This window comes from Eubalaena glacialis, chromosome 15 (genome assembly GCF_028564815.1).
Source record: "Eubalaena glacialis isolate mEubGla1 chromosome 15, mEubGla1.1.hap2.+ XY, whole genome shotgun sequence".
Lineage (NCBI taxonomy): Eukaryota > Metazoa > Chordata > Mammalia > Artiodactyla > Balaenidae > Eubalaena > Eubalaena glacialis.
The window spans coordinates 45,507,759-45,651,937 of record NC_083730.1 but is presented as its reverse complement, the minus strand read 5'-3'; the positions used below and the strand labels follow the sequence as shown (position 1 = coordinate 45,651,937).

At 39.3% G+C, this 144,179-nt stretch overlaps 1 protein-coding gene across 1 annotated transcript; it reads right to left on the bottom strand.

Moving 5' to 3' along the window:
- Positions 1-35,384: 35,384 nt before the first annotated feature.
- Positions 35,385-136,162, bottom strand: KLHL14 (kelch like family member 14). The gene is made up of 9 exons (XM_061169806.1): positions 136,015-136,162; positions 133,058-134,031; positions 106,497-106,618; positions 58,850-58,939; positions 50,888-50,966; positions 42,838-43,028; positions 42,598-42,756; positions 39,579-39,736; positions 35,385-37,482 (listed from the first exon to the last, which is right to left on the bottom strand). Exons 2-9 carry the CDS (start codon positions 133,993-133,995, stop codon positions 37,342-37,344), a joined length of 1,878 nt encoding a protein of 625 aa, XP_061025789.1. The 5' UTR covers positions 133,996-134,031; positions 136,015-136,162; the 3' UTR covers positions 35,385-37,341.
- Between the last annotated feature and the right edge of the window lie 8,017 nt (positions 136,163-144,179).

Here is a 144,179-nt window from a genome sequence, read left to right as displayed (position 1 = left end):
TACACCTTGAGATTCAGCTTTCCCTTGTGGGGTTCATCCTGAGTGCACTTGTTTCTCTTTCATTTGGTTTCTCTTTCCTGTTCAGTGTCCTCTGAGAAATCGCTGTCTTCGGGTAGTTTGCTAGCGGAGTCATTGGTGCTCTAAGCAGAAAGTCAAAGTCAAAGGCAGAAATTGGATCGTCAAAGATGGAGAATTGGTGGTCTCCCCAGTTCTCCTCCAGTGTTCATTTCCAGTACACTATGTGGTCTGTAATAGCTACTTGGTGGAGTAGAATCAAAGGTTTTAGGCTTCTCCACAGGTGCGAGTGTGCACGCACACACATGGACAGCAATCTTTTATGTGCAAATGCACGTATTCCATTACTTCAGGGTCTACGCATGTTTACCTTTCTGATTCGTATATATATGAGCACACACACAATATCCTGTTACCAGACTTCTCTGTACGGGTAGAACACCTTGTATGTTTTCTTTTGTTTTCACCTTTGTAGATGAGTTGTTTCATTAGTGAACTGTCTCCATCAGCTTAACATGCACCAGGACAACAGAGCCAAGAATCCTCTCAAACAACTTCTATTAGGGTTTAGAATGTACTATAAAAGTGATGGTGAAAATTCGTTTATATTTCCTGAGCACAATACCAGCTGAAGTTGAAGGAAAGTGGTCCAGGATTGTATTGAGTGCACAGGGAAAACGAGGTGGAGAAAAAACTTGCCTTGGATAAGAATTTCCTTTTTTGTGTGGTGGTAGAAAGGGGATTAAGGAAGACTATGAGCACATTGCTAACTTACTTTTTTTATTACAAAACGTGAATTTATCCACCTGATTTTTTATTATAGGAACATTCACAACTTTTTTTTTTATTAGAAAAGTAGGGACTTCCCTGGTGGTGCAGTGGTTAAGAATCCACCTACCAATGCAGGTGACATGGGTTCCAGCCCTGGTCCGGGAAGATCCCACATGCCATGGAGCAACTAAGCCCGTGCGCCACAACTACTGAGCCTGCACTCTAGAGCCTGCAAGCCACAACTACTGAGCCTGTGTGCCACAACTACTGAAGCCTGCACACCTGGAGCCCGTGCTCCACAACAAGAGAAGCCACCGCGGTGAGAAGCCTGCGCACCGCAATGAAGAGTAACCTCCTCTCGCCGCAACTAGAGAAAGCCTACGCGCAGCAACGAAGACCCAACGCAGCCAAAAATAAATAAAATTAAAAAAAAAAGAATAGTAAAACATACTTTATAGGAAAAAGAAATACAAATCAGCACACCCAAAAATTCACCTCAGTTTAAAAATACATTGGGATTAGATCTGCACCGAAGGATCTGTGTCACCTATTAAGAGTAGTTATCCTTGGGGAGGGATTACTAGTTCAGTAATTTCATTTTTATGGTTCCTTTGGAGAGAACCAGAGAGTTGCTTTAAAAATGCTGTTAAATTAGACCTGTGTGAGAGACAACTGTAAACTACTTGAAAAAGAAGAAAAACAACAAAAAATCTGTGAAAACCTAGAAATGTGAAAACCTAGAAATTAGAGAAAACGCTAATCATGTCCCAAGTTCTATAAGCTTTTTTTTTCCCTTTAAAGAGCCAGACTGGAATGGTAGACAGCACTGCATAGACGTGTGCAGGCACACGCAGCGCTACTGGCATTTGATACTCAAAGACGAGCCTATGGCTTTATAGCAGCAGATTATCAAACAAATGTGCATTTGTATATTTTAAATTGTGATAAAATCTTTAAGGTACTTTGTATCTTTTTTTAAAAACTTTAATTGACTGTTGGACCACTTGTCCTACTCTTTTTTTCCACCTTTCATTCTATAGAATAGTAAAAAACATAATCTAATCAACCCGGGCAAACTTCATCACTTCTGGTTTTCTTAGATTTTCAGATTTTTATTTTAAGACTTTCAAGTTTTTTAAAATTAGATTTTTTAAGGTAAGGTAACTGTAGATTTACATGCAGTCGTAAGAAATAATGCAGGTAGGTCCTGTGTCCTCTTTACCCAGTTTCCTGCCACGGTAACATCTCGGAAAACTAGAGTAAAATATCACACAGGATACTCACGATGATATAGTCAAGAAACAGAACATTTCATCCCCACAAGATCCCTTCCGTTGCTTCTTCTCTCCCACCCCACCTCCTCCTTAATTCCTGACAACCACTAATCTGTTCTCCATTCTTTTATTTTGTCATTTTAAGAATGTTATATAAATGGATTCATATAGTACGTAACCTTTTGGGACTGGCGTTTTTTCACTCAGCCTAATTCTCTGGAGAATCATTCAGGTTGGCGCATGTATAAGAGTTCCTTCTTATTCCTGGGCAGTATTCCATGGTATGGATGTACTGCACTTTGTTTATCATTCACCTAATGAGAGATATTTTGGCTATTTCCAGTACTGAGTTATTATGAATAAAGCTGCTGTAAGCATCAAATACAGATGTTTGTGTGAACATAATTTTTCATTTCTCTGGGATAAATGTCCAGGAGTATACTTGTTGTATTGTATGGCAGTTGATCACTTAGTTTTTCAGAAAGTGCTAAATTGTTTTCTAGGGTGGCTGTGCCTTTTCCCATTCCCACCAGTAAGGTATGAGTAATCCACACCCTTGCTAGCATTTGGTGATGCTGCTATTTTAAAATTTTAGCTATTCTGATAGATGTGTAATGCTATCATTGTGGTTTTAATTTGTGTTTCTTTCATCGTTAATGATGTTGAGCATCTTTTCATGTGCTTATTTGCTATCTGTATGTCTATTTGTGCCTTTTGCCCATTTTCTAATTGGGTTGTTTACATTTTTACTGTTGAGTTTTGAGAGTTCTTTATCCTGGATACTAGTCCTTTGTCAGATATGTGCTTTGTAAATATTTTTTCCCAAACTATATCTTGTCTTATCATTCTCTGAACAGGGTCTTTTGTGAAGAAAAAGTTTTAAATTTTGATGAAGTCCAACTTAGCAATTTTTCTGTTTATATGTCATGCTTTTGGTGTCACATCTATGAACTCTTTACTTAATCCTGGATCCAAATATTTTCTCCTGTTATTTTCCTAAAAGTTTTAGTTTTGTTTTCTATTTAAGACCAGGATTCATTTGGGGTTAATTTTTATAGAAACTGTAAAACTTAGGTTGAGTTTCTTTCTTTCTTTCTTTTTTTCTGTGGATGTCCAATTGCTCCAGCACCATTTGTTGAAAAGGTGGTTTTTCCTCTATTTTTGCTTTTGTCCCTTTGTCAAGAATCGGTTGGGTGTATCTGTGTGAGTTACTTCTGGTTTCTCTGCTCGGTTCCACTCACCTATGTGTCTATACCTCAGCCAATACCACACAGTTTTCATTACTGTAGCTATATAATACATCTTGAAATTGGGTACATTCTTGCCTCCCTAAAATGGAAAAACTCAGTATTTTTTTCCTATGTAGGAAAAAATCCCAATTCTTCCCTGTGAGTCTTCTTTACTACTTACATAAAACCCTTTACTTGTGGTCATCGAATGTGTATTTCCCCACACCAAGCAATTCTCTGCAACACCAGCTGGTATCCTACAACTTAATTCAATTCTGACACTATCTACCTGGAGTTAGCATCAGATCCCACAGGTGAAGGGCTCAGACACCCAAGACCACCCCCCACACCCAGATGTCAGTCGCAAGCCTAGGTTTCTACCTGTGCTTCTGACCAACCCACTATAGATCGGAGGTGCCAATGATCCCCTCCTTGGATTTGATTAATTTGCTAGAGCAGCTCACAGTACTCAGAGAAACACTTACTTATGTTTACCTGTTTATTAAAGGGTATGATAAAGAATACAGATGAATAGCTAGATGAAGAGATACATAGGGTGATGTCTGGGAGTGTCCTGAGTACAGGAGCTTCTGTCCTGTGGAGCTGGGGTGGGTCACCCTCCCAGTGTGGATGTGTTCACCAACCTGGAAGCTCTCAGAACCTTGTATTATTGGGGTTTTATGGAGGTGTCATCATGTAGGCATGATAGATCATTTACCCCATTTTCAGCCCTTCTCCCTTCTCAAGAGAATGGGGGGCCAGGGCTGAAAATTTCAAGCTTCTGGTCATGCTTGGTCTTTCTGGTGACTAGCTGCCAATTCAGGAGCCACCTAGGAGTTCACCCAGCGTCGCCTCATTCAAAAAAAGATGCCCCTAGTACTCTTACCACTTAGGAACTTACAAGGATTTTAGGGGCCCTGTGTCAGGTACAGGGTCAAGGACAAATATTAGAACAAGAGTTGCTCCAAGTGTTCTCATAACTTGGAAATTACAAAGGTTTTATGAGCTCCGTGGCAAGAACCGGGGGCAGAGACCAATATATATATTTTCTATTATCTCACACTCTCACTTTATTTTTCTTTTCAAAATAGTTTTGGCTATTTTAGCTATTTTGTCTTTTAATATAAACTTTAGAATAATCTTGTCTGTATCTATAACTAATCTTGGAATTTTGATGGGACTTGCATTGAACTGGTATGGCAATTTGGGGTAATTGACATCTTTACCATGCTGAATCTTCTGACCCTTGAACACACTATGTCTCGCCATTTATTGAGAACTTTGCTATCTTTCATCAGTGTTTTGTAGTTTTCAGGCCTGTGTATGTTTTGTTAGATTTACACCTAGTATTTTATCTTTTCTGAGTGACTGTATTCTTTTCTGTGTCCGTGTGCTTATTGATGGTATAGTATATAGAAAAAAGTGGGTTTTTGTATGCTTCTGTTGTGTCCTGTGACCTTGCAGAACACATTTATATATTCCAAACAATTTTTCTTGTAGATTTTTGGAATTTTATACGTAGACAATCATGTTTGGTACAAATAAGGACAATTGTATTTCTTCCATTCGGATCTATACGCCTTTTTCCGCCCCTTTTTGTCTTACTGCATTAGTTACAAATTTCAGCACTATGTTGAATAAGAGTGGTGAGAGTTGAAATCCTGCATTGTTCTCAGTCTTAGGAGGGAAGCATTCAGTTTTTCACCATTAGTGGGTTTTTTGTTTTTGGTGTATTTTTTTTTTTTTTTTTTTTTTGGTAGCTGTTCTTTCTTAAGTTGAAGTTCTACTATGTCTATTTCTCTGAGAGTTTTTATTATTAATGATTGTTAAATTTTGTCAAACTCCTTTTCAGTTTCAGTTGATATGATCACATATAGGATTATTGGTTGTTCTTCACCCTCCACTACTGAGAAGGAATTCATTCTTTAGGACCATGACATATATGGCTACTGCTATCTGCCCTGAAGCCAACGGTCCTGCAATAATGTCTGGTTATCAGGTCCTTGCATGTCATTCTACATCTTTCTCAAGACACTTGCTATTCAGTTCTAACAGTGTTCTTTCAACTCCTTTTGCTTTTTAAGCTCTCTTGGGAGTATAGAAAAATCTAGAGGCTCTCCTATACGACTATGGGGCTAGGACTCTTGGGTGTTTATTGGGGTAGCATGGTAAGGGTGGAGAAACCAAAATTCTATTAAGAAGTCTCAGTTCAGGCCTGTCCTTGATATGTGTGGGATATGAAGGCCTCATAAGTCCAACTATACAAAAGCTATTAAAGCAACTATCAAATTCTTAAAGATATGTCCAACCTTCTTACCTTAATAAAATAACTCTATAATGACAAAAAATAAAAATATGGTTTGTATATGACTGAAAGTCAGCAAAATATCTAAGGTGGCTGAATTTAATTATTATTTTGCATATATGTGCATTTTATTGGTGGGCCGGTGAGGTTTACATAAGTAATAAGATAAAGGCACACATAATTCATATATTAGTATATCTTTATTTCATAAAACTTGTTTTTTTATATTCATTTCAGCAAAATCACTAGTTATGTTGTTATTACCAAGGTTTTCACATAATTTGTATTCTATTGATACCAAGGCTAAATTTTACAGTCTTTTCAAATGCATAGTGCTTCTTATGTAGTTTTTCATTAATTTCAATTTGGATAAACTTTCTTCTGCTGAGACAATAGTAAATGAAATTATCAATAAAAAATTTTAAGGATATATCTATATTTATATTTCCACATTTCGGTGAAACCCTACCTTACATGCTGACAAAATAATAATTTGTAATATGCAATATTATTGCCATGTTTAAAGGTGATATATAAAACTTGTGTTTACTGCCTAATTGAATTGTTTTGCCCCTTGAAGTTTTACCCCTTGAAGATACATATATATGCCTTCAAGGGACAAAACTTCAAGAATTGAGTGTCAATCCTCTTTACTCAAAGGGGAAAAAAATATATATATATTTTATACACATAAAATATAAAATCTCGAAGGATTATTTCTGAAATTGTGGGAGTTGCTAGGCTAGTCTGAAATCCATATTGTAGGCTGTCAAGAAGAGCAGGCTGGAACTCTCCTGCACCAGTTGAAGATGAAATCCACAGGTGGAATTTCTTATTTTTCTTCTTCCTCCTTCTTTTCTTATGGCATTTCAGCTGACTGAATCAAGTCCAGTCCAATATCTAGAATAACATTTCTTATTTAAAATAAACTGATTATAGCCTTTAATTACATCTACAAGATACCTTCACAACAGCACGTAGATTAGTGGTGGGATAACTGGGGTCTTCTTGTCCTCCATAATTTCATGAGCCAATTTCTGTAATAAGTCTTCTCATATATATATTTCTCCTCTTGGCTCTGTTTCTCTGGAGGACTCCAACTAGTACAGCACTTTTAAGAAAGTATACATATTACATTTACTCTATAAAGTTTCTATGGAGTTATAGAGTACATTGCATCAAAACCCAACTTTGGGAGTAAATTCTATTAGTCCCATTCATCCATTTTCTCTGCCAATCTCTGAGCTCTACAAGGGAGACCCTGAGTCTTATTCACCTTTGTACTCCAAAGCTCAGCACAGTCTTGCTGATAGAGGATGAATTCAAATTTCAATAAAAGAAAATGACCATAGTTAACATTTACTGAATGCCTAAAATATTCTAGGCAAAGTTCTAGGAACTTCATATATAGCCGACCCAGTGTCTTGGTTTGCTGGGACTGAGGGGTTCCTGAGATATGACACTTTGAGTGGTAAAACTGTAAAGATCCTAGGCAAATTGGGATGGTTCATCATTCTGTCACATGTAATAACTCCAAGCAAACTGTAGAGTAATTTACAGTCTTTAAACAATAAAACATTGTGGACTTATTATTGTCCTCAAATTACAAGAATACTGAGAAAAGCTCATTAGCTGTCCTTAGTCCCACTGAGTCTTCAGGTTTTCAGTAAATTCCTTACAGGCAGCAAGTTCTTTAAAAGTGCTTTTTTAAAAAAAAAACAAAACTTTTTATTTTATATTGGAGTAGAGTTGATTAACAATGTTGTGTGAGTTTCAGTTGTACAACAAAGTGATTCAGTTATACATATACATGTATCTATTCTTCTACAAATTCTTTTCCCAATTAGGTTGTTACATGATATTGAGCAGGGTTCCCTGTGCTACGGTAGAAATATGATATCACTTACGTGCGGAGTCTAAAAAAAATGGTAGAAATGAACTTATTTACAGAACAGTAACAGACTCACAAACTTAGAGAACGAACTTATGGTTACGGGGGGCGGGGGAGAGTGGGGGGGGCAGGCGGGAGGGATAGTTAGGGAGTTTGTGATTGACATGTACACACTGCTATATTTAAAACCAACTCAGTGCTTTGTGATGACCTAGATGGGTGGGACGGAGAGGCTGGGTTGGGAGGGAGGTTCAAGAGGGAGGAGATATATGTATACATACAGCTTATTCACTATGTTGTACAGCAGAAACTAACACAACATTGGAAAGCAACTATACTCCAATTAAAAAAAATTTTTTTAAAAAGATAACCAACAAGGACCTACTGTAAAAGTACTTTTTTTTAAATTACAGTATCTGTGTTTCCTCAAAACGTACAATAGGACAGGATTACAGAGCACTCTATTTCTTTACTTGGGAACATAGTTACTATTGGTAGAGGTTTTTTGGGTTGTTTCATACATTATCTCAGTTAACTCTGACAACAAATTTTGGGGGTAGAAATTACTATTCTCTTTTATAGATGAGGAAATGGAGGCTCAGAAGAGTAAAATAATCTACTTCAAGTCACAGACAAGTGTCAAGGCAATGAACAGTGCAATTGCAGCTCTTGCCCTTTCTAAGAGGCTGCACAAACTGTCTCTCAAATAATAGAGAAATCTGACGTGAAGAGGGAATGTCCAAAATGTATATGCCAGTGGTTCTCTAACCAGAATCCCACCTCCAGGCTTCACCAAGATAAAGAAAGGCACTGCTCTCTGGTCCCTAATTCAGTGGGGGCACATATTAGGTTTTCCAAGGATGCTCTGGCTTTTTGCTCTGGAAGCAGGACAGGGCAGGCTCGGTGTTCTATAGAACGCACATACCTTTGGGTAGAAAGTAGAGATCTCAGCTTCCATTCAATCAAATGGCTCCAATTTCCATGAGTGTTTGGGGAGAAGTAAAATGCCCCAGCGCTCTCTACTACAAATTCCCTTTCAAGGTCTCCCCCTAATTAATTCATAGTCTTTGCTTTCAGAAGTGTTTGAAGGTTATAAGTCGCTGGACCCTTTTGCCTCCTCAGCAAGACCTCTGGGAATATGACCCTCACATAGAGAAGACGTGGTGTAACTGCCATGAAAACGTGCCACTCTGATCTCCTGCTGCAGGGAGCTCACTTGACTGACAGCACCAGAGGCTGTGCTCTGAATCTGTCCCTGTTTGTGCCAAAGCCACGGTCCTCATGGACTACTCCCAGCCAACGACCGTGTGTGTCAAAGGTACTGAGACAGGCCTGTTCTTATCAGGGGGGGAACTTTTCTGAAGAGTGGTGTTGGCTCCAGAACTTTCGACTGGCCTTCTTCAAACCTTAGAGGTTAGCTGGAGGCTGAGAATCTTCCTACCCAGCTTGCCTTTTTCCCTCCCCCCTTTACCACGGTCAGACATGAATTGCATTCTTAAAGTTCCTCCTGTCTCCACTGCTGCCTTTCCCTTTTCCCTAATAAGCCTTTTCCTCAATACATCTCTTTCACGTCTACACCTGTCTTGGTGTTTGCTTCTCAGAGAACCTAAACTAACACATACAGGTACTGAATACCCACTGTCTTCAGTTTTGAGGACTTAGCCAAAATTCTAATCTGAGACAATAGGAAAAAATTGCATTTAATATCCTGCTACACATGCCATGGGTTCAAATTTTAGAGTATTTGATTTAATACCAGATATCTGAAAGCAAAGCATTTTTGGCGGTGGGGGAGGTGGGTGGGATGGAGAGTAGATTTGTATCAATAGAACATCTGAGGAAAAATCATTTAGTCTGGACAATTCCCCAGTTTTCTAGCTCGGTTTACTTGTATAAATGGAAACCATATGGACCTAAAGAAAACTGAACAATAATAGAAGAGGGTTGTTTTGGGACTGTGAAGGCAGTTATGTGGCTTCTGAATTTATCTCTTTCTCTTACTAATGATGGTTTTGAATACAACCCTTCATCTCTCTGCATTATGCTGTCTTCATCTGAAAAGTGTAAAATTTTTTCATTATACCCAAGAGACAAATATTATCACTCCCATTTTGCAGGTAATGAAACTAAGGCTGAGAGAGAAGAATTTAACTTGCCCAAGTTAACCCAGCTAGGAAATAATAGAATCAAGATTTGGATAGAAGGGTTGGTGGCTATAGTCTTTGCTCTTTTCATCCATTTAAAACCCTAATCAGTAATCTTTAATGTGTTTCCAATTATTAATTTTATGGGTTTATACACTTGAAATTAAAAGATAACACTTTGCCTAAAAGCACATTTTAACTGTGCATGGATTTTCTGTCAGTGAAGGGAACTACCTTATTGGACAATTGTAGTTTATTTTTCATTGGCTGCTTTACTGAGCCTCGTCAAATGTATTTGCTTTGCAGAGCTGCAGTGGATTAATCCTGAATAAGTAATTTGGAAATGTTTTTATTCATTTCTATGGAAGCCATCTATTTGGATTTTCATATATCAAGATCATAGAGATTTGTCCCAGTCCAATTGCAATCTTAGTTACAGCAGTGTCGGCTTACATATGAAGGGTATAGTTTTGCTCTGATGGCCCTTCAGAAATCTGTAATTGGTGCGGAACACTGACACTAACAGAATGTGTCTTATGAGGTCCTGTGAGTTAGGCTGCTGCAGATTAGTGGAATCTTTCTTGATGGAACAAGCCCTTTAGAATTTATTAACACTCTCTGCTTCGTCCATTAACTACTCACTTCTCACACACTCCATCTGGTCTTCCTTTGCTAGCGTTTTAAAGAGCAAACCTGAATCTGAGACTTAATTGACATCCATGGTGATATATACCAGACATATTCCTTGGCTTTTTATCCCCAAACGGGACTTTTTTTTTCACTTTGGGATAACAGTACTACTTTTGTATATTTTACTTCTACAGAGTAAGCGTCTATCTCTTTATTCTCAGAATACCTCATCTTGCCTCCAGTGTTACTTTACTCCCTACCCACCCACCCACCCCGCGATGGTTTTAGGGCTTTTGGAGCCACAGTGTCTCTTTTCTTCTGCAGATTGCTGAGAGAGTTGTGTGTTTTTGTGGGGGTGTAGACTGGCGCTGTGCAAGTGCAGACAACCTGGAGATTATGAACCGTGTTTAAAGAAACAATGCTGTGAGGGAGGGCCTATAGGTCTAAGAATTACGTTAGAAATTTAAGCCACAGATATGAATCCTGGGAGAGTGTAAAATGAATATGCAAGAAGGTATGTCTATTATCTATTTATCTATCTATCTGTCTATCTTTTTATCTATCATCTATCATGTCCATTTGCCTATTTATCTATCATCTCCTTTTTCTCTCTTTTTTCCTTTTTTCTTTCATGTGCAATAATTTCTTAAATTTCTTAAAACATTGATTAGCTACAACTGATTTATAATTTGTAAAACAGCATCTAATAGGCCAAAATATTATCAACCCAGAAATACTAGGCTTTTAATGTAGAAAGAACTCATGCCCATCTTCATGAACTTTGTTTATTCTGGTTTTTTTTTTTTTTAATTTTTATTACACCTACTGGTAGTATAGCTACATCAGCTTTCTTCTGGTATATCCTTATATTTAAATTTTGTCTCCTGTTAGGATCATAAAATGAGTTATTTTTAAACCAGTCTGACAATCTTATTCTTTTACTTGGTGTATTTAGTCCATTTATCTTTAATGAAATTACTGATATATTTGGTTTTATAGCTCTCATCTTACTATTTGCTTTTAATTTGGTCTGCTCTATATTTTCTTTTTTCTCCTTTCTTGCTTTTTATAGAATTGATTAAATATTTTCAGTATTCCATTTTCCTCCTATTCATTTGTTAATTTTACATTTATTATTATTATCATTAGTAGTTGTATAATGGTTAACCTAGAGATCACAACATGCCTTGACTTATTAAAATTATATTTTATCTCTTTCCTAATACTGCTGGAAATTTAGAACATTGAACTCTACTTACCACTGCCTCCTGTCTTTTGAATTATTCTTGTTATACATTTTAATTATCTACATATTTTAAATTTCACAATAATTCACAATTATTTTTTGTATGGTCAATAGTCATTTATGGTTACCCACATATGTATCCTTTTCTGGATTCTTAATTCTTGTTTTTTTCCATGTTTCCATCTGTGATCATTGTCTTTTCCTGAAAATCTCTCTTTGATATTTTTTTTAGTGCAGACCCACTGTTAATAAACGTCCTCAGTTTTTATTTGTCTGAAATTATCTACTGTTATTTTCAATTTTGAGGGAATTTTTTTTTTTTTTAAGAGAGAGAGAAATCTGAGTTGGCTTTTATTTTCTTTCAGCACTTTAAAAATGTTATTATAGGGGATTCCCTGGTGGTGCAGGGGTTAAGAATCTGCCTGCCAATGCAGGGGACATGGGTTCAAGCCCTGGTCCAGAAAGATCCCACATGATGCATAGCAACTAAGCCCGTGTGCCACAACTAATGAGCCTGTGCTCTAGGGCCTGTGAGCCAAAACTACTGAGCCCGCATGCCACAACTACTGAAACCTGCGTGCCTAGAGCCTGTGTTCCTCAACAAGAGAAGCCACCACAATGAGAAGCCCGTGCACTGCAACAAAGAGTAGCCCCTGCTCACCACAACAAGAGAAAGCCTGTGTGCAGCAAAGAAGACCCAACGCAGCCAAAAACAAATAAATAAATTTATTTTAAAAAAATGTTATTATAAAATCTTTTGGTTTCCATCATTTTTGTTGAGAACTAAGTTGAAAGTCACATTGTCGATCCTTTGAAAACAATATGACTCTCTTCTCTAGCTGTTTTTAAGATACTTTGTCGTGGAGACCTTCAAGATAGTGGAGGAGTAAGAAGTGGAGATCACCTTCCTCCCTACAAATACATCAGAAATACATCTACATGTGGAAAAACTCCTACAGAACACCTACTAAATGCTGGGAGAAGACCTCAGACTTTCCAAAAGGCAAGAAACTCCCCATGTACCTGGGTAGGGCAAAAGAAAAAAGAAAAAACACAGACAAAAGAATAGGGATGGGACCTGCACCTCTGGGAGGGAGCTGTGAAGGAGGAAAGGTTTCCACACACTACGAAGCCCCTTCACCGGCGGAGACGGCGGGTGGACAGGGGGGAAGCTTCTGAGCCACGGAGGAGAGTGCAGCAACAGGGGAGCAGAGGGCAAAGGGGAGAGATTCCTGCACAGACGACCGGTGCCGACCACCACTCACCAGCCCGAGAGGCTTGTCTGCTCACCTGACGGGGCGGGTAGGGGCTGGGAGCTGAGGCTCGGGCTTTGGAAGTCAGATGCCACAGAGAGGACTGGGGTTGGCTGCATGAAGACAGCCTGAAGGGGGCTAGCGTGCCACAGCTAGCCGGGAGAGAGTCTGGGAAAAAGTCTGGAACTGCCGAAGAGGCAAGAGACCATTGTTTCGGGGTGCATGAGGAGAGGGGATTCAGAGCACTGCCTAAACGAGCTCCAGAGATGGGAGCGAGCCACGGCTATCAGCGTGGACACCAGAGACAGTCATGAGACGCTAAGATTGCTGCTGCAGCCACCATGAAGCCTGTGTGCAAGCACAGGTCACTATCCACACCTCCCCTCCTGGGAGCCTGTGCAACCCACCACTTCCAGGGTCCCGAGATCCACAGTCCCGGGATCCCACTTCCAGGGTTCCCCAGGAGAAGACATGGCATGCCTCAGGCTGGTGAAACATCACACCGGCCTCTGCCGCCCACAGGCTCGCCCCGCATTCCATACCCCGCCCTCCCCCCGGCCTGAGGGAGCCAGAGCCCCCTACCCAGCTGCTACTCTAACCCTGTCCTGTGTGGGCGGGGAACAGACTCCCTCAGGCAAGCTACATGCAAAGGTGGGGCCAAATCCAAAGCTGAACCCCAGGAGCTGTGTGAACAAAGAAGAGAAAGGGAAATCTCTCCCAGCAGCCTCAGGAGCAGCGGATTAAATCTCCACAATCAACTTGATGTACCCTGCATTTGTGGAATACCTGAATACACAATGAATAATCCCAAAATTGAAGCAGTGGACTTTGGAAGCAACTGTAGACTTGGGGATTGCTTTCTGCATCTAATTTGTTTCTGGTATTATGTTTATCTTAGTTTAGTATTTAGAGTTTATTATCATTGGTAGATTTGTTTATTCATTTGGTTGCTCTCTTCCTCCTTTTCTTATATATAGATATATATTTTTTTTTTCTTTTTTCTCTTTTTGTGAGTGTGTATGTGTAGGCTTCTTTGTGTGATTTTGTCTGTATAGCTTTGCTTTTACCATTTGTCCTAGGGTTCTGTCTGTTTTTTGTTTGGTTTTTTTGTTTGTTTGTTTTGTTTTTACTATAGTTTTTAGCGCTTGTTATCATTGGTGGATTTGTTTTTTGGTTTGGTTGCTCTTTTCTTCCTTTTCTTTTTTTATTACTTTTTAAATTTTTAAAAATTTTAATAATTATTTTTATTTTAATAACTTTATTTTATTTTTTTCTTTCTTTCCTTCTTTTTTTCTCCCTTTTCTTCTGAACCATGTGGCTGACAGGCTCTTGGTGTTCTGGCCGGGTGTCAGGCCTGTGCCTCTGTGGTGGGAGATCTGAGTTCAGGACATTGGTCCACCACAGACCTCCTGGCTCCATGTAATATCAAACAGCGAAAGCTCTCCCAGAGATCTCCATCTCAATGCTAAGACCCAGCTCCACTCAACGACCAGCCAGCTACAGTGCTGGACATACTATGCCAAACAACTAGCAAGACAGGAACACAAACCCATCCATTAGCAGAGAGGCTGCCTAAAATCATAATAAGGTCACAGACACCCAAAAACACACCACCGGATGCAGTCCTGCCAACCAGAAAGACAAGATCCAGCCTCATCCACCAGAACACAGGCACCAGTCCCCTCCACCAGGAAGCCTACACAACCCACTGAACCAACCTTAGCCACTGGGGGCAGACACCAAAAACAACAGGAACTACGAACCTGCAGCCTGCGAAAAGGAGACCCCAAACACAGTAAGTTAAGCAAAATGAGAAGACAGAGAAACACAGACCAGATGAAGGAGCAAGGTAAAAACCCACCAAACCAAACAAATGGAGAGGAAATAGGCAGTCTACCCGAAAAAGAATTCAGAGTAACGATAGTAAAGATGATCCAAAATCTTGGAAATAGAACGGAGAAAATACAAGAAACGTTTAACAAGGACCTAGAAAAACTAAAGAACAAACAAACAATGATGAACAACATTATAAATGAAATAAAAAATTGTCTAGAAGAAATCAATAGCAGAATAACTGAGGCAGAAGAACGGATAAGTGACCTGGAAGATAAAATAGTGGGAATAATGACTGCAGAGCAGAATAAAGAAAAAAGAATGAAAAGAATTGAGGACAGTCTTAGAGACCTCTGGGACAACATTAAATGCACCAACATTCGAATTATAGGGGCCCCAGAAGAAGAAGAGAAAAAGAAAGGGACTGAGAAAATATTTGAAGAGATTATAGTTGAAAACTTCCCTAATATGGGATAGAAAATAGTCAGTCAAGTCCAGGAGGTGCAGAGACTCCCATACAGGACAGAAGAAATCCAAGGAGAAACACGCCAAGACACATATAAATCAAACTATCAAAAATTAAATACAAAGAAAAAATATTAAAAGCAGCAAGGGAAAACAACAAATAACACACAAGGGAATCCCCATAAGGTTAACAGCTGATCTTTCAGCAGAAACTCTGCAAGCCAGAAGGGAGTGGCAGGACATATTTAAAGTGATGAAAGGGAAAAATCTACAACGTAGATTACTCTACCCAGCAAGGATCTCATTCAGATTCAGCAGATAAATTAAAACCTTTACAGACAAGCAAAAGCTAAGAGAATTCAGCACCACCAAACCAGCTTTACAACAAATGCTAAAGGAACTTCTCTAGGCAAGAAATACAAGAGAAGGAAAAGACCTACAGTAACAAATGCAAAACAATGAAGAAAATGGTAATAGGAACATACATATCAATAATTACCTTAAATGTAAATGGATTAAATGCTAAAACCAAAAGACATAGACTGGCTGAATGGATACAAAAACAAGACCCATATATATGCTGTCTCCAAGAGACCCACTTCAGACCTAGGGACACATACAGACTGAAAGTGAGGGGATGGAAAAAGATATTCCATGCAAATGGAAATCAAAAGAAAGCTGGAGTAGCAATTCTCATATCAGACAAAATAGACTTTAAAATAAAGACTATTACAAGAGACAAAGAAGGACACTACATAATGATCAAGGGATCAATCCATGAAGAAGATATAACACTTGTAAATATTTATGCACCCAACATAGGAGCACCTCAATATATAAGGTAAATGCTAACAGCCATAAAAGGGTAAATCAACAGTAAAACAATCATAGTAGGGGACTTTAACACCCTACTTGCACCAATGGACAGATCATCCAAAATGAAAATAAATAACGAAACACAAGCTTTAAATGAGACATTAAACAAGATGGACTTAATTGATATTTATAGGACATTCCATCCAAAAACAACAGAATACACTTTCTTCTCAAGTGCTCATGGAGCATTTTCCAGGATAGATCATATCTTGGGTCACAAAATCAAGCCTTGGTAAATTTAAGAAAATTGAAATTGTATCAAGTATCTTTTCCGACCACAACACTATGAGACTAGACATCAATTACAGGAAAAAATCTGTAAAACATACAAACACATGGAGGCTAAACAATACACTACTAAATAACCAAGAGATCACTGAAGAAATCAAAGAGGAAATCAAAAAATACCTACACACAAATGACAATGAAAACACGATGACCCAAAACCTATGGGATGCAGCAAAAGCAGTTCTAAGAGGGAAGTTTATAGCAATACAAGCCTGCCTCAAGAAACAAGAAACATCGCAAATAAACAACCTAACCTTACACCTAAAGCAATTAGAGAAAGAAGAACAAAAACCCCCCAAAGTTAGCATAAGGAAAGAAGTCATAAAGATCAGATCAGAAATAAATGAAAAAGAAATGAAGGAAACAATAGCAAAGATCAATAAAACTAAAAGTTCTTTGAGAAGATAAACAAAATTGATAAACCATTAGCCAGACTCATCAAGAAAAAATGGGAGAAGACTCAAATCCATAGAATTAGAAATGAAAAAGGAGAAGTAACAACTGACACTGCAGAAATACAAAGGATCATGAGAGATTACTACAAGCAACTATATGCCAATAAAATGGACAACCTGGAAGAAATGGACAAATTCTTAGAAAAGCACAGCCTTCCAAGACTGAACCAGGAAGAAATAGAAAATATAAACAGACCAATGAGAAGCACTGAAATTGAGACTGTGATTAAAAATCTTCCAACAAACAAAAGCCCAGGACCAGATGGCTTCACAGGCAAATTCTATCAAACATTTAGAGAAGAGCTAACACCTATCCTTCTCAAACTCTTCCAAAACATAGCAGAGGGAGGAACACTCTCAAACTCATTCTACAAGGCCACCGTCACCCTGATACCAAGACCAGACAAAGATGTCACAAAGAAAGAAAACTACAGACCAATATCACTGATGAACATAGATGCAAAAATCCTCAACAAAATACTAGCAAACAGAATCCAACAGCACATTAAAAGGATCATACACCATGATCAAGTGGGGTTTATCCCAGGAATGCAAGGATTCTTCGATATACACAAATCAGTCAATGTGATAAACCATATTAACAAATTGAAGGAGAAAAACCATATGATCATCTCAATAGATGCAGAAAAAGCTTTCGACACAATTCAACACCCATTTATGATAAAAAGCCTCCAGAAAGTAGGCATAGAGGGAACTTACCTCAACATAATAAAGGTCATATATGACAAACTCACAGCCAACATCGTTCTCAATGGTGAAAAACTGAAACCATTTCCACTAATTTCAGGAACAAGACAAGGTTGTCCACTCTCACCACTATTATTCAACATAGTTTTGGAAGTTTTAGCCACAGCAATCAGAGAAGAAAAAGAAATAAAAGGAATCCAAATCGGAAAAAAAGAAGTAAAGCTGTCACTGTTTGCAGATGACATGATACTATACATAGAGAATCCTAAAGATGCTACCAGAAAACTACTAGAGCTAATCAATGAATTTGGTAAAGTAGCAGGATACAAAATTAATGCACAGAAATCTCTTGCATTCCTATACACTAATGATGAAAAATCTGAAAGTGAAATTAAGGAAACACTCCCATTTACCACTGCAACAAAAAGAATAAAATACCTAGGAATAAACCTACCTAAGGAGACAAAAGACCTGTGTGCAGAAAACTATAAGACACTGATGAAAGAAATTAAAGATGATACAAACAGATGGAGAGATATACCATGTTCGTGGATTGCAAGAATCAACATTGTGAAAATGACTATACTACCCAAAGCAATCTACAGATTCAATGCAGTCCCTCTCAGTGGCATTGCCATTGGCATTGATGACTTCCCTGGTGGCATAGTGGTAAAAATCCGCCTGCCAATGCAGGGAACACGGGTTCGAGCCCTGGTCTGGGAAGATGTCACATGTTGCAGAGCAACTAAGCCTGTGTACCACAACTACTGAGCCTGCTCTCTAGAGCCCGCGAGCCACAGCTACTGAAGCCCGCATGCCTAGAGCCTATGCTCTGCAACAAGAGAAGCCACCACAATGAGAAGCCCGTGCACTGCAACGAAGAGTAACCCCCGCTCTCCACAACTAGAGAAAGCCCGCACACAGCAACGAAGACCCAGCACAGCCAAAAATAAATAAATAAATAAATTTATAAAAAAGAAAAAAAACCTGCCAATTGCATTTTTTCACAGAACTAGAACAAAAAATTTCACAATTTGTATGGAAACACAAAAGACCCCGAATAGCCAAAGCAATCTTGAGAAAGGAAAACGGAGCTGGAGGAATCAGGCTCCTGGACTTCAGACTATACTACAAAGCTACAGTAATCAAGACAGTATGGTACTGGCACAAAAACAGAAATATAGATCAATGGAACAGGATAGAAAGCCCAGAGATAAACCCACGCACATATGGTCACCTTATTTTTGATAAAGGAGGCAAGAATATACAATGGAGAAAAGACAGCCTCTTCAATAAGTGGTGCTGGGAAAACTGGCCAGCTACATGTAAAAGAATGAAATTAGAACACTCCCAAACACCATACACAAAAATAAACTCAAAATCCATCAAAGACCTAAATGTAAGGCCAGACACTATAAAACTCTTAGAGGAGAACATAGGCAGTTCACTGTATGACATAAATCACAGCAAGATCCTTTTTGACCCACCTCCTAGAGAAATGGAAATAAAAACAAAAATAAACAAATGGGACCTAATGAAACTTAAAGGCTTTTGCACAGCAAAGGAAAACCTAAAGAAGACAAAAAGACAACCCTCAGAATGGGAGAAAATATTTGCAAATGAAACAACTGGCGAAGGATTAATCTCCAAAATTTACAAGAAGCTCATGCAGCTCAATATCAAAAAAACAAACAACCCAATCCAAAAATGGGCAGAAGACCTAAACAGACATTTCTGCACAGAAGATATACAGATTGCCAACAAACACATGAAAGGTTGCTCAACATCACTAATCGTTGGAGAAATGCAAATCAAAACTACAATGAGGTATCACCTTACACCAGTCAGAATGGCCATCATGAAAAAAATCTACAAACAATACATGCTGGAGAGGGTGTGGAGAAAAGGGAACCCTCTTGCACTGTTGGTGGGAATGTAAATTGATACAGCCACTATGGAGAACAGTATGGAGGTTCCTTCAAAAACTAAAAATAGAAGTACCATACGACCCAGCAATCCCACTACTGGGCATATACCGTGAGAAAACCATAATTCAAAAAGAATCTTGTACAACAATGTTCATTGCAGCTCTATTTACAATAGCCAGGATAAGGAAGCAACCTAAGTGTCCATCGATAGATGAACGGATAAAGAAGATGTGGCACATATATACAATGGAATATTATTCAGCCATAAAAAGAAACGAAATTGAGTTATTTGTAGTGAGGTGGATGGACCTAGAGTCTGTCATACAGAGTGAAGTAAGTCAGAAAGAGAAAAGCAAATACTGTATGCTAACACATATATATGGAATCTTAAAAAAAAAAAAAAAAAAGGGCTCTGAAGAACCTAGGGGCAGGACAGGAATAAAGATGCAGACATAGAGAATGGACTTGAGGACATGGGGAGGGGGAAGGGTAAGCTGGGATGAAGTGAGAGAGTGGCATGCACTTATGTATACTACCAAGTGTCAAATAGATAGCTAGTGGGAAGCAGCCGCATAGCACAGGGAGATCAGCTTGGTGCTTTGTGACCACCTAGAGGGGTGGGATATGGAGGGTGGGAGGGAGATGCAAGAGGGAGGAGATATGGGGATATATGTATATGTATAGCTCATTCACTTTGTTATAAAGCAGAAACTAACACATCATTGTAAAGCAATTATACTCCAATAAAGATGTTAAAGAAAATGGATACTTTGTATAAAATAGATAACTAACAAGGACCTACTATGTAGCACAGGGAACTAGACGCAATACTTTGTAATAACTTATAAAGGAAAAGAATCTGAAAAAAATAGATATACATGTATGTAAAACTGAATCACTTTGCTTACACTTAAAACTAATGCAACATTGTAAATCAACTATACTTCAATGAAAAAGAAAGTAAAAAAGAAAAGCATACAATGAAAAAAAATGATTTTTTATCTTTGGTTTTCAGGAATTTTAGTATAATGTACTGTGTGATTTTCTTTTTATTTATCCTGCTTGGGGTTGAGCTTCTTGAAACTGTGGGTTTATATTGTTTAACAGTTTTGGAAAATTCTTGGCCCATATACCTTATTATATGGCTTTTCTGTCATCTCTCTTTCTTTCTGGGACTGTGATGATACATATGTTAGACATTGTAAGCATGTAGCAGAAGTCTCTTTCACTTTATTATATGTATGTTCTTCCTATTCTTTGTTCTCTTTGTGCTTCCTTTTGAATATTTTCTATTAATCTCTCTTCAGGTTTTTCAGTCCTGTGTTCTGCTGTGTCTAATTTTCTGTCAACTCCATTCACTGAGTTCCTATTTTAAGATATTAATATTTTTTTAGTTTTAGAATAAACTTTTGATTCTTTTTTTTAAAATATTTACTTTATACTGAAATATAGTTGATTTACAATGTTGTGTTAGTTTCAGGTGTACAGCAAAGTGATTTAGTTATATATATACGTATATCTATTCTTTTTCAGATTCTTTTCCCATGTAGGTTATTACAGAGTATTGAGTAGAGTTCCCTGTGCTATACAGTAAGTTCTTGTTGATTATCTATTTTATGTATAGTAGTATATATATGTTAATCCCAACCTCCTAATTTATCCCTCCCCCCAAACTTTTCCCTTTGGTAACCATAGTTTATTTATTTTTTAAAACATTTTAATTATTTATTTATTTATTTTTTTGGCTGTGCTGTGCAGCATGCAGGATCTTACCCATGCCCCCTGCAGTGGAAGCGCAGAGCCCTAACCACTGGACGGCCAGGGAATTCCTGGTAAGCATAAATTTAAAAAAATAGATTCTAGTACTTTGGTGAAATTCTCCATCCTTTCATTTATTTTGTTCACTTTTCCTATATTTTATTTAACATATTGATCATAGTAATTTGTTTGCTAACTCAAAAATCTGGATCAATAGAAGGTCAATTTCTATTGTCTTTTATTCTATTGGTTATAAAGCATATGGTGCTGTATTCTTCTCAAGTCTAGGAATTTTTGACTGAATGCACTGTTTTGTGTATTAAATAATGTACTGTAGTGACTGGATATACTTTTATCTTCCATTAGAGCAGGTTTCCTCTTTTTCTGTTATGCAGATAGAATGCAGAGGTGACTATTTCAATTCAATATGGACCGAGCTTGGCTGGGTCCGTCTTCCTAGGGCAGGCCTTCCTAGGCTTTTGGCTGAGACTCTGCTCTTTGTCTCCTCGGCCCTGAAGTCCAAAGAAAATTCAGCTCTTCCCTTTAGCAGTTTTCAACTTAACTCTTTATCCTCCCCACTCATACAATTTTAAAATTTGCAAATGTCTTAAGGGGGTGGGAAGTCATGTATTTGAAGCAGTTCTCTTCACCTGGCAAGTCTTGAATTCCTAAGCGCTGTGAGATTGTGGGAACTATTTCCTGTTTTCTAGAAGTTTTGACCTAGTTCCCCATCCTCCTGTACAACACCAGAACTCCAGAAATTTCCCTCCAGGGAAAGTTGGCTGTGTGTTTAGGGCTCCTCAAGTTTTCATTGTATCACCTCAGTTCTGTGTGACAGCTAAAGTTAGCTGGCTTCTCTTTCCCACGGGATTGGTCCTCTGCCTGGGCCAAGGTTGATCAGCACATGGCCAGGACTTGAAAATGTCCCCAGAGAAAAAAAATACTGGCCATCATCAGCTCACCTTAGAACGCTGTTTCCCTCTCTAGATCTTTAGTTCACCTAGTCCTAATTGCTTTTATAGCTCTCTAACGCCTTGAAAAATATGGAAGTCTTGGCCTGCTGTGGATTAAGTCATTCTCTGTAAACATATAAAGTCCTTGCCCTCACACTTTTTCATTTTGTTCATCAATTATACCACCATTCAATACACTAATCTAGAGATGATTATAAAATCTTTTATCTAGTAGTTTTCCATATGAAATTGGCTTAGTTGTTATTTACTGCATTTTCAAGGATTATCTTACAAACATTAATTGAAAAAAAAATCCATTTATTTTCTACTTATTCTTCAGGACTGACTTTATATACTTCCTCTGCCGCAGTTTGACTCCCTGATTCCCCTAGTTGGACATAAATTCTTCCTTTCTGGAGTTCCCACATCACCTTATTTGTATGTCATTATTGTACTTCTACCTTGCATTATAGTTACTTGCATATATTTATATTCTTCACAGGGAACATCATAGAGCTTTGTCCACAGTGGAAGGAATAAATGAACAAAAGACTGATAGTATAAAACGTAATAACGCTCTGGGGATACCAAGAGAGTTCTTACATACTCATCTGTGTTGCTTGTGAAAAGATCACCCAGGAAACAATATTTGTGTATGTTTTCTGAGCTGGGGGCCAGAATTACACCAGTACTATCCCATTTGTGTAATGGGGCAAAGAATTTCATAATAGTGAGGTCTTTATACAAAGAAACAAGGGTTTCTGCATACAAATTCTTGCTTTCACAGTCATTAAATAGGGGAAACATGGTTAACATGACAAAGGCAACTAGCTTGCACACACAGTCAAAGGCTATTTGCAGGGTTTGTCATATTGGCAGCGGTCAGAGTAGTCTTTGAGAAAATCCGTGTACAACTTACATTTTCAAGATTATGAGCATAAAATTCCTGAGTCAGAAATGACTCTGCTACTCCAGGGATTCTAATACTTCTAAAATCAACCTCTACTCATTTACTGAGCTCCACAGTGGGCAAAGCATTGTGGGGAAACATCCCATTTCAGGCATTGTCTATTTTACACCAAGGGGATTATTTAAAACTATCCATAAATATATTATAAAACATCATCAATATAATAAAATATGTGATAGGTGCTATGTGAACAGTATAGAGAGTAAAAATTCCAAGGATTTAGAAAAGATGATGACCACCCTAGGGATGGTCAAGGGAGACTTGGATTACATTTTCTCATCAGACACATAGCCTCAAGGGCCTTTGACTTTAAAGTTCTTTCTTTCCTTTTGTTTCTTTCCTAAGAGTTGGTTTAACATGGCCAATCATGTTGGAAAATAAATGAATAAATTTAATATGGCATCCAACCCCAGCTGGTTTTAATAGTCTGAATTGCTTTTAAGACAAACTTGTAAGAACAAGTAAAGAACTTCCTGCCAAACTATATGAATGCCATCTGGCCGGAAGTGAGATCTTGGTGGTGGTCTAAGTCCTTTCACAAGGAGAGTACACTGTACCACAACTATTCTGGCAGAGCTTGGAGGTCGGTGGGGGGGGAGTTGCAGAAATCTCACTAGAAATGTTAAATGAGGAAAAGGACCAGAGATGACTGAATAAACAATATCTCTGGAGAGCCAGGAGCTTTCATATATTTCAAAGAGTTTGCTATGGTGAAACCATATTAATAGTTGAGTAGAACACGAACTGTGGAGTGAAATTAGTGGGAGGGAATCAGAAAGAAAACAGAAGAATGTTGTCTGAGGATTGTATGTGACACCAGTACATAAATCAAAATTTGCCAATCTTTGAATGTTTGTTTAGCATACTATGAAGTTATTAAAAATTACCATAGAGACTACCTAGTCACATGGCAATATGGTCATGAAATGCTAAAAATTTAAGAGATAAAGATATAAGTTCAGCTGTACAGAATGCAAAAGTGCAAGTGAAAAAGACTGGGAAGAGTTTGGACCCCAAAAGACGAGTTATTGTGTTGCATGATGGAGTAAAGGTAATTTTCTTTCATCCCCTTGTATTTCCTAAAATGTCCATAACTTGATTATATTATTTCTGTAATTTAAAAACATAGTACCTTTATTCAAGAAATATTTCATGACTTCATGGTTTTTTCAAAGACATATTGTTTATTATCTCTACCCTCAAGGAATGCTGAATCTAGTAAGGGGGTAAGACATAAAATCTTACCAGTAGTGTGGAATACATAAAATAGGAGAGCCATAGGAAGTCAGATGAAAAACATCACGTAGGACTGTCGTGATCATGAAGGCTTAATGAAGGCAGTGAAGTTTGAACGTGACCTTGAAGGACAGGATTTTAATAGATTGTGTTGAGCATGAAATGGCATTCTCTGTGGAGAAATTGTGCAAGCAAGAGGGCAAAGATGGAAAAGCATAGCTGTTTTTGTGGAAAAGCAAAGATTCACATTGCTCAATGAACAGAGTAGCAAAGAAAAATGTGACTTGAAAGGCTGAGGCCAGATTTTAATGTATCTTTGCCAGGCTAGATGTTGGATTTACTCATTTCATCATAATAGCTGAATGTGTATTTTACTTCAGGGTTTACAAGGTGCAAACTGTTTTCACATTCTACTTTTTTTTAAAACATCTTTATTGGAGTATAATTGCTTTACAATGGTGTGTTAGTTTCTGCTTTATAACAAAGTGAATGAGCTATACATATACATATATCCCCATATCTCCTCCCTCTTGCATCTCCCTCCCACCCTCCATATCCCACCCCTCTAGGTGGTCACAAAGCACCAAGCTGATCTCCCTGTGCTATGCAGCTGCTTCCCACTAGCTATCTACTTTACACGTGGTAGTATACATAAGTGCATGCCACTCTCTCACTTCATCCCAGCTTACCCTTCCCCCTCCCCATGTCCTCAAGTCCATTCTCTATGTCTGCATCTTTATTCCTGTCCTGCCCCTAGGTTCTTCAGAAACCTTTTTTTTTTTTAGAATCCATATATATGTGTTAGCATACTGTATTTGTTTTTCTCTTTCTGACTTACTTCACTCTGTATGACAGACTCTAGGTCCATCCACCTCACTACAAATAACTCAATTTCATTTCTTTTTATGGCTGAATAATATTCCATTGTATATATGTGCCACATCTTCTTTATCCGTTCATCTATTGATGGACACTTAGGTTGCTTCCATGTCCTGGCTATTGTAAATAGAGCTGCGATGAACATTGTGGTACAAGACTCTTTTTGAATTATGGTTTTCTTAGGGTATATGCCCAGTAGTGGGATTGCTGGGTCATAGGGTAGTTCTATTTTTAGTTTTTTAAGGAACTTCCATAATGTTCGCCATAGTGGCTGTATCAATTTACATTCCCACCAACAGTGCAAGAGGGTTCCCTTTTCTCCACACCCTCTCCAGCATGTATTGTTTTTAGATTTTTTCATGATGGCCATTCTGACTGGTGTAAGGTGATACCTCATTGTAGTTTTGATTTGCATTTCTCCAACGATTAGTGATGTTGAGCAACCTTTCATGTGTTTGTTGGCAATCTGTATATCTTCTGTGGAGAAATGTCTGTTTAGGTCTTCTGCCCATTTTTGGATTGTGTTGTTTGTTTTTTTGATATTGAGCTGCATGAGCTTCTTGTAAATTTTGGAGATTAATCCTTCACCAGTTGTTTCATTTGCAAACATTTTCTCCCATTCTGCGGGTTGTCTTTTTGTCTTCTTTAGGTTTTCCTTTGCTGTGCAAAAGCCTTTAAGTTTCATTAGGTCCCATTTGTTTATTTTTGTTTTTATTTCCATTTCTCTAGGAGGTGGGTCAAAAAGGATCTTGCTGTGATTTATGTCATACAGTGAACTGCCTATATTCTCCTCTAAGAGTTTTATAGTGTCTGGCCTTACATTTAGGTCTTTGATGGATTTTGAGTTTATTTTTGTGTATGGTGTTAGGGAGTGTTCTAATTTCATTCTTTTACATGTAGCTGTCCAGTTTTCCCAGCACCGCTTATTGAAGAGGCTGTCTTTTCTCCATTGTATATTCTTGCCTCCTTTATCAAAAATAAGGTGACCATATGTGCGTGGGTTTATCTCTGGGCTTTCTATCCTGTTCCATTGATCTATATTTCTGTTTTTGTTCCAGTACCATACTGTCTTGATTACTGTAGCTTTGTAGTATAGTCTGAAGTCCGGGAGCCTGATTCCTCCAGCTCCGTTTTCCTTTCTCAAGATTGCTTTGGCTATTCGGGGTCTTTTGTGTTTCCATACAAATTGTGAAATTTTTGTTCTAGTTCTGTGAAAAATGCCATTGGCAGTTTTTTCTTCTTTTTTATAAATTTATTTATTTATTTATTTTTGGCTGTGCTGGATCTTCGTTGCTGTGTGCGGGCTTTCTCTAGTTGTGGAGAGCGGGGGTTACTCTTCGTTGCAGTGCACGGGCTTCTCATTGCAGTGGCTTCTCTTGTTGCAGAGCATGGACTCTAGGCATCCTGGCTTCAGTAGTTGTGGCACATGGACTCAGTAGTTCTGGCTCGCAGGGTCTAGAGAGCAGGCTCAGTAGTTGTGGTCCACAGGCTTAGCTGCTCTGCAGCATGTGGCATCTTCCCAGACCAGGGTTCGAACCCATGTTCCCTGCATTGGCAGGCGGATTTTTACCACTATGGCACCAGGGAAGCCATTGATGCCAACTGCAATGCCACTGATAGGGATTGCATTGAATCTGTAGATTGCTTTGGGTAGTATAGTCATTTTCACAATGTTGATTCTTGCAATCCACGAACATGGTATATCTCTCCATCTGTTTGTATCATCTTTAATTTCTTTCATCAGTGTCTTATAGTTTTCTGCACACAGGTCTTTTGTTTCCTTAGGTAGGTTTATTCCTAGGTATTTTATTCTTTTTGTTGCAGTGGTAAATGGGAGTGTTTCCTTAATTTCTCTTTCAGATTTTTCATCATTAGTGTATAGGAATGCAAGAGATTTCTGTGCATTAATTTTGTATCCTGCTACTTTACCAAATTCGTTGATTAGCTCTGGTAACATCTTTAGGGTTCTCTATGTATAGTATCATGTCATCTGCAAACAGTGACAGCTTTACTTCTTTTCCGATTTGGATTCCTTTTATTTCTTTTTCTTCTCTGATTGCTGTGGCTAAAACTTCCAAAACTATGTTGAATAATAGTGGTGAGAGTGGACAACCTTGTCTTGTTCCTGAAATTAGTGGAAATGGTTTCAGTTTTTCACCATTGAGAACGATGTCGGCTGTGGGTTTGTCATATATGGCCTTTATTATGTTGAGGTAAGTTCCCTCTATGCCTACTTTCTGGAGGCTTTTTATCATAAATGGGTGTTGAATTGTGTCGAAAGCTTTTTCTGCATCTATTGAGATGATCATATGGTTTTTCTCCTTCAATTTGTTAATATGGTTTATCACATTGACTGATTTGTGTATATCGAAGAATCCTTGCATTCCTGGGATAAACCCCACTTGATCATGGTGTATGATCCTTTTAATGTGCTGTTGGATTCTGTTTGCTAGTATTTTGTTGAGGATTTTTGCATCTATGTTCATCAGTGATATTGGTCTGTAGTTTTCTTTCTTTGTGACATCTTTGTCTGGTCTTGGTATCAGGGTGACGGTGGCCTTGTAGAATGAGTTTGAGAGTGTTCCTCCCTCTGCTATGTTTTGGAAGAGTTTGAGAAGGATAGGTGTTAGCTCTTCTCTAAATGTTTGATAGAATTTGCCTGTGAAGCCATCTGGTCCTGGGCTTTTGTTTGTTGGAAGATTTTTAATCACAGTCTCAATTTCAGTGCTTCTCATTGGTCTGTTTATATTTTCTATTTCTTCCTGGTTCAGTCTTGGAAGGCTGTGCTTTTCTAAGAATTTGTCCATTTCTTCCAGGTTGTCCATTTTATTGGCATATAGTTGCTTGTAGTAATCTCTCATGATCCTTTGTATTTCTGCAGTGTCAGTTGTTACTTCTCCTTTTTCATTTCTAATTCTATGGATTTGAGTCTTCTCCCATTTTTTCTTGATGAGTCTGGCTAATGGTTTATCAATTTTGTTTATCTTCTCAAAGAACTTTTAGTTTTATTGATCTTTGCTATTGTTTCCTTCATTTCTTTTTCATTTATTTCTGATCTGATCTTTATGACTTCTTTCCTTATGCTAACTTTGGGGGGTTTTTGTTCTTCTTTCTCTAATTGCTTTAGGTGTAAGGTTAGGTTGTTTATTTGCGATGTTTCTTGTTTCTTGAGGCAGGCTTGTATTGCTATAAACTTCCCTCTTAGAACTGCTTTTGCTGCATCCCATAGGTTTTGGGTCATCGTGTTTTCATTGTCATTTGTGTGTAGGTATTTTTTGATTTCCTCTTTGATTTCTTCAGTGATCTCTTGGTTATTTAGTAGTGTATTGTTTAGCCTCCATGTGTTTGTATGTTTTACAGATTTTTTCCTGTAATTGATGTCTAGTCTCATAGTGTTGTGGTCGGAAAAGATACCTGATACAATTTCAATTTTCTTAAATTTACCAAGGCTTGATTTTGTGACCCAAGATATGATCTATCCTGGAAAATGCTCCATGAGCACTTGAGAAGAAAGTGTATTCTGTTGTTTTTGGATGGAATGTCCTATAAATATCAATTAAGTCCATCTTGTTTAATGTCTCATTTAAAGCTTGTGTTTCGTTATTTATTTTCATTTTGGATGATCTGTCCATTGGTGCAAGTAGGGTGTTAAAGTCCCCTACTATGATTGTTTTACTGTTGATTTACCCTTTTATGGCTGTTAGCATTTACCTTATATATTGAGGTGCTCCTATGTTGGGTGCATAAATATTTACAAGTGTTATATCTTCTTCATGGATTGATCCCTTGATCATTATGTAGTGTCCTTCTTTGTCTCTTGTAATAGTCTTTATTTTAAAGTCTATTTTGTCTGATATGAGAATTGCTACTCCAGCTTTCTTTTGATTTCCATTTGCATGGAATATCTTTTTCCATCCCCTCACTTTCAGTCTGTATGTGTCCCTAGGTCTGAAGTGGGTCTCTTGGAGACAGCATATATATGGGTCTTGTTTTTGTATCCATTCAGCCAGTCTATGTCTTTTGGTTTTAGCATTTAATCCATTTACATTTAAGGTAATTATTGATATGTATGTTCCTATTACCATTTTCTTCATTGTTTTGCATTTGTTACTGTAGGTCTTTTCCTTCTCTTGTATTTCTTGCCTAGAGAAGTTCCTTTAGCATTTGTTGTAAAGCTGGTTTGGTGGTGCTGAATTCTCTTAGCTTTTGCTTGTCTGTAAAGGTTTTAATTTATCTGCTGAATCTGAATGAGATCCTTGCTGGGTAGAGTAATCTACGTTGTAGATTTTTCCCTTTCATCACTTTAAATATGTCCTGCCACTCCCTTCTGGCTTGCAGAGTTTCTGCTGAAAGATCAGCTGTTAACCTTATGGGGATTCCCTTGTGTGTTATTTGTTGTTTTCCCTTGCTGCTTTTAATATTTTTTCTTTGTATTTAATTTTTGATAGTTTGATTTATATGTGTCTTGGCGTGTTTCTCCTTGGATTTCTTCTGTCCTGTATGGGAGTCTCTGCACCTCCTGGACTTGACTGACTATTTTCTATCCCATATTAGGGAAGTTTTCAACTATAATCTCTTCAAATATTTTCTCAGTCCCTTTCTTTTTCTCTTCTTCTTCTGGGGCCCCTATAATTCGAATGTTGGTGCATTTAATGTTGTCCCAGAGGTCTCTAAGACTGTCCTCAATTCTTTTCATTCTTTTTTCTTTATTCTGCTCTGCAGTCATTATTCCCACTATTTTATCTTCCAGGTCACTTATCCGTTCTTCTGCCTCAGTTATTCTGCTATTGATTCCTTCTAGACAATTTTTTATTTCATTTATAGTGTTGTTCATCACTGTTTGTTTGCTCTTTAGTTTTTCTAGGTCCTTGTTAAACGTTTCTTGTATTTTCTCCATTCTATTTCCATGATTGTGGATCATCTTTACTATCGTTACTCTGAATTCTTTTTCAGGTAGACTGCCTATTTCCTCTTCATTTGTTTGGTCTGGTGGGTTTTTACCTTGCTCCTTCATCTGGTCTGTGTTTCTCTGTCTTCGCATTTTGCTTAACTTACTGTGTTTGGGGTCTCCTTTTTGCAGGCTGCAGGTTCATAGTTCCCATTGTTTTCGGTGTCTGCCCCCAGTGGCTAAAGTTGGTTCGGTGGGTTGTGTAGGCTTCCTGGTGGAGGGGACTGGTGCCTGTGTTCTGGTGGATGAGGCTGGATCTTGTCTTTCTGGTTGGCAGGACTGCGTCCAGTGGTGTGTTTTGGGGGTGTCTGTGACCTTATTATGATTTTAGGCAGCCTCTCTGTTAATGGATGGGTTTGTGTTCCTGTCTTGCTAGTTGTTTGGCATAGGGTGTCCAGCACTGTAGCTTGCTAGTCATTGAGTGGAGCTGGGTCTTAGCGTTGAGATGGAGATCTCTGGGAGAGCTTTCACCGTTTGTTATGATGTGGAGCCAGGAGGTCTCTGGTGGACCAATGTCCTGAACTCGGATCTCCCACCACAGAGGCACAGGCCTGACACCCAGCCAGAGCGCGAAGACCCTGTCAGCCACACGGCTCAGAAGAAAAGGGAGAAAAAAAGAAAGAAAGAAGGAAAAAAATAAAATAAAGTTATTGAAATAAAAAATAATTATTAAAAATTTTAAATAATTTAAAAAGTAATTAAAAAAGAAAAGGAAGAAGAGAGCAACCAAACCTAAAAACAAATCCACCAATGATAACAAGCGCTAAAAACTATAGTAAAAACAAAACAAACAAACAAAAACCAGACAGACAGAACCCTAGGACAAATGGTAAAAGCAAAGCTATACAGACAAAATCACACAAAGAAGCATACACATACACACTCACAAAAAGAGAAAAAGGAAAAAAATATATATATCTATATATAAAAAAAAGGAGGAAGAGAGCAACCAAATGAATAAACAAATCTACCAATGATAATAAACTCTAAATACTAAACTACGGTAAACATAACACCAGAAACAAATTAGATGTAGAAAGCAAACCCCAAGTCTACAGTTGCTCTCAAAGTCCACTACCTCAATTTTGGGATGATTCGTTGTGTATTCAGGTATTCCACAGATTCAGGGTACATCAATTTGATTGTGGGGTTTTAATCTGCTGCTCCTGAGGCTGCTGGGAGAGATTTCCCTTTCTCTTCTTTGTTCACACAGCTCCTGGGGTTCAGCTTTGGATTTGACCCTGCCTTTGCGTGTAGCTTGCCTGAGGTTGTCTTTTCCCCACCCAGACAGGACGGGGTTAAATTAGCAGCTGATTAGGGGGCTCTGGCTCACTGAGGCCGGGGGGAGGGAGGAGTACAGAATGCGGGGCGAGCCTGTGGGCGGCAGAGGCCGGCATGATGTTGCACCAGCCTGAGGCATGCTGTGTGTTCTCCCGGGGAACCCTGGAAGTGGGATCTTGGGACCCTGGATCCCGGGCCTCTGGAAGTGGTGGGCTGCACAGGCTCCCAGGAGGGGAGGTGTGGATAGTGACCTGTGTTTGCACACAGGCTTCATGGTGGCTGCAGCAGCAGCCTTAGCATCTCATGACCGTCTCTGGTGTCCACGCTGATAGCCGTGGCTCGCTCCCATCTCTGGAGCTCGTTTAGGCGGTGCTCTGAATCCCCTCTCCTCATGCACCCCGAAACAATGGTCTCTTGACTCTTCAGCAGTTCCAGACTTTTTCCCGGACTCTCTCCCGGCTAGCTGTGGCACGCTAGCCCCCTTCAGGCTGTCTGCACGCAGCCAACCCCAGTCCTCTCTGTGGCATCTGACCTCCAAAGCCCGAGACTCAGCTCCCAGCCCCCGCCCGCCCTGGCGGGTGAGCAGACAAGCCTCTCAGCCTGGTGAGTCCTGGTTGGCACTGATCCTCTGTGTGGGAATCTCTCCCCTTTGACCTCTGCACCCCTGTTGCTGCGCTCTCCTCTGTGGCTCCAAAGCTTCCCCCCTGCCCACCCGCCGTCTCCGCCAGTGAAGGCGCTTCCTAGTGTGTGGGAACTTTTCCTCCTTCACAGCACCCTCCCAGAGGTGCAGGTCCCATCCCTATTCTTTTGTCTCTGAGTTTTCTTTTTTCTTTTGCCCTACCCAGGTACGTGGGGAGTTTCTTGCCTTTTGGAAAGTATGAGGTCTTCTGCCAGCATTCAGTAGGTGTTCTGTAGGAGTTGTTCCACATGTAGATGTATTTCTGATGTATTTGTGGGGAGGAAGGTGATCTCCACGTCTTACTCCTCCGCCATCTTGAAGGTCTCACCTCCACATTCTTTACATGATTTTCCCAGTAATGTTTTGAAGATGAGATTATCACTCCATATACAGATGACAGAACTGAAGTTGGAGAGACTAAATGATTCCCCAAGTTCACAAAGCAAGTCCCTTCCCCTGCTCACTCTTCCCAGTGGTTCATTCAGAACAACAATATAGCATTTGCCATAATGCACCATCATTAATTGTTCACTTTCCCCTCCAACACATCCTATTTGCATTTGGAAAAAGCAGTCAATCCACCAGGAATTCCTATGAGACTTCAAATAATGAAGAAATTTATTTTGTGAGCAGGAGAGTATGGTGGTTTGAGGTGGCCTAAGATTAAAGTCTTAGTTTGAATCCTTGCTCTGCTACCTATGAGCTGTGTAACTTTATCAAATAGTTTACCCTTTCTGAGCATGTGTCCTTACCTTTCACATACAACTCACATTTACTTTATAGAGCTGTTTAGAGGAGTAAATAAGAAAACATGTATAAAATGCCTAGTAGAGTGCCTGGCCCATAACAAACGTGAAGTTAGTGGAAGTGTTATGTTGTTTGTTATAATATTGCTGATATAACTTTGAATTCATAACTAAACCCTATTCCTTTATTCCTTTTCCCTAATTTAGTTCAATCAGTTCCCAAATGGCCCAGATTTGAGGGACTTGATGGGAAGCCAGGAGCCTGCCTTCTCTGTAAATGTAGGATGCCTTGGTCCTGCAGCCAAATGTTCACCTTCCCTCCTGCCTATTCCCATATGTCATTTTTTTGTACGTAGGGGATTTGGAAGGTCACAGAGGAAGAGTCCACTTAATAAGTGAAAAAATGGAAGGAGAGGTCACAATCAAGGATCACTTTGCCTGAAGTGATATAATTCCCCTGAGCCTGAATAGACAGTCTTAAATGTCAACTCACTCCAGCCATCTTGTTTTGTACATCTTCAGTGAGCTGAAAACACTAAGGTAATGCTGCTACTCCTGATAGTGTTAAGAACTGACATTTACTAAGTCCTTAATATATGCTAGGCAACAGCCTGGAATAGAATGGAATAAGCCACTCAAGCTTCAATTTGTAGAAGACTTTTTCCTTAGTCCTATTCCATTGTGCTGCATTCTTGAAGCACATTATCAGGACCTATCTCTAGAACTGAACCCTGTGTTTTTGCACCAAACCTATAGAGCCAGCCAATAACGCCATTAAGAAACCCCACCCAATATGTGGCCCATATTTAATGCTTGATGCAGAGCAGCACTTTACAGCTGTACAAATCAAACAGACTATTTGGATATTTTCTTCTTTTTTTTAATGAATTTATTTATTTATTTTTGGCTGCATTGGGTCTTCGTTGCTGCGTATGGGCTTTTCTCTAGTTGTGGTGAGCGGGGGCTACTCTGTTGCAGTGCACGGGCTTCTCATTGCGGTGGCTTCTCTTGTTGTGGAGCATAGGCTCTAGGCGCATGGGCTTCAGTAGTTGTGGCACGCAGGCTCAGTAGTTGTGGCTTGAAGGCTCTAGAGCGCAGGATCAGTAGCCGTGGCGCACAGGCTTAGTTGCTCCACGGCATGTGGGATCTTCCCTGACCAGGGCTCGAACCCGTGTCCCCTTCATTGGCAGGTGGATTCTTAACCACTGTGCCACCAGGGAAGTCCTATTTTCTTCTTATATTGACCTTTCTGCTGCTTCTTATTGCCATTTTATTTTCCACCAAAGTTCCAACATCCTCTAGGTCTGGCGCTTCTAGAAAGTCAGGCTTGATCAGTCATGGTCTTCCTCCTACCTCATCTACAGGAACTCAGTCTGTTAAGATACCCAGCAGTGTGTATTAATTGGCTTTGGTATGCTTTACCAATCTTATTTTGGCTGGTTTGCTTGTTCATTTAAAAATATTTTAACCTAGAGAACCAGGTTTAATCAGAAGCCTGGCATTTACAGTGATGCCTTTTGGGATATGTTCAATAAATACTTGGTATTACAGTGTTGATAATGATGAGTTTGCTAAGTGATGTAAGTGTCAAGCAGCTGGGAAAATAGAAATTTGGCCCTCACAGGGGAGAACAAACACAGGTACTAATTTTAAGACCACAGACACAGCCTAAGTAATTAAAAAATCTGGTCCTATACTCACTCCTCCAGGTTTAGCCAGTTTTAGTTTAGTTATGGACTTAAAATAGGTGGTCCCTTGGGATTAGGAAAAAGCCAAGTATATTTGCTTAACTGATCATGATAACTGGTCAGCACTTGAGCTTTTGGGGCTTCAGAGTATATGAAAGAAGTTCTGCAACAACTAGCCATTGGCTCAGGATAAGAAGCTACTATAGAGAAGGGCCTTTTCTGCTATGCTACACTAGCATGGAGAACTGAAGATTCACTGGGCAAAAGAAACTCCATTTCTCTTGCTTCTGTAGAATACTACAGAGGGTCAAATGACCCTCTAATTATCAGTTTAATCATTAATAATGGAATATTTGGCTGGGAAGCGTTAAATTCTTTCTAGTTTGCAGGCTCTTCACCTGGAAGCTTGCCCAAACCTGCAGCCACGTGCCTCAGTTACTCCTATTGTCTTCCATAGCCCAGTCCTTTCCTTGCCCTGCACAGCTTCTTTTTCAAATTTCTAAAAAGAAAATAAAATGGAACACTATATATTTATATAATTGCCCTAATTAAATATGTGATTCATTTATCCTAAGTGTGCAAGTATTGTTTAATGCACATGGTGCTTCTAACAATTTCTATAAATACTTGGTTATCAGATCTTGGATAAGTATGCCTTATTGCAACACTCTTACAGCGGAAAAACCAGATTCAATTCATGATTTTTAACTCACAACACTTTTCTCTGAAACATTCCATAATTTTTAACATTGTTCGCACTACATACATACTACATATTGCCAGGAAGCTAAATAAACTTGTAAAGTATATCTGCAGAATAAAAATATTTATGCATTTACCTATTACAAACCTTCAAACAATTTAATGTGTAGATTTATACACATGCTTTATCAGTCAGAATAGGAGAGACAGTTGAATTAGTACATAAAGTTTTTATTTAAAGTTTTCCCCTTCCAAGCAAGCTTCATTTACACATTCTAATACTGTACAAAATTTACATTCTCTGTGACTTATTTATTCGCTTTTCACTTTCTAATAGTTTGTGCCTTTCTGAAATACAGAAAGCTTTACTTATAGTTCTCATAAATGCTTTTATTTATTTTGGCTAGAAATAAAAAATAAATGAACAACAAGTCCAAGGAAAGCAAATACCCTTGTAGAAATGGTGACTTTCAGAAGAAATGGGGACCGTTGACGATAAAAGGTTTTGAAGGAGACCTTGTATTCTTCATGACGTCAGATGGGATTTTCTCACAAAGTACTATAACTTTTCTTTTTTTCTATATACTCATATGCGATCAAGGAAAAAAGAAATGAAAGTTGATTGCACTGGATATATATATATATATTTATATATATATTTTTACAACGGATCCTTTGGATCTGAACATACAAATAAATACAAAAACAACAAAGATTGCACTTTACTGTAGAAACGGCATTGGATTCTAGTACACCCATCCATCTGGACATGCTCCACAGTGAAAACTTATCACCAAGGCATTTTTAATCTGTGGCTTCCCTGCGAGGTTGTTTTTGAAAGACACACTTGTTGAGGGATTCAACAACATCTCTGGGTGATTCACAAAATATTTTAGGCTTTGATTTATTCCTAACTATTGTTGTGCCAGCTCTGAAGAGCTTGAAAAGCAAATCCGTGTTCCTGCTAGCTTTTCTCTTTTGATGGGCCGCATTGACACTGTCTCATGCTCTCCTGACCTTCTGGTCCTAAATTCCTCATGCTTCTCAAGACAGCTAGCTATTGCTCGCTTAACTGAGCCCAGGCATCTCTGGTAATGATAACAAAGAAATGTGATGAGTTGGGGGGAAGAAGAAGGGTCCGTCATGGGCTTTTCTAGAGCCACATCTAGAGCTTTTTTTAGAGCCGAAGGTGAGGAAGAGGGGGAGGTATTTTGTGGACAGAGAGAAAATGGGACAGTTCTTAAGAGAAATCTGTCTTTTCGTCCCTGAATTTCCGAAAGCACTCTCTCAGTTTTCATTAGGGGTTAAGTTTGGGTCAGATGTGCTATTTACAGAATATTCAATATTGCATGACTGTCTTTGTCAGTCCTATATTTTTGAAGCAAAGACCAGGTGTATTCACGACTTATATGCTGCTCCAAATGAGAAAGCGTAAGCCTCTATAAACTGAATAGTGACACAGCGTATTTTGTCTTAATCTTTCGGATAAAATGGAGGACACAGAAATTGTGACTCTGGCTAGCCTGGAACCTACAGGGCAGAAAGCAATTGCTACAAGAGCCAATATCTTTCTCTTCTACATTCCCACGAGGTGCTGTAAGGGGCAGAAGGTATATGAAATGAAGTTATATGGAAACAAAAATGTTCCTCTTTAATATTATATGATTTTCTATAACTGTGTTGCCTACGGACTCTGTGAAGTAGCCACAGGTTAGGAATATAGAATCAAGTGGCAATTTCTGTAATGCGGTGTGAGTATTTTGGTGGGTCAAATTTTGAATCATTCATGAACACAATATCCCCAAAACTTCAACATAGATCACATGCAGGTAGACTACAATGCACAATACTGATCTTAGGTCTCTCTGGGGGGCGCTCTCCTGTATTTCATCTTTCTCCTTTTGAAAGTTGAGATCCATGTGAGGAGTTTTTGTAAAGCTGGGACAAGTTAAAACCAGTCTGAAATGGAAGAGTCTGTCACCACAGGAAGTTCGGTGTAATCCGAGTTACAGACAGAGTACCTGTTCAAGAACAGGTCTTTTCCTTTTGTAGCTTCTTGTAAATCATCAGAAACCAAGAATGGGGTTTCGGCAGTTGTACCATTAGGATGTATTGTTCCTATTATAATAGGGATGTCACCTGTCATTGCTTCCTAGAATGTGATACTGTTCATTCCAGGGTTTCCTGGTGTTATTTGTTGTAAGGTACACAGGCAGGCAGGATAACTGTTGCACAGGCTGGGCCCGCCAGTGGTTCTGCTACGTCTCCTTCAAGTTCTGTCCAGCTGCCTTTTTCTGGACAATAGCATATTGTAGATGACTTGTAGGCTCCCTGGAATGGCAGAGCAGAGAGTCTTTAGAGAATTGCCACAGCAAGCTTATTTATCACACTTACATTAGGAAGACAATATTTTTTCTCTGCTCTTGCTAAAAAATTCCAAATGAAAGCAATGGATTTTAAACCATTGTACTCTAAGGGAAAATTTGGGATTGGCAAGATTTCAAAATCTGGGTTTTTGTATGTGTGTGTGACTAATAATAAAAGTCAAGCAGCTACAATACCCTAGATGATTTATAAATCCCTTATGATAACTTACCTCAAGTTGGAAATTATCCCTCTGGTTTAAGTTTAAAAAAAAAGGAAAATTTATCTTAAATATTCAAATAAAAGAAGTAAATTGGATTTTAGATTGTCACCTCACTTTTCCATTTTTATCTTACTACTATAGAGAATCAGAGATGGGGTTCAAAACCAGTTTAAAATAAACTGGAAATGAAGACGTGCCAACTTCTTCACACACTGACTTATTTATTTTGAAAAGGCCACATGAGAAATAAAAAATATCTTTAATCTTGTTTCCTTTGTCAACCTCTGAGGCTAGTGGTTGTATAATACTTCCCTTCCTAAACCAAAGCAGCTTTGTTTTTACCATAGGCAAGAAACAAACAAAAATCCCAACCAACATAATCGTTTTCTGAAAGTGTATTCCTGGTGTCTGGTTCCAAACATACATACTCTTGCAGCTATCACTTTCCACTAGTGAAAGAGCACGTGTACCAATATCTAGTGATATATGTCAATACACATTCACTTCCATATAATAGCTTTTTAAAGCTCCTCCAAACTTTATATAACAATCTTGTTGGATGCAAAAGAAATAAAACTAATTAATATTATTAAAATCCCAAATTAATCTTATAAAACCAACACATATAAATAGGAAAATATAGGAACGGTCATCATTTAAAAAGTGACTGTGTAGACCATTAGACCCTATGTGTCTTCTGATGTGATGTTATTTGAATTACACAGCCACCTCCTTACGTGTTTTCGTTAAAATAAATAAATAGATAGATAGATAGACAAATAAATAAATAGATAAATAAATAAATGGTACATAAATAACAAAAAAATTTAAAACAGAGAAAAGCTGAACTTAAGTCCTCATCTCTAGCTTTCAGTCTATAGGAAATAGGGAGACAGAGGACTATTTTTAAATGACAACATAGGAAATCATTAGGCAATTCGAGAGTATCAGATATTCTATAAGATAACTGACCTTGCTTTTTCAATATGACGATGGCATGGGACAGGAAGAGGGGCAGTAGTAATTCTCCAGATTGTAAGAGATGTTGAGATATAATAACCAAATACAAGTGAGACTTTTTGGATCCTGATTTGAACATACCAATTTGAAAAATACACTTTTATTCAAGTCAATGGGATAAACTTGAAAATGGATTGCCTATAAAGGAATTATTGTTAATTTTATTGAGTGTGATAATGATAGTGTGTTTACATAAGCAAGTGATTTTTCTTTAGAGGAATACTGGAGCATTTAGGGTGAAATAACATGTCTAGAATTTGCTTCAAATTGCTTCAACCAAAATTTTTTAAAGGGAGGATAGATGAAGTAAGTACTGCAAAGCACTGATGGATGTCAAAGTTGGATGGTGCATTTACAAGGGCCCATTGAACCCTCAGTTTTTGTGTATGTTTAGAAATTTTCATCATAAAGAGAGGGGAAAGTGGAAAGCAATGGCAAATTACATAATCCTAAATAGAATTTGTGGGTAACTGAACAATTAATTTCCATTTTTTATGCTTAGCTGGTCAGAAACTTTTCAGACTCTCCCAGTCAAACAGTTTTAATAGAACATTTGTAAAAACCACTTCAGTCTGACTTTTAGTTGGAAAGCATGGGGGTGGGAGGGAAGCAGAGACCTACCACATTTTGCGATACAATTGACCAGATAGCAAGACAGCTCTACAGCGACCACACTGATTCTATTTTATGGCTTAAAGCAATTTACTGCGTGCATATAAACATGTTACTCTTAAAAGGTACTTGTGTGGGTGGTAACACATTTGGAGAGAAGCAAAAAGGAAGCACAAATAAAAAGGAGGCGGTAAATGTGGACACATACCATACTCCAGCTGTAGCCTCCCACAAGGTAAATGCTGTCATCTAGCACTGCACAGCCAGGACCACTGCGACCCTCCAAAATGGGAGTCTGGAGAATATTCCACTGGTCACCTTTTGGGTCATAGCATTCCACGAGCATCACATCGAGGTGGGAGAAACCTAAGTGACATAGCAAAATGGAATCACCAAAGAATAAACTCTCAGGGTCCCAATTTAAGGCTGGGGCTTCTTTTTGCAAAAGGACTAGGACCAAGAAGTAGATAATTGTGTCTTTGAAGACACATGTATAAGCTGACTGGTGAAATTGGGAGACATGTCAGAAAGACCTAAGAAACAAACAGACAAACAAACAACCCTCCCCCCCATCCACCTCGCCACCGAAACTCCAACCCTGGATGCTCTGGATTACTTTAAAGCAAAAATGCCTGGCTAGATGTCACTGGTAAAAGCTGATTTACCTTGGAGTATCAGTAAAGGTTTACTTAAACCTTATTTAAAAAGGTTTAAAATAGTAATAGCTAAAGCAAGCATTTTATAGACTGCTTACAATAAGCTGGTTGTTTTCTAAGTGCTTTGTATAAAGGAGCTCATTTAACCCCCTCAAGCATCCTATAGATACCATTATATTCATTTTATAGAGGAGAAACTGAGGAACAGAGGGAGTTAATGACCTGAGTTAGTCATACAGCCATTAGATAGGCTGAGATTTGAATCCGGGTAAACAGGCTTCAAAGGTCACACTTCTACAGACTAAACTTTATTGCTTTTCTTAAGTGAATATTCACTTAAGTGAATATTCAAATATTCATTTGAGTTCTCTCAAAATCTTTTACTTTTTTCTTTCTTTTACAGTCTGACTATATGTATAAACAGCTGTGATGATGTGAATGGTTTCCAGTATCTACTAAGGATCAAGGTTTAGAGTAGGGGGCTATCTTCCGCTGAAAGACTTTTCCCACTTTTGATAAAATTTCTCAGTGGCTGGAGCAGTAACTAGGTTGCAGAGAACAACTCATTTCCCCAGACTCCACCGAAGCCCTGCCTTTCATTTAGGGAGTGAAAAATCCTTAATGGGAGCTTCAGGGTCACCGAGCAGACCAAACCTTTAAGGATTTTTTTTTTTTTAACGGTTAAACACATGCTATGGATGTTTGCTAGCTGACAATCACAACACATATGGTAAATTAGTCAACATACCGGTGTCTTCAAAGTAATTAAAGAGATAGACCAAAAATCAGAAAAATTTTCACTCTTCAAGTGGTGGACAGACTATTTCAGGCCACTGACTTTTTTACATAAAAATCACATAAGGGAGGAACACATTTGGGATAAATCACATTTGGGAGCAAGAGAGCAATGTGCTTACTGCGACCCTGTGATGCAATCCTTTCCTTTAACATTAAGAGTTTGATGACAAATGTTGAAGCGTTTATATGAAATGGGGATTTGGGCAAGTTTCCCTAGTGGCATCTATGAGGATATGTGTGCCTTCTCTGTACCGAGTGCATACGTTGGCTATAACCCTCACAATTACCAAGGAAAGGGTAATTACCCCTTTTTTACACACATGACGTAAATGTCTAGAGTAAGATCACACAACTCTTAAGTACATAACTGGGATTCAGACCCAGGCTTAGATGCAAAATCCATACCCTTTCCTCCTTTCACAATGTCTTCCTGAGCTAACCTAATTCTGATGTGCATGTGTTATTTTTCATTTAGGTTGTCATTACCCAAGTCTTTTCTGTTCAAGTATAACCCTAAATACTAAAAGTTCCTAAAATATTAGGCATTCTTGTGCAAAAGAAATTAGTAGGAGTCATATTTTAATGCAGAAAGCTACAAAGTTAATATAAAATACGTTGATGTAAAGGAATGAATGGTGTATGGATTGAAATGAAAGAGCACCAGTGAAGGCAAAAAAGAATGAAAAGGGAAGAGTTTGAAGCAGTAAAGATAAATTCCCTTCCACTGAGGAGATCTCTAAGGTAAGAAGCAGATCTAGCCCAGAATATTGACATTTCTGATTGAATATGAACTTGGAAATACTTACTTAAAAATTACACTTGTCCAGTATTTATTACATTTAGGGATAAATAGGTATTATGAAAAAGAGAAAAAATGTCTATATCTAACTCATGGTTTAAGATGGGTATATGATTGGAAAATAAATGCACAGAATCGCCTTATGTGCCATACCCAGGTGGCCTGTTTCTCATTTTGTTCAGTTTCAAAGATCATGGATGGTCAGAGCTGGAAGAGATTTTAGAGAACAACTTGACCACCTTCTTCATTTTCAGATGAGAAAACTGAAGCTCAAAGCAGTTCAATAATGTTCTCAATATCACAGGTCTCTCCACTTTCCTGTCAAATTCAGTGTTATACACATGCACGCAGACTACAAAAAAGTTGCAGTCACATACATACACGAGGAGGGAAATAGCCAAAATATGGCTCTAAAAAGACTATGCTTTAAATGTTACTGATTAAAAAAGCAAATGGAAAGAATTTGAGAATCATAGATGGTTCGATATTCAACTCTTCAAAGAAATAATTCTAAATTTAGACATGAAATTCTACTGTTTTCTTTAAGAAAAATCACATATACACTTCTTTGTGCTTCTCTGACTAAAGTTCTTTATGACTATTATAAAAACAATTTTCTGGAAAAAATCCATTACTATAATTTTGGTGACAAGGAATAATTTATTTTGCTGAATTCATTGTTACAACAAATTGTTTGTGCTTTTCAGTTATTAATGCTCTAGTTTTTAAAATTTTCTGTAGACATCATTATTCATTTCTTTAATGTATGTGGTTACTTCAAAATAATCCTATCTGCAGGAGAGCCAAAATAAGTGCTTGCCCAAGCCACGGGTACTGCTAATTTGCAAAGAGTAGATTTTATTTGGTCAACCTGTTTTTTTACTTGGTTAACTATGATTATCTAACAAGAAACCCCCTTAGCAAGAAATATGAGACGCAAATGTTATTGTGATTAAAAAAAAGAAAAAAAAGACCTTTCAAATGATTTCCTCCAATTGCATACAAGCGATCATTCATTACAGCCAAAGTGTGGATGGCGCGTTTTGTGTTCATATCTTGTTTTCGAGCCCAGACATCCATGACAGGGTCATAGCAATACAGCCATGGGACATATTCTCCATTGTGTACACCCCCTGTGAATTAAGCATAGACACACAAGTCAAGAAAATGCCTTGGAACTGAACTTTGTAACACAAAGTGGATGAAAGACTTGCCTGAAATGTATATTTTCCCATTGTGCACTGCTCCCGCATGAGCTGCCAGAGGCTGTGGCAAAGGGGACACATAACGCCATTCATTTGTTTCTAGGTTATAGCACTCCACGCTGGACAAGTAGCCAGTTTCATTCCGTCCACCAATAACGTATAAATGTTTGTCCAACCGACATGCATAGAAACTGGCTCTTCTACAATGAAAAAAACCAAAAAACAAAACAACCCAATGTAAATCACAAAAGGAGCCCAGTCAGTCACAGGAAGGGGGGACATCCTGTTTCAGAAAGGGGTGCAGACCTTTGGAAATTACACAGATAGCTCCCTTCTAAATCTGAGACCTTGTACAGCAACCATCTGCAGTGCCCATGCTGGTTAACATTATCGATACTAAAGTCACAGTAGAGGAGAAATTCACAAACTCTTTGTTTCAGCTCTTTTTATCTTGCTTTTTATACACTGTTAAAGTGTTCACTAATGTTTGGGATATTTGGTACCTTGTAAGGATATCACAGCTCAGTAAGACAAAGTGAAAAATGAGGTAGATAATGCAACAATAATAAATTATCTTGACATTCACTTGCTTTATGGTCCTTCAAGGGTCATTGTTCCCAATTTATAAGAGAACTACATCATCAAAATTTTTCTTCAATTATCATTTTTTTCTTTTTTCCTCCCAGTACGACTGCAAATAGAGAAACTTTTTCAACTGAATATAGTGTTGAAATCTTGCTCTTATATAACCCATATTGGGAATTTCATCTACGTAGCTTTTGGTGTTGATTCTTACGAAGCTATAAGAATATTTTAAAGTCTCTTTTCAAGAGAGACTATTTATTAAATTATCCTACCTGCCATCAAAGGCAAAAGACATGCAAGCTGTGTTGAAAGGACTGGAGACAGGGAGGCCAGTTCTGAGGGAGAATATAATCTAGGAGTGAGAGATTGAGGACCTGAATTAGAGTTTTAGTAGAAGACATGAAAAGAGGTGATGCAAGATATTTTAAAGGAGGATGTAAAGCTTAGTTACTAATAATATATGACAGCTGAGGGAGAAAAGAGGTTGGAAGAGGACTCAAAGATTTGGAGTTAGGATGACTAGGTTGAAATCTTAAGCAAGTCCTTGACCTTTTGCTTCTTTTTTTCTCATTCATGCTACAGGAATAATATACTTCATAAGGATAACGTATGGTTCAATACTGAAAAAGTACAATCATGAAGTGCCAAGCCCCTCAGAGAACATAATTTATGTTTGTTGAATTAATGGTCTTTATAAAAATTGATGCAAAGACTCTTGGACAATGTCAACAGCAAAATGAGGAGCCCTAGAAGTTTTAAATCAGGTAAACCTATATTGTTTGGAGATTTTCCAAGTTGTGTTTACTAAGTGTCAAAACCACTGGGAAGCAGTATATAGCATCTTGATGAAAAGTCTGTTCTCTGGAATCAGATTGCCTGGCTATATGACTTATTGGGTGTGTGGGCTTTGACATGTTACTTAACCCCCTCAGCCTCAGATTGCTCATCTGTAACATAGAGATTATGATGGTACCTTCCTCATGGGGCTGTTTGTGAACACATGTGTAAAGTGCTTGTCATAGTGTCCAACATTTTGTTCATGCTCAGGAACTATCAGTTGATATTATTTGGATAAAAATGTTTTAAAAATCAGCTATCAAGATGTTTGCATATAAACTTTTCTGAATAGTATTTTAAGTGATGACTAAATTCTTTAGTGTTTTTATATAATTTATACCATAAATGTATGGCATACGTTGTGGATGGTGATATATGCAGTTTTATTTTATTTTTTCCAGCTTTATTGAGGTATAATTGACAAAACTGTAATACATGTAAAGGGTACAATGGGATGATTTGATATGTGCATACACTGTAAAATGATTTTCACAATCAAATTAATTAACACATCCACCAGCTCATGTAGTAACTTTTTTTCGTGTGAGAACACTTAAGATCTACTCTCTCAGCAAATTTAAAGTAAACAATACAGTATTATTAACTATAGTTACCATGCTGTACATTAGATCCTCAGAATTTACTTATCTTATAATTGAAAGTTTGTACCCTTTGACCAATCTCTCCCTATTTTCCCCACCCTTATCCCCTGACAACCACCATTCTACTCTGTTTCTTTAAGTTTGACTTTTAAAATAAGATTCCACATATAAGTGATATCATACAGTATTTGTCTTTCTCAGTCTGGCATTTCACTTAGCATAATCACCTTCAGTTTCATCCATGTTTGTCATGCAAATGGCAGGGTTTCCTTCTTTTCTATGGCAGAATAATATTCCATTATATATATTCACCACATTTTCTTTATCTATGTATCTGTCAACAGACACTTAGGTTGTTTCCATATCTTGGCTCTTGTGAATAATGCTGCAGTGAACATGGGAGTGCAGATATCTCTTCAAGATACTGATTTTGGTTCCTTTGGATACAGTGTATGCGAAAGTGGGATTGCTAGATCGTAAGGTTCAGTTTTTCTGGATAGTCCTAGAATTGTTAGCATCATTGATAATTTGAGAGTAATATTTTGGCTATGGTTTTTTTCCCTATATTTTCTTGATGGTTTTGAAAGAAATATGTGTTGTGCAAAACTCAGAAAGATGATGAAAGGAAAAAGAGAGAAGGATAAAAATAGGAAGGAGGATAAAGAGCAAGTGAGATAGATTTCATTAAATAAGGGTTGTTGTTATCCTGGGCCCATGTCTTCTGAGGCATATATGAAGCTCTGAAATTGTAAAAAGATGTTTTTAATAAAATGTCATGGGGCTTCCCTGGTGGCGCAGTGGTTGAGAATCTGCCTGCTAATGCAGGGGACAAGGGTTCGAGCCCTGGTCTGGGAAGATCCCACATGCCGCGGAGCAACTGGGCCCGTGAGCCACAACTACTGAGCCTGCGCGTCTGGAGCCTGTGCTCCGCAACGAGAGGCCGCGATAGTGAGAGGCCCGTGCACCGCGATGAAGAGTGGCCCCCGCTCGCCACAACTAGAGAAAGCCCTTGCACAGAAACGAAGACCCAACACAGCCAAAAATAAATAAATAAATTAATTAATTTTAAAAAAATTGTTAAAAATGTCATGTATTTTATATATTTATATATATATGTATATATGTGCATTTTTTGGAATATGTTTGGAGAAAGATTTTGGGGGGAAGTTTTTAATCAGATTATCAAGGGGATTGATAACCTAAAAAATTTGGGATTTCCTGGTATAAAGAAGTAAAAACTCATCTAAATATAAAATTAGGTTTAAAAACAATAGCAAAATTAAGTGCACACAGGTGGACCACTGGTTCCTTCCATTTCTCTAACCAGATTTCAATTGGTCTCTTATTGAATATGATAGGTCAAGGTTATTTTACTAGCGCTTTTACCTTCCCAAGTTAAAATATTTGATTGAAAAGACCGACTCACGTCTACAAAAATCTGTACTAAAGTAACACAGATATTTCTTTGCATCGTTGACACCAGGTTAGGTCAGTGTCCCTCTTCCATATGATTCTATGACAGGTTTTGGAGCGTCTGAAATAATTAATTTACTAATTTTACTAATAGGCCATCTTTAGTGGGCCAATCCCATCGTTTGGACCATGTGGGTAATGTACTATATTCTGAGTTCTTCTGTGTATTATGTACTATATTCTGGTTTAGAAGAGAAAAATGTTAGTCATGACAAGTATGAAAATCCTCTATTTAATGAAGTTTAGATAGTGGAGAATAAGAGAAAGATCTTTTGGCAGTGTGAACTCCTTCTATCTTGTCTAAAGTTCAGTTTTCTCACTCTTTCTGTTCTGGCTCCTTCGGTCCTCTCTTAACCCGAGGGAGCCTGTTGGAACTCTCTGTTTTTAGCCCAGGCGTTCCTAATCTGAGGCTCCGTGTACGCCTAGCTTTATCCACACAGTGTCACTGTTAGGTTCTGAACGGGAAAAAAAAAAAAAAAAATCAGTAGGTTTCACTTCCTGACTAAAAGTGCATTTTTATGCAGAAATTTTAATAGTGAAGGTTCTGAGTCTCTGACTTATTCCCTTGCATGCCCAAAGTGACAATTCACGAAATGCATTATAGAAACACTGGATAGTTAATGGTCTATCAGCAACTGTGAACATTTGCTCCAGGCTAAAATTTTACCATACCAGGTCCCTCCTGGGAATGCTCCCTGCCCCACCTACCCACATGAAGAGCACACCTGATTAGGCTGTTTTATTTTGGGGAAAAAGGAAGCTCAAGATTATTGAAGATTTTTTAATGGAATTACACTATTTGTATTTCAAATTGTTCTTCTCTCCCTCCTCCACCCCTCCACCCCCTGTCCCAATGCCAGAGAGGATATTCAATGAATTGAGATAAGTTTAAAAAGACTACCAATGACCTCTACAAATATACTTTGAACCTGTGTATTGTACAGATCTTTACAAGTTCTTTCTGACCCTTAGGTCAGAAAACTGAGATTGTATCTCAGTTTCAACTTTTGACTTCTACCATCATGTTAAAAACAACAGATTTTTTTAAACACAATATTGTCTCCCATTGTTTCTTGTAAGGCTGCTAGAAACATAGTATTTAAATTTGGAAACATCTTTGTTGTATTTGCTTCCGGCATTTCACTTAGTTTGTGAAACTTAAACTTTGTTACTGGTGCTCTCCAAATGGCTTTCTCTCTCCCTCCCTCCTTTCTTTTTCTTTTCTGTTTCCAAGACTAGCTAGGGGGTAATATCTCCACAAGAATAATACCTAAAATGTCTACTTTTTTGGAAAACAACATTAAAGTCACCAAAGCATTTTTATTGATCCAAGTGTTCATTTTTGCCCTCTTCTTACTGAAGAATCAAATCCTAAATCTGAGACCAAAACAACTCAACAGCTTTACATTTATCTTTGTACTTTTGTCTAATTACTTCTGTCCGTAACCTCATAGGCAGCAGGCATACAATTCATGAGTTGACCTATGGTTGAGTAAGCCTGGAGGTCACGTGCCCATTTCTCTGCTGAACTGGGAGGGTGTTCTGCACTTTTTATAAATTTATTTATTTATTTTTATTTTTGGCTGTGTTGGGTCTTCGTTTCTGTGCGAGGGCTTTCTCTAGTTGCGGCGAGCGGGGGCCACTCTTCATCGCGGTGCGCGGGCCTCTCACTGTCGTGGCTTCTCTTGCTGCGGAGCACAGGCTCCAGACGCGCAGGCTCAGTAGTTGTGGCTCACGGGCCCAGTTGCTCCGCGGCATGTGGGATCTTCCCAGACCAGGGCTCGAACCCGTGTCCCCTGCATTGGCAGGCAGATTCTCAACCACTGCGCCACCAGGGAAGCCCCTGCACTTTTATTATATTCTTTTGGACACTCTGATTAGGTAAGATAATCCTAGGAATTTGCCCAGCCAGCTCTGTAAGAGTGGGTGACCCCAGAGGTGGCTTTCAATGTGTTTCTATTATTCTCAATCAGTTTGGTAACTTCTCAGCATAATAACAACTTCTCAGCAGTTAGGCAGCAGCTAATGGAAGGAGGGAGGTGGGGAACTTCTGGTGAGTTTGACTCATGATCTATACAATGCAAAATTAACTCAAATGTCTCAAGAAACCTCTTTTCTGATCTGAAGAGTATCTCATATATTTTAGATTTTTTCCCCTTCTTTGTTTAATCACCAATTAAACCATGCTGGTAGCTAACTGTACTTGCTATGTTGAATGGAAGCTCGGCAATGACAGGAAAATTTCATTTTAAGTTATGGATTGCTGCCTGGGTCAACCAACCCATAGGAGATATGGAGCTAGAAGATTGACTGGGCATTTGTGAGATCTGCCTTTTCCCATTCAGCTCTGGAAGGAGCTCTTTATTTGGTCTATCGAGTTGATTGTTCTAAATCTAAAAAAAAACTTCTTTTACTAGGGACCTGACATGATATACCATAATGACTTCGAAAGAAACGTTAAACAGTCCATCCTGTCAACGGTGGCTGCCGGGCGCCGACAGACCATGGCAGGTCTTTTTATCAGGTCAATGAGCTGCTAAAAATTGTCTAAGTAGGACCCTGCCATGATAGGCCATAGTGCCTCAGAGGAAGTCATTATAGAATATCAAGTAAACAATACACATTTAAAAAAATTACTAATTAGGTTTTGCAGCAATACTTCTCATCCTTAGGGGCTCTACAGTGAGATAATTGACCGCGACGTGAGTTATGCCTCCCAAACCCAAGGCGTGAAGGTTAATTATTGTGGTGAACAGCCCCCAGCAAAGGCGACCATAGTGATGAGATGCTGACATTTCAAACATGTTATTGATGTGTATTTTTTAAATGTTTTTTAATAAAATTTTTTGGAATGGTTTTGATTAAAGGGTAAAGTGATGCAGCTACAATAACAGCAACCAGAAAATAACCCCAAAAGGAGAGAAACAAGGTACTCTGGAGAAAGACATCAGGAGAGGCTTTTATATATACATGTATACACAACAGGAGGATTGAGAAGTTTGTCAGGATATTAATTGACTCAGAATAATTTCTTGAGGTACCTTACAACTAGACATTCCCTACCAGTGTCTATGGTCCTTAGACTATTTTGTGCCTCATCATTTTCAGTGTATAGCTTTTAGTCTCCTGAAAGAGAGTTTTAATATGCTTATATGGAATGCAAAGTTAGATATTGTTTCTTTATAGCAGAGATTCATACTCTCTTTCTGTAGTAATGTACCTTTTTGAGGAATGGTATGATCTGAAAATTTCTTTTTAACTTTGAATTTATGATTAAGGATTTAACTTGATCTCAGTGTAATCTGATTGAATGTTTAAAGAAGGAGATGTTAAGGTTATGAAGGAAATAAGAAAGAAAATTACTTCTTAGTCCAATCGAGAAGAGGAAATAGGTTGCAGCTTATCGTTACTATTATATTGGAAAATTTGCTCAAGAAGATGTTGAGATATTATTTGAAAAGAACCAAGTGTTCTAACTTTAGTACGTGAATTTACATGTGCATATTAAGACATAGTGTCCTGCCTAAGTAACAGTCAGGAGAACTGAATATGTATAAACATAGATGCTTTATTGTCCTTTGATGCTAGGAGAACTGGGTGAGATAAACACTGCATACATTAAAAATGAGAGGACACTTTGCAAAACTGTTTTCTTTGTAAGCTAACAAATCACCTGTTTTTGAATGTATGATGGGGAGATTTTGAGGAGGTAAATGCAATGAATTTGAGATTGTGAGACTTGAAAAGTTCAATATTGAAATTTCTGCATCGAAGTATATACATATCATTGTGAGAATGGTATTTTATATTTCAATGATAAGATTTAAATATATTATAACTAAGAAGAGTGGAATAGCCAGTGAAATTGTAGCTCTGCTTGTCAAAAAAAAAAAAAACAAAACCAATTCAACGTGGAAAAGGAAGACAAGTCATGGAGGGCATTATGCTAAGTGAAATAAGTCAGACAGAGAAAGACAAATACTGTATGCTATCACGTATATGTGGAATCCAAAAAATACAACAAACTATTGAATATAACAAAAAAGCAGCAGACTCACAGATATAGAGAACAAACTAGTGGTTACCAATTGGGAGAGGGAAGTGGGGAGGGGCAAGATAGGGGTAGGGGATTAAGAGGTACAAACTATTTGGTATAAAATAAGTTACAAGAATATATTGTACAACACGGGGAATATAGCCAAGATTTTATAACTATAAATGGAGTATAACCTTTAAAAATTGTGAATCATTATATTGTACACTTATATTGTATAGCAACTATACTTCAATAAAAAAGTGAAATTTAACTAGTAACAAAAAAAGCAAGACAAGTCATACAAATTTTTTCTTCCTCCATTGGGACAAATAATTGACTTATTTGATTATTTTTTCCATTGAGTTAATAAGGCAGTTAGTCTAAGTTAGCCAGGCCAGGTTTTGTATTTGACTACTGTGTCTTTCATTGGCTCTGTTTAGCGTACCTTATCATGGAAAACTATTCAGCATCCTTGCTTCCAGTAAAGCAGCCACAAATGTCTCAGACCTAAGAAATAGACACTTACCTTTCTTGCATGGGCGGAAGTTGTATCCAGCTATTAAATCGGGGATCATATCTGCTGACAAAATTTGTACTGTGTTTTCCTGTAAAAATACATTTGAGACACTTAAAACTTAAATTCCTTTGTTGTTTTGCACATTTAAAAGTATTTTATAAGATGCCTCTGTTCTCAGGTTTAACAAACAGATGAATTAAGTAGAGGGACTATCTAACACAGTATGAGAAGTGATAAGTCACAAGAAAAATTTATGTGCCCCTTCAAACGTTTTTCCTTTATTTCTTCTTTTCTCCTCCACTTTTTCTGGGGGAGTGATGAGTTGGAATAAAAATAAATCAACCACAATAATATAAGCAAGTATGTTTACCAGACTAGTTTTATCCCAAAGTTAGGGTAAAATTTCTGTATTTTGGTGTTTATAGGTTTTAAAAACATGAAGTTATTGTCTATACATAATCAGTTCTAGAGACTAACTTGTGTGATATCTCTGGATAGAACCTTTTTCTAAATGATGCAAGAATTCTAGCAGTGGAAGAGTCTACTCTGTCTCCAGGGAAACAATAGCAATCACTACAATAAGAGTTTGCGTTAAGAAATCAGTTGTAGGCTATGACTGTCATGCAAGTTCTGTTTGTGCATTTGGGGAAAGCACAGTTGCTGTGATGTATCACAGGTACCTTTACTGAAATGGGAAACATGCGTCCTCAGAGCTGGTTAACAAGCTTATCTCCTCTGTTGAGCCTAAGAAACACAGTAATGCCTCCAAGGTATTAAAATGAATCTCGTTTTACATACAGATTGACACCAAAGCAAGAAATAGAAGCAAAAGAGTGTATTCCATTTTCTGTGTAGCAACTGACATGACAATCATCTAAAGCACCTGAAGTCTCAACTCTAAAAGTCCGTTTTTCATTAATGTATGTGTAACTAACCATTGAAATATAGGTACCAAACTTCACCACAGGAATAAACAGATAGGATTGTGTGTGTGTGTGTGTACACGCACTCACACGGGCATGTATACACAACACAATTATTAGTTGCAAGAATATATATTGAGCGCTCACTATGTGTCTTATGTGTTCTAGGTTCTGGGAATATGTTGGTAAACGAGAAAGACAAAGTCCTCGTTCTTGTAAATAAATAAACACAGACTTGTAAATAAATACATATATAATAATGCTATATTTTCTTTACCAAATGCCAGAAAGAAAAATAAAGCAGGGATTGATAGAGGGGAAACCAGTTTCAGTAGGATGGTCACCTGCTCACAGATATCTTCTGCAAGCCATGCAAATATCTACAGAATTAGCATCTCAGGCAGTGGGGAAGGTGAGTATAAAGTCCCTGGGCTGGCCATGCATTCAAAACCAGCAAGAATGTTGGGGTGACTTGGACAGAAGTCGAAGTATATCAAGGTCCAGACACGGTGTGTCTTGTGGACTGGTGTCAAGTTTCATCTTTTGTCATAAGAACATCAGGAAGTCACTGGAAGGTTTTGAGCAAATGAGAAACATGGCCTAATTTACCTCTTATCATGATCACTCTGGCTGTTGTGTAAAAAACTAGACCATACAAGGGCTGCTCTGGAAGTGGGGGACCTGTCACGAGGCCATCGCAAGAGTCAAGGCAAGAGCTGGCTTGAGTGGAGGTAGAGGCAAGATATGGTCAAGTTTGGGATCTATTCTATGGGCACAGCCAATAAAATTTTCTGATAGATTGAGCATTGGTATAAGAAAAAGTGAGTAATTAAAGACGACTGCTAGGTTTTTAGCCAGCGGAACTGGATGGAAGGTCATGCAATTGGCCGAGGTGGGGAAGACCAGGCAGGGGTAGTTGGGGGGTTAGGGAGAGAAGCCATGAGTTCTGTTTTGGACTTAACCTTGAGAGGCCTATCGGATCTCAAAGCATGAGTGGCTGGTAGGCCATTGGCTAAATGAGGCTGCAGGTGCAAATTTTGGAGTCATTAGTCAAGAGATATTGTTTAAAATCAAAGAACAAGATGAAACTCTTAGGGAAAGGGTATGGAAATGGAAGATAATGAGTGCTGGAAATGAGCCCTGGGGGAGAAGAAGAAAAACTAGCAAAGAAAAGGAATTGTCAGAAGCAGGAGGAAAAGTATGGTGGTATTTTAGAAGCCACGTCAAATAGTGTTTCAAAAAGAGAAGTGAGCAACGGAGAACTGACCATAGGATTTGGAAACATGGGGGTTGGTGGTGACCATGACAAGCATTGTTTCAGTGGATAGGAGGGCCTGAAAGCCTGAGTGGGGACTCCTCAGGAGAAACAAAGATGTAAGAAAGCAGAGGCAAGAGGATAAGCAATGCTTCTTAGGACTTCTGACACAAAAAGAAGATTATAGCAGGAAGATGCAGCATCGAGGGAAAATTTTATTTAGTTCTTGGTTGTGTTTTTCAATTCAGAAGTACTCCAAAGTCCTTGAGTAGGCAAAAGGGAATGAGGAATAGGCTTTAAGTTGGAGCAGAAACAGTAATAAGAGAGATATGTTTTATCTAAAATATACGGGTAGCAATGGATTTGGTAGTAGCAAGATGCAGATTTTATCTTTTGATTGCTTCTGTTCTCATTGGACTAAGAAGCAAGGCTATCAGCTGAGAGTGAGGAGGGAGGTTTTGGAGAAAGGTATTTGAGGAGAGAGAAGGTGTGAAATAGTTAACTCAGAGGGTGGAAGAGTGCATTGACGAGGGAAACTTAGTGGAGTTGGCTAGTAGCCAGCATGGTTCATTAGTGGCCAGCATGGCCATATGGTTTTCTATGTCTACGTTTAGTTGCTCAGGGGGAGGGGAGAGGTGGAAGAGAGTTGGGTTTAACCAGGACCAGGGCTTTACCAGGCAAGTATAATAGGAGAGAAGGACACGAGGGCTGCAGGTGTATGCACTAATGTGATTATAAGGATGGGCAATAGAATATAAGCTCAGTAAGGAGGGAAGTAAGGGCATGAGGGGATGATGGACAATGAAAAAGTGGTAGGGTAGAGTGAAGGAGGTGGCATTTCCAGGATAACAGTGGGTAGCTGCCACATAAAGGGGCAGCAGGTGGTAAAATCTGAAGACATCCTTTAAAGTGGTGAGTTTTAAGGATGTGGGAGTGGCAATGAAGAAGAAGTAGAAAAGCTATTGGCCTCCAATAATGTGAAATATAAGGGCGGGGGTGGGGAACAGAACATAGTCCCCATTGAAGAGGGTGGCTGGGAAAACAGTCCTCTCAGAGAATAGCCAGGCTTTGATTAGAAAAGAAGCTGAAGGGACCATTTAGGGAAGAGTTTAAGGATTATAGGGATCTTGTTGATGTGAGATCATGAGTTCCAAGGATTGCATGGGAGGGTTTGGATGGCCTGGTTGGGTGGTAAGTCAAGTTTTATTTGGGGATTACAGAAAGAGTTGGGGATTGCAGAAAGAGTTAAGAGTGCCACAAGTGAGTATGACCCAAAAGACTTGGATCCCACAAAGGGAGGCTCCAACCCAAGGAAGGATTATGTCTAGAGTTGGTTTATAAGAAAGTTTTTGTAGAATTTGCAATCATCTCCCTGTAGAATAAAAGCCACTCTTGATAGTCAGGTTTCAAGGTTAATTCCCAAATGTATCTGAAGATCAGGGTTGTTAAGAGGAAAGTAGAATATACACACCATGTATAAGAGTGTTTCTCTGTGAAGTTTGGTTTAGAATTTCCATTTGGAGGAAGACATCTGCCTCCTTTCAGCAATGGGACAGATGCCTTCACATGCTGAGCACTGGTGGTGAAAATCAGCTATTTGCTTTGCTTATTGGTGGTAATGGCAGTGGCCTTCACTCAGAGAAAAGGCTAAGCAGGGACTGGTGTGATTTCGATGGAAGATAAAGAAAGAGTTTCCAGAGGCAGAGTCGATGGTGTGAAAAAAGGGCAAGGATGGAGGATGGGAAGATAAAAAGAAGAAAGATGTTCTAAAGTTGGCAAAGGATGTGCAGAGGGGATAATAAATCTCAGAAGGAATGAGTGTGGTAGAGTGAGGAAAGTGAGATAAAATGGGGACATTCATTTCTTCCTTGTGGCTTTCATTGACACTGCTTAGAAGCTTGAGAGGGGTAGCCACATGCAATGGAATTTTGGAATACTCTTCACTCCTTTAGTTTCTTCTCATCTTTTCCATTTTCTTCTAACCCTTCCTCCACTTCTTCCTTTTTTTGATGATGTCCTGTCACCAGACCCTGTTGTTGACTATCATTTGGGAGATAGGTAAAATGGGGCAGGGGTGGCAGTTTTCAGCCAGTGGTGGAGGGGAAGGAAGCAGGAAGACAAGGAAATCCCCCGCGGGCAGTCTTTTTTGGGAGTCAATCATCAGTAAGTGACAAATGTAAATTGGTTCTCTGTTAGTTGGGGCACTGAAGGAATATATGCATGTATATTAGCATATTACAATGCAGTCTATCACTAATGACATGAAGGGAGTTAATAGGAGTTAATATCTATAGCTGAGTAGAAAAAAAATGTATGTATCCTGCTTATATTTCCAGTAACTCATATGTTTTATGATTTCAAATTTTGGTCCTGTAATCAAGATAATCAGTAAATAAAATTATATTTGTATTTTATGAGTACATATTTGTGTTTTATGAGCATGTATTGAAATGTACATTTTTGTATTTCATTCAAAGACATGCATCTCAGGCACCATTTTCATAAGATCTAAAGTTTAACTTAAGATTTCATCTTTGGAACTGATGTATACATAACATTTAAACTCATGGATTTTTAATTTTTCCTCCCTGTCAGTAGTGAAATTAAAGCATGTTGTATATTATTATAGCATTGCTGTTCTTTATAAGTTTGGGTATTAACTGCTTCCTTTTTAGTTGTATGCGGTATTATAAAATGAAAATCCTATATTTTTGAGATGATGGTGTCCCTTCATGGTTTTCTAAATGGGGAATAATGAAGAGCTCTTTGGGAGCCAGTAAGAGCTGCTGTCCATGGTGATACAATACTGATTTAATTTCACAAGATCAAAGGCAAATGCACAATTGTTGTTTAATATCTAATTAAATACATATGTTTATGTGAGGTGGAGAGTGTGATACACTGGCTAAAGGTTGAGGCTCTGGAGTCAGACAGACCTACGTTGGAATCACTCATCTTCTTGCAAGCTGTGTGTCCTGGCAAGTTGTTTAAACTCTTAGGGCTTAGACTCCTCATAGTAAAACTAGAGCAATCATGCAACAGGCCTCATGGAATGGTCATGAGGATTAAGTGAAATGATGCAGATGAGTGCTTAGCAAAGTTCCTGGGAAATAATGAGTACTCAATAAATACTACGACTAATACCAAAATGGTCGGCTGTGGTTGACCAGATGGATGGAATATGAAGCTCCATGGAAACCATTTAAGGGATGGTGGTGGATGTGTGTTTTGGTACCTAGCTGAGATACTTTTACCAGATTGGTACACCTGTTCCCTAGCGGCTGGTTGTTGGTTGTTCATGGTCACAGCTGCTCCCTCTCTAGAGAACTGCCCTCAGCTGAACAGGCCACTTCACTGCCCACCCTCACCCCCACCTGGGGGAAGGCCTCAGCCAATGACTGATTGGTTGACATGAGGTACAAAAGACTGGCCTGCTTGCCTCACAGTGTGACCAATTATCCTCTGCTTAGGAGATGCTAATCAGTGGCTCATCAGCATTTACCCAGATCTATACTAAATGACCTCAAAGGCGAAACAAGTCAGGGACAGAATGACTCAGATTTGCAGGTGGAACTCCCAAAGTTCTAAATAAGGGTCTTACAGAAAGAGAGCTGTGAGCTGCTAGGCCCATATGGAGACTAAAAGTAAACAAAATATAGTAATTAAAGTTTTACTAAAGTTCAATTTTGAGCCTCCTGGCGGCTAAAGCAAAAGAGACACATTAAATCATATGATTGGCGTTAGAAGTAATTGTTCAAAGCACACCATGCCTCAGTACTTTGGTTTGACAAGGACTTGTCACGCAGGTCTTCACATAGAGCACGCTGAGTGGTGGCAGTGAAAGGTGCCCCCACAGGAAATGCAATGCTGTGCTTTCTGTAGTCTTTTCTCACAGCATATTTGTTGAGGGCTTTAAACTGAATCACTGCTCCTCTCAGGGGTTGGGGGGAGGCAAATCAGTGAGGTCCAATGGCGTAGTTTTATGGGAATCTGAATTAGCTCAACGATAAAATCTCGATTCTCTAGACTAGAAGAAGGAATATGTCCCTTATACTCGCCCCTAATCCCCCCACCCCTCCTCTCGGTTGTGTGTCTGATAGAAGTTGAACGGTAAGCAGTGGCAGGTTATTTTGGGCAGGGGGGGGCAGGGGTAAACCCAGGGAGCGGGTTTTCTGTGTTGCTGATTAAGGTCTGTCTCACAGGAATGGGAGGTTCATAGTGATTTGTGAAAACTGAGTTGTCGCCCCAAGACTGGTCTTTAAGCAAAGGTTTATCCCACGTGGGAATGGAGGTGGGCTGAGAGAGCACCATCATTAGAAACAGGACTTTCCATGGGACTTCCCTGGCGGTCCAGTGGTTAAGACTCTGCGCTTCCACTGCAAGGGGTGTGGGTTCTATCCCTGGACGGGGAACTAAAATCCCATATGCTGCGCGGTGTGACCAAAAAGAAAAAAAAGGGGGAAAGAAACAGGACTTTCCAGCCTTCTCTTGTTATGTGTTAGTTTTCATCTGGCCTTCAAGAAAACAAACAAAAAAAACCCCCAAAAACGAAGTTCTGCAGATTCTTTTTTAGATAAACCTGCTGGCTGTGTACTGTTTCCTTACAAACGCTCCATTCTGTTCAAATCACTTCCTCGGAAGAAGAGGTTAAACAGGAAATGGAGAGTTTACAGTGGATTGTATATTGGCCAGGGTTTTTGTTTTGTTTTGTTTTAACATATCAAATCAGTCATTGCGAAGATAAGTTAGAGGAGAGATATTAAATATTTTTGTTCCTGATCCAAATCTGTTTCTCCCAAAGCCCCAGAACCATCTTTCCAAAACTGAAAGATATGAACCAACAAAGTTGATCTTGAGAAAGAATGTCCCCTTCTCTTCAAAGAAATGTTCTTGGAGGGTGGCCTGGGTTGTTTTCCTTTAAGATTCTCTAGAGTGAACAGATGTAACAATTTTCTATAATTTGCCTTTGTGCAGATGCTGAAAGAGAACATTCACCATAAAATATATGCAGTATATGTAATTTCAGCTGGCTGTTCTGGGGTTTTAAAGCAAAAATGTGTACCTGCAAGCTGTTTTATGGTTTCTCACTCATAATGATCTCTGTTACACAGAAGGCTACAACTGCAACCCCTCCTTCACATGCAAGATTTCCAAAAATATCTTGATAATTTTGCGTGTTCTTCAAGGCGCAGTGTTCCCCCTGCATTAGGCTTGGGAAGTGTATTCAAACGTTTACTTTCTCTTTGTGATACAATTATGATGTAATCGCATCAACAGGGAAGATGGTGGATAATCTGTGGACGAAGCCCTTTCAGAAGATGCAGCAGCCAGAACAGGTGTCAAGTAATGAACGCTGCAAAGGAACTTCAGCTCAGGTCATGTACAGCGTGACAGCAGATAACGCTTATCTATTGAAACTGCATATTATTATCCTGATAAAATGGGAGAAAAGTGGTGGAGAAGGTGGTGAGAATTCTTAATAGTTGCCGCTTGCTACCTCCCTTGAGGGAGTCTGGGCTTACGCTGGTGGCATTCCTCAGGGGATGGATCAGGAGAGGGGCTGGGCGTCACGGTGAAGCCAAATCCCCAGACAGTCCATGAGTGAATGCACTGCTGCGTGTGTCCTCTGCCAGCTCAACGGTGGACCCTCCCTTCAATTGTCAGCCCACTTCACCGACTACTTCGTTTGTCCCTGCTGCACAGAAATATGTTTTCCACGGTAATTACAAAATGGACTGCCGCTGGCACCTCTCATCACACACAGACACTACTGTTAAGTGGTTCAATAGTTACCGTTAGGGTTCCATTGGTCCTCTCCGCCCAACACAAACAGGAAGTTTTCCACCTCCACAACGCAGTGATGGGCACTGTTGTATGGCATAACTGGAATTGAGAAAAAAAAAAAAAGGCGTATAAAATTTTCCATCTTAGGACTTGATACCTTGGCTCACTAGTTACGTGCTTTCACCAAAATGTATAAAACGTGAGACTAAGTCAGAAGGAAGAAAAGCACATAGACAAGCAGAGTGGGGCACCCACCAATCCACAGTGGCTCAGCGGTGTGTTCCCAGCAATTGCCAACCCCACCCCTTTTGATTAATTTTACATAATGTTATTCTGCAAATTAGTCAAGAACAACCTGTCGGGCTGCTTTCAATTCTTAAGTCCTCCTCACCTGCCTGATGATGGGGATCGTGCAGTCTACAACCATGACTGACACTCCCAAATGGTCAGGGCTGGGGCTTACTTCTTGGAAGAAATAACCCAGCATCCACTTGGAGCCATTAAGCTGCTCTGCCCAAACTTGGCTTGCTGGCAATCTTTCCATAAACAGACTCAGGGTGCTTGGTTGCTTTCTATTCCACAGCAATGAGCAAGCTGAATTTCCATACAGTTTTAAGTTTTTAAATTAAGGTCCTGCTGATTTAATGCCTTCTCCAAATGTATACGCTTAATTTCCTGTACAATGTCATTAGCAGCACAATCACACATTCTCTATCTATCTGCTTAAGAGCTCTTCTGGAACAAAGATAAAAACCGTCAGGAACATCATACATATCCATTCCCCTCGTCTTGCCCTGCTCTGCCCCAAAGGTGGTGGCTGTGAGGAGGGCGGAGTGATTCAGAAACCCACCAAAGGTTTCGCTGGATCTGTTCTCATTTACATTTTCTTTGGGGAGACACACACAACAAGAATAGGACGCCCCCGTCACCCCGTGTGCAATGCAGTGTTAGTCTCTGCTATTATTATGTCATATGGTGAATGTAAACTTACACAGCATTAGTTATCATATCACAGGCAGTGGTTTGGGCCCAGTGACACCAGTAGGAAAAATGATGTCCTTGTTCAGCTCATCATATGGGCACCTTAAATCTAGGTGAGGACAAATGGGGAGGTGATATGCATGTTCAGGCAGGGAACTTATTGCTTGACACGGATCAACAGAGCACTTAAGAAACCAGTGCAGTGGGAAATCAATATGAGTCAGGGCCAGCTCGTACTCTGTACTCTTTTGCCAATGGAGAGAGAGAGAGAGAGAGAGAGAGAGAGAGAGAGAGAGAGAACGAGCCTATCTTATACCCAATTTACTTTGGATGATATATATCTCATTTCACTTTGTTTTTATTATCTTTTTTCTCAGAATGCACTTATGCTGGCTAAGATATGTAAACAAAAATAAGGAGAAACAGGCATAGCTTTGAAACCTGTAACACATCTTCTGAAAGAGCAAATCAGATCGTTTATGCTTCATAGGAAAAGATTTTAGGAATTTTCATTATTCTATTATGTATTCACTTTTACTGTGAATATTCACTATTTTCGAACTTATAGCCACAAGGGAGAAGACGTTGGTATGGAAACCCTGGATTTCTGGGATCATGTAGAAATTGGGTATGCCAGGGATTTGTGTGGCCCATGAATTAGGTCAGTTGATTTAGGGAGTCACCTCAGCAATGTCCTTCTGTCCCCCAACCCTTAGTTATGTCTTTGGAAAATGCTTTTAACCATATAGCTCCTGCAGGCTTCACTTCTCAGAGCCCATTGGGGCAGAGTATATGTTGAGTTCATGCAGCAACTAAAATTGGGTGACTGGATACGTTTTGAACATCTTTTTTTCTTTTCTTAAATTAACTCATCATTGTTTGGATTATGATGCTGGTTGCAAAATACCAAACACAAAACTATGCTACCCATATATTATGTATATTGTGTATTTTGTGAACAGCCTGGTGCTGCTCTGGTTTATCACAATGCCATCTGGGCAGTAAACTTACAGCATTGTCACCTGTAAGCATATACTCGTATGAGACATGCGTGTAAGAACAGCAGCCACTGACACAACCAACTTACTTTATGACTACCAGTCTTCCAATATTTATTTAAAATTTTTGGTCAGTTCAATGCCCACATTTTATAAGTAATAAAAAATCGTATTATCTTCTTTTTAACCGGAAGTCCAGCTTTATAATAAAGCACAGACTCTGAAAATAGAACAACAGTTGTGTTTTGTTCTTGCCATTTACTTGCTCCCATTCAGGCAGAAATTAAGTGAAGGAAAGAATACATGATTTATTCTTAAGCCTCTTTCTCATTTGATTACCCCTATTGTTATGCTTTATGCAAACAAATGAAACTATTGCACTAAACTAACTATTGAAACTTTCAAAATACGAGAAGGTCTTTGAAATGCTAATATAAAGGCTGCTTGAAGATATTCTCATTTATCTACCCATTTTTACTCTTGTTTTAAAACCTTGTATGCTATATTTCTTGGCTCTTTCAGCATTTTCATTCCTGAATTGTTGTCTTTTCTGATTTATTACTGTGAATTGAGAGGCTATAAATACACACAAATAACTCTTTGGGATTATTCTGAATGTAAAACGCTCCAAATCTATTAGAAAAAAATCGATATGAAATCAATGTTTGAGTTTTGCAAAAGACCTCCTTTCTTTGACTTCTGATTAAACCTGAACGAAAGCAAAATAAAGAGGGCAGTGATCAAGAGAAAACATCTGCTTAAAGTGGCACTGGGTACCGCAATTATTGATTATCTTTTAAATAACAAGGAAGACATGCCCTCTCCCTTCCAGATTTCTCTAGGGATGCACGCCGGCCTCGCCCTCACAAGCAGGTACCGGAGGAGAAGTTTGTACTCCCTGTTCATATACAGCCCGGTGTGAGTTTTTAGCGTGTCAGTCAGTGAGTTAGAGGGAAAGGGTAAAGAGAAGCTAATCAGGATGAAATGAGATTAAAGGCTGTCTAATTTTACAGCAACTGTGATCCATCAGCCACTGTGAAAGTGACAGTGGAAATGAATGATGGAGACAGACAGGTGGGGCTGTACATTTCACTGATTTATCCTCAAATGCACTGGGCCTTATTTTATTGAGTGAACATGACCGCATTTATCATGACTGTCATCTAAACCCACTTCCCTCCATTTAAAAAGGTCACTTTACTCACAGGGAGTAGGAGAGAGGCACTTTCAAATCAGATTTAAAATCTAATAACACGTGTTCATAAGGCCCTTTGTGAAAATTCTCAACTTTATTAAACAAACTCGAAGTGCTAGAAGGAAAGGGGAAAAAAAGCCAGAAAACTGAAAAGGAAGAAACCTTTGGTCATCCGAGGGAGCACATTCATTTAGTCTCTAAGTTTGAAGCAATTTGTACCATTTTTGCCTTTCCCACTCTAAATACCTGCTATTCTATTCTAGTCTGGGAAATTCAATAAAACATTTACATTTAATATTTTTAATTAAGAAAGTAGGAAGCAGGCCATCCTTGGAGAGGATATTAAGTCACAGTATTTACTCTGCAGAATGACTAATCATCATACACTCAATAGATGTTAGCCATTGTTACAAGTTGAATCTCTGCCACAATTCACTTACATACCTGTTAATTGTTTTCCCATAATTTTAAGGCCACAAAAATCTCAGTGACACAAATTCTTTTACCCCTCCCCATACAGTGAAATGAAATGTACTGGCATGTTGTGCACAAAATTGGTCTTTGTGGATATGAAAATGAAGAGTCAAACTCTCAGAGTATTTTGTGTTACTTTTCACAATAGGAACCACCATTTACCAAACATTTACTCTGTGCCAGGCATTGTGCAGGTGCTATATACATATGTGTAAATGTAATTATATTTATATATAGTTACCTATACTATATCTCTAAAAATATAACAGCACTTATGATTCATTCTTACTTGCTCCTAATCAGGCAGAAATTACATGAAGGAAATAATATATGATATTATAATACATGATAAAATATAATACATGATAAAATATATCTATATTTTATTTGCCTATATCTTTCATATAATATAACTATTAGCGAGGCATTGGTCATTCATTTTATTTCTGTAAGAAATACTGAGGCCTTGAGAGGTTAAGTCACTTGTTGAAGGTCAGACTCAGCTAATGAATGGCAGAGATAGAATCCAAACACAGGGATATCTGGATCCCAACCCATGCTCTCATCCATTTCACTCTACTGATTTTCAATAGGTATGTTCATCCAACCAGCAAGTAATTACCAAGTACCTGTGTGTTCAATGATGGTGTTCCTGAAATTTCTGTATAATTTTTTGGTATTGAATCACAGTTTAAATGTTTCTTATTTTCATATTTAAAAGAATCCATAATTAAAGCAAGTGGACATTCCTTTACATTTTTTTCTATAAATCCACATATTCAAATAGTGGATTTTCTTAAAGTAAGACACATTTACATGTATTTGATGGAGCCAGAAAAACACTGACCAAATCAGCTAGTTAAGGATGGGTAGAGTCTATTGGCAGAGGGTTTTTATTTATTTTTTAAACAGCGAGGGCATATTTCAACCTTGCGAGCAGATTCAAAGTATCTTGGGCACAGAGGCCCTTTTCCTGGCATATAAAATGTGCAGGGGTCTTGCTGCATTTACGAAGGCCTTGTTCTACTTAAGATCCACACTCCTGTTTCCTCCCATATTTTATAGCTAAGGAATATATATACCCCTTCCAACAGAAAGTATAGGTATCCTTTGCAACCACAGATTTGCATGAGCATCCAAACAAGATTGCATAGGGCTATGACAAGTTTATAGGATTGCTAAATACATGGCTGTTGAATGTTTATCATTTCAAGTAACATTTATGGGGGCCTTGATTTCCTTTTGGCTTCAAATACATAAACTTGCAAAACTGTCAAATATGACATAATTTTTTGGAAAAAGTAATTAATGCCCATGTTTTGTAAAAATACAGTCTTATAAAAAATAATGATATACAGGAACAATAAGTTTTCCTCTTATGCCTCTCAGCCTTTCAGTTCCCTACTGCAGAAGCTATCCCTGTTATTGTGTTCCTGGATTTTTCTTCCAGAGAGATTATATATACGGGTCATTTTTTTTTAATACAATTGACACAGCATTCTATGGGCACACTGTTTAGTACCTTGCATTTTTGCACTCAAGGATACATTCATTTATTCATTCCTCACCAATCAAAGACCTGTTCAGCTGCTACTGTATGCCAGGCAAGGTTCTACCTGCTGGGGAGGTCATGACAGCATCAAGGAACATTCGAGTCAGGGGAAGCATGTAATAAACATGGACACAAATAAATAGGCACTTTTGTTTCAAATGATAAGTGCAATGAAGAAAAGTAAAGCTGGGTCCAAGGAGGGGAAGGGACAGGGTGAGGAATTTTGAGAGTAGTCAGGGAGGGCTTTCTGAACAAGATGACTTTTGAGCAGAGAATTGACAGAAGTGAGCAAGGGAGCCATGCAGGGGTAGAGGTAGGCGTAGATGCAGGAATAGCAAGTGCCAAGGCCCTGGGGCACAGGTGTGGAGTGTAGCAAGAACAGCAAGAAGACCAAGAACAGAAGGATCTGAGAGGAGGTCTGGGAGGGAGACCGAGGCCAGATCTGTGCGACGGTGCAATCTTGGTCGGAGGACGACACTTGGATTGCCTACCAGCCCATTCTTTTCAACAGCCATACTGTGTTTCATCTGATGGGTGTCCTATAACGTGTCCTATCCCCTTCTGATGGCCATTTATTAATTCACTCAGCAAACATTTACTAAACACTCATTATGTGCAGATACTTTTCTGGTTGCTGGTAATAAAGCAACGAATGAAGCTGACAGCGTCCCTGCTCTCCGAGACCTAAATGACAGGGAAAAGATGAATGTAAACAAATACACAGTGGAATGCACAGGAACACAGCCAGGCGACGACAGACAATGTAAAAAGGAAAAAACAGGACAGTGTGTTAGAGAGTGAGTGCCTGGCTAGCTGAGGTGGTCAGGGAAGGCCTCTCTGGGGACTGGCGTTGAAGGTAAATTTTGAAGGGTGAGAAAGGGCCATTGCGAGAAAATAAGGGGAAGGGATCCTTGCAGCGACCCTGGAGCACGAATGAGCTGGACGTGCCTGAGCAGCCCAGAGAAAGCCTCTGTGTCTAGAGCACCGAGGGTGAGGGCTAGAGAGGCATGAGAGAAGTCAGGAGGCAGGCAGAGGCCGGGTAGATGGGTCTTTAGAAGCCAGGATAAGTGGTGTCGATTTTATTCTTAGCATGACGGAAAGGCACTGCAGGGGTTTTAGCAGCAGCAGGACATGATCTGATTTATGTTTTAAAAATATCACTCTGGCTCCTAGGGATGTTGTAGGAGTGAAAGAGGGAAAAGAGGAAGATCAAGCAGGGCGCCCCTCCTGTGGTCCAGATGAGGGATGATGGAGGCTGGATGAGGTAGGGGCGCTGGGGCTGGAGGGAAGGGGATGTGTCGAAGGTTGCTGCTATTACAAACAGTGCTCTGCCGAGTGTCCTCATGGGTCCACAACATGCATACACGTGCATTTATCTGTAGGATTAATTCCTCCAAGTGAAATTTCTGGGCCAAAGGATGGGTGCATTTTACATTTTAATGGATACCATCACATCGTACCCCTTTTTATATCTGTACCTTTGTCAACACGGTAGGTGAACAACTGGTGTCTAGTTAAAATTTAAATCTCCATTCATTTGTGATAGAGGTTGAGCATCTTTCCATATGTGTCAAATCCATTTGTATGGTGTACATTTTTCTGTTGGTTTTTGACTTCTTGATATCGTTAAGTTGCCTATAGTTATGTGATTTCTGTTCTTTAAGTGTTCTTTTCTATGGAATTATCTAAACTGGCAAAATAAATGATATTTTGGAAGCATGGTATTGCTAGAATATATATTTGTGCAATATTTACTCATTAAAGCAAATTCAAATAGTAATTACATGCTGTTGAAACCAAATATAACCTGAAAGAAAGGTGCCTCAGCCTAATGACATTGTAAGAGTATTTCTTGCCATAGGATTGTAGATAAATTTTTTTCTTACATTTTCTTCAATTTTATAGTAAGTATAATTGAGAAACATAAATGTTTAAAAATTTACTAGTTTAATCCTACCATCCTGTCTTTCTGCAAAGATCTAGAAATTTGGCCAGTGCTTCTCTGGAGGTAGAAACAGACACATAGTCAAACATCTTACATGAAGCACATGCTTGATACATATTATTGAATAAATAATGCACAGAAAAGGCTCTGTTACTTTTTTTTCCTGTTGTATAGGGATGGTTACTATCCCTGTAAGCTGCAAATAAATGGAAATGTTTTGTGTATTTGGGGATGACTTGATCATTATAGATAGTGAGTCTGGAAAATTAAATCCCGTAAGAAATTCACATGGTCTGAATCCAGCGATGAGTTGGTGAAGGTTCTGAATTTACCCAAAGGTGACCAACACTTTCTCCTCACTCCCAACTTATTCTGCACACACAGAGCTGGGATCCCACAGTCCCACTGGAGACAAAGTTGTTGAAGTGAGTTCGAAATGTATAAATCTGAAAAAGAGTGCCCATGCGTTAGGTTTTGGAGGCTATGCAAGAACAAGAGAGTTTGCTTCTCTTTCATAATTCAAAATTGTATCTAAGGGAGAGTTTTCCTGACAATGAGTATTGCTTTGTGACTCTCTCCTCTGTGCCACTATTGTAGTAAATGCATGTCTTTACCCTATACTTGCCAAGTCATGATACAGTGTATTAAAATCATCTGTCTTTTGTGTGTCACCCCCTAAAGGATCTGTAAGCTCCTTGAGGCCAGACTGTGTCATTTCTACAGCTTTATGCCCACCACAATGCCCAGTACATAGGATAGTACAGCCTTAGGCATCGCTACAGCTTTTATACCTAATACAGTAATTAGAAATATTAGTGAATCAATAAATGTTAGTAGCATGAATGAGTGAATGCTAACTAAGAGAGACTGTGGCATTTACTTCTTTGGAAGGTGTAAAAAATGTATGGGTACCAGAAGATGCGAAGGAGGGAAGAAGTGAAAGAAAGGGAAGAAAGGGAAGAAAGATATATGCCTTAGATCAGGATTCTATGGCATCTAGGATGGATGTCACCCTATATGCAATAACATGTGTTAAACAAAGGAGGTTTGTAAGTTCTTCAAAGACTGTGACATATTTCTTTAGGATCTATCATAGGCCTAATTGTGCCATGGTCAAAGGTTTTCAATAAATCCTTGTTGATTTACAGTTTTAGCTCTGAGCACTTAAATGGAGGGAAATGCTAACAACCAGCGGAGGCTGAAGGGACTTAAAATAAGACTTCTATTAGCTATTCAAGCAAAACTCACTTTTCAAATTACGACTCTATTATTACCATGCGGTGTACCAACTATTTTGTTTTGTTTAGTTCTTGATATGTTAGTTAGAATTTTAAAATAGTTTTATTTTCACTTTTGGAAAGTAAAACATCTTTGGGAATGAACACTGCAATTTCTTCCAAATGCTAGGGTTTTTGTTTTTTTCCTGTTTTAAAGTGTGTTTTCAGAGACACATTGATGAAACATGCTAGTGCTTTGATGTTTGTCCTTTCCTAAGTGCCAGTACAGTGTCTTCCTGACCATGTCTTTCTGGGGGAGTGAGAAATTGCACTTTTCATTGTTCTACACCTAAAAAGCCTCAGTAAAAAAACCAGTCAACTCTGTAAATGAATTAAAGTAGTAGAGCAACTCATATTATTTAAACGTGTGAAAATAAGATCCTTGACAAAGGTCAAAGGAGCCAGGGCTATTTATACTGTGAATGATATGGCAACAGGATAGCAAAAATGATTGTGAAACAGCTTAAATTCTCTTAGATGATGGCCCCATAGTTACTGACGGTGGGAAGAAGGAAATGGATATGGTTCATAGAATGAGGATTTGTAAAGAAGCATTTTCTGATGGAGATCACACATACTCAGTATTGCAAAGTGAACTCCAGTGGTTCACTTTAAAATCCAGGAGAGGGCTTCCGTCGTGGCGCAGTGGTTGAGAATCTGCCTGCTAATGCAGGGAACACGGGTTCAAGCCCTGGTCTGGGAAGATCCCACATGCCGCGGAGCAGCTGGGCCCGTGAGCCACAATTACTGAGCCTGCGCATCTGGAGCCTGTGCTCCGCAACAAGAGAGGCCGCGATAGTGAGAGGCCCTCGCACCGCGATGAAGGGTGGCCCCTGCTTGCCACAACTAGAGAAAGCCCTGGCACAGAAACGAAGACCCAACACAGCCATAAATAAATAAATAAATAAATAAATTAAAAAAAAAAAATCCAGGAGACAGCAAAAGAATCTATCAACCTCTTCATTCATTTTTTCATTCAAAAATTCGTATTGAGGAATTAGTTATTGTGCTAAACTCTGGGACACCATTCCTGTATTTCAGAGCTCACAGTGTAGAGAGAAAGAGAATGTGTAAACAGAGAAATAGAATACACAGTGTTCTAGAAGAAGAACAATGGAAGCACCAGGGAGGAAGTGCCTGTAACTTCAGGGAGGAAGTGACTGTAACTTCAGGGAGAAAGTGAGACTTAAGATAAATCATAAAACCAAGACGGGATTTTCCAGGTTGTCACAGCAGCAAAAGTCATTATCAGTAAAAGGAACATGGATTCAACAAATACTTACTGAGCTCCTACTATGTGCCAGATCTTAGGCTAAGTTCTAGGGATATATTTTAATTGGATTATTTTTATAAAAATGATTATTAAAATTAGATCAATTTCCAAAATGTCCTTAATACTGTGATCACTATACTATATCAGCTATTATGTTGAGGCCAGAGAAAACGTGTTTGGGGAACATGGGAGCAAATAAAAAGGGTGGGCTCTTACCTCCGCTGTCCTTTTGGGCAGCCTACTCCTCGACTCAAATTCCCTCTGGAGCACTCTCTCCTTAGACAACAAGCAGTCATGGCCTCTACCCTAATTGAATTCCTCCTGGTATTTGGAGCCACCTGATGGTTCCGGAAGCAGGTGGTAGGATTATCAGAACAGTGAACAATACCATCAGTCCTTTCAGACCACCCCTCACGGCATTTGCGTTGCCGTTTCAGTACATCATTGTGCTATTGCATTTATTTGATTTCAAAGGACATTTCGTTGCAAAGATCCAGAAGGATTTGTTATAGACTCCTCCATGGTCATTTCATGGTGTGTGCATGTGTGCCTTCCCATGCACCCATGTGTATGTGTTGGATCTGGGAAGCACGAGGGCAGGCGGGCTGGGCAATGAAGACTGTACTGAGTCAGTAGCTTATAACACACAGGGGAAATGAAAGTGCCATCCATGATCTTAGGAGATGAGCCCCTGGTCTTGGCCATCACAAGGCACGTAGAACCATCTCTTGAGAAAGTTCTGAAATCTGTATTGCTGGAAAAAGTAGACAACTTTTTGGAGCTGTGCAGATCCAAACAGGGAAACGTGTAGGCAATATGATGAATAGTGAAGTTCCATTTTCTCCTTTTTTGGCACCATTTTTTACTGGTAAAGCTAGATAGTCATTGAATGTTAAGTGATATTTACTTAGGAATATATTTATGAACGTGCATGACTATTTGGCACTTTTCTTGTCTTAGAATTTAGGTTGAGACCCTAAGGCTGAAGCTAATCTAAAGAGTTGTGTCGGGCCTTTTGGCGGGTAAGTGCTGCATGAACCAGCCTCTGGGAGACTTGACCATCTAAGTTCTTGTTACTCAAAGTATGTTGCATGGACCTGCAGCAACCTCAACTGGGGGATAATGAGCAGTGCAGAATCTCCAGGACCCCCCTGGACATCCGGAGTCAGACGGCATGTTACAGACCCCATGGGTACTCTAAAGTCTGAGCATCCCTGAGCTAGGATAGGCTGGCCCAGACCACCTGCATTGGAATCACCTGGGCCCCATCCCAGACTCCTGGGTCCTAGGCCTGACCTTCTGAATCTGAATTTCTAAGGTTAGGTCCAGGAACCTGAAATTTCAGTATGCTTCTGAGATTGTTCTTAGGTACATCCACAGTCACCCTAATCCCAAAAAGACTTGGTCCAAACAGTCATGTTTAAATTGGGTCAGAAAAACTGAACTCCTTAAACTGTTTTGGTAAATTACTTCCTTCCATTTCTATGGAAAGCAGCACTTTTGTAAGTCAATGTCTGGCAGATAGTTGGTGCTCAATAAATGTAGCTTTGTTTAAAAAAAAAAGGTCTGTGCCAGGCTATTGGTGCCAGACTTTCTAAAAGTGGTTCCTAGTCTGTGTCTCACTGGTCATGTGACTGTGCACACACACACACACGCACACACACACACATTTTGCCTACATATACAATGATGTGGAAGACTATTAGTGGGTAGGGTTTTTTTTTTTTTTTTTTAAGAGAGTGGTTGTGGGAGACTGTGGAATCACTGGGCATTTTCCATCCACGGGGGAACAGAATTCTCCCATCCTCCGCCCCAAAAACAAAAGCAAAGGCTGGTGGAAGAATCTTGGGCCAGATGTTTCCGTGCTGCCTGGGGCTTGGCCAGCAAAAGGAGAAGTCTGAAGACAAGAGGCTGGTGGGAGCCGTCTGTGATGGGAGTGTGAAGGGAGAGAGCGGGGGCAGACGTGGCCTGCATTTGTCGGTTTGGTGGAACAATAGCACCCAGTACCTCCCTGTGGGCTGAGCTGTGGGTCTGTTTGGTTAGAACTGCCATGAAAGGACCCCCCCCCAACCCAAGAAGATTAATTGCTAGTTCAAGATGACCTTAACAGAAGCTATGTGGTAGACAGTGGGAAGTCTTCAGAAAAAGGTTCACAGCAGAGCCCATAAAGACAGCTCATGAGAAAACAAAGTCAGCTTTACCGCATTTACCTCCGGCAAGCCAGGTTCTAAAAACACCAGGCAAATAAGAGCTTTTCTCCCTTTGCCTTCCCCTCCTCCAGCTCTATCTCTGGTTGAACCAGACTACTTGCATGGCTGATTTCCATCGAAGGGTGGGTCAGCCTTTCTCACCCTCATGTCAACCTCAGTGTGCAGGAAAGATTTAACACAGCAGGCCTGAAACCGCTATCCTTAGAAAGGCCTGGCCTTTCCTAGAAAGGTTGGACTTTGGCTGATGTTAGGGAACTTAGATTTCAAGAGTGTTCCCACAACCTTAACTAAGAGTGGCTGTCTGTGCCCAAGTTGTACAAAAAATGGGATTTATGCTGAGCGCCTGCTTTTCTTCTGGGAGTATGGAGTTTTGGTATGTGCTAGGCAGATGTCTACCTAACCAGCCCTCAATAAAATCTTTGGGTATTTAGCCTCGGATGAACTTCTCTGGTAGACAACATTTCACAGGTGTTGTCACAATCGGACACTGGAGGAAATAAATGCATCCTGCATGACGCCACTGGGAGAGGATCCTTGGAAGCTTGAGCCTGGTTTCCTCTGGACTTTGCCCCATGCACCCTTTCCCTTTGCTGATTTGCCTTATACTTCCCCCCCGTAATAACTCGTAGCTGTGAGTATGACTACATGCTGGTCCTGTCGGTTCTCCTAGTAAATCACTGAACTTGGGGGTCAATAGGAGACAGAGAAACTTCAAGTGTATTTAGAGAACAAGGTCTCTATTGAACATCCCAAGACACCTGGGGCTGCTTTAAGAACTTCCTGAGGTATAGCCACAGGGAGAGACGAGACATCCAATAGAGAGGTTTTGGAAAATCTGAAAAAAATGAAGTTGTTTTCGGTTGACCCCATACGTGAAGTTCTTTCAATAAACCGATCGTGGATATACGTATGTATGACATGACTGCTTCTGGACTCTGGGTAAGCATGGGCTCCACATTTCCTCTGGTTGGAATCAATGTGCAAATCGCCTGAGAATCCGCTAGTGCTCAACACTATCTCATCATAGTTACTAGAGGCTTTATTGGATTATTTGACACTATGGCCCTTTTTATTTGCTTGGGAAATGTGCAGTCATTATATTAGTTGAAACACTAATACAGACACATAGGAGACCATCTGTCAGGAGTATACAGTGGTCCAGGAGCTTTGTGGCAGAGAAATCTAGAGAAAGGAGCAGTCACTGGGCCTTGGCTCCGTCAGGTATCGATGCACGATCTTCAATCTCTCCCCAGCCATTACATCCTTCTGCTGTCTTCACAGGGTGCTCTGCCTTATCTCTTTTTTTTTTTAAAAAAAACAAAGCACAGAAAATGCAAACTTCTTTATCCCGTTGCTCCTTCCAGGTGTCCTTAGAGCACCCCACCCCCTGGACCATAAATCCGGGCTCAAAATCACAGTGCTGGACACAGTGAGCGATTGGTCTTGAGATGGTCCCATGACCCAGCCAGGCCCTTCAGAGGGGGTTGCACCCTGGTGCTGAAAAGAGGAAACCTTTCCTTTCTGACCACAGATCCTGGAGCTGCTTGGGGCAATGGAGAAGCAGGTCTGAGCAAGGAGAAATGAGGAGAAATAAGAGGAGAGAAGGAGTGAGGAGAAATGAGACCACAGTTTTGAAATTCTGTTTCTGCATCGTCCATAAGGCCGGTCCCTGCCCTCCTGGTTATGTGGTCCATGGATCCGTTTCCCCACTGGACTTTTAGGAAAGCCCTCCAAACAGTCTCCTTGCTTTCATTCTTGTCCCCTTTTGGCTCAATCTTCACAGAGCTCTCAGAATGATCCTTCAGAAACCAAATCAGATGAGGACCTTCACTTCTTGTCAGTCCTCTCCTTACTTGCCATCTACCTTAAATAAACGTTAAAGTTTTCAGAATGGCCTACGAGGACCATATGGCCTGGCTGCTGGCCACCCTTCCAACCGCCTTTCCAACCACTGTCCCCTCCCCAGTGGTGCTCCAGTCATATTAGCTTCCTTGGGAATCTCCCCAACGTCCCAAACACATTCCTGGTTGAGGGACTTTGCACTTGCTATCCTCTGCCTCATGTGTTCTTCCTTTGTGTATTCCCATGGCTCACTACTTCACTTTACTCAGTGTCTGCTAGAAAGGGAGATCTTCTCTGACAATCCCATTTAAAAAGCATCCCTTGTACAGCAAAGTGAATCAGCTATATGTATACATATATCCACTCTTTTTTAGATTTCCTTCACATTTAGGTCACCACAAATCATGGAGTAGAGTTCCCTGTGCTATATAGTAGGTTCTCATTAGTTATCTATTTTATACATAGTAGTGCACATATGTCAATCCCCATCTCTCAATTCGTCCAACCGTCCCTTCCCCCCTTGGTAACCGTAAGTTTGCTCTTTACATCTGTGACTCTATTTCTGCTTTACCAGTAAGTTCATCTGTACCATTTTTTCTAGATTCCACATATAAGCGAAATAGTTAAGCAAGTATACTCCAATAAAAATTAATAAAAAAGAAAAATAAATAAATAAATAACCCCCTAACTCAAAGACCAAGTTGGAGTGGATCTGAGATTTGTCTCCCACTCCCTTGCTTGGTGCCCTGCAAATAAATTCTGACTTTGCCACAAAAAAATAAAAAAATAAAAAAATAAAGAAATAAAAAGCCTGCCCTTTCATTCACCACTCCTTCACCCTGCTGTACTGTTCTTAACAGTTCTTAACTGTTCGACAGATCTTTGGTTTATAAAATATTTTCATACTAATATATTAGCTGCGTAGGTAGGCAACATACTAATATATTAGCCATGTGGCTGCATGACTGTCTTGCTCACCACTGAATCCCTAGTGCCTAGGAAAATGTCTTGCACACAGAAAGCTCCCGATAAATATTTGTTAAGTTGATGACAAAATAGTTAAGTTATATTGAATTGGATTTCTGTAACTTGCAACCAATACTTTTAAATTTCAGATGGAGAAAGTAAAGCAATTTAGTTAAGGTAGACTAACAATGTAATAAGCATGTGACTTTAGCTCCTAGGTTCAATATTGGAGACTTACGTGCAATTTGCCTTTTAAAATGGAAGACAGTAGAGTGTCATACAGATCTAGGTTTGATATCATTTAACTGTGTGAGTTTAGAAGTCATGGTTTTCTTCATCAGTAAGATGTGGATAATAATATCTACCTCATAGGGCTATTGGAAGAATTCAATTAAATTGGATAACTTACGGAATGCACCAGGCTCATTACAGACAAACTATAAAAGTTAGTTCTTTGATTGTCCCCTTTCCTTCGTTCCTCCTTCAAATATTCTTACATTGTTTTATTTTACAAAAGACGAAAACAATCTGCAAACAAGCAAAATTCCTTCACTTGCAATATTAACTAGTTGACAAAAGCATGAAATTGGTAAAGCATGGATTTGATATGGAATGGACTTTAAAACATAGTTTTGGCTTATTGGGGTAGAAATGTATGGTCCCCGAAAGATTCACATTTGGATTGTGGCTGTGATGAAGTGACACAGGTCCCCATATTATCAAGAGGTATGTTGATGATCCTTATGTGATTTAAACTAACTTCCTAACAACACATGTTTTGTGAAGATAAGAGATTTCATTTAGTTTTTACTTAATATATATCAGACACCTACTGTGTGCTGTGTATAAAACAGAGAAGAATCCAGGGGCTCATGTCCAATGGAGGAAAAATTTATGTGCATGTGAAAATATAATGCAAAGTAGACTGCAGTTAATGACATAAGTCCAAAGTACAGAGAAGGAGGAGGCAAATGAAGAGTAATATTTTTAGTTGTCTTGGAAAATAAGAGCTAAAAGGAGATTTGTGATGGGTCCTTGAAGGAAGGATGGGAGATGGACTGATGGAGAGGGGCTCAGGGAATTCCAGTCAATGCCATCTGTGTGCACAGAGGCATGGTGGCTGGGGAACTGTTAGGGAGCTTTGTGGGGCTGGAGTGTAAAGTAAGATTTGAAAAGCAGTGGGATGTAAAGTTGGGAAAGTAGTGCAAGACAAGGTCAGGGAGGTCCTTGAATACCAAAGAGTCAACGACTCTCAGTAGAGAGGCCGTGAAGGTTTCAGGAGGGCAGTAAAGCCTTAACCAAGTGAACAGGGGATCCTGTGCTTAGATCGTGCTAACATTCTTTCATCACCTGCATATGTTTCTACTAAAATAAAGAAAAGCCATCATCTTAAAGATCATAAACGCAACAAAAAAGAGAAAGGTCTAGAGGGAGAAAAAAGCAGAGTATAAGCACCTTTAAGTGTCGACCCAGACAAGGTAAAACATAACCACATGTAAAGGCTAAGAGGTGAAGACGAGGAAAGAGGGAGACATCGAGAGGGGAAAAAAAGACCGTTAACTAAAACATGACAATGGATATATGGATTATTTGTGGAGAAGGACTAAGCAAGAACATTTTTATAATAACATAGGGGAAGAAGAGAGGGAGTAGTCCTAATAACTAAAAAATTAGATATTATTGTAAACAAGACTGTCCTTCAAACACAGCGTCCATGTCGATATGGATTCTCCTTCCCTTCCAGTTGATAAAATGGGGAGTAGCGTTACGTCTACCCCACAGAATGATAACTACTCTAAGCATTGTTACTCTATAATGTATGAACCACTGTTTAGCTCTTACTCTCCAATAAAATAGCCAATAAATTGTTGTCTTCCCTCAGGAAAAGCATCTGAGCATCAAAGGCTAGTAGTGAGGCCTAAATCCATTACCTTCCTCTTTTCCACTGTCCCTCATACCCCATAGCCCTCATGTCCTTACTTCCCTCCTGACTCAGCTTAGATTTCAATGTTCACCTTGTAATAATTTCTTGGCACACACTCTCAACTCTCTTGCTCCGTTCTCCGTTCTTCACACTTGTGTAGAAAAACCAAATCTTGGTTATATCCAGCCCCACACAACTGCATGTGGCTGGTGATATTTATACCATCATTTAAAATTCATGTTATTGTTACCTGAAATTCCTACTGTGTTCCCCTACACCATTTATTATCCCATCAAGGGTTAACAAACTACTGTCTAAGGGCCAAATTGGGCCCGCCACATGTTTTTGTAAATAAAGTTTTATTGAAACACAGCCATGGCCATCAGTTTACATTTTATCTACTGCTGTTTCCTTGCTGCAATGGCAGATTTAAATAGTTGCGACAGAGACCTAACGGCCTGCAAAGGATGAAATATTTACCACCTTGCCCTTTAAAGAAAAAGTTTTCTGACCTTTGTCCTAAATGACTACTCCATACCTTGTTCTCTCTCCTCAGCTCTCTAACATCTGCTCCCTGATTTACTTTTAGCTGATAACCTTGTTTTCTATTTCACTGAGAATATATAACATTTAGAAAAGAACTCCCGCAGGCTCCCAGCATTGTACCTACCAAATTACCTGCATCAGTATTATCTATACTCGCCTTTCCTTTTGCTTCCTTTTGTTATTAAGGATGGATGGGCCATCCACGCTTATTTCTAAAGTCAAGCCCTCCGTTCATGTCCCATTCCCTCTTGACTATTCAAGGATATTTTTCTGAGCAATTTTATCATGTCTTGTGTCTTTAATTTTTTCCCTCTTTATCCGATCTCTCCTATCAGCAGAGAAACATGCTGATATGTTGCCACCTTAAAAAAAAATTCTTGAATCAATATCCCTGTTTTCCTCCCTATCCCATTTCTCTGTTTTCCCTTACATAAATAATTCTCAGAAGAGTTGTCTTTACTCAAGGTTTCCAATTTTTCCCCTCCCATTTTCACTTAAGCTTTTTCAATTAGGCTTTTAGCTTCATCATTTCATGGAAACAGCTGTTGTTAACGTCCATGTTGCTCAAACCAATGTCATTTCCCAGCGCTCAACTCATGAGATGTCTTTGCAGCATTTAGCACAGATCACTCTCTACCTGTGTCCTTTGAGGAGACCACTTTCTCTGGATCCTCCTCTACCTGACTGTTGTTCTCTAGTTTGACTCGTGGCTGGCTGCTTCTCATCAACTCAATCTGTAAACGTTGGCATGCCCCCAGAGCTTGGCCTTGAAATCTCTTCTCACCGCCATCACTCACTGTCTCGGAGATCTTCCAGCCACATTACTTTAAAAACCTCAACACAGCTCCACTTGGGTACCAAATGGACTCTCCAACTCAACATGCCTCCAAACAAACCCCTGGCTTTCCCATCCAAACATTTCCACCTAAGTCAGTGTCAACTCTAACCTTCCACTTGCTCAGGACAAAAACTTTAGTAGAAGAATCCTTGACTCTTTTCTTTCTCTTATATTATGCTTGATAAAAATAAATTATTCATTTCTCATGGGTTAAAAGATATCCTTTTAGACTTTTTCTTTGCCTACTCACAAATACATAAAAATGGTATGCATATGATATATATGCTTTCCTAATCTGCTCTTTTCACCTGTAAATGTATGGTATTTTCATTTTCAAAACAGTATAGATTTTCATTGGTCATTTTTAATAGCGGTATGCTATATTTTTTGGTATGGATAAACTAAAACTTACTCAGCAACCCCTAATTGTCGAACACCTGAGTTTGGTTCTTATTAATTGTTCTTATAAACAATACTGATGTGAATATCTTTGAACATGTGAATGATTATTTCCTTAGAACAAATCTTAGAAGTAGCACTGCTGAAGTCAGGACCATTCTGTTTCTTAAAAGTCTACCTTTTATGTAATTTACATATAACTGTATAAAAATAAATAAATGCATTTTCTGGATTCCTAGATGAGCATGATATACTAATCTATATAGATGAAAATCACATAACAAATAAACTACTGATAATTTAGTAATGTTCTTTTACCAATTACATTTGAATTGCAGTTGTGAATCCAGTATGTAGAAGACATTGTACATTTGATTTATAGAAAATGTGCCTTGTGACTGTGGATTCAAGGTTCTTGTGGTAGTTGCATGGCTCCCCAGGAGTTCATAGACTGGCAACCACAGCTTTGGTTGATGATTTAGAGAAGCAATTCACTTAGCATATGATCATAAATGGAACCTATTTCCTCTCCCATCCAAGTTGCTCACTTCTTGACATAACAGTGTTGCAGTAGGAATATTAATTCTGGTACTAAACAGGCAAGCAAAAAGTTCTCATTAAAGCAGAGTGATTACAGATATGTAGTCAGAATAGAGTAGGATTTTAACAGTGGGCTATTTAATTTAACTTCCTTGATCGAATCTTTTTATGTGCTGTGAGGGCTTCCCTCTGGAATTCATGGCAACCCCTTCAGCGTTCCTCAGGCCCTTGGAGAAACGTGGAAGAAGTCAGTCTGCTGATTGTCATGGCTGCACTCTGCTCAAAAGCCTTTCTTGCACTGCTGCAATTTTGAACTAAGCCACTAGATGGAGTACACTGTTCTTTGCTTGCCCCCCAGAAAAGGCATCAAGAACTATGCTCAGATATGGCTCTAAGTAAGGCCAACGAAAACAAAGAGGAAAACTACAACGGTAAGAAAAGATTTGGGGGATCTCTTTAAAACTCTGGTGTCCATTTTTTTTTTTTTCTGATGCAGACCATGCTGATTTAGAGAATAATATAAACGTTATTTTCTTTACTCCATTTCTCCTAAGTAATTCCAAATATCTGAGCTGGACAAAATCTCTCTCTCATTCTCTAGCTATTCATGGTAACCTACTTTTGAACTTCATACTTCAGTGCTGAAAGCAATCTAAATAGTTTATTTTCTCTTTTAGAGACTCATATGGACAAATACTTAGCAGAGACATCCTATGCTGATATTGTTAAAGACAGATTTTTTAAATAGACCAGATTTTCCAATAACTTAAAAGATCTGCAGGTAAGTCCTTTAATACAGTAAGTTGCTTTCAGTTAAGAAGCAAACATTTTAGTGAAGAAGCTGAAAGAATAAAAAAGTCATCTTCCGGCTTCCCTGGGGGCGCAGTGGTTGAGAATCTGCCTGCCAATGCAGGGGACACAGGTTCGAGCCCTGGTCTGGGAAGATCCCACTTGCCGCGGAGCAACTAGGCCCATGCGCCACAACTACTGAGCCTGCGCGTCTGGAGCCCGTGCTCCGCAACGAGAGGCCGCGACAGTGAGAGGCCCGCGCACCGCGATGAAGAGTGGCCCCCGCTCGCCGCAACTAGAGAAAGCCCTCGCACAGAAACGAAGACCCAACACAGCCAAAAATAAATAAATAAAATAAAAAAAAAAAAGTCATCTTCCTTACCTTAAAGTAATCCCCCAGATTTTACAAATAACACGTGCATTTAAACTATGGATGATCCTTTTTGGATTAAGTAGTTTCACCACATTTTCTACCCTTTCTTGTCATATTAACCTAGGTCTTATGTGACTCACAGCTCCTCATCTCAAGTGGTAGTTAACTTTCTGAGTCCTTAATAGTCAAAGATGACTGTAGCAAATCAATATGATCATCCTTTGTGGGGAAATATCATTCAAACCAACTGGGATCTTTGGGCTGACAAAAACTGTTCCAAGGTCATTTCCACTACACAATAATGAGATGCAAAAATGTCTATAGGTGCACCGTCAGTTGGAAAATCGAAAAAGTCAGTGAAATTACAAAAAGGCTTTAATGGTGCTTCTGAAAACAGACATAATTTTATGTTCTCATTTTTTGAATTACATTTCACTTGACATTTAGAAGTAATTTTAATGGAAAATTTTTTATTAACTGAGAAACAAGAATTCTTGGACTCTAATGATAAATGATGACTCTATTTTAAAAATAGAGTCAACTCATGATTATTCAATGACCAGTGGTCTGGTTCCTATATTATTCTAATATTATTATTTCTTCTGTTACCTCCTTTCAGCCTGCTCTTTGGTTATTTAATTCTTCAGAGAGTAGGTAAAGTCAAAGGACAGTGGTAAATACAAATAAATCAATCATGTATCAGCTATGAAAAAACTTTGATTTTGTGTGTGTGTGCGTGTGTGTGGTAAGGAAAGGGGATGATAAGGTTAACATTTTACAAATTGTGAGATTTGTAGTTTGCTTGAATTCTAACAATCAATTTTATCCCTTTACTGATACAATTAATATTTAGTAATTGGTTTTTTTACATGATGTTTTGTATCTAGTTTATATTTTTAGTATTTTTCAGATACTGCTTTTGTAGATATAAACCTTTTTCATTAGGACTCCTAAAAGCTTTAGGTTTAATTTCTTATTATTTACATATTCTTATTCACCCTGCTGTCTTCATCTGCTAGTCTAGGCTGGGCCTGTAAGAGTAAGGCCAACTCTGATTGAGACTGAAGTGTCCTCTCTCTCCAAACTGGCTTTCCTAATTAACAATGGTCAAGGTATTAGACCAATAGCTCCAAAACGTCTCATGCAACATGTTGTATATATGGGTCACAGTAAACGAATGCACTGAGTATTTTGGTTCTATTTGGCCCATTTTTAATACATGAAAAAGTGTTATCAGTTCCTGTCATTGTTGTATTATGGGCAGTCTTAAGGAAAGAATAATTGTTACAACTGCAGTTTGATGATAGATTTAAGTAAATACATTGAACTGGAAAGAAAACGTGTGGAAGCGAGAAGGACAAGGAGAAGAAATTCCTCATGGTTGCCTGAAATTTAGGCTATAGAATTCACATTTCTTCATGGGAGCCAGATGAGGAACTGTAGAATTAGTCTACAATTCAAACGAAACACTTCGGGCAAAACAAAGGGCTACTACAAGACTCCCAGCTGTTCTTCCTTTATCTGCTCCTGAAAAGTTGGTATTCATTCATTCCTTCATTCATGTACTCAACAAATATTTATTTATTGAACTCTATGCTATGCCAGGCGTTGGACATACATAATCCTATTTTCTTAGAGTCATCAGTTCTTTTTTTTACTCCATCTCTTCTTCCTTTCAGATCTCAATTTGCTTACATGCTGACTTCAGAATTTGTATTTCCAGCCTTTTCTCCTCTGTCATATAGACCAATATTTTCCAGTCCTTCCTGGATAACTTCCCTTAAATCTCTCTCAGTCTTTAATTCTTCCTTCCTTCATTGATACATTCACCAAGTATTTACTGAACAATTACAACGTACCAGGCACAAAGCTGAATATGATGGATAGAGACACCACAACTCAATGTTTAAGACTCAACTTATTCCATCCTTCTCTAAACTTGAATCTTCTTGGTTTCCTCTTTTGAGCAAAGGCATCAACTCAATTTAGCCCATCAAGCCAGACTGTCTCTTACCTCCTAGTGTCCAGCATTACCAAATGAAGTTTAACTCTACTTATGAAATGAGTTTTAATTTTGCCATTCTTTCGTTGTTTTCATAGCCATTGCTGTAAATCAGGCCCTAATTATCCCTTGCCTGGGTTATGTAATAAATGGTTACCCTGTCTCCAACCTCTCCTTTTCTAATTTACCCTAAATTAACTTTTAAAACACAGATTTAATTATGTTATTACCTTGCTCAAAGATTTTTGGTGACTCCCCACTGACTATATAGAATAAGATCTAAATGGTTTTCACCTGACCCTTTATACCTGCTCTCAACCCACTTTTCAGTAGTTCCCAACTCTTTGCAATTTCCTAAGTTTAAAATGAAATGTCACACTCTGCTTTTGTTTATGTTGTTCTCTCTCTGCCTGGAATAATAAGAACTCATCATATTTGTATGTCACTTTCCAGTTTATAAGGATTTTTCCCATGTACCTTCCATGAGGTAGGCAGGGATCATTTCCCAGAATTTAAAACCGAAAGAGCCAGGGCTCTGAACATGTAAATAATTTACTGAGGGTCTTATGATTAGCAGGAGAGCCCAGATACTAAACATCAATGGGCCCTAGCACCAAAAAGCAGACTAGATTGAGGTGTAGCATTTTTACTGAATAAAATGAATTTGAGGCATAGGTTTCCCTCTGTATTTGGTGTCATATATTTTATCTAAGAGCAACTTTTACACAGAGAGCCAATTCTTAAATTCCATATATCTTTGGACTTATTATACTTAGCAGAGTTTAAAAAATAATTTCAACATTTTATAGTCACTATGGTAAGCGCCATCCTATTTTCAATCTTTGTGTATTTTTACAGTGATATAAAATATACTCACAATATTGGTACAGCCTAGCTTTCATGAACATTTTATAAAAATAGCACCTGCCAGTTTCATCAAAATGTGCTACAATTTGGTGGAAACACACTATTTCAACAGATATTTGGCAGTACCTGTTTTAATACACAGTTCATAAGAAAGAATACGTTTTCAAAGCTTGCCCACAATGTTTGAACTTGAACTATAAATAAGATATGTGTATAACCCATAAGTCCACTCTTTGAAGACCAGAATGAATTGGAATTTCTCTCATCGTTAACAACTATAAGCACCTTGGGGCTTCACTGTATAACATTTTATGTATATCTCAAATAATTTGATGTAACTCTCATCCAAATTGATCACTGGAGGAATAAGAGGTGAAGGTAAACTGGCTTTGATGTCTGTCAGTTTATTGATTTCCAGGGATGCTTAAGCTGCTATTGTAATTTAGGTACCACTCAGTCATTTCTTCAATGATTATTACATATACTTGACACAATGGCTATAAAGAAACATAAAGCACAGTAATTCTTGCTTTCAGCCTAGGAAGGTAGACATTTATTTTATTTATGTATTTTTGTTTCATATTTAGACCTTTTAATATTGTCTCAAATATATTAATACAAATATTTCAAAAAAAGTCTAATGTATTTTACATCCCCCACTTTTATAGATATTGTTGACTTAACTTTTTTGCTTTTAGAAGAAACTTCATATTAAAATAAATACATTTGGAAGATTAGAAAACATGAAGCATATATATATACCCTTTGTCTATATATATACCTTTGTGTATATATATATACCATGAGCTGTGTCTCATGACTGGGTTTTCTCTTTTTTTTTAAATTTAATTTAATTTTATATTGGCGTATAGTTGATTTACAATGTTGTGTTAGTTTCAAGTGTACAGCAAAGTGATTCATTTATACATCTACATATATCCACTCTTTTTTAGATTCTTTTCCCATGTAGGTCATTACAGAGTATTGAGTAGAGTTCCCTGTGCTATACAGTAGGTCCTTGTTGATTATCTATTTTATATATGGCAGTGTGTATATGTTCATCCCAAACTCCTAATTTATCTCCCCCTCCCCAAGAAGGTAGACATTTAAACAACTACAACACAAACAAACAATAAGCTTTCCAAGGTAGGTCTGGACAGGGAACTATGAAAACACAGAGGAGAAATCAATTATTTATTAGAGGTGGGTCAGAAAGCGCCTGCTCAGAAGGACATTTATGGCCAGGTTGGTGTACTGCCACGTGCTCCCTTAGCAATCTTTACCTACTTTTATCTTGACCTAGCACATTATATAGAACTGAGTCATGTATGTTTCCTGGGAAAACTGTGGCGACCTTAATAATATGGGCCATGTCCTATTGGTATCCCAAGTTCCAAGCACAAAGCTTGAAACAGAGCAAGAGCTGCACAATTGTATGTGCAATTAGAACGGAAGAGCATTCCGTGCAGAAGAAAGGGCATGAGCGATGGCCTAGGTGTCAGAAAGGCTACATCTCAGGGATTTGTATGTAGTTTGGAAAAGCTGGAGGAAAGGTGTGGGACGGGACAATGAGTCTAAAGTGAATCCAGGGAGGCAGGCTTTAGAAACCCTGCTGAGGAGCTGGAGCTCATCTTTTGGGAATCTACTTTTGGGAATTTGTGAAAGATTTTATGTTAGGGATCGACAAGGTGAATTGAGATGAAGAAATAGATTCAAGTGGATACAGAAGATAAAAATCACAACACTTGTTGACAAGATGAAGAAAGGACTGGAGGAGAGGGGCAAGTCAGGGATGACACCTGGGTTTTCAGGTTGGGAAGATGAAGATGCCATTCACCGCAATGGAGACCAACAAAAGACAATGGGTTCGAAGGCAAGATAACGATTTTAAGGCCAGGAGGCAGTTGGAAACATAGCAGTTGGTTTCAAGAGAGAGCTCTGGGAAGAAAATACAGATTAGGGTTAGGGTTAGTGTTAGGATGAATGGTCCATCATGAACTGTTACAGATGCCGTGCTGCAGGAAGGGTGTTCAGGGTGAGAAGAGGGCCCAGGATGATGTTCTGCCAAACACTAGTACTTACAGAGTAACTAAAAAAAAGAAGCATCCAGGATTACTGAGAAAACACATTTTTCACAAAGTTACATTTTCGGAGTAAGAAGATGACTTAACCAGACAGACACAATTTTCATCGAGATGAAGGGCATATTAGAAGTACTAGAAGTACAGAATGGATGCTCTCTGGACCAGAAGTCATTGCCAAATAAACACTCCATGATTTCAAGACCAGGCCCAGCAAGCTTCCTCATGTATGAACAGTGTTAATAATTGTCATGACTCTCCTCTTCCTCAAGTTCTTCCTCTTCCCCTCCTTTGGAAGCGCATGTGTTTAAAGATCATCCCCTTCACATTAGTCTTATTAACTGGAAATATGGGAGAATGGTGAGATGGCACAGTGGCAAGAGGAAAAGTACAGTTGTCAAGAACAAAGCATGTTCTCTAGAGAGAAGGCTCTTTACTCCCGTGTGGGCCAGGAGTACGCTGGTGCTCTGAGGCTGGTGATTTCCAAGCCACTCGAAAAACTATACCCTCTGTTCCATGACTCTGGACACTTAGATGACATGAGGAGGCAGGGGACAACCAAAGTGGCAAAGTCACACTTAAAACCCTGCCGAGAGGAAAGCTGGGCATTTCTTAGTACAACTGACCCTTGAACAACGCAGAGCTTTCATCCAAGTGTAATTTATAGTCGGCCCTTTGTATCCGCGATACCTCCGCATCTGGGAATTCAACCAAACACTATGGCGTAGTACTGTAATATTTACTGCTGAAAAATATCCGCACATAAGTGGATCCACGCAGTTCGAATCCACGTTGTTCAAGGGTCAACTGTAGTCTGCAGAGTGACGCACCCCTTGGGCTTTTAGAGAGGCACAGGGATGCCCCAGTTGTCTGCCAGCCCTGAAGCCCTGGTACCATAAATCATAAGAACCTGTATAAGTAAGAGGTAAACCATATATTTAAGGAATAAAAGAGAGGGGAAAAAATGGCTTTCAAACTAGATTTATATTGAAGTTAATAATACTCATTAAAAATGATGCGTTATTGACATCTACATTCCCTGAGCATTTGTTCAGGCTTGATGCCTTTGAAATGTACATTTTTACCTGTTTTCTATTCACTTCAGGGAAGGGTTCCTCTACCCCAACCCTGACACATTTGTTTTAAATGGATTTTTAATCAAACTCTTCTTTTTCGCATGGCTGATCTTCCTCAGTGGCCGACCTGAAAATCTCTGTGTGATGAAAGTGTTAGAACACTTAGTGCTCCAGTGGACACAAGTTTGGGGACACCTTCTCCAGAAGTCTCCTTCTGTTTTCAGATCTCAAGCACAGTGAACCCACCTGCCTGATTCACCCATTTTAAATCCACAAATACCCATCTGACCTTGAAAAACAGTGTGACTCTCCCACAGGACCCTCCCAACAATGGCTTTTCCTTCAGCATTTAGTGCCAATCGGAGGCCCCAGCTCAGGGCCCCGAGCTCATCCCTCAGATATGTAGGGCCTTTTTTTGATCAGAAACAAGGCTCAAGTCTAACGCGATATGACCGACAATGACAAAAAAGAGAGAGAAATGTAACCAAAAGGAACCTGGGACCATGGAGAGAAGCAATATAGTAGCAGGGCAGCGCTCTGTACACAGGAACTCACAGAGCTCAACAGGGATCTATGCTATTGAAGACAGTGGTCTCAGTTCTCACCTCAAACACACTTGTGCTTTCTGCTAAAGGTGAGTCAAACCATGAATTTTCACTTCATCACATTAATGTGTGCAAAGCATAACACTGTACCATGGAGACTGTCTTCAACATGGCAAAGAGAATCACAAGAAAGAAGAAAAGTCATCCATCTTCGAAAAGTCAAACAAATATTCACGGTCATTCTTACTATGGGGGATAGACTTAGGATAATACAGGTTACAGGCTTGACCTGTAACTGGTGTGCAGGCTTGGTGGTACCATGTCACTATCTGCTTGCTACCTGCCTCCACTCCAATTTGTTTACTTGGTAGTGGGCCAGTTTGACCCAGAAGAAAATATAATACAGCTCAGGTTTTAAGGAACTCTGGGAAGCCGCACTAAGTATTACAGTTCCAAAGAACTGAAAATATCTGTATTTTGACATTGTCAATCGAAGGGTTTGGTGTCTAATAAAAGGTGGCTTATGAATAGTGAATGCTGAGCATCTTCTGATTGCCCTGCAGATCCACTCTCCACCCCAATGAGCCTGCTTGGTTCTTCCGGGTGCTGATGCTACTGACCACATCTCGGGGCTCCCTTTTCTCTGGCTTCTGGCTGGATTTGGTTTCAGAAGACTGAGGGAAGAAGAGAAAGGTCAGGGTATTTCTTTCCCTAGCTTTCTTCTTCTGGGTCAGTGTGGGCTGCCTTTCTTGTTTGAATAAAGTGTCTATTAGATGGTCATCTCAACACAGCCCTCTGTCTCTTGTTCTGGAAACTTTTCCCTCCCCTAGCCTTTCAGCCCTAAGAGTGGTGAAAGTGCCCCACTGTGTTAGCACTGAGGGACGGGGAAGGAGGTAAACTACTCCTTGACGTGTTCTTAACCATTGCCCACATCTCTCTAAGTAACTCACTCATAATTAAACATCTTCTGTTTCCTGTGTTATTCACCAAATATGCTTTAGCTTTAATATGGCACCTGTGAGTTCTCACTGCTGCGTTATTTGCAATCAAGGAATTAATTACTTTTCCATTCAAAATGGTTTGAGTGAATTAAAAGCTTCTGATATATACTTTTCTAAATAATCCAGTCGGAAAAAAAATACCATGTTAAAAAGAGTTCACATAATGTCAGTTACAGGTCAAAGAACTCCTAATAAGGTTTCATGGAACATGGCTTAATAGAAAGAACACTAAACTAAATTAGGTCAGAACCCACGGGTTTGAGTCACAGATTCATCAATTATTACATGACCTTGACAGGTCACTTAACTGCTCTGAACTTTAGTTTTCTCATATGTCAAACAGTGATAATAATGCCTGTCTTGTTTATCTCACATTGTTATTGTGGGGGACCCAGTGAATGCTAGACTTGAAAGTGCTTTCCAGTTGTGAGGACTAGATAGGGATATAACCCAGAGTGGTTATGAGGATATAATTTAGCCAATAAATAAGCACATAAAGTTCCATTATCCTAGAAAGCCCTCAACCCATGTCCATTCTTATCCTTAAAATCACAGCGACAAGATAAAAGCAGTGCAATGTCGAGTTTAAGAGGCAGGCTGTGAAGCCAACTGTTTGGGTTCATTAATTTGGCTCCACCACGAACAAGCTTGGACACGCTCCTTGACTTGGTTGCCTCAACAATAAAATGGGGATAATAATGATCTCAACCTTACGTTGTTACTGTGAGTATTAAATGAGATAATCCGTGTACAGCAGCGGTCCCCAACCATTTTGGCACCAGGGACCAGTTTCGTGGAAGACAGTTTTTCCACAGACTGGGGTGGGGTGTGGTTTCGGGGTGATTCAAACACATCACATTTATTGTGCACTTTATTTCTATTATTATTACACTGTACTATATAATGAAATAATTATACAACTCACCATAATGCTGACTGGAGGCAGAGCTCAGGCAGTAATGGGAGCAATGGGGAGCGGCTGTAAATACAGATAAAGCTTTGCTCCCTCACCCGCCGTTCACCTCCTGCTGTGCAGCCCGGTTCCTAACAGGCACAGACCAGTGCTGGTCTGTGGCCCGGGAGTTGGGGACCCCTGGTGTAAAGCATGAAGCACAATGTCTCACACATAGAAGTTCTCCATCTACATTAACCTCAGCCACGAGATGGAGAGAGAGCCCCTCAGTGGAGACAGGGTCAGAGAGGGTGCAGCATCCGGCTTTTGGAGTCAAAATTTCATGCCTTGGAATATTAACTCAGATATTTACTAACTGTAAGTTTGAACAAGTTATTTAGTCTTTCTAAGCTTTCGTTTTTTAAAATATTCATCAGGATAATTATATCTGCCTTAAAATGGAATCTTGTGAGCACCAAATAAGAGGTATGTAATGTGCTTAACACAAGTGCTCAACTAAAACGGTCATTATCATTTTGGTGTTGCTAAAATCAAAACTCCCCTTCCTTGTCTTTTTATCCCTTACTTCTTTTGCATGAAGAGTCCACAAAGAGGCTGGTTTACATAACAAGTATTTGCAAGTTCAAAGACAGGTAAGCAGAAAAACCTAACTACACATATTTAAGGGCTGGACATACCTTTGAAAGGCTGACGTCTCAGTGCAAGTAGTGTATGACCTCCTGGAGGACCCCATAGCTAATGAGCCAAAGTTTAGCTACTTTTGGTACTTGCCTGTGGCCCTGGCAAGTGTGAGTTAATCTCCTGATTTAGCATTTGTCCCGTGTTTGTGGGGCATGTCCTGTGAAATAGGCAGGGGAATGGAGGTAATTAACAAAGTAAATAAAATGTCTGTCCCCATGTTGCTGGCTGAGAAAGTGCTTCATTTATGTTCAGAACAGAGTCTGTCTCAAAGTTAAATATAAAGGTCACAAAATATTCCCTGAGGGTCAGTATGGCTTGTGATTTAAGGACGTGATCTCTGGAGGGAAACTACCTGAGTTCGAATCTTGGCTTTGCTTTTTACTCCTGGTGTTAGACAAGTTATCTTACCTGTTTATGCCATGGTTCCTCCTCTATAAAATGGGAATCATAGTAGAACTTGCATCATTGGATTGATTGTTGTGAGGATTAAATGAGCTAATATATATAAATGGCTTAGTCAGGACAATAAATGTTAGTCATGCTTACCATGATAAGTATTGTTTTATTACAAAGTGGTGTGATTTGTGAATAAAATAGACATGTCCTTAGATTAGAGGGCAAGTGTTGGCAAACTATGCATGCAGGTCATATCCAGTTCTCCACCTATTTTTATAAATAAAGCTTTATTGGAACACAGCTTCGTTTATTCATTTACTTATTGTCTATGGCTGCTTTCATGCTACATTGGTAGTTGAGTAGTTGCGATGGAGATCTTATGGCTACAAAGCCCCGAATATTTTCTATCTGGCTCTTTATGAAAAAAGTTTGCTGATTCCTGGATAGAAAACTACTACTAACATATTTTTCTCAGAAGGAAAAGTTGGCATAGAAAACATTTATTCTGGGGAAATATGTTAATAGCGTTTGCACTCTGTCAAGTGACATATTATATACCACAAACAAGTGTAACTCAGAAGATCTCGGAAGGTACTGTTTTGTGCTCTCCCTGCCCCCATCAGTTCTGCTTAAGGAAGCAACATGCGTGAGGATGATGCTACTAACCTACTTTCAGCAGAATAAATGTCCTGTTATTTTCCAGTAATGTTAATGGATTTGCGCCCTTCCAGCCTCTCTTTTCAATGGGCTTCCATTATCAATAGTCATATATGCTTATACAGAGCTGGCTGGGGTGCAGCCTGTGGTTTGGGAAAAAAAATTCCCTCTATACGAACGCAGGTGAACTGTAAAGGGAATTCAACTCTCACCCCTGGCTTTTCTCAGAACTGATAGAATCAGGCATTGGCTATCATATTTGTAAATGACTGAACTTTATTTGGTAAAAGGAACAAAAGCTGCTTCTTAAAAAGACAAGTATTTTCTGTTTCTGTTTCTTTAAAAAAAAAAAACAGAATATGTCTACAAATAATAAATGCTAGAGAGGATGTGGAGAAAAAGAAACCCCCTACACTGTTGGTGGGAATGTAAATCAGTGCAGCCACTATGGAGAACAGTATGGAGGTTCCTTAAAAAACTAAAAATAGAACTACCATATGATCCAGCAATCCTACTCCTAGGCATATATCCGGAGAAAACTCTAATTCAAAAAGATACATGCACCCTTATGTTCATAGCAGCACTATTTACAATAGCTAAGACATGGAAGCAACCTAAGTGTCCATCGACAGATGAATGGATAAAGAAGATGTGGTACATATATACAATGGAATATTACTCAGCCACAAAAAAGAATGAAATAATTTCATTTGCAGCAACATGGATGGACCTAGAGATTATCACACTAAGTGAAGTAAGTCAGACAAAGACAAATATCATACGATATCGCTTATATGTAGAATCTAAAAAAATGATACAAATGTACTTATTTACAAATCAGAAATAGACTCACAGACATAAAAAACAAACTTATGGTTACCGAAAGGGGCAATGGGGGAGGGAGGGGTAAATTAGGAGTTTGGGATTAAAATATACAGACCACTATATATAAAATTGATAACCAACAAGGACCTACTGTATAGCACAGGGAACTATACTCAATAACTTGTAATAACCTATAATGGAAAAGAAACTAAAAAAGAATATATATAAATGTATATATATAACTGAATCACTTTGCTGTATACCTGAAACTAACAAAACATTGTAAATCAACTATATTTCAATAAAAATTAAACAAACAAACAAACAAAATTTCTGTTGGGGAACAGAAATTATTAACAAATGTTTCATGTTCAAAAGGATGTTGATCTCAGAAGAGGTAATGTGGTTAATTGTGTGAAAAAATCCAAAATAAAAACTTTTAGTTGTAAAATAAAATAAAATAAATAAAACAGAATATGGAAAATTTAAAAATTTTCCAAAGGTCAAGAAAGGTTATTCCCTCCAATGAAAGTGTTGGGTAGTGCCACGCTTCTGGTTTCATCTTGTACCCACGTCCACTCAAGCTTTTCAGTTCGGGGCTGAAACCAGCTGGAGCAAGACATGGAAGATGAATCCCCAATGCCGAGATTAGCAAATGAACTGGACGTTAGAGATACATATAAATTATGAGAAACTTTGTGGATTATTTTCCGAATTAGATCAGGAAACCTATTTACATGTATATGTGACAAACACAATACAGGATATCCAACCTTGCAAATTTAATAATAAGATTGAAAACAAGTAACCATTACACTTCTCCTTAATTCATCTGCACATACATCTTTTGACTGTTACTCAGGTGGGGAAAATGATTTGGGTTTTTGACAAGAATAAAGACAAAAAAAGGATGCCTTATCATTTTTTTAAAAAATGAAAGCTCTAACATGGAACAAGTAATTTAATCCTAGGAAATTTTATGCACACACAAAAGCAGCTACTGATATTTGGTAAAGTTAATGATTTCGGTAATGAAAAACTTCAAGCAAATTTATGAATGAACAGGAAACGAAGATCTGAGATTTACCAGCATACCCAGACTTAGGAATACCTCGGCATCATTAGTACGAGATAAATCAGACAACCAACCCGAGACAGCAAAATGCACGGTTTTTCCCTCTTTAGGAAACTGTATTTTGCCACACAGCCCTTACAATTGTAATTTTTGCAAGTGAGAAGGTATACACAGAAAGCAGTGGAAGGAACTGCAAGGCCCCAGGAAGTGAAAATCACCTCTTTCTAAAATAATTTTCACCTAGAAATAACCCAGTATGTACCATATTCTTTCTTCAATCTTCAATTAACAACAAAGGGGTAGTGGAAGTTTCAACAAAGAAACATGCATATTTCGGATATTAATATATTCCGTTTGTTCAGAGAATATTCCATTTTATCCTGCATAAAATGCTGAAGTCTAGTCTTGCTTCACCTTTAACTATTTTTACGATTTGCTCTCTGTCATTACTATAGTAATGAGAAACAGAAAATGGTGCAGGCTCTGGAGCTCTATTTGGGTACACATTTTGGCTCTGCTATTTACCATCTGTGTGACCTTGAGCAAATGACTTAATGTTTCTGTGCCTCCATTTCTGCATCTGAAGTAGAAACAATCATAGCGCCTAATACCATAGAGTGTAAATGCGAGTGAAGTGCCTAGAATGTGTGCCTTGCACAGAGCAAGTGTTTAATAGCTCTTTGCTTTGTTATATTTTTTCCTGATGTGTGTCATTTGCCAACTATAGTGAGTTGAACTGTGTCCCCCAAAAAGATATGCTTAAATTCTAACCACCAGAAGCAACCTGTGAATGTAACTTATTTGGAAATAGGGTCTTTGCAGATATAATCAAGTTAAGATGAGGTCATACTGGATTAGGGTGGACCCTAAAGCCAGTGACAGATGTCTTTATAAGAGAAAGGAGAGGAAGATTTAGACACAGAGACACAGAGGAGTGACACAGGGAGAAAGGCCAGGTGAAGACAGGGCAGAGATTGCAGTGATGAAACTACAAACCAAAGAAGACCAAAGATTGCCAGGAGCCACCAGAAGCTAAGAAGAAGCAAGGAAGCATTATTCCCCTAGAGTCTTTGGAGGGATCATGGCCCTGCTGACACTTAGATTTTGGAATTCTAGCCTCCAGACCTGTGAGAGAATAAATTTTTATTGTTTTAAGCCATCCAGTTTTTGGTACTTTGTTATGGTAGCCCCAGGAAATGAATATAGCAGGTAACCTCGATGAAAAAGTGGGACTTCCCTGGTGGTCCAGTGGTTAAGAATCCACCTTCCAATGCAGAGGACGCAGGTTCGATCCCTGGTTGGGGAACTAAGATCCCACATGCCTCGGGGCAACTATGCCCGCACACCGCAGCTACTGAGCCCCCGCGCTCTAGAGCCCACACGCCACAACATAGAGAGCCTGCACACCACAACCAGAGAGCCTGCGTGCCGCAGTGAAAGATCCCGCATGCCGCAACTAAGACCTGACACAGCCAAATAAATAAAATAAATAAATTTTTAAAAAAAACCATAACTCCTCAAGGAAAACCTTGAACAATTAAAAAACAAAAAACAAAAACAGAAAGTGGGGATTTCTAGGAAAGAATGAGGTGAAATCCCAGCACCTAGGAGAGAGCTCACAGGTGGTTCACTGGGTGTTCTTTGAATTTAGTTATTTCATGGAGTCACCGATTTTTTAACCTTGCTTAAAGGGGAATAGGTTTGGGCCAGCAGACAGCTCTCCTAAGTGACTGTGACCACATCACACAACTTTATCTAGAGCTGTGCTGTTGATACAGAAGCCACTTGTCACAAAGAGTTATCTAAATTTAAATTCATCAACATGAACTAAAATTAGAAATTCAGTTTCTCAGTTGTATGAGCCATATTTAAAGTGCTCTATAGCCACATGGGGCTAGTGGCTACCATATTGTATTGTGAAGATACAGAACATTTCCATCATTGCATAAAGTTCCATTACACAGCATTAGATGATATTTGTATTGTAATAGGATTTATTCAGCAGGCAAGTAAAACAAGCAGACAGTTCGTGTAGAAAAACGAAAGTGTCATATTCTTATAATACGGGTAAGCAACTCCATTTTTCAAGGAAAAAAGAAAAAGTGAATATGGAATAATTGATACTTGGACAGCTGCTCACAGGAAGTCTCACTTGTTGAATGGCCTATTGTTTTCTTCTTAATGTCACCTACACCACTGCTTTTCTGTAATTTGGACAAAGGATATTTGTATTCAATTTTTGTAGACTGAAAATTAGTACCACAGAAAACTAGCCTATATCTGATGCCAGGTATCACTATGGAAAATATGGCTTACTTTACCTGCATCTGGTTGAGATACACCTCGTATAGAATCGGTTAATTTTTTGGTCCCTTAATACTGTGAAAGAGGTAAATGCTACAAAGTGACAAATGAGATCAAGAAATCTGTGAGCTACAATCTCTCTCCTCCTCTTCAGATCTAATCATATAGATGAATAAATTGCTATAAAAAATACGAAAAATGAAACTAAAAACAATGACTGAATCATTTTTTTTAATCTCATGTACTCTGTGTTCAGGTAGCAAGAAATTTAATTCCAGTCCAACAAGTCTCCTGTGATTTTTTTTTCCCCTTTCATCTAAGATATTTTTAATGCTCAGAGGTGTTATAATAGAAAAGCATGTATTTTTGCCTGGTTTATACCCATCATCCTTACCATTACAACAAGACAAAAGCATTAAAGTAAAATTAATCATGTCAAAAGATTTTAGCAAAAACAAGTGAGACCATGCGTAAAGCATCGCTTTGTCTGGTGTGAAGTCACGCTCTGATTAAAAACATATAATGAAAGTGAAAGTGATACATCATTGCCTTAGCAGTAGGATTTTCTGAAAGTGCTTTGTGGTACTCAACATAAAAATGTGGCAAGATTTTCGTCTTTGAAACTCACAATGATTATTGTTCTAGCTAGATAACTGGAATTCAATCTTAAAATCTTTTCTTTAAAGAAATTAAGACTTAATGACCAACTAAGGCATGTCAGTAGGATTAATAATTAGCACACCCTGTAAGGAGCAGTAGTTTGCCTTGACATCCAGACACAGAGATAAGAAAGTATCTGCTCAACACTCCCCTTTTACAAAACCATCTTTAGTGCCAGCTAAATACAGACAGGCCCTTCAGGTATCTTCTATGAAGCATAACTGTTTGTTCATCGAAAGCAATATCATTAATAAATACTAAGGTATGGTCATAGTATGATCATTCCCCAGTAATGGAGTCATTTTTTATATGATACACAAAACCAAAAATTCTAACTGGCCAGATAGTCACAAAATACAGATTTAGTTCCTTGACGCCACCATAGAGTCATGTTGTGAGTCTGAAAAGGAACAGTTTGCTTATTTGCACTCTGCCTTAATTACTCCTTTATTTTGATGGAGTTATTTGCATATAATAATCACTGCCCTAGGTTTTCATTCTTTTGTTGTTGTAATTTTGAAAGTCATTTCAATTCCTTTTTTATCATCTCTCTCAATGATAAAAACCATTCTGTTCTATGGGAATTATGTGTATCTATATGATTTATATCTATATTTGTTTTTGTATAACTATATTATAGATGCATACTAGTTGACATATAATGAACAGTAGAACTAGTAAAAATCACATAAACTAGGACATATTTAAACTATTTAAGAGGAGTCCAAATTAGAAAAATTCCCTCTCAAATGCATTTTAATAATATTTGGAGTGTACTTTAAAACTTTTCCTTTAACGTAGAGGCATCTAATCTTCTGTGAATAAAGATCAGTCCCAACAATAAAGTCACATTGATGCAGGAAGAGATAGAAAGATGCATGGAGCAGCTATGACCTCTGACTGATAACTGCTCATAGGAGGAGTGAGAATACTTTGCATGAAGAAGAGTGAACCAAATATTTGTTGAACGTAAGGGTGCACTGTTGTAATCATTAGGGCTATTGAACAAATATTTTGATTATCCTTCTGAGAGCTTGGGAGGGTTGCATTTCTCCACCTACTTTGAAGTTAGGTGTGGTCATGTGATTTATTTTTACCAATAGAATATGTTAATTCAGGCCAGAAGCTTAAAGAGTCAGTGTGAAATTTTTCTCTGATCTGCCTTGGCAACCGGAATAAGGCAAATAGTGGAATTTCCATCAATCTGAGTACCAGACGAGGAGAAATGGAATAGAGACCTAGGTAACTTACCATAGACATGTGACATGAAAAGAAATAAATCTTTACTTATATAAGCCACTAAGATTTGGGGATTGTTATTATGACTGCCTAACCTAGCCTAGCCTCTAAAAGATATAGGCATTGGTTCTAAGAGGGCCCAGTGGCTGATGACAAGGAAACTGATGCTGGAAGGTGGAAAGATGGAAATGCACGTTATGGTATGGAAAACCACTAGGTAAAAACTGTTGTTTGCTTTTACTTGGATGGTTAATCAGTTATTTAATAAACTTCCACCTCCAAGGGAAGAGGTTGGAAAACAGAATGTTGATAGTGTGTATTGGTTTCTGTTGGCTGTGCTTGGCAAGATCTGCAAAGTAGAGATGATCTCACAAAAAACATCGGCCTATTTATAAGCAGGAGTGAAAGAAACAGTCTCAAAATCTAGGAGTGTGCAGCATTGGAAGAAGCAATGTTTTTCAGTCTCATCTGGGAAAAGATGAAATTGAAAAGAATTTTGAGCAAAAAAGGTAAATTAAAACTCAGCTTCTGGGGGGTGGGATGAATTGGGAGATTGGGATTGACATATTCACACTATTAATGTTATGTATAAAATAGATAATTAATGAGAACTTACTGTATTGCACAGGGAACTCTAGTCAGTGCTCTGTGGTGACCTAAATGGGAAGGAAATCCAAAAAAGAGGGGATATATGTATACGTATAGCTGATTCACTTTGCTGTACAGTAGAAACTAACACAACATTGTAAAGCAACTATACGCCAATAAAAATTTAAAAAAAACAACTCAGCTTCTGTCCATCAACAGAGGAATGGATAAAGAAGATGTGGTACATATATACAATGGAATATTACTCAACCATCAAAAAGAACAAAATAATGCCATTAGCAGCAACATGGATGGACCTAGAGATTGTCATACTGAGTGAAGTAAGTCAGACAGAGAAAGACAAATATCATATGATATTGTTTATAGTGGAATCTAAAAAAGGGGTACAAATGAACTTACCTACAAAACAGAAACAGAGTTATAGATGTAGAAAACAAACTTAGCGTTACCAGAGGGTAAGGGTGGGGAGGGACAAATTGGGAGATTGGGATTGACATATACACACTACTATATATAAAATAGATAACTAATAAGCGCCTACTGTATAGCACAGGGAACTCTACTCAATACTCTGTAATGGCCTACATGGGAAAAGAATCTAAAAAAGAGTGGATATATGTATATGTATAACTGATTCACTTTGCTGTATACCTGAAACTAACACAACATTGTAAATCAACTATACTCCAATAAAAATTAAAAAAAAAAAACTCAGCTTACTGACAAAGAAAATTAAAAGTACAGCTTTTGGAGTTCAGAGTTTTTGAGCACGAGTCACCAGTTCTCCTTGCTTGGCCCTCCAATAAACCTTTCTCTGCTCCGAACTCCAAAAAAAAAAGAAAAAGTATTGCTTTCACAGTAATTTTACCACCTTAGAGTATCTTAGAAGAAAGTTTCAATGAAAGGAGAGACACCCAGTAAACTCTTCTAACTCAGGGAAGAGAGTAAAAAGGGAGCTTTCCCAGCAGAGCCAGGTAGATAGACAAATATAGAGAGTATTAGGGAGAGAGAGAAAAGACAGAGAGAGAGAAGAGAAAAATGGCTATAAGAAAACAAAGGAAAAAGCAATATAAGCAGTATATCAGAAAAGTGCATATGGTCACTGGCCATGGAGTAGATGGAAATATAAATATAAGAAGACAGCTAAGTTTTTTAGAGGATGAATTACCAAAAGATTCACCAGTCTGGACTACAAGAGCCTCTGACAATTAGAAACTTAAAATAACCATTGTCCCCTAAATGTCTTAGATATGAAATGTACTTAGAAAACCCTTCCACTCCTAGGAAGTGTACAATCCTCAGGTTCACTTCAGATAAGGAAGTGAAATGAAAAAAGAAGAATCTTCCAAACAGTGGATCCATGGCGATGGAGAACAAAGACTGATGGGCAGAGTTAGGGAGGACTCTCATCAAGGAACACAACTTTGGATAGGCACCCTTCCAAATGCCTATTTGGTGGGATTGCTAAATTGCTATGCTCTTTCTAAATTAAAGAGTTTGTTGTGTTCATACTGCCCCTAATCTATCACTGTGCATTTTGTGTTAGGGAGCCAGATAATTTGTCTCTTTATTTGGTTTCCAGATCAAGGGGAGTCTCAAATGAATCCTGTGACTGAGCAGAAATGACAAATGTCATTTTTAGTTGCCAGTGCAAGATGCTTGCAGCTCATTCTTCCCCCTGCTGTGCTGATGGTAGAAATGCCTGTTAAGGTAGAGCCTCATATGCCTGGATCCCTGAATGACTCAGACGTCCTCTGCCAACCTGTGCTGGCATTTAGCATGAGTTACAACTAAGTTTTTTGTTGGTTTAAGATTTTGGAGTTGTTTGTTACCACAGCATAATCTAGCCCATCCCAACTGATACACATAGCTTCATGCTAGAAATAGAAATTTCATTCTGAGTCAAAAGTGTGTCTTCTTCAGATGGCCAAGAGGCACATGAAAAGATGCTCAATATTGCTAATTATTAGAGAAATGCAAATCAAAACTACAATGAGGTACCACCTCACACTGGTCAGGATGGCCATCATTAAATGTCTACAAATAATAAATACTGAAGAGGGTGTGGAGAAAAGGGAACCCTTCTACACTGTTGGTAGGAATGTAGGTTGTTGCAGCCACTATGGAAAACAGTATGGAGATTCCTAAAAAAGTAAAAATGGAGTTGCCATATGACCCAGCAATCCCACTCCTGGGCATATACCCAGAAAAAACTATAATTAAAAAATATACATGCACCCCTATGTTCATAGCAGCACTATTTACAATAGCCAAGACATGAAAACAACCTAAATGTCCATCAACAGATGAATGAATAAAGAAGATGTGGTATATATATACAATGGAATACTACTCAGCCATAAAAAGAATGAAATAATGCTATCTGCAGCAACATAGATGGACCTAGAGATTATCATACTAAATGAAGTAAGTCAGAAAGAGAAAGACAAATACCGTATGATATCACTTACATGTGAAATCTAAAATACAACACAAATGAACATATTTATGAAACAGAAACAGACTCACAGACATAGAGAATTGACTTGTGGTTGCCAAAAAGGAGGTGGGTGAGGAGGGAAAGATTGGGAGTTTGGGATTAGCAGGTGTGAACTATTATATATAGGATGGATAAACATCAAGGTCTTATTGTATAGCACAGGGAACTATATTCAATATCCTGTAATAAACCATAATGGAAAAGAATATGAAAAAGAATATATATAACTGAGTCACTTTGCTGTACAGCAGAAATGAACACAACAGTGTAAATCAACTATACTTCAATAAAATTTAAAAATATATATGTAATTAGATTAAAAAATAAAATGTATAACTGTTACAAAAAGAAAAAAAAAGTGTGTCTCCTTTCTCAAACCTTTGATGATAAGAGCAGAAGAGAAGATTCACTTCTTTTTGGTTACAAAACAATACAAAATGGAGTCAAATAGAATAAAAATGTATCAAGGGGCTTCCCTGGTGGCACAGTGGTTAAGAATCCGCCTGCCAATGCAGGGGACACGGGTTTGAGCCCTGGTCCGGGAAGATCCCACATGCCGCGTACCAATTAAGCCCGTGCGCCACAACTACTGAGCCTGTGCTCTAGAGCCCGAGCCACAACTACTGAAGCCCGCATGCCTAGAGCCTGTGCTCCGCAACAAGAGAAGCTGCTGAAGTGAGAAGCCTGCGTACTGCAACGAAGAGTAGCCCCCGCTGGCCGCAGCTAGAGAAAAGCCCACATGCAGCAACGAAGACCCAACATAGCCAAAAAATAAAATAAATTAAATACATAAATTTTAAAAAAATGTATAAGGGAACAACTATATTACAGATGCTGAGTCCAGAACCTTATTGTATTATTTTATTTAATTTTCACAATAAATCTAAGAGGTGAGTATAATTATATTCACATTGCAGATGAGAAGGATCAGAGAGGAAGCAGCATGACCAAAGGTTCACGGTCAACAATGTCTGGGGGTATATTTCCATTTAGATCTGTCTGGTCTGAGAGATGTTGCTCTGTGTGTGTGTGTGTATGTGTGTGTGTCTGTGTATAGTTTCATTTTTGACACTGCTTCTGAGACAGATTTAAAATGTCAAGAAATCTTCATTGAATTATGGCTTGTCAGTAATCTTACATGCAAATTTCATCACTTACACGTCTTAATTTGCAGTTTAGTTCATAAACCAATATTATATTCTTGACCTCTAGGAGTAGGATATTTATTCAATTTACCTGTACTAGTTCTACTCTCTGAACGGGGAACTAATCCAAGTGCATTGGATCCATTTAGATTTTCATGGGTGCAATGGGTCAGCACAGATTAAATCCCATTCATCTGCTTGGAGTCTTGACTAACAGCACTTGTTGGTGAGACAGACTGGTGTGGTACATGAGGCAGCACTGTTTGAGAGAAACACAGAGACCAGTGTTCTATTCCTCATCCTGTCACTAAATCATCATGGGACTCTGGGTACGACACCTCTGCCCTTTCAGTCATTTAAAGTAAAAACCAAAATTGTGAATGTGCCATAGAAGTGCTTCCATGGTCTGGTTTCTGCTAAGGCCTTTAGCCATACATCATATCTTTCTCCCCCTCACTCTTTGAGCTCAGCCATGCACCTTCTTCCTACAGGGTCTTAAGACTTACTTTTAACTAACCTGAAGCAATCGTCTCTCATATCTTTACCTGGGCATCTGGCTACCTCTGTCTCATCCTTCAGTTCTCAGCTCAAGTGTCACTTCTTTGGTGATATCGTCCATGACTCCTACACTAGATCTGGTCTCTCCATTACATGACTTTGTATATTTTATACCCTTCCTGCAGAGCACTATCACATTTTGCTATTATATATTGCTATCTGGAATTATTTACTAATGCTGATTCCCCCATTAACTCTAAGCTTGGTGAACACATGATGCTATTTGCTTTGACTCAGCATTGTTTTTTCTGTATCTAGGACAATGCCTGCTACATAGAAGGTATCACTTATATTTGTTAAATGAATGAAATTAATGTGTAAAATGAGAGGGTTGGGTAAGAAGATCATTTAATCTTTCAGTGCTCACATGCAACGGTTTGCTGGACTTCGCCTGCAATTTGCCTAGGATTGACACAGAGCAAATCCAAGCAACCCGTATCACTCATACTTCCTTCACGCCAGATTCAGTAGCAAATACCACAGCTGGTGTGTAAAGAAGGCATCAGAATTATTGGTACCCATGCTGTTCTCTGGAGAAAAAGCAATTGCCATATTCAAGGGAGGTATATATAAACCAGAAATAAAGTCAGCTGGTTTTTCTGGTCACCCAACTTACTTGAAATACAGTATATAGAGTGACCACCACACATATTTTTTTTTAAAAAAATCTATGAAAAATCCACTAATGCACTGGTGCATGAATACACAGCAGCAAATAATTCAAAATATATAGCAATGTGCAGCCATGGATCCCAAATTAGAATCGAGCTCATTGAAGGTAAAATTAGATGCTAACATATTTTAAAAGTCCAAACACAATTCTCTCTCCTTCTTCTTTGTCCAATGTCCTGGAAACAATTACTCCATGAACTGAAATTCAAAGTTCCAAGCTAAGAGAGAACTGCCATGCTATTTTTTAAAACCTTTAGATCACTGTGTCTTCACTAACACCAAAAATAAAAATGAGAGGGGTATGTCTACTCTCAATTCTTAATTCTTGAACCTATCCTAGGAATTCCTGAAACGGTCCCATACAATAGGGCTCTTGGTTAACTCTCCAGCCCCACCACATACCTCCCCAACCTCAGGCTCTCCTATAGATACACAAATTCATTTCAGTTTCCAGAAGGCACCAAGTCTCTCTTGCCTTTTGGCACTCCCAGTACTGGACCCTTTTATTAAAATACTTTATCACCCACCTCTTTGCATCAATAATTCCTACCCGTTTTTTCCAGCTTTACAGAAGGTCACATTTAGGAAAGCCTCCCTAACCTCCCACGTTTAGATGAAGGGCCCCTTTTGTGCTCCCATAGCAGCCCAGCTTCCCCTGTCTATCCCTCAGCACACTCTTATTGTAACTGCTTCCTCTGGTTCTTGGAAGGAGAGATGATCACATTCTACTTTACCACCCAACACAGAGTGGGTGTGCAATAATTGCTTGCTACATAAAGGAATAAGTTCTGTAGTTAAGTCTAAATTCTTCCCAGGCATTTTGAGTCATTCTGGAAGCACATAGCTGTTTTCTGAGGTTCTCCTGCAACGAGAAGTGCGCTATCTACAGACCCTACCTACCTGTCTAGAAATTAAATTAAATTAAACAATTTGTGGGCTTTGGTTCTTGGTAATAAAGATCATATGAATAGAGGAAACCTACAGGTATAAAACCCTCAATTAAGCTTACTTTTTATTTCTTTCAAAACAAATGATAAGAAATGATTGTTTTCTACTAACTTGCCTTTCCTCTCAACATATCCTCAAAGAACAGAAATGAACTGAAATCAAGAAACAGAGGACCAAGAAAAAAGTCTGATCAAAACTGTCAATGTGCAGGTTTATTATTCCCTGAATAACCAGCAATTAAACCATTCTCCATTGCTCAAATATCGGATAAACATCAAATCTATATTTATCTTTTGGAACTGAAGTTCAATGTCTTAGATGTGTTTTCTCAGTAGTCTTTCTTCAACATTTATGGAAAGTATATTTTTTTAAAATAATGAGAGTCCACCAGTCTCTGGTGTTTGTTACTCTCCTAAAAGAAATCGATGACGCCCAGCCCCAGGACCGTTCCTGTGTGGTGGATGGGATCAAGTTCACGGTCCTCCATGAACCATAGAAGACAACCCAGGAAACCTCTGCACAATGGTTTCTTTTATTTTCTACAAATGAAAAAATACAAGTCCCCAAATCCTTGCACTACCAAGCAAAGAACAGAATCGTAAATTGAAAGGAAGAGGAAAAAAGGCATTTCCCCCTTCCTCTAATGAAGGGAACTGAAAGTGGTCAAAAGAAGGAACACACCTTTCTAACCTAGCTCTTCTAGTTTTTATTCTAACCTTATTAAAGGGAACTCCTCAGCAGCACATGGAGAGCTAAATCTATATTTTGAAATCCTTTTTCCTGGCATTGCTCACAGAAAACAATAAGAAGCATCTAATAAGTAGAATCTCTTATCTGAAATGTAGCAAAAAGGAAGTCAATTTCCAGGAAACACTTTACTGACCAGTAAAGAATGTGGTCAGTGGGGAACCCAAATAGAATAGACAGCCCCTCTGTACTGTCTCCTGGGAAGGAAGGTAAGCTGCTTCCACACGAGGACTTCATAAAAACTTTGATGTGTCAGTCATATGCTATGAAAGTACATAGTAGCCATGGGAACTGTTTTGTTTGATCTTTAAACGAAGGATTTAGGACCTGCAAAGTGCAAGAGGCATGCTTTCTGCATTGGCCATTTTAGTATTCATGTCTCCTGTACTGCTTCCTAATAGGTTAAGAATGAAACGGCAGACTGCGTGCAGGAGTGAGAAATGCAAGAAAAGCAGTACTGTAAAATAAAAATGAACAAAAGTGCATTTCAACTTCCCTTTCATTATTAACAGTCAAGAGAACAACAATGCCAATACTTAACATTTCACATTTACAAAAGGACCTACCGTCATTTTTACAGGGTATTTCTCAGTACTTTGCTGATAGAGGCTGGGGAACGCTGTTACTATTCTTAATATTAATTCTATAAGGTTAAATAAGTGATTTTTTTCCAAAGAGGAGGATAAAAATGAAGGTTGTGTTAGCATGTTACTAAATCTTTTCAGTGAGAATAATCATTCCCTTTCCTGTTTGGGTAGACCAAGCCACTGCTTAGCTGACTGTTGAATTTTGTTTTCTTTATGTTAGGTAGAACCACTTTTTCGCTTCCACTCACCTCCACTCTTTTCAATTTCTTGTTATTTGTGGACCCCTTATATAGTGTTTCTAAAACATAAATAACATAACAGAATAAGAGCTAAAGAAAATTATGACTGACTTTCCTTTTAATTCTTCTTGGTTTTATTACATGTGTAAGTGGTGTGGCACCCCTAAGTGGGCATCTGTGGTCCTGCCCGTGGATGGCATCCTTCTAAAAGAAGCACGTCTGTGAGACTGGCTGGAAAATGTTTGCTCAAGCCAAGTGGGTAAAGGATTCTAAGATTCAGAGGCTCTAGCTAATCTCAGGTTTTAGGTTTTTGCTGGTTAGCTTATTTGTTAGTTTTTATGGAGAGAGTCATTCAGTAAATGAGCAGACGCCACACCAGGAACTGTCTCCTAGCATTAATTGTCATCCTCAACTCCCTGCCAATTAGCTTGGCAGTTCTTCGGGGTCAAAAAAAAAAAAAAAAAAAATGACTGTGGGAAGCTCTGCAATCCCTAATGTTTCATTGGATTTGGAGAGAATTTGGATACTTTCTTATTCCAGTAAGAAACATTTCTTCATTTATTATTAGATGGGCCAAAGAGTGTGGAAATTGATCAGTTACCTGACTTATTTATTCAGTTTAGCCAAATAAGACGCCTTAATTAAAAAATACAAACCAGCAGCAGAAATCATCCAAATAAACTGTCTATATTTCTCCAATAAACCTAAAAAATATGCTTTCACTTGGGACCATGTAGTCACAGCCCAGCAAGTAATAAACTCTATTTTTTAAAGTACAAGCCAAGTGAAATGAAGAGTACAAGTAGAGTAGACATTTATTTCAAAGCTGTGAGCTGCCTGAGTATAGGAAAAAAAGATTCAAGATCTTTGAAAATGTTCCCATTATTCGAACTTTTCTATACATTAATGTCTTTATTTCCTTCCATTTCAAATCTGACGAATGGAGTCAACAGAAACCCATCTATCTTTACTTCTTAGTCTGCAGATTACTATATTCAACATACAAAAACTAGAGAAAATGGTCTCCCTACTGAAGCACTGGGTCTTTGTGTTGTATCTGTTACAATGTAATTTGTCTCCCCTCTTCCTGGAGAGCTTGAGTTGACTGAGACCTCCAAGGTATAAAGGTACATACAGTTCTTATGCTAATATTGGTAACAGTGTTACAACGATAGCAATAGTATCTGCAATTTATTGAGTTCCTGCTATGTGCTAGATGATTTACAAACACAATTTTATTTTAAAAATACTCAAAGGATGCTGCAGAATGAAGAAATCATGACTCAGGACATGTATATGACTTGCTCAAGGTCACAGATGTGGGTTCGAACCCAGGTCTGACTGACTCAAGTTCGTGCTTTCTTACTACATCTTGCTAAGTAAAGAGTTAAATCAGGCAATATGAAAAATTGAAGTAGGGTGACCCTATGTTCCAGTCTATACCCGTTGCCCCAGCATTATTAACAGATCCCCATTTCACGCTCTAAAGTCTCCTAGGTTGAACAATAAATTGGATGATCACCCTGTCTCTGAACAAGGCTTGAAATGAGCCTAAGACTTTTCTTAGGTATTGTTCATAATGCTTTAATTAATCTTTTTGCCTTTAACGTAGGGCTTCAAACCACTAGAAAATTGGACTTTGCCTGATGTATTTGGGAGAAGAGATGGATTTGTGAGTGAATATCACTTATCGCTTGGGTGTAATATCTCCCTGTCCCTTGGCCTCTGTTTCTCTGTCATCTCTCATCAAGAATCTCTTGTCCTTCCTCTTTCCTCTCTCCTCCTCCCGGTATCCATGTCTACTTCTGTGTAGGCTTTCTCTATTGATCAAGTGGCAGAAAATTGATTCTTTGGTTTTACTTTAGCTTGAGTTTCTGACAAATCTTGAAAATACAGCTTGCTCAACTCATTCAGGTGTTTAAACCACTATGAACGGTATTTTTGTCAAAAAGAGAATGAAAATCATTTGAAGGCATCTCTAACTTATTTTTCTTTCTTCCTTCCTAATCTGGCTTCTACTCTCCATCACTTCGTTACTAGAACCAGAGTGTATAGGTGTCCAGGGAGCTTTCTCACTGCAGTGCCTGGACGATGCTACTGCAGGTTTCGCTGGGGTAAGCCAGCTCCAAAATGTATTATTTCAAGCACCACCTCACATGTCTTTGCTCCTCTCTTGCATTTATGGGCAAACTGTTGTCCTGTTCCTGTTATTTTAAAGGGCTTTCGGTAAGAGGAGAGGAAATGACTTTTTAAAAAATCTGCTAAAATATATAACTGCTTAAAAGACACATGCAATAAGAAAATCTAACTTTCACTTTTGTCGGTTTTAAATGTATGGCTTTGATTTATGGATCAAAATTGCTCATTTATTATTTTAATCTGTACAGCTCTGGGCAATTTTGACAGTTAAAATTTAGTTTTATTGACCAGTGCAGCCATGGTGCCCACAAGGGGACTGGTGCACACAGCCCGCTGCGCTCAAGAAACGATGATTTTTGATTCCATGACCGAGTCAGACTGGGAATCATAACCGATGTGACAATAAGTTCCAAATCTCAGTGCCCAAGGCAAGAGGTTTGCTGTAAAACACAATCACCCTTTAAGGAGGGGAGGAGAAGAATCTTGGGTGGAAGTTTGCAAGCACAATTTAATGCAGCAGGGAGAGGTCCTGGGTATATCTGTGCACCTGAACAGTGGAGCAATGGAAGGGGATGGTTCTCTAAAGACCCAGGGCCACAGATTAAAGGTTAATGAGCAAAGATGCCTAAAAAGCAAAATGAACATTAGTTACAGGGACAATGAACATTAGTTACAGAGACAATGAACTAAACAATCATTTTGACATGAGAAAATTTACTAGTGCTATTAACCAAGCTTTCCCTTTTCCAAGAGCAAAACCATAATGGAAGAATTTCTTTTGGAAGATCTCGGTCTTCCCTCCCCCTCTGTGGCAACACACACAGAAACACCAACTCAAGTGCACTGATTTTAGGTCAGTTTTAATTTAGGCCTCTTCCACTACCAAATCGGCCACTCTGCAATGTTAATTTAGTCTTTTACTTTAAATCCCCTGTGATACATAAACACACCTCCAAAGGGTAACAAATCAATAAAATGTCTAATTTGATTAACCGTGTTTTCAAATTCATCAAGATAGCTCTAACCTGAAATAAATAGGTGGGTCAATAAAGAAAGAAAGGCACTCACTTGTGAGGATTTTCCATGTCTTCTTTTCATCATCATAGTACTGAACCAAATTGCTGGGGAGCCGGTCCGGCCCAGGAGGCAATCCGCCAACCAACAACAGCATTTTCTTGTTAGAGCGAATTCTTCACCCAAAACAAAAGAGGAGATGAATAACCACATTATTGTAGAGCCTCTTTCGTGGCAACAAAATCATAACCATCAAAAGAATGTTCCCTGCTTGCAGATTTCTATTTCATTTTTTTCCTGTTTCTTCTCCCATTCATGTCTCAACAATTTTTTTGAACCAAGCAGAAAAATGATCAGAAGCACGGCATACCCCCATACTCAAGAAATAATAAGCTCCTTTTATGCAATTGGTTAGAGGTTCATTCTAGAACGACCTTTTTCTTATATTATCCCTTTAAATCATCGCTCTTTACAGCTGAGTACACATGAAATGCTCTGGAGGTGAACTAAGGTTAAGCATTAAAGTTGCATGTCAAAAATCGCATTAGTCACAATCATTATTATAAACCATTCTCCACTCAAAGAACCTTGAAAAAATTAAGGTTATGCAGAGACTTTGTGAGCCAACTCTTTAATCACCCAGCGAACTTCAAATACCAGTTTGGTACAATTAGTAGCCCGGGGCTCACTGGGGTGGGTTCACCAGCACGAACAGGACTTTTTGTTTAATTTAGCTGAGACTTCTGCCTTCATCCTCTTCCCAGCTCCTCCTCCCACTCCCCCCATCCCAGGGCACCAGTGGCGACACAGCAGCACCGATGGGTAAAAATGAGACTGTGAGGTTGTTCTGAGCCTCCCCAGAGTGGAGCCCTGCCAACGCTTGCCACTGATCCAGCGGCATGAACTTGCTCAGCTGTGCAAAGGCACTCTAATTCCCTCCCTCTGTTTTTCTACCTTCGCCCCCCAGGGGGCAACCACTGAAAGGAGTGCCTACCCACCCATCAAGAGCTGGCAATTCGCTGCTATTAACCGTGACTGTGATTCCCAGCCTGCCTGGCAGCTCCTGAGAACAGGCCTGCAATGTCTCATACGCAGTAAAAGCTATAAGATGCACCCTGGCCGGCGCACTCGACCTGATGGATGTATGATCCTCGGGAACAGTAATGGATTGAGCTCACTTGCGATTGGACGGAGGAGGGGAGACCCAGCCCCCCACAAGGGTCCTGCTGATTTAACGGTCGCTTTACATAGAATTGAACCTTTCGTTCACCTGAAAGGCTGAAGGTGGTGGTGGAAGGAACGAGACAACCATGATTGAAGGAAAAAAGTCAATAAATGTAAAAGGGTTCCTCTTAAATATGATCACCACCCACAGCGTGGCTCAGAATCTATTATTACATATTCAGCCTGGTCGTTCTGATTCAAGGACGCTTGGCGAAGTACGCCCTTGTGGAGAAGCACTGTTTGTTGGTTAAGAAGCTAACATTCGGAGAGTTAACTGAATACAGTTAATGACATTTCCATGGGAAGGAAGGGAACAAGAGAATTCCTTTAATGAAACTCTGGTGCCATAGAATGCCTCCTATATGCCTCAGCAGAAAAAAATACCTTCTGGAAAACCTCCTATCAGGGACTCATGCATAGGGGGAGCTGTACTTGTAGAAGAGTGTTCAATGTGATATCAGCTTGCAATATTAATTTTGCCACAAACAAAAAAACTCGACTTCTTTGAAGCTGAAGTACTTTGGAACTGTACCCATATGCCTTATAGATCAGTAGTTGGGAAACAAAAACAATTCAACAGCAAAGAGCTCCATATTTTGAGGATGTCAGCGATTGGGGTGGTTTGTTGACAGGGGTTAAGAAAATTCAGTGCAGTAAGTACCTCTCTTTTATTTGCAAACAATACATAATTCATGTGCCATATAATCTCCTAAATGCCTGGTTACAGAACTAATATAAGACAATTTTTTCCTGTAGGTTTAGCGCAAATAATCAACCACTCTGTGAGTATAAGTTAAGATGAGAGCCTCTATATTTTTAGATGGCTGTCAGTTTCCACGTGTAGACAGACCTGTTCAACGGGAAGTCACGATTCTGTGGCTGTCGTGATCTGACACATGTATGTGCTCTAGACTGAAGGTGGAGGCAGATGGACCAGTATCTACCGGTTAGACACAGAGGCAAGGACTCATTGGAAGGGTGGTATGACCAAAGCAATGTAATTAAATCTTTGTTTTCATATTTACATAAATGTACTGCTTTTAAAATGTGTTTCATGAGTGACAAAGGGAGATAAACGCATGGCTCAAATATGTTTGTAAGGGCGTTTCATTCATTGATAAGGCCAGTCTCCCTGGACCAATCCCATTGGTAATTTTCATCACCTCAGTAGATGGGCCATCTCTGCAGATGAGGAGCAGATTGAGAGTCTTTGTCCTTTGTGCCCAAAGAGCCAGTCATTGCCATCTGTCCCCTAAGAACTGGACTGAGATTACTGATGAATAAATCACTGATCAACTGGCAAATGGTAACAACGTCCACCCTGCCAGCAAAGACACTGTTTAAAGGCTAGCTGGCATAGCAGCTATGAGAGACTTCACATCAAGTAGGACAAGTCTCTAAACCACCCATGAAGAATTACATGGAAGTAAAGGAAATCCCAGCTCCCCTCATTGGCTGTGTGTTTTCTGTAAAGGAGCAGTTCTCCTAGTTCATTACATTTGGCCTTCTTAGTGAGTGAAGACACATTCTAAAGCTTTTGCACTATTATATTTATATCATCATCCATTCAATGTATGGCTTTCTTACTTGCAGTATTTTGTTTCTAAAGTTTAGTGTTACTCAATGTTCCAACCCGGTATTAATATTATTTAATTCTAAATAAAGCTTAAAACTCTACCTTGTGAAGGTGACGCACATAGAAAGCAAAAACAGGATAAAGCATGTGAGAAGTAGCATAGTACAGAAGAAAGAACACATAAAATAACAAAACACATTTAAGTGGTTTTCTCACCATTTTCTCCATTGACTCTCAAAACAGCCCTACGTCATAGGTATAGTTCCATTTTACAGGAAAGTGAGAAAGTTCTTATAGTCAAATAAAGTGGCAGAAACAGTGTTCAGACCTAGCCCTTCTAACTCTACCAGGTCCATGATCTTTTTAAAATTCAAATTTATTTAAAAATTTTTTTATTTTACCATAAATTCTCGTTAAGACCCAGGTGACCTGGATTCTAGGGCTGATTTTGCTATTCAGCAGAGTGACTTTGTATAAGTTACTTGGCTTCTTGGAGCCTATGTTTTCTCATCTTTAAATAGAGGAGTAATATCTGATCTGCATCTTCAAAGAATTGTCATGAGGATTATGTAAAACAATGAAGTGAAAAGTTCTATGTAAACTCTAAGGTAAATTATTATTAATTTATCTTTAGTATTAATACAATGTGGGCTTTATTTCATTATGCCAAACCTAATTAGTTAAAAAAGAAAAGTAGTATTTTTCACAGAGATACTTGTTGAGTTCACACATATAAATACAAGTTAATTAAGAGGGTTTCACTACCTAGCTGTTATCTTATAATTGTATGTTCTTAGAAAATTATCATTTTAATTATATTGGCTATCTTGAGCCTTGTTATAAGAAAATATACATCGGACATTACATAAAACTGTGAACATTTCTGGATCCAAATAAAGAGAACTAATAGAGATTACTCTACATTTCTTATTTCCTAAGAATAAAACAAATGAGAAAAACCAGCACATATTTTACTTTGATATAAATGCAATGTCAACTATTCAATTACTCCTAGAAACTAATACACGTGAATAATTCCTGTGGAAAAGCGTCCATTCTTTTTACAGTGTGCAATTATAATAGTGACAATGACAATAATGACAGATAATAATGAATGCATATTGGATATTGAAACCTCTGATTATCATGCCATTTATTTGATGTGTGTGAACTTCAATTTGAAAACACCATGAAAAAAGATACCTTGTGAACTAGAAAAGTAAAATTAGAAGGATCTGAATTAACTTGCTGAAGGGGGTTTCAATTATTCTCTTCTAAACAATTCCAGTGGAGCCTTACAGGTTTAATTTTAGATTAGGCAAAATCTACAATATTGCAATAATTAGAGTTCCTTCATATGGCAACATAGTATACTTTTTAGAAGCTCTTTACACAGGAAGCCAATTTAGCCAAAATTAATCTGTTCTCTTTAAGTCTGTTAATATTTTAAAAATACTCCTTTTTACTCCTCATTTTAGCACCACTTAGACCAAAGTAATATATTTAAGAGTTAAATAATTAGAGAAACTTAAAGAGCTGAGTATGTCTTGATTAATAATATTATTTAGATGCCTTTGGGTCCCTAGATTCTTGCAAAGAAAAATATAAGGTTAAAAAGGCGATGGAATTTGAAGGTCTCCTTTGTTCCAGCTCAGTAATTGCCCAACATTTACCATGTGTCACATTTGTGCGTGTGTGTGCGTGTGTGTGCGTGTGCGCTCGCGCACATAGGTACTTTGGTTCCAGGGATGAATGATTGAAGGATAACCTAAAACCTCCTGGTGTAAACAAATTTTTCATCATACTGGTGTTCTAAGTATGGTAAAGTCTCATTTATTTATATTTCAGTGATTTGGAACTTTAATAATTGGGAAACAGGCCAGATAAAGTTTTCCTTCCCAGGATACATATAAACATTTTTTATTAACTAGATTGCAAGAAGTGTTTTAACCAGTTTAAGAAATCAGCTGGTCTGCTGGCACTTTAGAGCCACCCATGTACATTTAGGCTAAGTTCATTTTGCAGATAACTAATCATTATTTATTTATTAAAGAAAATGTTCTGCAATATTCTTAAGAATCATTAAGTCAGAGAGTTAGAAGAGAACTTTGAGGTCATCTCGTTCAAGGATTTCCAAGTCTGGCAAGTCATCAAAATCATCTGAGGGGATTAAAAAATTAAGATTCTTGAGATAGATTCTTAGGTCCCAATTCCCGGAGATTATGATTCAGTGGGATGAGGCCTTAAAAATCAATAATGTTTCACAGTTTTCTGGTTGATTCTGACACACAGCCAGACTTGAGGTCACTGATTTGGTCCAGTTCTCTACATAATGTAGAAATCCTTTCAATAGTTTTTTTTTTTATAAGTATTCTTATTAATTTGGAAATTTATAATGAAATGGACCTTAGTTTTTCAAACGCACTCTATTGTGGAAACTTGTTGGACAGTTGTGTTAGGTTGATTTTTTTTCTCCTTATGCTGAGCTGAGAATCTGCCAAAGTCTTTCAGAGAAAAAGAGCAAGGTGCTGTCATGGCAGCACCTCCAATAATGGCAGATAGTTGCTATATGTCTTCTCTTTAGCATGTTGAAAATTTCCATTTCTTTCTGAAAAAATTTCCATTTTCCTTATTAAAAATGTACTCAATGTACCTTATTAGAACTGTACACAATATAACAAATATGATATTGATATGTGATGTGATGTATTTTTTTAAGGCTTTTTAAAAATCACAATGGTCTTTCAGCTGTCATAATGCAGTGCTGGTTCCTGTACAGCTTCCAGCTGACTACAAATACAGATTGTTTTTAAAAAACCAACCCAGGTTGTCAAGTCAGGCTTTTTCCTATCCTATATTTCTTCTAGTTAAGTATTTTAAATATCAATGCATTACCCTTTTTAAATGCTTTTCTATCCTCTACTGATTGAGACACTTTGTTTCAATTAATTTATCATTTAGCAATTATTAATTGAGTTTCTACTATGTTCCAGTTTCTGCTATGTTCTAAACACTTAAGATCACGGTGCGAACAAGAGGAATAAATTCCCTGTTCTTCATGGCAGTTACTTCCATTCTAGTGGGGACATCTATTGGAAATATCACGATTCTCCAAGCAGGACAGCCTGGTTTTTAAGAGTGTAGGTCTCACAATTGGGGTGAGACTTTTGGCTTCAGCTCTTCTGAGATGAGTGACCTTGGGCTAGCTTCTTTGCCCTCTTGAATCTCATTTGTAAAACTGGGATAAGAATAGACTTAAGGCATAGGTTTGTTTAATCTTCAGGATTAAAAAATATGTATGCAAAGCATTTATAGCAGTGCTAATTAAATGCTGTCTATCACCATCCTCCTCCTCCTCATCGCCATCATCCTCAGTATAGCCATTCCTTTGTGTAATCTGCAGGTTTGATAAGCGAGTAGCCCATGTCCCCATCCAAATTTTATTACTTAGAAGTAACAGCATCACATTTCCATGGTTTAGATATTTTAGTCATCCCAACTCATTCTCTCTGAAATGATACATAAATACTGGGATTTTTACTCTGTAATTCCCCACATATGGTCTTCAGAGGTGAATTGCCTTTTTTTTTTTTTTTTAAACAAAGATGTAATGGAAAAACTAAGCAGTTTTGAAGGGGCAATGTAAATGGGGGTAGATAATAATTATTCCATCTTTCAAAGGCCAAGTTAATTTTAATTTAAGAATCAGCCAGACCTGGACTGAAGTTCTCTTTTTACCACTTCATATGTTTATATCCTTGGGCTGGTATTCAACCTCTTGAAGCCTCAGTTGCCTCATCTGTAAAGTGGGAATGTTGTGAGGGTTAAATGAAGTCATTTAAGCATAATTTGGAAAAGAAATGGCTGCAACTCGTAAACAAAATCACCTCCTAGAGCTAGTCTCTTCAACCAACGAAAGGCACTTCGTGCTGCTGTTGCCTTTAAAGATGAATGTCTCTGCACAGTGAGGGGAGACAAAAACTGATGCTCCCGGGACTTCCCTGGTGGTGCAGTGGTTAAGAATCCATCTGCCAATGCAGGGGACACAGGTTCAAGCCCTGGTCTGGGAAGATCCCACATGCCGCGGAGCAACTAAGCCTGTGCACCACAACTACTGAGCTTTCGCTCTGGAACCCTCGAGCCACAACTACTGAAGCCCGCACGCCTAGAGCCCGTGCTCCGCAACAAGAGAAGCCACCACAATGAGAAGCCCGCGCTCCACAACGAAGACCCAATGCAGCCAAAAATAAATAAATAAAAAGTAAATAAATTTATTAAAAAAAAAAAAAAAAACCTGATCCTCCCAACATGATCCAGTAGGGAGAGGCTGGAGAAGACTGGAAGAAGTTATGCCTCTTTCCCACGACTTTCCAACTTCAGTAAACTTTGCTAACCCTATGATGGCTTAGCATTTTACACAAGCGGTGAGTGAATGGGCAATTTCACATCTGGTGGTACAGCAGTGGTGTTTGGTAGTGATCCGGAGGCAGAGAAATTAGGGAAGATGTAAAGCCCTGGGGATTCACAGAGACAAAGACAGGTTTTGGATTTCTACAGGCCTTTGGATTGAAGGGGTTTGCAACAAGTTTATCAGGTCTTTACCAGAACTGAAAAGCCACCAGCTGACATCTGAGTTGCATATGGAAAATATCTATGTAGTTCCCATAGTAATCAATCGATAAATGACAATGATTATTATTATGCATAATTATTAAACTTACAAAGCACTCATTTGAAAATCCATCTTTGGAATTTTGATATTTTCTTTTATTGTTTAGAAGCCTTTTCAGGTACCATAGGTTCACTGTTTATAAACAGTCAGAATATTTACTGCACAAGCAAGTTTAGCAAAAATATAAAACCACTGGGCTTCCTACAGTGGCATTGGTCTAGATCTCATTCATAAGTTCAACCCACTCACTCTTGGCTGCCATCTCTCTCTGTTAAGGAAGTCCCCAAACCTTATGATATCCAACTCTCCAAATTTTATGGTAATCTTGACTCTTCTCTCATTTTCCTGCTATAGTCAATGCTGTACCAAATCCTATGGATTCTAGAGCTGTAACATGTACACACTGCTATATTTAAAATAGATAATCAACAAGGACCTACTGTATAGCACAGGGAACTCTGCTCAGTATTCTGTAACAACCTAATTGGGAAAAGAATTTGAAAAAGAATAGATACATGTATATGTATAACTGAATCACTCTGTTGTACACCTGAACCTAACACAACATTGTTAATCAACTATACTCCAAAATAAAAAAAATATATCTCTTCATTTCAACCAAACTGCCAGTAGCCTGATTCAGCTGAGTTGCCTTTCTCTTGAGCTGTTGTAATAGTGATGTCCTTGCTTTGTGAGTTTCTGCTCCCATCGAATTTACCCTACATGCTTTGTCAAATGAATTTCAGCAAAGCCTGACATTAATGATCAATTACTTCAGTCCTCTTTTTATAAACTATCAAAGAATTCCCCATTACTTATCCTCGATAAAATGCACATATCCTCTACATTATAGCCTCCCTTTTCTCTCTTTGTCTCTCTGTCTCTCTCTCTCTCTCTTTGTCTCTCTCAAACACTCTCTCTCTGTTTCTCTGTCATAGGTAAGTGCCTTGCTTGAGATTCTTTTCACGGATAAAACAGTGTCTGAGTTAAGATCTGAAAAACTTGAAAGAGGAATTTCAGATGGAAACTGCTTAGACCATGGGGAAAAAGTAAACAGAGAAAGATCCCAAATCAGTAGCCAGGAGGAGACTTTCCAGATCAGCTAGCCTTCCCTAAACGTCCAGCTAGAAGGGTACCCACAAGTCCCCAGAGGAGAGCTGCTACCCCTTTCTTAAATTTTTCCAGAGAAGTAAACTCCCTGGAGAACTTGTTCCAGCTGATTTGCTGTTGTATTTAGGTTTTTTTTTTTTTTTTTAATCATAGCTGTTCTTGGTAATTACACAGCAGCTTTCATCAGAAAAGCCTTTAAATAGACCTGGTAATGCCTCTCTGAGGTAGGTGAACATAAAGTATCATTATCCCCATTTAACAGATGAAAGAATAGAGGAAAAAGGGTTTGGGCACCTTTTCCAGTGCCTCAGGATGGGTTTTATTTCTTCCATTTCACAGAGGAAATGTCTCTAGGGCTTTTGTACACAACCCTTCTGTGATTCTCAGGAATGGCTGAAAATGTCTTTGCTTCCATCTTCTGACACTTTTTCTCCCGCCAGGAGTCTGGCTGCTTGGTGAGTGGAGAATGGTCAGTCATATACAGTATTTAGTTTTCCTAAAATGGAAGTAACTTTAAGATTTGTTTGATCATAAAGACAACACAGGCTCACTGAGAAAAATTCTAAGTATAGTTAAACACAAAAAGGACTTAGTACTACATAGGTACTCAGTAAATGCTTGCTGTAGGAATGAAGAAATGATGAATAAAAGAACGAACTGGTGAAAAGAGTCAAAGTCATTTGCAATCCCACTAATCCAGATATATGTCATTACAGATTCTTATCATCCTTTTTTTTTTCCCTCATCTGTTTTAAGGTCCAGTCAGTGGGTGTGGTGATGGGGGTGTCAAAAGGCAAAAGGGAAAGAGGAAAAGCCGTGTTTCTGAACCAAAATGTGGAAGAGTCAGAGCGTGACATATTGGAGAACAGACAGTCTTGTTGATTAACCCCCAAATCTAACCTGCTACCTAGGATCAGTGTTGTCCCCCAGAATGGGAGCTACCCACGATAGAGGGAAGTTTACCAAATTTCAGTTATTAGCACAGTACAGGACCTTAATGATCTTTGCCATATCCGTATATTATTTACTTAATATTTTATTTAAAACTGATCACTTTAAAATGCTTAATCCTGGTCTGTTCTAGTCTTTCCCAATGGTGGCCGCTCTTTAGAACCACCTGGGAGAGCTTTTATAAAATATTTAGGATCGGGGCGCCTCTCAGAGATTCTGATTTCATGATCTACTGTGGGACCCAGCGTCGGTGTTTTTTAAAAATCTTTTTAAGCTTTCTGTGTGATTCTAATATACAACCGGTATTGAGAATCATTGTTCTAGCAATTATATTTATGAATCATGGGCTTCATGGGTTAACTGTGTTTTATCTCTGATACATGTTAAAATATAGTAATACCTAACGATTAAAATAAATTTAAAAATGGTTTCTCGTGTACCATCTGAAATGGTCTCACATTCTACCAGTGGCAGGTAAACCATAGTTGAGGACACACTCTAGTAAATGGAAGAAACCAGGACTTTAAGATCTTGAACCCTGGTCACATTCTGAAAAACTGTGACCCTGAAAACCTAGTCACGTTCCAACTTGGCCCCTTCTTATAGGTTTGACCATGAGAAGCTCAACATGTTGAGTGACTGGAGCTTTGCATGTTACAATTGTAATGAACCATCTTCCGACTCCTTCCCTTCTCACCCCAGCCCCTGTAGCACACTAGTACATTCTTCCACAATTCTTCACTGACACATACTGAACTCAGAATGCCACCGGGTCCTCCAGCATGCAGCTGGGGTAGTTTGCCAATGTTTTTGCCACATTTCTCTGAACACCAAAGCTGTAGACGGGTTCATGATGGCAGAGGCAGATATGACAAAAGTGTCTTAAGGTCGTCATCTGAATCCATGAAATGTAAGCCTCCCCAAGGCTTAGTTCATAAGCCAGAATGGGTCTATCTCTATATTGTACATAGCATTTCACACTTCACTCCTGGTCCTTTGCTTCATGAGGAAAAATGGCTTCCAGCCAACTTTATACTCACTGCATTTCCACACCCCACCTCTTCCCAACCTCCTAGATTAAAGCTTCCTTTGGTAACTAGAAGTAGTTGAATATCTTCTTTGCGTGATTACCTGTATAATCTCGAATTCTAATACCTAGTACATAGCGACTTTCTGAGGAGCATGAATTGCAATGGGAATAGCATCTCATTAATCCTCGCTATTCCTGGGAGGAAGCTGTGTGGCAAGTATGACCTCTTCGACTAATCCTCCTGCCTCCAAGTGGGGCTCGGGGTCTCCCTACTCACTAGCACAGATGTCACCCACCACGCTGGCAGGGACACCAATGTTTGTGTAATAGGAAAAAACTCTTCTTCTTGCTCAAGAGAGAAGTGGCTCTGTGCAGCCTGTCACCAAGGAGCTATTCAAGCTCTGTGTAGCCTAGTGACGAAAAGCGATAAAGCATCACTCTCATGCCAGCGATGGACTCCTAAGTCATGCCTGCGTTTAAACCCCTAATAAAGGCCAATTATTAGACTACGCTGCCTCTTGAGAACCAATCTCATTATTGAGACTTCTCTCTCTCTCCCTCCCATCTGGCCGCCTTTCTGAAGAGAAAAGAGTGACTTCCTGACCTGGGGAAATGTTGGTACCTGCTGCACAAGACAAAGTGCAGAAAGACACAAGATCACGTGATGACGCTGAAAATCCAAGTTCAGGATGTTACATGCCTCCCACTGAAATCACTTGTATCTGACAGTCCAAGACCTAACAGTAAAAATGAATCTTTAACAAAATCAGGTTCCCCAAACAGAAGTTCAGCCATTCAGGATGAGGGGACAATGAATGGCCTGACTGACACCTCATGGGTCTAGAGACTGATTTTATCCATTCCTCTAACTCCAGGGAAAGATTTCTCATGGGGAAAGTAGGAAGCTCGTTCTGAGTAACGGGAGCCAGCCTCCTGCCAGGCAGGCTGTTGCCAGTTGGAGCGTCACTGCAGGAGTGGTCATGCAGAGAGACAGGGAGAAAAGTTAGTTAGTAACTGAATGTATTACCCCATGCTTCTCTTGGAATATTCATGGCAATAAATCGGTATCCATCTTCAAGAAAAGGGAGTTGTAGCTGATACCCTCTACATGGGCCCAGAATTTATCTTTAGGGGAAGAATAATGTTATGAAATCATCCTGGGATTAAGATAAATGAAAGTTATCCTTATTTTGGGGTAGAGAAGCCGCGAGGGACTGAGGCAGGCCTGGGGTGTGTGCTGTGGAGACGATGAGGTGTGGCTTGGGGGATCCAGCCCAGGGACACCCCACTGCGGTGGGTGAAATAGGAATTTCTTATCCTCCTCTTCTTTTCCTCTCCCTCCCTGTGGGGAGCCAGTTCTTTCTGTTCTTTGCTGCTTCACCAACCCTGGAGGGGCTAAGTGATAAAGGAAACCCTGGCTCAAGGGATCTGCAGGATCTAGGAGGCCCTCCAACGTCCCCCCAGGAAGGCGAATTTGCAGAAGCCTCTGAGACTCACCGATCAGCCAATCCTTGACACTGTCCTTTTCAATCATCAGATCTCTGACAGGCAGAAACAAATTATTCTGGGAAAATTCACCACATTCTCTGAAGCTGAATTGTGGACTCTATACCGTGTGGCTTGAATTATCCTGAAAATTCTCTAGCGCAGTAGGTACCCAAATTTCATCATCAGGAAACAAATCCCCTAGAGTCCGGTAATTCCAGTAACGTTCCCTAAGACTCATTTCCCTTTTTCTCATGTCAGTGAATCTGATTTCTTTTAATATTGCAACAAATTTTCCTTAAACTTATCTTCCAGTAAATCGCAATCAGTATTTTCTTCCATCGTCCATAGATACGTAGCAAATTGGAAAACAGAAGCATCTGTTTAGTCTCATGATTTTCACAGTGTGGTCCCAAAATCACCCAGGAAGTTGCTAAATATGCAGGTTCCTGGGTCCACGTTCCAGATCAATCTATTTAGAATCTCTGAGTAGGACTAGGGAAGATCTGTTTCAATAAAAAAGCTCTATGGTTGATTCTTCAAAGAACTACTGATTTAGGCAAGATTTTATGGGGCTGAGGAAAGCAGATCTGTACTTTTTTTTTTTCTCTTCTAGGTTTGTATTATTGGAAGATCTATCAACACATTGCTGACTTGGATAATTGCTCATCTGCCTAGATAATTTTGCCTGTATAGATCTAGTTGAAAAGTAACATTTCAGTTAGTGCCTCGACCTGTTTTATAATTCCTTGTGTTCTATTCTTGGCCCTTGTTTTGGACTGAATGGTGTTGCCTCCAAATTCTTATGTTGAAGCCCTAACTCCCAATGTGACTGTGTTTGGAGATAGGGCTTTTAGGAGGTAGTTAAGGTGAAATGAGGTCATAAGGGTGGGGCCCACATCTAATAGAACTGGTGTCCTTATAACAAGAGGAAGAGACACCAGAGTTTCCCTTCTTCTTCTCCCCACCCCACCCCCCAGCTCTGCATACAGAGGAAAGGCCATGCGAGCACACAGTGAGAAGGCAGCTGTCTGAAAACCAGGAAGAGAGCCCTCACCAGAAACCAGCCCTGCTCCATCTTGATCTTGGACTTCCAGCCTCTAGAACTGTGAGAAAACAAATTTCAGTTGTTTAAGTTAACAAGTCCATATTTATTCTGTTATGGCAGCTCGAGCGGACTAATACAGCCCTTAACAGAACTATCCAGCCAACAGGAACACAGGGCAGAATGATGCCAATGACTCTCACCCTCATTTTTGGGAATTGACACTTGAGAAGGAGGCTTCCATGGTCAAAACCTGCACGACTGCTTTAAGAAAGGATCGTCTTAATTTCACCACATAACAGCTGTATTTTATAGCAGCCAACCGACCACTCACTGTATGGAGAATTTGGAACATGGGAGGCAGACTCCTTATCTCCTCCTCTGCTTGGTGCTCGGCTACTTACATATGCAGTAAATGTTAACGGTTAACAATGTTCCAATGAAGGGAGGGCAACCAGGAGGGATAAGAACAGATACGGATAAAGGAGAGAAGTGATTCCATAAGCTTTTGTGGCAGACTCTAATTAGTGTCTGTAAAGCTATAGACATACATTTCTTTGTGCTTTCAGACATGTTAAATGTTTCTCATGCTCTGAGATTCTAAAGTTTCCTTGCCATAAAAAATGGGAAGCACTCTCCAGAAAAATCTTTCTGAGGTGAGATTATTCTTTCTAGGTCAAAAAGACGATTGTGTTCTGGAACCTGGGCTCTCAGTTTGACTAGGCTGATGCAAGACTTGAGGGGCTTCTTCCTGTACAGGGGGTGCCCCTTCCTTGGAATGGATTTTTGCTTGCTGCTGGTTTTGTTTGCTGCTTCCTAACTCTGGAGCAATCACAGATCTTGAGTTTGAGTGCAACAAAGTGGTGTTTAACTATTTCAGTTTTGCTTTGTCTGCTTTCTCTTTCCAAATTTTGAATATAAGAATGTCTGAGTGACAGTTGAAGTTCATTGGGTTTCTCAGGTTTCTGAACTGACTACCTTGAATTAGGTATCTTCTCTATAATTCTGCCGAGGGAAGAAGGTGCCTGCCTTCTAAACACACAAAGTGACTAATTTAGGCAATTATCTGCTTACTTGGGATCTGTTGGTAGTGCTACTAAAACCTATGAAGTTATCACATGCTTTTAATAACACTTTGTCCCTTTGAATAGCCAGATAAGAAATCCACGTTAAAATTTCTACTGCTTTGCACTCAGATCTATGATGGTGGCCTGAAGTCTTCTTTGTCGTGTAATAGACATGTAAATCTTTTAACAGAAAGCAAGAATTTGATTGTTCAAAGAGATTCATAATCAAAATAGAAATTGTTCCGTCCAGAAGCATAAACATTAAGCTTAGGAAATGATTTGCTGAACACTCTGCCATATCCATACACTCAAAGCAAGAGTTAGTGAAGTAACCTATGGGAATTCCCTGGCGGTCCAGTGGTTAGGGCTCCACGCTTCCACTGCTGTGGGCCTGGGTTCGATCCCTGGTCAGGGAACTAAGATCCCACATGCTGCACGGTGCAGCCAAAAATAAATAAATGAATAAATAAAAAACTTAAAAAAAAGAAGAGTCAGTGAAGTAACCTAACCTACTAAGTAAGAGTAGTAAAAGTAATTTCTTGTCAAGAGCAGTAGATATTTTTTGTCCCTAAGGAAAATTGCAAGGACACTGTAGCAAAGGAAGATGAAACCGGACAAGTTATTCTCATGATGAATTTAGCTTTTCCATGTCAAAAACTGCCTTGGTGATACGTATAGGGAAGCGCTCAGTTGAATGTCAGCCGTGACTGAAAATTCTGGGCTGTGCTGTTTCCTGCTGATCCTCACAAGGAACACTTTTGCATCCCCTTTCAAATAAGAGCATCTGTTTTTCAGGTTTTATTAAAAAATTTCTTCTTCTTCTTCAGTGGTTCTTATGAGTCATCACTGTCTTGGCAGTCAAAGAACTTTACCTCATTTCCCTAAAATAATTATTGTATAAACATAGTTTGAATAAAAATTTCTGATGTGCCTTTAAGACAATGTAAATAAATAACTTGAGTAATAAATATTTTTTCTTTGAATAAAAGATTTGCTACACCAAGTGCAGCCTATCACTTGAGGAATATAATGACTAAATCAACATAAAGCCAAAATAATCACATGAAGAAGAAAACAAACAACATCAAAATCAACCACAGATAATTTCCTCTGCCCCACTAAAAACCAAGAATTTTAATAAGACATATGTGCCTTATAAAAGTATCTAGAGAATTTTCCACTGTACATGTGCATGCATTTGATTTTCATTTTTGTCAAATGGAACACCCAATTCCTGCAGAAGGTGGCCCCAGCTGTGATCTAGGAACCATAAGAAGCCCTCCCAAAAATGCCAAAAAGACTCTTACCACTCAATAAGAAAAAGAAAATAACCAAACTAAAAAATGGCCACAGGATTTGAAAAAAACTTTTTTCCAAAAAATATACAAGTGGCTAATAAAAACACGAAAAGATGCTCAGCATTATTAGCCATTAGGGAAATGCAAATCACAGTGAGATAGCACTTCGCATCCATTAGGATGGCTACAGTCAAAAAGGCAGGTATTAAGTGTGGGCGAGGATGTGGAGAAATTGGAGCCTTTATACACTGCTAGTGAGAATGCAGTGCAGATGCTTTGGAAAACATTCTGACGGTTCCTCAAAAAGTTAAACATTTGTTCAGTGTTAACTGTGATACCATAAGACCCAGCAATTCCACTCCTAGGTATGTATCTATGAGAAATGAAAACATATGTTCACACAAAAACTTGTACATAAATGCTCATAGCAGCATTGTTCATAATAGCAAAAAGTGGAAACAAACCAAATGTCCATCCACTAATGGATAAAGTGTGGTTTAGCCATACAATGGAATATTATTTAGCCATAAAAAGGAATGAAGTACTGTTACATGCTACAACATAGATGAACTTTGAAAACTTATGCTACATGAAAGGAGCCAGCTCCAAAGACCATATATTACATGATGCCATATTCCATATGAAATGTCCAGAATAAGAAAATCTATGGATTTATGGAGACAGAAAGTAGATTAGTGGTTGCCTACACCTGCAAGGGGCAGGGGCAGATGGGGGCTGATTGCTAATAGGTATGGGGTCTTTTTGGAGGGGGTGGTAAAAATGTTCTAAAATTAATTGTGGTGATGGTGGCAAACACTGTGAATATACTAAAGCTCCTTGGATTGTACACTTGAAATGGGTGAATTGTGTTGGATGTAAATTACACCTCAAAAAAGCTGTTCAACCTGAATCCACAAAGGTTTTTCTAACTTTTCCAATTGCTGACATGGATAGAACAAGGGAATGGACCGGACTCAGGACTGGCCTCAGCTCTGTAGTTTACTCAAAGGTGGATAAAATGGACACTGTCAGCTAAACCTTATCACTATCAGAGCAGCACTTGGGATTCAGACTGTGAGAATCCGGCTCTAGAATGATCATCCTGTATATGGAATTAGGAGTCCTAACAAGTGAACAGAAAGGCAAATTGGATATAAACAGAACTATTCCTATAAAAATAAAAGCTATCAATGATTAAGTATTTACCGTCAGGCACTGTGTTAAGTGTAGTACATACATTCTTCCAACATTCAGAATTGCCCTGATGAGGTGGGTATCATTATCTACATTTCAGAGGTAAGCAATCTGAAAACAGATTAAGTAAATTTCCCAAAGAGAGCCAGCTTTTAAGTGGTCAAGGTGGGATTTGACCTGCATCTGTCTGAATTTTAGGTCTTAATTACTCTGCAATAGAACTGTTTAAGATATTTGCACTATAACATAACATTTTTATCTGTACCTCCTATTATGTCGTATTCTTTCTCTCCATACCTATATCTCCTAGCTTTACTCTGTAATCTGTACCTACAGATGTTATTCTGGAGTGAACCCTTGCGAAAACCTTAAGACAGGGAGTTTACAGGAATTGCCACTGACAGTAGTGGTACAGTTGTCATAGTAACCAATCCACCAAATTGGTCTCTGCTAGAAGGCTCACACTTCTGCCTCTATAACACACCAGTATTGGCTGGGATCCCTCACAGTATCCATGGCCCCCTGTTAATGCATATGGGGTAGGAAGTGCTGAGGTCCCGGTGTGCATCCTAAAGCATTAAAGTTCTTCCTTCGAAGTTTCCTTCTCTGACTCACAGATTTTCCATTCCCTCTTCTAATCCTTTCCATTTGCCCAGGATGTTCCGGTGTGCTTGGTTCTGAGGGGTGCTAAAAATCAGGGCCAGACAGAGTCTGCTGCTTTGTTCTAAGCAGGATTTACAAAATACGACTATTTTCTTTTTGGCGAAAAATTGACCCTCCCAACACAGTAACTCCTCACTCAGTGCCAGACTGTGAATCTTTGTCCCGGCCCCACCCACACGCAAAATAGACCTTTAGCTGATAAAAACACCTCTCAGAAGCCACCGTACAGAAAATTTCAAGCTGGCAGCCCACAGTACGCAGTGTCGGGGGCTACGCACGCAGACACGCAAACACATCTGTCCCTCCGCATCTTTCAACGATGCCTCTACATTTTCAAGGACTCTTTTCTTCTCTAACCTAGGTCTTTCTCTCTTCGTCCTCCTCTGCATTTCACTGGCCTCGTCTGTCTTCAGAGGCACCTGAAGGCACATAAGGCAGGGAAGTGAAACCGACTGTAATTCTTCAGTTCACTTCTCTGCAGCCTCCAGTGAGCCAGTCTCCATACGGTGGCCCAGCTGAGCTCGGAGGAGGCTCGGGTCCCTGCGCAGGTGTAACTCACCAACCCGCTCGCAGGCGCTGTGGGAGCAGAGAGCCAGACACGGACGCCAGAGGCTCTGCGAACGGCAGCAAACGAAGTCCTACATCGAATGTATGAGATTAAAAAGAGGAGGGACTCTCCTCTGTGAAAGGAAGAAATGGAGACTCTTATACCTAAAAAGGCCATCATTTTCAGGAATGAAATATAAATTGCTGAGAGCAATCAAAAATTCTGATTTTCCCACTTCCTTCTGATGACCTTGTGTTCACCTTCGGGTCCCTCCAACTTCACTCTTACTTAGGTCCTTAGAAATCTGACTATTTCTGTGCTATCAGTGAAATCACAAATATGTTCAAGGGTTTTCTAGATGGACAAAAACGTATTCAGGTAACTTTGCTTAGTGTATCTTTTAAAATTAAAAAGAAATCAATTACAACTAGCACTTTCTGTTTGTAGTTTTTTCACGTTCTGAGCTGATCCTTACCAAAACCCCAGGAAGGTGAACAATAATTCTTAACCCATTTTACTGATGTGGGACTCAGCTAAAGTAGAGCTAAGATACACATTTAGGTTTACGAATTCAAAGGTGGCAGTGTTTCCAATACAGTATTGATGATTTACTCAGTTCAAGTATAAAAGCATGCTGATTTTTCCATATGGAATTCATCCATGCAGTGGATAATCCTTAGCAGAGCCCACAACTTCTTCTATGATTTGGACAAGCCTCCCTGCACAATCTCTGGCCACACACACCTTCTTTCAGCCCCTGGAAGGTACCAGAGAAAGAACTCTTTGGCCACTCCGACAAGGTTACAGCACTGTGTTATACCGTTTCCCAGCAAATGGCACTTTTCCAATCTATAGCATATATTACCAGTGTGATTAATCTGTGTACTTATTTACTTTTTCCTTATACGGTAAACCACATGAAGTCACGAATGTGTCTGTCTTCTTCACTCTGTATCTCAGAGCATAGCACAGAGTTCGGTGTGTTACACATGTTCAACACAAGTTTGGGGGATATTCCGCGGCAGAACTTCTTGTTAGTGGTAAATTCGACGCATCACCCCAAATTCCCACCGTGGGAGTGGCACGGCCATGGGCATGGGTTTAGAAAATCTGCCCAAGGTCATGAAGGTCCCCTTGTTTCTCAGGTCTGCTGCCAGCTCTAATTATACTGAGAATCAAGATTTACAAAGAATACAGTTACATTTTCATCTCCTCCTGTTGGCATAACAGACTGCCCCTTTAAACCCTGATGCTTCTGAAGCTACTGCATTATCTAGCACAAGAACAAAAAGTTATTTATAAAACATCTTAACTCAGATTACAAATATATAATTATTGAACTGAATCAAATTATAGGAGTGAAGGGTCCATGACTGACCATTTTTTTCTTGTTGAAAAATTTTTTCTTTTGAGGAAAAGAGTCTTTTTTTTCCTTTTAGTGGAACTTTGTCTATAACTCTGCAAATTATATGTTCACTACGTAGTGACTTAAATGCTTCTTAATTTGTGCTTCTTAGTCCAACAAATATTGAGCGTCTACTCTCCAAGCTCTAGAATTTTCTTGCCCATCCTCCTTTACTACTAGTTCTCTTTTTCTTTCTTTTTCAGATGGTTTCTATCTTAATAACTTCTTTGATTTCCCATATTTCCTTGCATTTTTGTTACTGCTGTTTTTTCTTCTTTTTTTTTTTACTTCCCTTTGATTTATTTTCTCTCTTTCTATCACAAATATTTGCTATTTTCATTTCCCAACTACAGTAAGCTTTCTCTAGTGCCTTTCTGCTTTACTTCTTATGTTGCAAATAGTTCTAACCTGATTGTCATTAATATTTGTGAGTAAATAAGCCCTTTTGATATTTACAGTAAAATAGACATATTCACTATATGTTACAACCGAGAGTCCTTCCCCTGGTTAACTCACTGTCCTGCCCATATCATAACAGTGCTTATTTGTTTGGTTATTTTTTTAAGAGAAATCATCATTAGTAATTCATGCATCAAGAATTATCTTGGATGTTAATGGAAATGACATAGCACTGAATATATTTTCTGAAATTCCAAATGAATGACAGAAGGCATAAACACTATAGTGTAGCAAATGTTAAAATGATTTTCTTGAAACAAAAGATAAGCAGAATAGATTTTCAATTAGAGTAATCTTATTTTCTGTTATTAAAACATACAAGTATTTTTAGAATTCTGGCTTCTACCTGTTGTATTTATCACTTGTAAGTATCACCAATGTGAAGAGTTTTCTCTTGTCTTCACAGAAACAAAGCTGATAGCTTCTCTAGGACTCCAGTGCACAGAAATCTAGGGGGCTGGGGGGAATCTCTTGGTTCCAATACAAGCTCCAAGGCTTTGTTTTGGTTTGTTTTATTTTCACAATTATTTTTCAAAGTTAAGCTGAAAAGTTCTTATTTTTATTGATTTATTTAAAATATATTGGCTCATCTTATTTTTAGTAAGTCAGTATCATAGTGATAAATCTCAGCAATCTCATTATTTAGCCCCTTAATCTCAGAACTAATAATTGAGTATGGTAGACCAGTAGGAAAAAATCTGGGCTTTCTACTGTCTTCCTCTCACTCTTCTTCATTGGTTGGGTGGTTTGAAGATGTGTTAGAGGGTTGGAACTGTTAATCACTACTGTGCTGTGGTAAAACAAAGATATGGGAGGTGTAGATTGGAGTTTGCTTTTCATAGAGGCCATATTTACAATATGCACTCATAATAAGAGACTATTCTTCAGATGATGACAATTGACTCCCAACTCAACATTATTCAGATAATTGGACAACTTACTTATTTTCTCTGAGCCTCAACTGTCTAATATTTAAAAAGATTGAAAGGACTAGAAAGAATGTAAATAATATGTCAAGCTCACTCATGGTAGGTGCTCAATTAGTGATAGGTACCATTATTACTGGCAAACAGCAATTGTGTGCATGTATGTGTGTGTGTATGTAATCATCTTTAAAGTTATCTCCATTTTTATCTTTCATTGGCTTTGCCAATTCACATGAAAGGGAAACAAATCCTAAGTGTCCACCACAATTATATTTAAGACCAATACCCATTCATACTGAACTCACACTTTGGGGTCAAGTCCAGGCACTTGATCTAGTCGGGGAGATAGACACATAAGCCAAACCTACAGCAGCACGCACGCTCCTCCAGAGGTTACCCACTTTGGAGAAGGCAGGGAGGTTCTATAGACATACTCAATCCAGCTGATTTACTTAGAAGTCAGGAATCCTGCCAAGAATGCCCTTTGATCACAGCAGCTGGAGATACAGGTTGGCATTTAGAAAAATAATTGTTCACATGTTCATTCATATGCCTAGATTCGTTTATTCGATATGTACATGTCAATCTCAGAAAGCAGTGTGTTAAATGTACCTGGCTCCTCTACTTTCCTCCTGGAAATCATTAAAATACCATATCAATGATATTAAAACCTATTCTGAATAATGACCAATCTATGTTAGTTGGTTCTATATCCAGTATGTTGGAAAAAAATGAGCAACTCATTCACTGTTTTAATTAATCACCATTTACCTTCCTGGGGTTGCTATTCAAATTCCTAAGTCTTACTATAGAAAGCTGAAATTTTAACTTGGCATGGTAGAATTATTTAGATTTGAATTCCTTCCAAACAGAAGCAAGAAGACCAGAGGGATTCTTTCCACTAGAATAAGGGCAAAATTTTGTGTCCATTTTGTTCACTGATGTATCCCAAGTGCCTAAAATGGGTTTTGGCAAACTATGATTCACAGAACAAATCCAGCTTGCCTCCTGTTTTTATACAGCACCCCCCCTAACACAAAATGGTTTTTAGATTTTCAAATGGTGGAAAAGAATCAAAAGAAGAATAATATTTCATAACATGTGAAAATTACATAAAATTTCAGTGCTCACAAATGAAGTTTTATTGTAATGCAGCCATTCATTTACATGAATATGTAAATATTACATATTTACATTCATTTACATATTGTCCATGGCTGTGTTTGTGCTACCAAGGAAGAGTGAAGTAGCTGCAACAGAGTTAGTGTGACCCTGAAGCCAAGTATAATTACTATTTGACCTTTTACAGAAACAGAAAAGCTGAACTTTGGTCCAGAATAATACATCTCCTTAACTTCTTTTAAAGTCAGATACGTTAAAATTTAACCCTCACAAATGTCTTTCCAAAAGGGAAGTCTTAAACCTACATATAACTCTAGGGTCAATCACCAGATTATATGATAGAATAGAGAGGCTCATAGTAAGAAGCAGAACACCATGGATGAGAACACAGACTCAAGAGCCACAACTGCTTAGGCTCAGACTTTGGCTCTACCACTTACCAGCTGTGCAACCATGGGCAAAATGCTTAACTTCTCTGTGCATCAGTTTTTCCATGCATAAAATGAAGCAAATGATGGTACCCATCCCTTAGGGCTATTATGAGCATTAAATAACTTAATATTTGTAAAAGGCTTAGAATATCACCTGGTATGAAGTAACTGTTGTAAGTAAAGTAACATTTTTCACTGTATTTTTAAGATAAGAAAGTTGAGATACTTAGAAATTAGCTAAGGTAATGAGTGAGCCTCAATGTGTTCATAAGTATGGGGAAAAAAAACAAAGATGAGTTAAAATTTGAACATGTCCACTAGTGTCAGTAAGTCCTCTGAGCCAATGCAATGCACTAATATCTACTCTAATTGCTTTTTGATTGTAGGCTATAACTATTTGGCTCCCATATCTGTGATATAATTTTGTAATCAATGGCCCTGTTTTAGATAATAAACAAATTGTATTCTGAATGGTTGAGTGCCTTCTGATACAAAATCTAACTACCTAACAAGTTCTTATCTGAGGGTATCAAATTGACATAAAGGGAAATCACAATTTAGAGGATGCACGGACACAAGATTAGTTTGCTTTGTTAAGGTTGTTATTCAGGTCTTAGGAAGGGAATCAATAGAAAATATTGTCCTACATTTAAAGAAACATTTTCTAAGCACCAAAACCAGGAATCAAAACTGTGCCTTAAGGAATTCTAATGGCTTTTTAGCCATTGCAAGTCATTTTAGCAAATAGATAATTAGTATTTCTGATGTTTAAATAGATTTTTACATTAATTTATATGAACTCTTTAAATAGACTTTTGCAGAAAGTGAAATCTTTATAAGGTAGCCTTTTATCATCTATAAAATATAATCTCTTGAAAATTACACTTCAATACAGGACTGTATACAGGACTGTAATAGCTGGTGATAAAATATTTTAAAAATATAATTATTTTTATGAATGCTTTTCTATTACAGGTGTTCTCCTGGATGAGGTTCAATGGACTTTTGTTATGTGCAATAGTAACATAGGTTGGAGAACTTTTGGTAAAATGTAACACTGAGGCTTTCTTATTTTATAATTTTGTTCCTTCAACTTTCACTAAACGTTTATTTAATTGTTACATTGTGGGAGGTGCAATGAAAATGTAAAAGAGAAGTTAATTAATCCAGTCCAATTTGATTTACTTGGGACAATTACTAAATTATGCATAAAAATTTTAAAACTACAAATAAAAAAACTTTTTGGGTTACTTAAGCTAAACTTACACTACAAGTCTTTTGATATTTACTTTTTAATACACTAAATGTTGCATGTCATGTCACTTTATTAAATTTTTTTGCTTTAGAAGCCTTTAATAATGACTTTCCCAGAAACTTTTTCAAAACTTATTTCTTAAATGTCCCATTTCTTGCAATAAAGCAATATGAAAATAAGAAATAAGACTTCAAAATATTTAAATTTTTGTCCATCTAAGTCCTGTGGTCTTAAATTAGTTATGTATATATTTTAATAAGATAATAAGTCTATTATTTTTAATATCCTTAATGCTTAGTTTGCTAAAATAAAATATGAATCTGAGTATAAATGTCATAATCAGAAAAACTAAACAACTAGGACAAAAATTAAATTAATTTGCATATTTATAAAGTCTCTATGCTTGGCTTGCTTTATTTTTCTAGACTTAATAAAAATTCAAAATTACTCAATAATTAAAAAAATATTTAAAATATTGTTATTATATTAATAGCCCTACATTCTATAGATAATATGTACTCTTAAACAAGTAAATTCCTTCTGAAGTTATTCTATGTGCTTGTATTTTGAACTTATTCCAACAGACTGGCCAATTTAAATTTTCCAACTCCTTCTCTGAATCTGAGGAACTCTTTCATATTTAGACTACAGGTGGATAAAAAGTAATAAATACAATGCCCTTCCATTCAACTGTCTTCAATAAAAAGTGATGCAATTTCAAAAACAATTGTTTAACAGATTTATCCCTCTGTTAGACTACACGTAAGGCTGAGAGAACATTTTTGTATTGCTCTGATGCTATAACAAATGGGCTGATATCATACTATTGGTTGCAACTTGCAGCATTTTTGTCTACATTTAAGTTAAGATCTTGATGGGTATTCTTGCATTCTTTCTGTGAATTAAAATTAGAATAATGTAATTAGTCCCTAAAATTAAAATGCTTCAGTTACTAATAATGGAACAAAGTCTAAATTATATTACTTTGAGATCAACAATAGGTTCACATGAACTATTTTCCGTATCTTCCGCTTTTAAAGGAAAATACAGTTTTCTTCCTATTGCAGAAGTATCAGATTCTTGCAGCATCCATGACACTTGTAAGCATTCAGTGGTCAGACGCCACTACATATCCTTCAAATGATATGGCCCAGTGAAGCTGGACGGTGTCGTCACGGAGCCAGGCAGCCTGGTATCAGCCATCCACCAGGACAGAGCCAGCAGGCCCCAGCTGGCATGCTGAATCCAGACTAAGGTGGGAAATGGATTTTGCATTTTGAAAGTCAACTCTTCCAACACTGAAACCTAGGACATATTTATCAGGTAAAAGTGCATTGAGAACTTCAAGCTTATTTATTGGATCAAATTTATAATGCTTATTTCCCCAACTTACTCTTAGAACAAGTTAAATCTTAATTTTATTATCCTTCTGGGTTTCTGAATTTATACTAGATTGTACATTTAAAAAATATGAATAAATGTATGTTCAGGACTATAACATAATAGTATGATACATGCTAAGTTAAGTATATTTGTAAGTCATTTATAAGTCACAAAAGTTAAAATAACCGAATATTGATCACCAGTGTTCCTTGGTGTGGTAACATTTGCCCGTCACATTAAGCTTACCATCTTGATCTTTAGGCAAATTGGAACTCTTACAAAATAGAAATACATTCCATGTTCTTGTCGCTTGGACTCCTGTGTTCACTATTCAAGCACATAAGTTTGGATCCTCGTTTGTGTTATTGTCTTAACTGTCATGTTCTGACACTACAATTCATTTCTTGCAAATAGTAGAAAAATCAACTTACAAGATTTCTAAGTTCAAGATTTCCCATGCCTCCCGTGGGCCTCACCTGAATACAAGTGCTCCCTAAACAACTGTAGAGAATATCTTCCAGTTTCCTAAAACTTTAGTTACCTAGGTCTGGTAGAAACATCATGATGGAAAAAATAAACATTTAGTTCCATAAGGCTGCAGAAAGCGGACCCCATGTTTAAGACATCGTTCTGAGTGGGAAAAGGCCACGATGGATTCTTAAACCATGTACTTTCTAACATAGCACTTAGGTGGATTAGACTGGGATAGCCTGGCATCTGGAGTCATGATGTTTTATCATGAGAAACTGAGAAGAAACTGCTTCTCTTTTCTAAAAAGAGAAAGCAACCCTCTGCTAGGGCTCATTTAAAAAGGCGTTTAAAATTGGAGCCAATAAAACATGATTGTCAATTCCAACAGTCTTTTTTTTTTTTTTTTTTTTAAATCTCAGCAGCATTTTTCAAAGGCATTGTTTCTCTCTCCACTTTGACAGGAAATCCCGCGTTCAATACACACAGGGGACACATTCCAAATAGCAACAACAACAGCAATAACAACTCTCCAACTTCTTTGTGACTTCAGAGCAGGCGCACAGACCTAACTGCAGCTAGATGACCTTCCCCTCCTCTCAGTTTTCAACTGTGCTTCCCTTTGACATGGGAACTACTAGGCAGGATTCACTCTGACACCCCGAATCCTCTTGCTTTGCTGTAAGGAAAGGTTTTGCTTTTTCATAAGATAGAAAAGTTTGCCTGGGTATGGGATGCCAGAATTTCTAACAGCGACCCTAAAAGACAAAGCCTTTCAGAGCTCTAAGCAAACCCCAATCGCTGAAAAACAGAAAATAACTTGAGTGTCAGAATGAATGAAAGCTTTCCTCCTGGAGCATCGCCTGGCACTTCTGCTTGCCCAAGGCAGGAAAGAGGGGGAGTGGGGTGGGGACTTCTCATCACAGAATCCTTTTTCTTAAGCAAGCATATTTTGAGATGTAGAGAGAAGCCTGGATAAAAAGGGCTCCAAAGCTGTACTTCTCACTGCCTGGCCTTTGACCCCACCTGCCTGTCAGTTTCAGCCCGCAAGTCCCACATCTCCGGCTCTGGGGATACTGAGACCGTGGGCTTTCTAGCGCTCGGGGAAGCTGTGAGGCCAGTTTCCTGTTGACCTTTCAGGGACTCTCAAATCAACTTTCCCCACACAGTCTGAATTGTTTGTTTTCGTTTGTTTTCAGCCTGCCTGAGCCTCCCGCCCAGCCCACCCCTATCCCCCTCCTGCCTGCCCCCTCCCCTCCCTCCGGCCTCTCGCCCCCCACCCCCCCTGCTTTGTTGTCTCATACCTGCTGGCCAGGCTCTGCCTGCAGTGCTGCCTGAAGGGCATCAGGTGGTAGTTCATGGCGTCCAGCAGCAGCTTCTGGCAGACCGGGTCGGTGCGCATGAAATCCACTGACTGGACCCGCTCCACCAGCTCGGGGGCCGGGATGAGCGCGAAGCGGAGGCGCTTCATGAGGTCGGGCGCGTACTGCATGCGGGTCTCGCGGTCGTGCTCCAGCCACAGCACGGACATCTGGAAGAGCGCCAGCTCCGACTCCACGGGGGGCGGCAGCGAGTCTAGCAGGGCACGCATCTCCTCGAAGTTGAGCAGCAGCACATCCTCCACCAGGTACTTGTTGGCCAGCTTCTTGGTCTCCTCCAGGCCGTGCAGTGCGGCGATCTTGCACACTTGCTTGTAGTTCTGCACCGAGATCTGGTCGTTGAGGAACTGCACGCAGAGCTTGGTGACCTGGGGGATGTGCAAGATCTTGCTGACCGACAGCACCTCCTCCACCGTGTCCAGGGAGAGGGTCACGTTGGCCGTGTAGAGGTACTCGAGCACCAGGCGCAGCCCGATGGCCGAGCAGCCCTGCAGCACCAGGTTGTTGATGGCCCGAGGACTGGTCAGCAGCTTGTCGTCGGGGGAGGAGGAAGGAGTCCCCGGCTCCTCCTGCGGCGGCGGCGGCGGCTGCTGCTGCTGCGGCGGCTGCTGGTCCTTGGGGGGCCCCAGACCGTCCTGGCCGCCGGCGACCCCTCCCCCGAGAGGGGGGTGACTGGAGAAAAGCGATCGGAAGTACTGCGAGCAGGAGGCCAGCACGGCCTTGTGGCAGTGGAACTGCTGGCCCTGGGCCGTCAGGGTCACGTCGCAAAACAGCTGCTTCCTCCACAGCAGATTGAGGCCGTGCAGCAGGTTGTCGCTGTGGCTGGGGTCGAAGGTGGAGGTCCGGTCCCCGGATCTGGACATGGCGAGCTGACTCGGCGCACCTGGCTTTAAACCCTCCTCCGACCGGGCAGACAGGGGTGGGGGATGGGAGGGAGGGGAGAAGGGTAGTGGAGGGGGTGGGGTGTGGTCGGCGTGGGGACGGGTGTGGAGGGGAGGGGAGGGGAGGGCGAAGAACCACAATCAGTGCTCAGCTTGGCCTCCGGACCCCGACCCTAGGAGGAGGTCTGAAGGCGCTGGATCCGTGAGCGCCACCAGAAGGGCCCTGTCTGGGGTCCGGGCGCCCGTTCTGCTCCCTACTACGCCTCTCGCCACCGCCCACACACTTCGTCCCCCACTTTCCTAAAACCACCCGGGCTCGGCTCTTGGCAGCGACAGCGGTGGCAGCAGCGACGGCAAAGTGGCGGCTGAGGCCGAGACACCCCGTGGGCTCGTGTCCATGCCGGGCCGGGGCGGAGAGAGGCCGGGGAGTGGGGAGCCGGGGGGTAGCCCGAGAGCGCAGAGGCGACCGTCGGCGGAGCTTCCAGGTCAACTCGCGCCCGCAGCTTTGCTTTTCGCAGTTGGTCCAGTTTTGGGGGGTGGGAACGGGGACACGACAGGCGTGCGGGCGGGCGATTCTTCGCCCTCCAAAACCTGGGGACCCCTTCGATTAGCCGTGCTGCCCCGAGAAACTCCTAGACTGATAGTCTGAGGGAGCAGATAAAGCCCTTTCTTCTCCCGGGAAAGTGCAGCGGAGCGCGTTGAGGACCAGCTCAGTGGACTCGGCAGAGGCGGGAGCTGTCCTTATCAATTCTAGCTCATTTCCCTCACCCCGGCCCTGCCTGCTTCCCTGCTTCGCAAACTGTTGGCTTCCCAGTCACCACTCAGTTTTGCTAATTTTCCGGAGACGCCTTTAAACCTGGCAGGAGAATCCCTCCAGCCCCAGACCCCCTCTCCCCCGCCTTCCCCCACTCCCTGCATTTCAAAGCGCGTTAGTTCGGGCGTGTATCTCCCCTTCCCCCGCGGGGCGGCACCGAGGAAGACGAGGAGGAAGGAAGTGGGGCTACTGGGGTGGATTTAGAGCAAGAGCCGGGAGGCCTGGTGGGATTCGTGTGGACGGTTCTCCCTCCCGGGCACTAGGCGCAGTGGCTTTAACTCCTGTAACTATGAGAAGTTCAGTTAACTGGCAGGTGTTGGGGGAGGGGCTGGGGGCTATCCGATGGGGGGGGGGCGCAGTTCGGCGCGGGATCTCTGCATCCAGCGTTGCCGCCGAAGCCGCAGCTTCCTTCAGAGCCCCTCGGTACAGCCCCCCCGAGGCCCCCCACTCGGGCACCCCGACTCCCCCGGCCCTGGAACTACTTGTGTAAAAAGTCTGAGCCGCCCGCATCCAGGCGGAGGAGGGCAGGATGGGGGGAGGCGCGGCGAAATCGATGCGCCAGGTCCTTAACGTGTAATTGCGCCTTCTAGGGCTGAGCAGAAAAGGACCCTTTGCCCACACCCCGCCCGCGCGCCCGCCAGCCCGGGAGAGCCGCCGCCGCCGCCGCCGCCAGGCTCAGAGGGATCCCGCCGGACCTGCCCCTTCCACTGCGGCTCACTCTGCCCTGCCTGGCGCCAGTCCTGGATCGCCGGCTTCCTATTTCCACCGGACTGGGCTCCTCTCGACTCACTTTATCATCCCGTTCCAGGTGGACCCTAATCTCCCGCGAGCTCCCTCCCCCGGCAGCACCCCCCCCCGCCCCCAAATCTCTGGCTCTCCTGAAACATCTCCCAGAGTCTCTCCCTTTAAGTGGACTCGGTCATACCTCCCTCTCGCTCTCCCCGCTTCGTTGTCTTCCCCCCCACCCCATCTTTTCCTATTCCCCTTCCTTCTTGCTCTCCTCCTTTGCCTTCCCCCCTCATCTGCTTATTTCTTGCAATAGGAGTTTTATTCTTTATGAGCGTTTGCCACACAACCACCCCCCAACCCCTCTGAAAGACTCCCTTCGCGTCCCTCCCCACCCGGCCAACAACCCAAAAGACAGAACAAAATACACACACAAGGCAGACACAAGGCCAGAAACTTACCTGCTTTCAACCAGCTGCAAAGTCAAGGCTCACTTAAGCTCCCCCCCAAAAATCAATTGTCCTTCCTTTTTAAAGGTTTGCTCTCTCCTTGGGAGGGGGAAAACACCTTCTGGTTCCCAACTCCAGGCCGTCACTCTTTACAATTTATTTTGTCGTACATCATTTGATCACCATGAATTAGCAACAGCAAGAAAATGTAGGAGAGGGAGAAAAGAGAGAAAGAGAGAGGGAGAGAGAGAGGGAGAGAGGGGAGAGAGAGAGAGAGGGAGCAGAGCTTTCTGCAAGAGAAGAAGAAGAAAAAATGTACGTGTGACAAATTATGCTACCAAGAAACAACACATCATTATCCTTGGGCCTGGGGCTCAGTGAGTCGTAACGAGAGTAATAGGAAATCCACGGTTGGGGAGAGAAACGGTCGTGCTTGGCCAGTAGAGAGAGACCATACAGGGGGATGGATGCTGGAGAGACTCGCAAAATTATGGCTCAAGGCTATTGTAAAAATTGTCGAGCGTAAATGACTGCGATTTCAAACATCTTTGGAAGAAAGAAGGGGAAAAAGCGAGCCCCCCCTCCCTCCCTCTCCCTCTCTCTCCCTCTCTCTCCCTCTCTCTTCTCTCTCTCTATAAAGAACCGTCAAGTTTTAGTGCGCATTGCTAATTAGTCAATTTCTCTCTGCCTTCACAGGCTGGCGACTTCGCTGCTGAGCTGAAACTGCTAATTTCTGTGACCAGCTTTTTTCTTAGCTGTGATCTGGATGAATGAGTAGCTGTCTCACAGAGATGACAAAAATAAACTCTAATCCCCCCCAAAATTTCCACTACGTCTTTCTCATGCATAGATTTATGATCTTCAAGCGCTCTGTGCAATATGCAAACTTTTTGTGTCTGTGTATGTGCTGTTGTTTCCAGATTTCACTACATTGGTATGCTGCTTTTCCCTTTCACCTCCCCCTCACCCCTCACACTATGAAATGCAGAAACCGTCTGATCTCAAAGTATGCCAAGATGCCACTTTATAGTGTCTTGGTATTTGGGGTTTGAGTCTGACTTGGAAGTCAGGAGCCCTTGCCTAAGAGGTGAGTGGCTAAGTGTACAACGGGGGGTGGGGGAAGTAGACAGAATAGAGGACAGCCCTTTGCTTTACATTTTTTTCCCTGCACCATTCAAGCTTTATGATCTTGTTGGAAAACATATTTTCTCTGGTTATACAACCATCTCTGAACTTCTCTGTCAGCTTCAACAGTAAGGATTCAGAAGTCACAATTTTTTTTTTTTTTACTGGAAGATTAAGCTTATTGTCAGATGTGCCTTTCAATTAGGAGTCTTTGATTTGCAGGAGCTAGAATCAAGTGCTAGGAAAGCCAGCTGCAATTTCACAAATATAACCTTTAAACTTTGGAGCTCATCTGATATATAAGGTCGGCCACAGAGAGCTCACATTTTTGACCCTGCTTAGCATGCAAAACGAACCCCAGCATGACTCTGGAATTTTTGCTGTACCAGAGATTCATGTGCATTTTGGTAGAGGACATGTTCTCTAGACTTACCTCATGATGTATTGCACCCTTACATTTATAGCCCTGCATTTTGGTTGTCAATGGGGGCTGGAGGTGTCCAAGAAAGAAGGAAAAAAAAAAAGCAGAGAAAAGAAGGTATGCCCTTGAATAAAATGAACATGGAAGAAAGCTGGACTTGAGTTAGATTGAGTTTTGTTTGCTATTAAATGTATGAACATGATTCATTCTAATTGATAATGTGCTCTGATTAGTAAACTTACTAAAATACACATCAGGGCACCATTGAAAGCCTGCCTTTTTACCTTCCCCTTTGATTGGTGAGAGGTGGAAAGACACCTGCTTAAGGGAGGGGGAAACCTGAAAATTCTTTGGTTCAGAAATCAGGAATTCCCCATTTAAAATGATCAACATTAACATGCATATGGGATATTTACTCTTGAATAGATGAGGAAAGATCATACCGAAGCGTTTATCCTTCACAAAGGCCTTTCTCTATCAAGGTCCTAGATTATCTGAGGGTAAGACTACTTTATTCAGGTCTTGCTGAGATGCTGCATTCTTATACTCATATTTATAATAAAAAACCTCGATACATGATAAAATAATAGAAAAGGACTTTTTGATTAGAGCAGGGGAAGGAAAGAGAACAGATCATCCAAATCTTCTGGCCCTCCTATTTTTTTTTTTTTAATTTCTCTTATTTAAGTCTTGAACAGGAAGACTGTGTGACTGTAATATAACACCTTTTGGGGGTTCTGTTTCATTAGCAAGCAAAGCTATCAAGTGTGTGAAGTGTTACCAAACTCTCTGACACACAAAGTATAATTTTATGGTACACTTTTGCTGTTGATCTTTTATGAGCTTCCAATGAAGTATTTGAAACTAAACCCAAAGGCTAAACCCAAAGAGTATTGATCACTTAAATTATTGCCATCTTTCCATTTTATCATAAAGAAATTAGGAATGAAGGTTGTTTTGTAGACCTCACAGTATCTTAGTTTTGAATTTATATATATATATGTATATATATTTACTGATAGGATATATTGATATTGATATATAATTATGATTACTAGGACCTTTGCTGTTTTCAAACAATATAAAAGTCACATTTCAAAAATTTTAACTACCTATAATTGTAATGCTTATTTAACAACTTGGACGGAAGGGAAGGGGGACCGGTTGGGGGTTGCAATTCTAAAACAGCTGTTAAAATGAAGAGGTTAGGCTGTTTTCTTCTGGATTTTAAAGTTACACTATTTGAGAATGTTTACCATTCAGACAAAAATTACAGTTATGGCTATTTTGTAAGCAATTAAAAAAAAGAATACTGATAATAAAAAAAATCCGTTCTCAATCTGTGCGTAAACCAGTGTTTATATCATATAAATTACATACCTCCAATATCTTGCCCTGGCTTTGACTGAAATTATCGCAGAACTCACAAATGATATGACACTATTTACAATAAATCCCGTTATGAAAGATTCAATTTTTGCAGCAATCGGATGCTAGCTACTAAGCGTTTGTAAGTATTTGAATTTTATCTTACTTCACTGTTTAACGTACAGAAATTGCATCTGTGTGTTTGATCTGTCCTGCTGAGCACTTACCAGCAGCTTGCATCTCTGCCACTATTGTTTTTAAAATGGCAGGAAGGACGTGACTAGTCAAGAGCCCTCAGCGGGATGGATTTCACATGGCATAAGAGGAGCCAGAATTGTCTTATAGAAAAAAATTAATTATGATCATGTCGTCATCTAATTCAAACAGTCTTCATACTTTGACAGAATTATCAGATTTATTCATCAGTGAATCTGCATTTAAACTATGTACAGTGGAAAGATGCTGAAACTGCTGGCACTGAGCAGTCTAACGAGAGCTGCCACCAGCTCTGAGCAGGCTGGTCAGCCTTCAGGGTGCCAGGGACCCAGGTGAATCCGTGGTTCAGGTTGCTCAGGACCATCTCACTGGACTGGGTGAACTTAATTTTATCTTCAGAGCAGTTCAAGAAGCGTTTTGCTGCCTAACATGAAGGGACAGCCACATTGAAACTTTATTTCTCTGGTTCTTGACTTTTCTGCTTAAGATTGATGAATTATCCTCCAATTATATCAATATCAAAGCCTGGCCTCCCCGTGCGTCTTTCGGTTAGTAAATACTACTTCCCGTGGCCTGACCTTTCAGATTGCCACCATTAGGATAAAATGGGTGGACGAAGAGAGGTATTGTTCCATTTTACAATCAAATGGAGGAAGGAAGGACCTCTTGGCTCCCCAAAGCCAGGGAGTGGCAAAACCCAGACAAAACTTGCAGGTTTCTAGTGTTTTATTTTAAATCTTGGGTAGATGTGGCCTGAGATACCACAAACCATCAGCATCAAGAAGCTTATTGAAGAACAAAAAATCTGAAATAACAATAAAAGTCAAGAAGTAGTGCTATTGACTAGCACTTAGTCAAAAGCCAATGCTTTGCTATGGCCCCGGGGTCGAATCCAACTCCTTGGCCAGCATCCTGGGTTCCCAGGATCTAGTTCTAATGCTTCTGGGAAGTCTGTTGTTAGCCGTTTTCTGAGCACAACCCGCTTTCACACCACAGTGCCAACGCTTAGGTTGTGTTCTTATCAGAGGCCTTGGTTCTCTATGTATAGAAACCACTCCTGGTTCTGAAGATTGAACTCAGATTTCTTTCCAAGGTGAAACTTCCTGGCAACTTCAAGCAGACTAATAATAGCTAATACTTATTGAGCTTATTACTTGTGTGGTGGACACTAGTCTAAATTATTTAGGTGTTTTATTTTCTTAATCCTCTTGCTAATCCTATGAGAATTTGGTAGACTGTAAGAATGGCCGCAGTCTCCATCCTTCCCCATATAAACACCCAATTATAATGTGGCTTGGTTGCACTTCGCATCAAGAGTGGAGTCTATTTCCCCGCCCTTTGAATGTGAGCTGGTCTTGTGACTTGCTTTGACCAATAGAATCTGCCAGAAATGACTTTGTGCTGGCTCCAAGTCTGAGCCTCAGGAGGCCTTGTATAATTCAACTCTCCCTCTCTGAACCCTGCCAGCTGCCATGTGCAAAAGCCCAGGTTAGCCTGTGGCAGATGAGATACCACATGGACCAAGCCATTGCCCAGCTGACCTGATAACCGAACTCAGCTGTGTGACCGAACTTAGCCGAGGCGGAAGAACTAACACACCCCGAATTACTGACCCACAGAACACTGAGCTAAATAAATGGCTGCCGTTTCAAGCTATTCGTTTTGGGGGTGATATGTTCCATAGTAAAATTAGCTGATAAAGAAAGGTTCTATTACTATCATTTTACCGATGAACAAAAACGAGGTGCAGAGAAATCAAGTAAAAATTTCAGGGTCACACAGCATTTCAAAGGTAGAGCTGAGATTCAGACCCCACAATCTGACTCCAGAGATGAACCAGTCGGCTATACCGGCCACAGAAGAAATGCCTGCCTCCTGTGACCTAAATTCATTCATTCATTCATCAAGCATATGTCAAGTATTTATTATATACCAGACAATGTGGTAAACACTGAAGATACAATGATGAATAAAACTGCATTCTTGCCCTGGAGGGGCTGACATTCTAATGGAGGAGACAGGCAGGTAAATTACACACAGCAAGTGAGTAATTACCATGTGATAATTGCTCTAATAAGGGTATGTGTAATGAACTACTGGAGCAGAAAGGAGCAGGTCCCTAACTTTCTTATAGCACTTATTATCTGTAATATTCTTTTGACATTTATTATTTACTTCTTTGTATTATTAGTTGCTTATTTAGGAAAATATGTTTTATGATCTCAGCTAGATTATAAGTTTCTAGGGTAGAAAGAGCCTAGTGCCTGGTAAAATTTCCCATGGAGCCTGGCTCTGTATCTTGCCCATCGTAGTTATTCAATAAATATGTTGATGGACTATGAAAGGTGAATTTTCAAATTTATCAGGGTAACAGCAGAAAGAACAAGGAGGTATTTTATAATCAGAGACTGTGTTTGGCATTTGACTAAAGTGGTATTATTCAATTATTTGATTATATTGACCTATTATCTAAAAATTAATAAAAGTCTTTATAATATTGTGAAGTAAACGATTTATTGTTCACAGCACATAGATAAGAGTTTGATGGGACCTCAGTGAGTGCTTCCCTCAAATCTCACCTATGGCAACCATCACTCAGCAAAGTGCTCTAAATCCTTGAAGAGAGCCGCGGCTTGTATGGAAATATTAAACTACTAAGCATACATAGCACAGAACCATATTTCTAAGCCTGGACTCTGGAAGCAGATCACCTGCATTTGAATCCTAGCTCTGCCTCTTTCCATCTGTGTGACCTTGGGCAAATAATCTCTCTCTGCCCAGTTTCCCTATCTTGAGGATCAGGATAGTTGTAGCCCCACCCTCCTAGGGTTTTATGATGCTTAAATTTTTGTAAATATTTGTAAAAGTGCTTAGAACAGTTCCAGACACATAGCGAGTGTCATGTGAATGTCTGTTAAATAAAAAATAAACATATGAAGCTAAAGGTTTTTTTCTTTTTCGGCTTCCTTTTTCTTTTCTGCACACTACGTCTAGTGCTCAACAAATATTGGATGGAGGAAGGAGTAAAGACATCTACTTTTCCCAAGGATGCAATGATTCATGATGCTGTTCAAGAAGCAACTGGTCACTTTAACGAAAGAACCTCTAGTTTTGACTTTTCATTTTAGATATTTTATGTTACAGTTTGTTTACCTATAGTTTTAAAAGTCATCTTTCTTTTATCTTTGGGGACATTTGGCATTTCACATACATGTCTTGAGTAACTGAGATTCTAAAAAAGTAAGGATATTTATTATTAATGATAGTTTAATGATAGATGGCAGAATATATTCCTGATTCTGAAAAGCACTCTTTGGCGATAGTTCTTCATGCCAATGACTGAGATGAGAGAGGATGTTGTGCACTTCAGCTTCTGTCTTTTTTTTTTAATTGGAGTCTAGTTGATTTACAATGTTGTGTTACTTTCTGCTGTACAGCAAAATGAATAAGTCATGCATATACATATTTCCACTCTTTTTTAGATTCTTTTCCCATATAGATCATTACAGAGTATTGAGTAGAGTTTCCTGTGCTATATAGTAAGTCCTTATTATAGCTTCTGTCTTTGATGTTACCTGTGACTCTGGACAAATCACTGTTCTTCTCCAGGTCTCAATTTCCCCATATATGGAGAGAGATAGCATTTGGAGAGAGGTAGCATTTCCTTCATTTAACTACTATATAGGTTTGCGCTGAGGGGAAGTGGCTAGAGTGAATGGTCCCCAAGAACAATTGGGAACGTTCCTAGTGACTTGTGGAATAAGATAAAGATTTAGATAATAGAAGAAGAAAAATCTTCTTCGCTCCCTGAAAACTGCCCAGAGGCTTGGGGCCAGAGGTATTTACCCAGTCATCTTTGTGGAAGTAGTCAAATGCAAACAACGAATCCAAAATTGAAAGTATTTTGAGTGTATCAACAGAAATTATATTAGATACATTCACAAATAAATGCTTTTTGTTTTTATTCAAACAGAAAGTTACAAAAATTATAATCATCCTCATCAGTTCACTCAGTCCCATGTAATTAATTTTTTTTTCATCTTGATCTTTTGTTAGCACTTTTATCAATTCATCAGTTTTCCATTAGAGTTCTGAAAATGCTTATTCATTCAGTTCAGCAGTATAGTCAGTTACCAGAAACCTGTACTTGTCAGAGTCTTTTCCATGAATTCCTTGAAGATGAAACCCTTTTATAATAAATGCTTTTATATGCATCAAAATTTTCAAACAGTTGGAGTTTATGGGAAAGTATTTGTTTTACTGTAGAAATGCCCTATTTCGAATGTTCATTAAAGAAAGGCATGGAACTCTTTCCTTATAAGCAAGACAATGCACCTTTATCATAAAGAGTTATCATCCAGATTTGCAAATTATCCTAATCACCTTCTCCACCCTCAAATTTTTCTTTTATTTGTGGCAATATTTTTTCTTTCTCTTACTGATTCTTAAAAACGAAGGTAAGTATTGCTGTGTTGGAATATTCACCAGCCCGTTGAAATTTTTTTTTTTTATAGTTAATAGAGAAAAATGACCTAAGTTTTTTAGTCAAATACTTATTTGCCTAATCATTAATTATCATTGTATCATTACAAGGACATACTATCTTGACTGAGGTCCAGTTTTCCTTAGAGATGACCTGTTTATACCTTGAAATATCTGTTTATTTCTGCTCTCAGCTTCTTTGATTAGTGCAAATTTTCCCAATTTTTCAATTTTTAGAATAATATTTCTCTGTTGCTCTGTCTTATCCCTTTCTCCATATCCTCTTCACTCCTCTATGCCTTCTCAGTATACCCAATCCTATTTTTAATTATATTATGTTTTATAATACAATATTTCATAGTATTTCAGTAAAGTTTCAAATTGTTCAAATTCTATGAATTAATAGCTTTATTGTTGAAGAACTGTCTGACAGTTTGGATAAATTTTGGGAGTCGGCTGGCTTAGGTGACAAATAATTAAAGAATTCTGCTGGGTATTACATTTTATTTTATTTTTTAAAGACAACTGACTACCTAATGGATATGTTTTCTCAAAATCTGATAGT

Coding starts and splice junctions, on each gene's coding strand:
- KLHL14 (XM_061169806.1), bottom strand. CDS start 133,995: ATGTCCAGATCCGGGGACCGGACCTCCACCTTCGACCCCAGCCACAGC. Junction 50,967..58,849: donor GGACCAATGGAACCCTAACG/GTAACTATTGAA, acceptor GTATTTTTACAG/GAAAACACAGTACAAATTTT. Junction 39,737..42,597: donor TGGAGGAAATCATTTGAAAG/GTCTTTTTTTTC, acceptor TATGTCACTTAG/GTTTCTCCCACCTCGATGTG.